Source organism: Lemur catta, chromosome 17 (assembly GCF_020740605.2).
Source record: "Lemur catta isolate mLemCat1 chromosome 17, mLemCat1.pri, whole genome shotgun sequence".
In the NCBI taxonomy this organism is placed as follows: domain Eukaryota; kingdom Metazoa; phylum Chordata; class Mammalia; order Primates; family Lemuridae; genus Lemur; species Lemur catta.
In genome coordinates, this window is record NC_059144.1 from 27,268,944 (window position 1) to 27,399,995 (window position 131,052).

The following is a 131,052-nucleotide window of genomic DNA, read 5'->3' on the forward strand; positions in this document are numbered from 1 at the left end:
AATTCCCAAAATGAGGGTAATGACTAAGTTATGTAATCATTATGAAGATTTGTGTAACAATATCAGAAAATGTCTATCATAGGTTTTTTTTTAAAGACAATACACAAAAGAGGAAATAGATAAAAATAAAAATGATCCCCTCATTTGAAATAAAAAGAATGCAATGATGTAACAGTGATGGGCCATTTTTCAGCCATCAAACTAGAAAAGTGTGTTTCTTCTTAATCACAAACATTAACTCTGAGGAGCATGTTGTGAAAAGTGTAATTGTGTCTAATTTGTAACAGAGCTAATTGACTCAAGCTTTTAAGAAAGTTAATTAAAATGTTTACATCCTTTGACTTGGAAATTCTATTTTTAATTATCTAAATATAGAATAATCTTTACGCAAAAATATGGTCATCACATTATTTGGTAGTGAAAAAACCAAGCTAAATGTTCAACTACAGAGGATTGGTCAGGTAAATAGTGGTATGTTCACTTAAAAAGACTCTAAAATCATTCTAATGTTTGCAAAGATTTGGGGGTATTTTTGATGTTAAAAGAAATAGAAAGTTGAGTTTATAGTAAGATGACAAAACTCAAAAAGCGGAGTATTTGGGATATTGGGACTCCGAGCATTTTCTTTCTACATTCCTTAATGAGCATGTTTATGTAACAAAATATTTTTAAAAGTAACAAGCAGAATACATAAAACATGGAATAGCATGCATGTGGGTCTAAGCAGAATTTAGATTTAAATCCAAGAGCAAACCTAATGCCTTTCCTCTACCACCTTACTTAGTCCTGGCAGCCACGGACCGATTTACTAACAGGAACTAAGATTTAGAGGCTTGCTATGGAAACCGGAACGGAGTGAGGTCCACAGGCAGATCGGCACAGTAGAATTCTTCACCTCAATCCCTTTTACCACCAGGGACTTGGGAGTTATCTTAAAGATACAATGGTCAGAATGCCCAAATGTCTGATTGCAGACTTTCCCTTTTGTTCTTTCTCTTAATCTGTGGTTCTTAAAAGCCAGTGTGCCTGATTTTTCAGTGTAGAGTTGTATATACAGAACCATATATGCTGCACTTCAAGGGAGTTTGAGTGGATTTTCAAGAATAGTTTTCAGAATACAGGATTTTCACTTTGCTAACTGTTAGGCAATGTGTGACTCTAGGTTTTTTTCCTTTGCATGATTATGTTTGTTATTTGCATGATAAAAATAAGAGTACCTGCCTTTCAGCTCAGGCTGGGAGTATAAAACCCTTTTGGGTCACACCTGGCAGGTAATGGGAGGCTAGCCCACGAGTCGCCTCAGCTCTGCTTTGCAGTTTATGCTGCTCAGGGTATAGGTTCCTGTGACACTGGGCCGACCACTGACTCTTCCACCAAAAGCTGCCACCAAATTCACCTCCCTGATGTCCTTATTCCAATAAACCCAGACCAACTTCACCCTTGCTCAGCCTTTTCTTCCACTGGGAATATCCTCCCCGTGACAAAAAGCCTTAGTAAACTCTTTCTGTGAAGAAACTTTCTTTTCTTTCTTTTTTTGAGATGAAATTCATAGAGCAACAATTAATCATTTTAACCATTACAACTCAGTAACACCTGGTGTATTCACAATGCTGTGCAACCACCAGCTCTCCCTGGTTTCACATCTTTTTCATCACCCTATAAAAGTACCCCACACCCATTAAGTAATCACTCCCCATTTCCCCCGCCCCCACTCCTAGTACCTCTACTCTACTTTCTGTCTCCACAAATTTGTCCTATTATGGATATATCATATAAGAGGAATTGTATAACACATAATCTTTTCTCACTCAACACAATGTTTTCAAGGTTTATCTAAGTGGTAGCATGTATCATTCCTTTAATGGCTAAATAATATTCCATTGTATGTATTGTGAAAGTTATCAGAATGAAAATGGAGTCATTTGTACTAAAAACAAACAAACACACAAACAAAACCCTTGACAAACAGCCAAGGAATGGCATGAAGGGAGGGTTCTCATGCATACATGACTAATAACAACTATCAGGAGAGACTGCAAAAACTGCAACCTTGCACACAGGCCATCACAACATCACACATACACACACACAAATTTCTGCAAGGATATCTGCCTAGGAACTGCCTGTCCAACCTCAGACTAGTGCCCTCCTTGTTATTGATCCCTGTAGCCAAGGATAATTATCTCAAAACAACTATGTACTACTCATTTCTCCTTTAAAAACCTTCATCTTCTTTTACCTCCCTGAATACCCACATAGTTTACTATGGCGCTTGTATTCCCATTGCAATGCCTTATTCCCAAATAAATATTAATATCATTTTCTTTTAGAGAGCCTCTCTGTTATTTAGGTTGGCAGTATACACCATAATTTGTTTATCCATTATCTTTTCTTGGACACTTGTTTCCACAATTCAGCTGCTGGGAATGAAGCTGCTATAAACACTCATGTAGAAGTTTCTACGCAGGCATATATTAATAGTTTCACTTCTCTTGGGTATTGAGTAAACACATTCTGTTTCTCTACACTTTCACACAACACTTCTGACACCAATTCTGGAGAACACACTCGCTGCTTCTCTCCTACTATACTCTCACAACACAGAAAACCTCTGTGACTAGATATGGGGTTTTCCCACACACAGCAAACAATTCTCCAGTGGACACCAACTGGGTGTCCTATAATTCAATTCTGACACTATGTACTGGATAGAGTGTCAAATCCCAGATTAAAGGCTCAGTCTCACAAAACTGCCTCCCACTTCAGATGCCAATCACAAGTCTCAGATTGTGACCTGTGCTTCTGATCGACCAGCCACAAATTGGGGTTCCCACAACTGCCCTCCTTGGGTGTAACCTGCTGGGATGGCTCACATAACTCAGGCAAACACATTTACCAGTTTATTATAAAGGATATTATACACACAGATGAACATCCAGATGAAGAGGTACATAGGGCAAGGTATGGGGTAAGGAACTCGTAAGCTTCCTCGCCCTCTCCAGGTGCACCGCCATGTATTCAGCAACCTAGAAGCTCCCCAAATCTCACTGAAGTTTTCAGAGCTTGATCTCCAGCCACCCCTCCCTGGAGGCTGGTGGATGGGGCTGAGTTAACACCCTCTAATCCCTTGGTCTTTCTGGCTACTGGCCCCATCCTGAGATTATCTAGAACGCCCTAAATCACCTCATTAGCATGAACTCAGGTGTTATCAAACAGCACATTATGAATAACAAAAGACACTCCTATCACACAGGAAATTCCAAGGGCTTTAGGTGCTTTGCGATAAGAACCAGAAACAAAGACCAAAAATTAACGTATTTCATATTATGCCACTAATATCTAGGAGAATTGCTGGATCATAGTGTAGTTTTGTTTAGCTTTCAGGAGCTGTTTTCCATAGAGTAGCTGTACCATTTTACGTTCTCACCAGCAATGCACCGGAGTTCCTTCCCAACAGTTATTTCTCTTCATTAAAGCCATCCTAGTTGAGTATGAAGTGGTATCTCATTGTGGTTTTGACTTACGTTTCTTTAATGACCAATGACGTTGAACGACTTTTCATGTGCTTCTTGGACATTTGTATATCTTCTTTGGAGAAATGTCTATTCTTTTGTTCATTTTGAAATTGGCTTACCTTTTATTGTTGAATTTTAAGATTTCTTTATATATAGTCTGGATAATAAACTCTTATTTCATTCTTCATCACATCCTTTGATGCACAAGTTTTTAATTTTGAGGAAGTCCTATTTATTTTTTGTTGCTTGTGTTGTGTCAAATCTAAGAATCCATCACCAAAATCCAAGGCCATGAAGATTTTCTTCTAATAGTTCTAGCTCCTATATTTAGATTGTTGATGAATTTTGAGTTAATGAGTGATAGATATATGGAGTGAGGTAGAGATCTAGCTTCATTTCTTTGCATGTGGTTATCCAGTTATCCCAGCACTATTTCTCGAAGACTACTTTCTCCAGTGAAGTTTTGGTGCCCTTTTAGAAAAGTAATTGGCCACTATGTGCATGGGTTTATTTCTGGACTCTCAATTCTATCCATTAGTCTGCAATGGATAGTCTTATCTTTACAGTTTTGATTAGTGTAGCCTTGTAGTAAGCTCTGAAATCAGGACTTGCTTTTTCCAAGGTTTTGGTTGTTTTTTTTTTTTTGTTTTTTTGTTTTTTGCTATTGGAGCCTTTTGTAGCTTCATATAAATTTGAGAACTCACTTCATTTCTGCAAGACTACTGGAATTTTTATACGGATTGCACTGAATCTTGTTTGGAGAGTACTGCTATCTTGACAACAGTTAAGTCTTCCTATCCATGAACATGAGAAGTCTTTCCTCATTTACTTTTCTTTCAGGATTTTTAGTGTTCAGCATATTCATTAATTCCTTGGTTTTTATTCTTTAGTTTGCTATCCCAAGTGGAATTCCATTCTTAATTTCCTTTTCAGATTGTTACTGATGTATAGAAAGTTGACTTTGATGTGATCTTGTACCCCGAAAACTTTGCTGAATTTATTAGCTCTTGTAGCTTCTCTGGGATTTTCCATATATAGGATTACATCACGCACAAAGAAATAGTCTTACTTCTTCCTTTTCAATTTGGATAACTTCTACTTTTTTCTTGCCTAAGTGCTCTGGCTAGAACTTCCAGTGCAATGTTGAAAAGCACTGGTGAAAGCAGGAACCCTTTTGTTCCTAATCTTAAGGGAAAAAAACTTTGTCTTTCACCATTATGTTAGCTGTGGGTTTTTCTTTTTTTTGAGACAGAGTCTCGCTCTGTTGCCCAGCTAGAGTGAGTGCCATGACGTCACCTAGCTCACAGCAACCTCAAACTCCTGGGCTTAAGCGATCCTACTGCCTCAGCCTCCAGAGTAGCTGGGACTACAGGCATGCGCCACCATGCCCGGCTAATTTTTTCTATATATTTTTAGTTGGCCAGATAATTTCTTTCTATTTTTAGTAGAGACGGGGTCTCGCTCTTGCTCAGGCTGGAGCTGTGGGTTTTTCATAAATACCTTTATCATGTTTAAAGTTCCCTTCTATTCCTAATTTGCTGGGTGTTTTTCAAAGGGTGTCAAAATCTTATCAAATGCTTTATCTGCATCTATCAAGATGACCTATGGCTTTTTTCTTCTATTAATGTGGTATATTCCATTGACTGATTTTATGCTGAACCACCCTTACATTCCTATAGAAACTCATTAACACTAGAGTGGTACGCCACTAGTCTTTTTCTTTTCATTAACATCTCCTTCACATTTAGAATTATCTTCCCCCTATACCATAACTTAAGAATAGTGCCTATCTCTTATTTCTGTACCTTGAAGCTTGATGCACTGAGAACTACAGTGTGTCTCTGACTCCATCTGTCAACTTCACATAGACTTTGGGTGGAAGAAATCATGAAGATCCCACAACCCAAAAGTTTTAGGTTATATGTATGCGACCCTGGGAGGTATCACATTTGTTTTTCTCCCAATATGATTTTTGTTTTTAGCATTTGCTTCATACTTTATTGGATACAAAAAAGAATCTAAAGTACTGCTTGAGGAGCTAAACAGAATGCCCAAGAGCATTTATCAGTTTATACCCCTCACCAACAATGTATGAGTGTTTATTTCAACAAACTGATCTTTGAATTTGATAGGTGAAAAGGTCTCATTGTAGTTCAATTTTGTGATTCTCTTAGTATGGGAAGTTCTGTATCAGACGCAAATATGTAGTAAAATATTATAGGGAAGCAGATAAGATTAGGGCTAATTTCCCCAAGGAAACCCTTGACTCAATTAAGCACCCAATGTATCAAAGATTTTTATAAGAATAAATAGATACATAGGTGCATTTATGATATTCTCTAAGAGTTTATTATAAACCAGTTTCATAGGCCACAAGGAAATAAAAGGACTATGTACAGCCTTACAGGAGACAGGCAGGGAGCTGAGGAGGACCAAGATGAGTCTAGGGCCTTGGTGGGCGAATTCCCGGGGGAGGGGGCCCTGTAAGGGAAACCAGACAATCCGGTGAGACTCCTCGAACAACAGCATAACAAACAAACAGGTCTGTGGTAACGTGGCCCTGAGGAATCGAGCCCACGCCTCCGTGGAGCTACTTCCATAACTCTGTGGCCAAGGGTCAAAGAAGGCCTGAAGTAAGAGTAAGAAGTTTAGTCAGTGCCTGATCTGCAACTCAAATCCCCAACCCTGCCCCAGCCTCCCACACCCTGCAGTTAGCAAGTGACTAGAGGGATGTACATGGCACATGTGCTAACTAGGGACTTCCCTGGGGCTGACTGGGTTTCTATGCTTATAAAACCCATAAACAGAAAACCCAAAACTAGAGACACAAGTCACCAAGTTTGGCCATGGGTTATCTTAGAGGCCACTGTGGCTTGGTAAAAAGAACACTAGACTGGGGAGTCAGGACACTGAGCTCACTGAGCTCTCTGGGCCCATTTTCTCATCCACATAGGAGCTGAGCTCAGCATTTCTCAAACTGAAGTTAAACAGAAATACATAATATCCTCTTTTGATTACTAGGTACTATCAAACCAAAGGACATAAGACAATCTCGTAACTTTTGTTAGGGATCATCAGAATGCATTATTTCATAGTGCTCTGAGGACTCTGCCCTAGACATTGAGAAATACCCTGGGTGGAGTTGCTCTAACTGTTCTAAGAGGGGAGGTAAGGCCTACTTTAACAATGTTTATTCCCCTTTCCCTGTTCTTCCTGCTCTAGGGAAGGAAGCTAAAGTCACTGCTGCAGGCACTTACCTCGCATCCCTGGGGGAGGGGGCCGCATCCCCGGAGGGGGCATGCCCATCGGAGTCCCTCGTCCAGGGGGGATCCCCATTGGGGGGCCCATGGGAGGCCTCATACCAGGAGGCGGGCCCATCATGCCTGCAAAAGAAAATCCCCAAGAATACAACTCAAGTGTCTGTCTTGAAGAGGTGGCAGGAAACATACAAAGCTGACCATTCCACCCTCTCAGCCTCTCCTAGAACACTGGCACTTGAGCCAAAGAGCTAGAGCTCCCAATGGCTGTTGTCCAGCTACTTTCATGATCAGTCAGCCAGGCTGGATCTCAGAGTAATCCTGCTTAATTATACAAACTCATCATCAGTTTCAGTCAAGGTTATGTCTCATCATGAATCCAGCTAAGGCATTTGTATCACTTAGCACTTGTCTCCCTATGAGCTCCTTACCTGGAGGGGGTGCTCCTCGGCCCATAGGTGGGGGAGGACCGCCACGGCCAGGTGGGTACTGGGTCGGGGCCCCTGCAATACTGGCTGTGGCAGCAGCTGCAGCGGCTGCCACAGTACCTCTTCCTTGTGGGGTCATCACCTAAGAGGACACAGGAAGAAAGTGTTAGGCAGAATAGTACAGTGCAACGCAGCTTTCCACTGTCCTCCCCAAAGTGGGGAAGGAGGGCAGGAAATAGCAGACACCAAATCCCCTAAAGCTACAACTCACATTAGACTTCCTATTCAAAATGACTTTCCAAAAAGATTGAGCTTGAATGCCCAATTCCCATCTTCTAGGCCCGAGTTTAAGGATGAGTTAAGGATGCCCAATCCAACTTAGAGAATACACTTTCAAATGACTGATGATAGGTTATAACAGAATATATTTCAAATGTTATCATGGAAACATTTTACTCAAACACAGTTGACTAAAATACCTTCTGTGTATTTCTCAACGTAATTTACAATGGCCAAGTTTTCCTTCTCACTTCTGAGGCCACATACAATGCACAGTGAAACACTAATAGTCTTGACAATCATAGGTTGGTCATTCTGGACTCTTTCCAAACTATGGACCCTCCTTTCCTTTATCCTTTATTTTAGCCACCAAAACCTGGTGCCCTTTCCCCAACCCCTCACCTGTTGAGATGGCCCACCAACACCACGGACTGGCCCGGCAAGTCCTGCAGGAGCCTGGGGCATGGGAACCCCAGCTGGGATTCCTCTGCCAGCAGCCCTGCCGATCCCTGGGCCCCCAGCAGCTCCAGCAAGTGGCACTCGGGCAATACCAGTCTGAAAAATAAATTTATAGGGCATAAAAACAACTCATAAATACTGCTTGTCCATATGTGCTGACACCATTTTTCCTCCATCTAAGATTACAAGTCTAGCTGTTACCCCTGAAGCAGGCTAGACAAACTTCAAAGAGTGTTCAGAGAACTATGCCATGTCTCACCCATCTATATGCATTCCTTTGAAAATTAAACCGAGAGCAAAGGGCCATGGTTCCATCTAAGGGACATGAGATCTATTCCCAACTGATTCTCACCTGCTAGGTTGAGTGTGGACAAATAATCCCACAATTCTAGGACTGTTTCCTCATCTGCAAATGATGGGATATTGTAAAACTGGATGTGGTCATGACGGTTTACAATGGGCTACATCAGAGTAGCCAACTCTATTGGAAGTAGGTACCAAGAGTTATGAATACGTACATATGCTTTGAACCAAGAAATATGCTAATATCCCTTGTAGACATTTGTAATTGGGAAAAGCTGCATGTAAGAATCCAAAACAAGGAAGTGACTAGGATAAACTATTCTGTACTCACTTGAGAAGATCTTTAAGTCATTAACATGACTTTACTTAGAGTCTCTAAAGACTCTAAATGTAGCCTGGTGTTTACAGAACCATGATCCTCTGGGATCAAATGTCAGTTTCACCACTTACTAGCTGTGATACCTTGGGCAAGATACTAAACCCCAGTTTGTTTTATCTATAAAGTGAAAATAATTTATCTCACAAGACCATTATAAGAACTAAATAAAATACTGAAGTGTTCGGTGCACAATAGGTGCTCAATGAATGTTAACTATTATTCTAAAACTCTACAAAACAAAATATATACATATTCTATCGTTTGGAGTTAAATGACTTTTAAAGGCCCACCTAGACTGTCTTCACATTAAAAACTGACCTAGATAATCCTAGGTTCCTTCCCTGACTCACTACGTACATCAACTGAGGACAGGCAAGGCTTTAAAGGCAGAAATAACCCAATTCTAGTCCCCTCTCTCCACCTCTTTCTTGCAGGGTAACTTCTTTCAGATTCCATTTATTATGTGTAAAAGGGGGCCAAAACCCAGAGGATGGCTGTGAGGATGGCAATGAAACACAGAGAACCTGACAGAGTGTGGCGCATGGTATGGCCTCCCTTCTACATGGCTTCCTGCTCTGACTTACATCTTTAGGAGGAGGTCCCTCTACTGTCATCGAGACCAGGTTCTCCCCTCTTAACAGCACCAGACCGAGGACTCGCTTCTCTTCCCTTTCGGCTTGTTTGGAGTTCTTTGGCCTACAGACAAGTTGAGGGTAATAAACAAAAAAGCAAGTGTTAGAGGATAGGTAACGTTCAGGCTCACCTGCCTAGAGGCCTCCAAGATTTGCTTACACTACATCTCCTGACAAATAGTACACAAACTTTCCCCTGAGACAGCCCTTCTGGATAGGCTGAACCCGTAATCACGTAGGTGGTTGCCTGCCGGTTCCCCACCACTCCAAGAGGATGCACTGACCAAGAGATAGGACACGGTCAAGAAAGCCTAGCCCTGGCCAAATGCTATTCCACAGCAACCGCAAAGGCCTTTCCCTTGGGCGAGTTTTCTTTGCTATCAGCCTGTTCCTTCCTTTCAGGAGGACGTCAGGAGGCAGCCTAAGGATTCCTCAAGTCAACTGAATCCCACCCACCCTACTAACGTGCAGTGTCATTCTAGTACCAATTCAGCCTCGCGGGCCTATAATTCTGTCCCTCACCTCACATCAGAAATAGGAGAAGTCATAAAGGAAAAGAGAAATTTCATACACAGAGAAACTGAAATTTCACACCTGTTCCTCAAAAGCACAAAAACAGAAATCCTCAAACAGCGACAATCAGAAAAAGATGAACAAAATATAAATGTAAATTAGGAAAAGTAACAGGATAGGGGAAGGGATAAAAAAAAAGGCAAAGCTAAGATCCTAAAAATAAGGAAAAAACAAAATATCCTGATTTTAAAAAATAACTCAAAGATTTCATTTTGATATTTTACATTAACTGGTATCCTGTGGATGGACATTATTTCCTTTTTTGGCTCATTTTCTTTATTAATAATAAGCATGTATTACCCTTTCCTAATTTTAAAAATCCCTTCTCATAGACTTTTATAAAGTTTTTTCTCATAGACTTTTCTGTGTCTTGAAAAATATTTTCCAATAAACATTTTTTATTATCAGAATAAAATCAGTTTCATTTAAGAAACAATAGATAACTATCTGGAATAGTTCCACACTGATCTGTTGGCCCCTCTCTAATAGGTACCTGGCACTCAGGCATCCCTACCACATTTTATCCTGTACTTCTTGATCTTAGGCCACAAAAGAAAATGGCCCCAACTCAGAGACAGTGACAACATAATATGGACACTGCATATGACAAAAGAGCTGGATGACCACAAAAGTCATGTAACTTCTTTGGGCCTCAAGTAGCCTTGAATGTAAAATAAGATGGAAAACTAGACCACATCTTTTAATGGGCCAAGAGCTTAAGATCTGTGAGACGTAAGACAGGGAGTTAGCTAATACCTTATGGAATTGTAGCAAAGTAGAAACTATCTCCAATTGTTTGTATAAATGCCAACAAAAATTACTGGCCCCAAACCCACATGGGGAGCTGAGCACTTACCCTGAAGAGGGTCAGAGGCTTCTTAAAGCAGTTTCCGACCAGGCTGCATTGGGAGAGCCCTTTAGGCTACAGCTTTACAAATAGGCAATGAGGCCAGAAAATCAAGCTCTCCCCCCTCACACACCTGTGGGGAGAACATGAGAGCCCTTTACCCCAGTACCCAGGGGCATGCAAAGCCAGAGAAACAAAAAGCCTAGCAGCCCTCCTCACAACTTGTACCTTGCTAGAACTAGAGAGCAAGGCTTGCTGGACTAAGGAAGGAGATTTCTTAGTGTTCTATGTCCCCATTTAAATCTGCCCTTTAAAACTGGAGAACAAACAGAGAGGAACCAACTAGCTACATCACCACCTGTCACTTGGCCCACCCAGCCAATCCACTTCCCTCGTCCAGTCTCCCCTCCCCACGGCCCCCTCCTCACTTGATTTTTCTGAACTCATCACAGTCACAAAGGATCAAATTCATATGCTTGTCGAAAGCCTTGAAGGTGCCAATGAAGATCCGGCCGTCTTGCAGGATGCACCTCATCCTGTAGTCAATATGCTGCAGCATCTTGCTGCTCTTGCCCACAGTCTGCAAGGAGAAACCGGCAGGGATGAGACTCGCTCTTCTAGACACGCACCTCTCTGGCCCTCCCCCACAACTTCCACCACAGCCTTCTATCCCACGCATCTGTCTTTCTCAGTAGGTTCTCAGTCTTCCACCACAGCCCTTTCATGAGAATTCTCTCGTGTCACGCTGTTTTCAGTCCTGACCTCTACCCAGTAATCTGCTATTCTCCCTTCCCTTAAAATCAGTCTTTCTCATATTACAATTGCCTTTATGTTTTGTCAGTTTCAGCGATTAGAATGTGGAGTGTCCCCAAACTAATCAAATCCATCCATACTAGAGATCAGCCATCTGCCATTGTGCAGATTATAGAGGTATGACTCAAGTGCTGTGGAACACCCAAATCCCATTAAAAAGATGAGTAAAGAGCAGGAATGGGGCTGGCACTAAAAATCTAATCAATGAGAAACCTGTTATCAGAAAGGATATCACCTTCAGGGTGGAGAAGGGAATCCCCAAATTGGGAATTTGTTAGAATGCGTCCAAGACTATCTTTGGCAGAGGGAAACTTTTCTGGTGGTCAGGGAGCTAATCGGTTTGGACACATAATGGTCTTTAAGAACACATAATTTGCTACACTTAATTCTTAATTAACCCAACATTTCTGCATTTGTAGCCTGGCTTCCAATATAGCTTTGCTAAAATAAAGGGAACAGCTACATAGATATCACTATGTGCCCTTGACAGTTATATTTCTCTCTAGAAACAAATCACCTGACATTTGATCTGTACAGCATCTTCCCATCAGTCTGATTGGTATAGACCAGTCCTAACCCACCCAAGAGCCTTCTACATACCAGGCACCAGGCTTGTTTATCACTGTGAGCTTGGACAAGAACAAGTTTCTGAATCTACAAATGTGTAAATCAGAACCTTGACTCCACCAACATACTCCCTGCCACCTAGAAGGCCAGGTCATGTGAGTCAGTCTCCTTTAGATGACCATTTAACTGGCTTCTAACCACAAGATAGGAACCTTTCGGACAACATTCACTTATCCATTTGAGCTAATGCTTACCGGGCGCTCTCTGTGTATCGGGCACTGTGGTAAACATTGTACATCTCATTTAATCCTCAAAATTGGGCCCATTATTATCTCTGTTTTACAGATGAGACCACTGGGGCTGGGAGAGGTTAAGTAACTTGCCCTGTTTCACAGCTGCAAAGTTGTGTCGAAATCTAGTCAGACTAAATTCAGTTCCTATTCTAACCAATTCTCCAACAATATCCTACCAGGTTTCCCTGCTTCCAGTCTCACCCAATAAGTAACAGCTAGAGTGATCTTTCTAAAACACAACTAAGTTCAGGTCATTTTGCTGGCTAAAATCTTTCAACGACAAGCCTCACCACCAACAGGATTAAGTGACATGCCCCTTTCTAACAAGGCTCCTGCCAATTTCTTCTCTCTCCTACTTCATTCCGTTCCCCTTCAGCAACTTTCAATCGTACTCCCCTTCATGGCTCTGCTCTTCCAGTTCTGCGGGTCTTTAACATTCCCTCCCGTTTTCGCTGGGAAAACTCGGGACAATGCTTTCTTTAGGGCTCTGCCCAGCAACCGTCTACTGGAGAAAGCACTCTGACCCCGCCTCCCGCCTAAAACTTTTACCTAAAGCTGAATTACCACACTTAATTACATTATCCGTGTCCCCAACTAACCCAGTGAAGGAACGAAACATTTCAAGGTGTAGCCCCCAAGCGCCTGAGAAGTCGGGCATATGCAAACATACAAATATGATAAACAAATGAGTCGAACTCTTTCTCCAAACATTCTCATTCACCCTCCGGCTCCCTCCTCCCGGTTTATTAGACCTGGCAAGACTCTCTAGCTTGTACCACAAACCCTTCCACCTCTTTTCGCAACTTCTCAGACTCTCAACCCCTTTCACAAGTCTGAGCCTTTTACCAGGTCCTTCCTGGTCCTCCCGCAGTTCTAGTGCCTGCTCCGAAACCCCGGACACGTATTTATTCACCAAAAGTTTACTTAGTGCCCACAGGATCCCAGGCATTGTGGGTACAGCGGTATCGAGAGCCGCGGTTCCACCCTCGCCCCACCGAGCTAGCGACCTCGGCCTCCGTCCCCCAGTTCCGGACTTCCCCCACTACCCCGCCGCCCCGCCGTACGGACAAGGTCCGGTCTTTCGTGCCCGGACCGAGCAGCCCCAGCCCGGGCCTTCACCGCCATAAGCGGCTCCAACCCACGGATTCCTCCCCGATCAGTCGCGGTCCCCACTCCTCAAAAGACTCGGAAACTCCCGCGCCGCCGGCCCGCGCCTCCTCACCATGGTGGCGGTTCTGATTGTTCCGATTCCCGCCGGATTGCCTCCGCAGAGGCCTAGTCGCCCGCCAGCAGCCAAATTCCCGCCGCCGCCACCGGAAATGCAGCCGCCGGTAAAATGCGGCCGGGTAGAAAGCTACTTCCGGTCCCGGCACAGAGCCCTTGAGTTCCGGCCCACGACCGGAGTTTTGCATTTGAAGCAGGGGCGGGGCCTCGGGGGGCGTTAACGTCCAGTTTGAAACCTCGAGAGGCCAGAGACTTAGGATCTACTTTGGACACTTTGCTAGCTAAAGTCAGGACTGCCACCCTCCGCGGCTCTCTCCTGTACAGCCACTGTCCTTGAATTTCGTGAGCTGGCTTGACGTGCTCCTGCTTCAGCACTTCTGCATTAGTTTTTGCCTCTACCTGGAATGCTAGTTCCCCGAACATAGGAAAGGCTCATGCCCTCACCTCCTTCAAGATTTCAGCTTAAATAACATTTTCCCAGTGCGAAGAACTTCCCTGACCATCCTAGAACTGTAACCTTCCCACCTGCCTAACCCGTTTTTCTCCTTAATATTGATTGCTATCTAACATGCTAACGTGGATATTTTTATTATCCACTCCCCATTAGAATGTAAGCTCCTGAAGGTATGGATTTTTCTTTGTGTATTGCTCATTGCTGTAGTGTCTGGACACTTTAGCACAAAATAAGGGCTCAATAAATATCTGTTAAATAATCTCATCCAGCCCCCTGCCTTTTAAATACTACCTATACACCTAAGATTTTCAAATTTATTCCTTTAACCCCTCCCTGCCTTTTCATTTAAGTCTCCACCTTTTATATCTAGCAGATGGCTTGACATGGATTCTAACAGGTATACTAAATTTAACATGTTGAAAACTGAATTCTTGATTCTATTCACTCTTCCCCAAACCACTTCTCTACCAGTGTTCCCATCTCTGAAGTTCCTTGAGTTAAAAAAGAAAAAATAAAATGACAAAGCTAGAAGCATACTTGATTCCTCTCTTTCTCTGCCATCTGATAATGTCAGCAAATTCTATAGACCCCAACTTGAATATAACCATTGTCACCTGCTCCACTGCTACCACCCTAGTCCTAGCCAGCATCATCTTATCTTTTTTTTTGCGGGGGGTGGGGGGGAGAAGCTATGGGGTTTTGGGGGGTGGTTCCCCCCGCCTTTGGCAGGGTCTCACTGTCATCTGGGCTAGAGTACAGTGGCATCATCACAGTTCACTGCAACCTCAAACTCCTGGGCTCAAGCAATCCTCCTGCCTCAAGCCTCCCAAGTAGCTGGGACTACAGTAGGTGCACCACCACATCCAGCTAAGTTTTCTATTTTTTGTAGAGATGGGGGTCTCGCTCTTGCTCAGGCTGTTCTTCAGGTGATCCTCCTTCCTTGGCCTCCCCAAAGTGCTGGGATTATAGGCTTGAGCTACTTCGCCTGGCCTCATCTTTGTTTTGAATCACTGCAGGAGGCCCTAACTGGTCTCTCTACTTCCTTTCTTGTTCTCACAGCAGCCAGAGGGATCTTTCTTTTTTTTTTTTTTTTTTTTTTTTGAGACAGAGTCTCGCTTTTTTGCCCGGGCTAGAGTGAGTGCCGTGGCATCAGCCTAGCTCACAGCAACCTCAAACTCCTGGGCTTAAGTGATCCTACTGCCTCAGCCTCCCGAGTAGCTGGGACTACAGGCATGCGCCACCATGCCCAGCTAATTTTTGCTATATATATTTTAGTTGGCCAGATAATTTCTTTTTATTTTTAGTAGAGATGGGGTCTCGCTCTTGCTCAGGCTGGTCTCGAACTCCTGACCTTGAGCAATCCACCCACCTCGGCCTCCCAGAGTGCTAGGATTACAGGCGTGAGCCACCGCGCCCGGCCGAGAGGGATCTTTCTAAAATGTACTGGGATATCAGATGATGTCATGCCCTGCTCTCCACCTCCCAATGATTTCCTAGCACAGGTAGAATAAAATCCAGCCTTGCACTCCTCTCCAACCTCATCTCTTTCAACATTCCCTTCATTCGTCATCCTCCAGTCACACTCTCCTCCTTGCTATTCCTCAAACCCAGCAAGGAAAGCTTACACCTCTGGGCTTCATCTTCACACCATCTCTAAGAGGTATGTTCTGCTGTTCTGTTTCTGTAACCTGTAGATGAAGAGGTAAAAGCTCAGAGAGATGAATTATCTTGCTCAAGGTGGCAGAGTCAAAATGGGAATATAGGTCCACCTGGCTCCTCAGTTGTTCCTTTACCCCCAAGTTACCCAGCTGCTTAACACATTGTTCATGCATGCATTGAAAATAATATTTAGTTGGTACCTACTAAGGCCATGCACTGTTACTGACACAAAGTCTCTTCCCTCAAGGAGCTTATGTACTAGTCAGAAAGACAGACAACAAACCAAATGAATAAATATACAATGTAACATTAGAGAGATATGAAAAAAAAATAAGAGTAAAGGACTGAGAGTGCAATTTTACCGAGGTAGTCAGGGAAAGCCTCTCTGAGGAGTAGTGTGTGAGCAAAGAAAGAATGGAAAGAATGAATAGTATGAAGGACATTCTAGACATTTTATATAAAGTGAATCATATAATAATGTGCTCTTTTATGACCGCCTTCTTTCACGTAGCATAGTATTTTCAAGGTTCATCTGTGAACCTTGCATGTATCAGTAGCATGTATCAGTACTTAATTCCTTTTTTTCTTTTATTTTTTTTAAACACCAGAGATTGATACCGAACTTCATTCTTTTTTATGGTCAAATAATATTCCCTTGCATGGATATATCCCATACCTGTGGTTTCACTTTCCATGGTTTCAGTTACCTGCGGTCAACCACAGTACAGAAATAGGTGAGTACAGTACAGTATGATATTTTGAGAAAGACCACATTCACAAAAACTTTTATTATATTGTTGTAATTATTCTGTTTTATCATTAGTCATTGTTACTCTCTTATTGTGCCTAATTTATATATTGGACTTTATCATAGATATGTTTGTGTAGGAAAAAACAGTATGTATAGGCTTTGGTATTATCTGCAGTTTCAGGCACCCACTGGAGACCTTGGAACATAACCCCCTCAAATAAGGGGGGACTACTGCACCACATTTTGCTTATCCATTCATCTGTTGAATATTTGGGTTGTTTCCACCTAGTAGCTATTGTGAATAATGCTGCTATAAACATTTGTGTACAAGTTTTCATGACATACGCTTTCATTTCCCTTGGGTATATAGCTAGGAGTGGAATTTCTAAGTCACATAACTCTGTTTAATCATTTGAGCAACTGCCAGACTATTTTCCAAAGTGGCTTCACCATTATACATTCCCACAAGCAGTGTATGAGGGTTCTGATTTCTCCACAGCTTCACCAACTCTTGTTATTATCTGACTTTTTGATTCAAGCCATCCTAAAGACTGTGAAGTGGATCTATCCCATCATGGTTTTGTTTTGCATTTGTCTCGTGACTAATGATGTTCAGCATTGTTTCATGTGCTTATTGGCCATTTGTGTATCATCCTTGGAGAAATGTCCATTCAGATCCTTTGCTCATTTTTATTTGTCTTTTATTACTGAGTTACAAGAATTCTTTATATATTCTAGATACAAGTCCCTTGTCAGATATGTGATTTATACAGATTTTCTCCCATTCTGTGGGTTGTCTTTTCATTTTCTTAACAGTGTCCTGCACAAAAATTTTTAATTTTGATGGAGTCTAATTTATAGTTTGTTGTTGTTGTTGCTGCTCATGTTTTTGATGTAATACTAAGAATCTTTTGCCAAATCTGAGATCATAAAGATTTATCTCTTTGTTTTCCTCTAATAATTTTATAGTTTTAGCTCTTATATTTAGATCTGTGATATAATTTTAGTTAATTTTCATATGTGGTATAAGGTAAGGGTCAAACTTTATTCTTTTGTAGGCAGATATCCAGTTGTCCCAGCACCATTTGTTGAAAAGACTGTTTTTTCCCCCATTGAACAATCTTGACATCCTGGTGGAAAATTAGTTGACCACTGACACGTGGTTTTATTTCTGGACTTTCAATTCTATTCCATTGATCTCTTATATATGTCTGTCCTTATGCCAGTACCACACTATCTTAGTTACCATTACTTTGTAGTAAGTTTGGTAATCAGGAAGTATGAATCCTCCTATTTTTTCTTTATTAAGATTGCTTTGGCTCTTCTAAATCCCTTGCAAGTCCATATAAATTTCAGAATTAGTTTTCCAATTTCTACAAATAAGGAAAAGGGGGCCGTGGATTCCAGAACTGGAGGTTAAATGGACAACTCATTTAGCCTTTATTTGATAAAATGTTTCCAAGTTTCAGACTAGATCAGGAGTGTGCAAACTTAGTTTTTTTAAATAAGACTGGTTAGTTTCCAATAAACTTTTTTGGTCAAGAGCCAGATAGTATTTTAGGGTTTGTGGGCCATATGGTCTCTGTTGCAATTACTCAACTTTACTATGTAGCAAGAAAGCAGCTATAGATAATATGTAGCAAATTAGTGTGGTTGGATTCCAGCAAAATTTTATTTGTGGACACAAATATGTGTCACAAAATATTATTCTTCTTTTGATTCTTTTCAACCATTTAGCATGTAAAAACCATTCTTAGCTCAAGGACACACAAAAACAGGTGGTAGGCCACAGTTGGCCTGCAGGCTGTAGTTTGCCAACCTCTGGTCTAGAAGACCATTAGAATTCTGTGTCTGGGTTCAGGGTCATAGCCCCAGCTGAGTATTAATAACTTTTACTTGAATTATTTCCTTGGATTATCTCTGGGTTTACTGAATAAATGCAGTCAAAATTCATGTCTTTGCTCTCAAGTAAAAAAACATACACATATACATTCACACCTGTATCAATCTGGGTTCAATCAGAAGATAGAAACCATACAGTAACTTAAATGGGAAATTCAACATGAAGAATTATTAGATAATAATAGGAGAGTAACTATAAATACTGAAAGAAAACCCTACAGCTAAGGGAGAGTACCCAAGGAAGGATAAACTTGGAAGGAGGGTTCCCTCCCCAAGGCTCACTGGAGAAGTTGGGGGGTTGTGCAGGCCAGAGCTGGTCCAAAGTCACTAGGCAAGCAGGAATAACCCTCTGGGGCACAGACAAGCCAAAGCTGATAGACAGGTGCACACAGGAAGCTGGAAATGCAGAGATTGGGGGTGTTGATGCTGACACAAGGCCTGGATTATGTGATGTCTGTGTGGGGAAGGCCCAAGGAAACAAAGACAGCCAAGGCCAATGGGTAGGTGAGTGGAGGGGGCCAAAGCACTGCTGTGGGCACTGCTGGAAATGGAGGCTACAAGAACCTAGTGCACTTCTGTGCAGCTAAGAGCAGCTGCTGGAGCCCTGGTGTGCATGCTCTGTTGCTGAGGAGAGGGTCACAGGAACAACAACCTAGACTGGGGTGGCTCTGAGCCTCTGCACAGGATGGAGGTCAGGTAGCCTGCTTGCTAGATAGCCAGTCCTCTGGGTCCCCCAGCATATATAGCTGTGGGGCTGAGAAAAGGGTGTAGGAGCAGCGACCTGGGCTGGGGCACAGGCCTGTGCTGTTTGGGTTCCCAACTAAGCCACCAGTGCCTGAGTGGAGAGCTGGAGAAAACATATGGTGGCCAATCAGTGGAGAAAGCTGTCCAGCAGGCATTTAACATGGGAGAAAACTTCATTGGCCAAGGAATGAAGGGGATAAAGGGTACTTTCTAGGGGCCTGGTGAAAGAACCATCTGACCCAAGAAAGAAGGCCCTTCCTCCTGCAATGCTGTCCAGTGCCCTCTACCGATAAACCTTTCCCAGCTGGCAAAGGAAACAAAGGCCCCAGATCCATTTTTACAGATCAGGTGAATCTGGAGCTGAAACAGTAAGTTAATAACTGACATAATTCCACAGGCTCACAAACATATTCTACACACAGATAGGCACAAGCCCAGACTTGGATGGGAAAAAGAGCACAGCCAATTCAACCCACCCTCAGAGAAGGAACTAGTCTTAAGATAAACATAGATAAGACAGATGTTGACTTTCTACTTGGATTCCTGGAGTGGTGAGAACTTTTTTCTCTTTTGCAAATATGTCTTCTGTTGGAAAGCTGTGTTTGTGGGAGTTCTCGTACATTCTCCCCTTTCATCTATATCCAGGCAACTACCACGTGCTTTGAAGACAAACCCTACAAAGTCTGTCTTCTCTTTCAGCCCACTCTGCTATCACCATAGTTCAGATATAAATTGTGCCTGGACAAGTGCCAAGTTTATCCTGGTCTCAGTGCTATATTCATCATGCTTTATCTTCCATTCTCTTAAGTTTCCTCTTAGATTCCCTGAAGCATCTCTTCCAAATCTCCAACTCCATATAAAATTTCTTTGCCAATATATTCAGCAGAGAATCTGATCTGAAATGTTTTTATAACTTTACTAGCTTAGTGAGGCATACCTCCAATATTACACAATTTATTTACTCTAAGATTTTTATAGGTTGAGCCCTTCTCTGAAAAGACAAGTAAGCCTCTTTCAGTGGCAGTTTGCTAGATCTAGTTGAAGGTACAGGTCCTTCTACTTTAGCCCTGGGTTACTAGAACAGACACAGAAGAGAGGAAGCTCAGACAAAAATTATTTTAAGTAGTGTTAAAATTCACAAAATTAATTTCTCTTCCTCCCAGCCAAAAAAATAGCTTTCTGGTTCCCAAAGGAATTGGAACGTAGGGCAAAGGTAAGAAATGGTGACTAGCAGCAGTGAGGGTGCTGCTGAGCCAGCTGCTCTGCCTGAAAGCTCAGTGAGCTGGGTAGGGTTGGACTTGACCTTGGGGGCTGCATCAATAGCGGATGACAGCATAGCCTGCCCCACTGTGTGACCTGACTTTGTGAGACTTCTCCAATCCTCAACTCTTGCCCCAACACGCAGAGAAAGGAATGCTTTTATCTTTTTAAGAACAATGGTGGGTGGAACTCTAGGCATTTCGTTTCATTTTTTTCTTTTTAGGATTCTAGAATGTCATGTTTCAACCTGGCCCAAATTTCTCTTTAATTAAAGAAGAGCCAAGTGTTTGGCTATTCTTCAAAACAATTTCTAGATTAAAATTAACGAATAAGGTACAGGGCTAGATCAAAATAATCTTTCTACAATGAGAACATAGGTTTTGTCCCTTACATGTTTTATGCACATTAGGAGAAAATAAAAAAGCATAACGTGATATTTACTAATGGAAAAAAGATTATGCAATGAGAGAATCTCACGTTTGCCAAGAATATCCTACCATCTGTTCTGTTTTAGAAAAAAAAGTGATTACAAAATATGTGCTTACTTTTAATATATGAAACATATACATACAGCTATTTTAAAATTAAGGTAGAGCTTCTGTGTATAAATTATTTCACCTCTAATCTGAATCACTACACCTAATTTCATAACCAGGTGCTATCAGGTTGCCAGCCATCTTCAAAGTCCCTACAACCCAAGTACCCTCTGTGACCCCAGGTGACTCATTTGGACTCATCACAAGAGGTACTACCCTTGCTACCTCCAGTAGTCCCACTTCTCCAAGGTTTTTGGTCTGATTTCATTGTTTTCACCCATTGCTATTAGTAGGTCAAATGTTCCCCTAGTAAAATTGATGTTCATTTTTCACGATCCACTACCATTTTTTCAGAAAACTCACCAAAAATCAACATGAAAAAGACAATTTTAAAACTGGAAGTGAGGAAGAATGATGGTGGGTTCAGAATCCAAGGTCATGGTAGCCAGGCGTGGTAGTGCGTGCCTGTAGTCCCAGCTACTGGGGAGGCTGAGTCAGGAGGATCACTTGAACCCAGGAATTTAAAAAAAAATTCTGCATCATTTTCTTTCTTTTCACCCTTTTTTTCAAAGGCAGGTGTTGGTTTTCTTGTTTGCTTTTTTCTTTCCCAATGGCAAGACATAGGGAGGGGTATTGGGATTATCTGGAATGAGGAGGGTCTATCTCTTCCCTCTTCAGACCCCATTATGTACCTACATGCTTTCCCTAGTGGCTTCTAGTTCTGACCAGAAGCAAAGTGTTGGTGTTATAGGGGAAGTTCTGATAAAGGGACCTGAGGGGAATCTGGCAAAGGATTGGGACCCACACTCTCATGTGATCACATTTTTTCCCACCAGAGCTGGAGAGTGGATGTGATGGTTTGAATGTCCCCTCCAAAACTCATGTTGAAATTTAATTGCCATTGTGATGGGATTAAGAGGTAGGACCTTTAAGAGGTGGTTAGCTCATGAGGGCTGAACCCTCATGAATGGATTAATGTCAATATTACAGGAGTGGGTTAGTTATCACTGGAGTAGGTTCCTGATAAAAAAGAAAAGCTCAGCCCCATTTCTTTATCTCACATACTCGCTTGCCCTTCCACCTTCTGCCGTGGGATGATGCAGCATGAAGGCCCTTGCCAGATGCCAACACCATGTTCTTGGACTTCTCAGCCTCTAGAATCATGAGCCAAATAAATTTCTGATCATTATAAATTACTCAGTATGTGCTACAGAAAACAGACTAAGACAGCTGACTCATGCCTGGGGGAGTGGGTGGAGGCCATGGAGCCAGTGACTCTCTCACAAATTTGCTGGAGCCTAAGCAGACCCTCTCCAGTTAATAGTTATTGGCCCAAGACCTAAAAGTCAGAGGTAGGGCATGTGGAGTTGTCAAAAATCTGGGCAATTTGGGCTCTGAGGGAGGATTAGAAAAGGGTGTGGCTAAAAAGCAGGTCTTTGGTCTGAAAAACAATACAGGGGGTATGGCTAGGCTGTCTTAGGCCAGTTATTAGAGGGGTGCTATGGGGGTATCATTAGCAGAATTAGACTCTAGGACTGGAGAGCTGACAGGACACGGTATTGGAGCTGTGTTTTAGGGGTCTGTACATCTATTATTGTTGATCTGACATGGGGAGGAGCTAAGAGGCCCAAAGCAATGACTCATGCCTGGAGAACAGTTTGTGCGTGGTTAAAGGACCTGGTCCTGGAACCTGGAAGGCTGCAGAGGGGGTGTGGTTAAAGGGTCCCTGTTCAGAACTAGAGGACATGAACAGATCATTAAGGAGCCACAATACTTCAATGGGGTAGAGAAAGATTCAGCAGAGAGAACTGCATGGAGACCAGAAAGTAATGACACTCTGGGAGGGAGCTTTCACAGAAGCCAAAAGAGATAATCAGTGGGGAGAAGCAGCAGCCAGCCCCGGAGACCTAGGACATGCCCTCCCTGCAGCTAGCCTGTCTCAGCCTAATCACTCCTCCCCATGAAAAGGATCAGATGCTCTAAGAAATCTATTAGATTGATTCTCAAGGGTTGAATTCATGCAGGAATCACAGGCTGTGAATCTGAATTCCTTGCACCTTTCCAGTCAGATGAGCGACTAACATATACGCAGCCTGAGCTTATTAAAGAAACTTTGACTAAAACAATAAAAGGATAGAAAACCATGGGAAAGAACTTATGCCTGAAACTAAAACAAGATGATAATTTTTTTTTTTTTAATGTAAGACAAGGTCTCAAATTCTTGGGCTCAAGTGGTCCTTCCACCTCAGCCTCCTAAGTAGCTGGGACTATAGGCATGAGCCACCATGCCCAGTAATCATTTTGTGATTACTTAAATAAAGCTTACTTTTTTATTCCATCTGATCGCAAAAAGTGTGGGAGGGGGGAGTCTATTTAATTGTAATTGCCATCTTCACTTACATAGAGTTCAGGGGGAGTCAAGACATCTCCTGAAACCCCCTCAGAGGTGGGTGAGGTAGTGATTCGTGGAGGCAAGACCTGCTCTGGTAAGTCTGTTGAGGAGAGACATCAGGATAAATCTCCACCCACAAACCCTGCCCACACAGGTCTTCTCCCTGAGCGTGTCCTCTGCTATAAGACGAGGTTTAACTTACTGCTAAGTGTCTCACATTCTCCCTCCCCACTCACATAAAGCTTGTCCCAAAAAAGGTTTTCTCTGATGAGGTGTGCATTTTTCCTACGTCCTTGCCCATTCTCCCTGCACACAGAGCTTCTATTCTGTGTACTCTGTGATTTGTTGAGGGTTGACTTATAGCCACAGCTTCAGCCACACTCTTTATACCACAGATGTCTTAGATCAGATTCCCTGCAGAAACAATTAGATGGAGAATTGAGGGTTCACTGGGAGACTCAAGGGTAGGGCTGGGCAGAGAAGGAAGCTGGTCCATAATGTGTTTGTAGCTAACAGATCATTCAGTCCAGTGGGGACCTCTGGATCTGGGATGGACCTTTGGAGTTGCCCCAGTTGAGTCAAAGGGTGAGGTTTTGTCCCCCTACATCAACCAGTCATTGGGCAGGAGCCACCCCTTGGGAAGGTGCATAGCCCTGGGTTATGCAGTTCTTTGGGGCTGAAAGCCAGTCCAGGTGAGGAAGGCAGCTCTGGCAGCAGCAGCACCGTTCTCTCCTCTTGTTCTCTCGAGCAGCTGCGCTGTCAGCCCTGACAAGCTCATCTGGGTGAAGCTCCACAGTGTCCCCTGTGGAGATAGGTCCTCCCTGCAGTGTGTGGCCCCAAAAGCCTTGTCCACACTCCCTGCAAACAAAGACCTCCTCCTGAGAGTGCCATCTTATGCCTGTTTCTTCTTTTGCAGATGCTCACCAACACTCCCTGAACATGTGACACTTCTCCCCTGAGCCTGGCACTGGATGCTCAGTATATGTTGACTAATTGCTGAAGCCTCACGCACAGTCCCTGCATATACAAAACTTCTCCCCTAAGTATATCCTCTCACGTATGCTGACGGCTGACTTATAGCTACAGTTACCCTTTCTGTACTCACAGGCTTCTCTCCTGCATGTGTCCCCCGGTGCCTGATGAGGGTTGACAGGTCTCTGAACCTTCATTCACACTCCAGCACACATGGGGACTATTCCCCGTGAGTCTCTCTGGTGTAAGATGAGGTCTGACTGATTGCTCAAGTCTGCTCATGACCTCTGCATACACAAGGCTTCTCCCTCAGTGTGTCTTCTGGTGTCTGATGAGATTTGACTGGTGGGCAAAGCCTCACCCACACTCACTGCAAACATAGTGCTTCTCCCCTGAGTGCGTCCTCTGGTGGACAAAGAGGCGTGACCTCTGGCTAAAGCCTCGGCCACACTCACTGCACACATAAGGCTTCTCTCCTGAGTGTGTCCTCTCATGCACAATGAGGGTCGACTTGTCACAAAAGCCTCGCCCACACTCCCTACAAATGTAAGGCTTGTCATCTGAGTGTGTCCTCTGGTGTCTGATGAGATTTGACTGGTGGGCAAAGCCTCGCCCACACTCCCTGCAAACATGGTGCTTCTCCCCTGAGTGTGTCCTCAGGTGGACAAGGAGGCGAGACCTCTGGCTAAAGCCTCGGCCACACTCACTGCACACGTAAGGCTTCTCTCCTGAGTGTGTCCTCTCATGCACAATGAGGGTCGACTTGTCACAAAAGCCTCGCCCACACTCCCTACAAACATAAGGCTTGTCATCTGAGTGTGTCCTCTGGTGTCTGATGAGATTTGACTTGTGGCCAAAGCCTCGCCCACACTCCCTGCAAACATAGTGCTTCTCCCCTGAGTGCGTCCTCTGGTGGACAAGGAGGAGTGATCTCCGGTTAAAGCCTCGGCCACACTCATTGCACACGTAAGGCTTCTCTCCCGAGTGTGTCCGCTCATGTATGACGAGGGTCGACTTGTCACAAAAGCCTCGCCCACACTCCCTACAAATGTAAGGCTTGTCATCTGAGTGTGTCCTCTGGTGTCTGATGAGATTTGACTTCTGGCTAAAGCCTCGCCCACACTCCCTGCAAACATAATGCTTCTCCCCTGAGTGCGTCCTCTGGTGGACAAGGAGGAGTGATCTCCGGTTAAAGCCTCGGCCACACTCACTGCACACGTAAGGCTTCTCTCCCGAGTGTGTCCGCTCATGTATGACGAGGGTCGACTTGTCACAAAAGCCTCGCCCACACTCTCTGCAAATATAAGGCTTGTCATCTGAGTGTGTTCTCTGGTGTTTGATGAGGTCTGAGTTCTGGCTAAAGCCTCGCCCACACTCCCTGCAAACATAAGGCTTCTCCCCTGAGTGCGTCCTCTGGTGTTTCCTGAGGGTTGACTTATCACTAAAGCCTCGTCCACACTCCAGGCAAATGTAGGGTTTCTCACCTGAGTGTGTCCTCTGGTGTCTGATGAAGGATGACTTCTCACTAAAGCTTCGCCCACACTCGCTGCAAACATAGGGCTTCTCCCCCGAGTGAGTCCACTGATGTCTATCGAGGATGGACTTATTCCTAAAGCTTTGCCCACACTCTCTGCACATATAAGGCTTCTCTTCTGAATGTGTTCTCTGGTGTCTGTTGAGGTTGGACTTCTGGCTAAAGCCTCGCCCACACTCACGGCACTCATATGGCTTCTCCCCAGAGTGTGTCCTCTGGTGGTTAATAAGGATGGACATCTGGCTAAAGCCTCGGCCACACTCACTGCACACATAAGGCTTCTCCATTGAATGGGTCCGATGGTGTCTGATGAGAGTTGACCTGTCTTTAAAGCCTCGCCCACAATCACTGCAAACATAGGGCTTCTCTCCTAAGAGGATCCTCGGGTTTGTAAAAAAGTCTGATTCCAGGCTATAGTCTGGTTCAAACACTCCACAGTTGATTGCTCCCAATCTCAAGGTTTCTAATTCCTTCAATCCTTTGTCTGGTTGCACACGGTTTACCCTATGGGCTGAGATGGGCTCTATTTCCACCACCATGTTGCCTTCTCTAGGACTTGCTGCCTGTCCTTGGCGTGGGCTGGAGAATGCCCTTGAGGTCTCTCTCTCCTCTGTCTTTGCAGACAAAGGTTTGGAGCTGCCTTCTCCCTCTTGATCTTCTGTGTTTTTAGTCCAGCAGCTTTGATCAGAATACTGCTGCTCCTGCTGCTGCTGATGCCCTGGCCTGGAATTCCCTGGATGGAAGTGATTTTCTGCACATAAGCCCAGGAAGATCTGAAGCTCATGTTGGCTGAGGAATTGCTGACAGGAAAAGGCCAGAAGACAGAAAGGACAAGCGTAGGTTTCTGGCTGTGGTTCTGCTGAAGAAAGAAAGTTTTCAGTTAGAGCAGCCACAGTAGGGCTGATGGGCTATTCTGCCTTATATTGGGACCCAGAGTGTCTTTCCGTCACTTCTGTAATTGATACTATATGTACAGTACAATTTGCTTCTGACCAATAACTCCTTTATATTCCATTTTACACATTTTCTATTGCAATCGAGAAAACCCACACCAAAAACATCTTCTATATGTCAGACTAGGAAACTTTTGAGTCTGCTCTGTGAACAGCTTCAATTATAGTTAGGCTTTTCCTTCTATTAAAATCGTCTAAGCCATACACACTCACATTGATATATACTGTCCACAACTCTGTGTTCTACTTGGAGATAATGGTCTCTATGATCCATGTGGAAATCTCCTTCATGGCTTTTCTTATTATAAAAAAGGGACTGATAGACACAAAAAGCCAGTCTGGAGGGCTTTCAAATATAGGAAAAAATATGAGAAATATTGGTTAAAGAGATTTTATATGAAATAAACCTAAATTTCAGGCTGCCCATTGGTAAACAAAGACTTCTTAGAAAATTTCTAAGTGTGAGATTCACTACCAAGTATTGTGGATTCAGCAGTAAACAGGAAAGACATAGCCCACAATTTTAGGATTCTGGCACCAAACTAATCCAAAACCTTCCCTTCTTTCAGTTTTTCAAAAATCAGTGTAAAAGACAACACGTTTCATTTACAGCAACACCTGCCTATGATATCAAAACTACACGTTGGATTTCATCACAACTAGATCTATTCAGATGATGCTGACAAATGACCATGTACTTGGCCCCAGACCTCTTGGACCTAACTGAAGACTCCTGCCTAACCAATGAACAGTGGAGTCATTATAACCAACGGTGTACCTAAAAATTCATTCTATCCTATCCAGAGTGCTAGTTTTCAAACCTTAATAGGCATAACCACCGCGAAACCCCTACCTAACAGTTAAAACCCTTACTTTCTCCTCCTTACCAAACCATACAGTAAAATCACTGGTGTATCGCGTTGCCTGGTAAGTAAATGAATTGTGCCTTTTGATCTTTTGACCTTTTGTGATCTTTGTTTTAGTTTTTGACAATGTGTTTTTCCCTTGGTTGCTCTGACGCACTCAGCAGTGCTGGGACGGCTGGACTGCAAGAGGAGCACAGCTGTGCTTTAACTAAGCCCCGTGTGCGCAGAGCTGCCTGTGTGGCAGCTTGCCATGGGTGGGTCTCTCAGAAGCTGCCAGGCTCTGGTTGCTATCACTGAGCATTCTGAGTTTATTTTGTTTACTTGGGTTCTCGAAGTAACCATAATTCATGACTTGTTTTTATTTCAGGCCAGTCATGTCTTACAAGACTTTGTGGTAATTCTAGAGTTTTGTGACCTGAACTTTCAGTCTTGATTTTTTGACTGTGACTTGTTGCTGCCTTCCCTTTGGCTTATCTAGAAGCACACAAGGCCATTCAAACTACAATCTGTTACACCCTGCATCCCTGAGAAGTATTTCAGTAGAAGAAATCCCATTTGTGTCTGTGTTAAACATGGGAACCACAAGCTCATTACCATTCACACCCTGTTAAACGAACCCCGTGTATACTCATTATAATTCTAATTCCTACATCTTACTAGTAAAGTGTCATCATTTCACTAAAGATAATTTAGATTTACAGAGATCACTTTGAAGAACTTTGTTTTATACCATACCCCTTTGCCACGTATTAATTCAGTATATATTTCTAAAGAACAACTACATAGTTGAGAGAACTGGCTTCCAAAATCATCAATGTATTTATTCATTTGCTTAATCCTAAAATGCAAGGAACGTAGTTTCAGAACAGTTGAGCCACTCCTTACAAAAAACAAATATAAAAAATATAGTTTAACATATGTATGCAGTTTTTTTTTGCCAATAGAGAAGAAGTTGATCAATTTTTCTGTAAAGCACCAAGTTGTAATATTTTAGGCTTTGTAGGTCATGTGGTCTCTGTTGCAACTATTTAACTCTGCCACTGTAGAACAAAAGCAGTCATAAATACATATGTGAATGAGCATAACCATGTTCTGTTATTTACAAAAGTAGGCAGTGAGATGGATTTGGCCTATAGGCCATAGTTTGCCAACCCCTGCTGCACTATGGATATATGGTCAGCTCTCTGTTCAAAAGTAAACTGGGTTGTTTTCCCCTGTTCCCTGTGGTCATGTTGTTATTTTGAAACATAATTAGGTAGATTTATTCCTCTTTGTATTCCATTTTAGGGTTTTTCCCCTCTCTTTGTTGAGTATATAAAACACTAATATGTTCCAAAAGTGAAAAACTATTCAGGAAGGTCTCCTCAGACCTTTGGAAATGCCTCTCCTACATAGCTAGAGTTCTAACTTCTTCACCACATTCTTTCTTTGGTCAAATGTTACTTCCTTATTGATTTCAAATACCCAATTTTAAAATTCAGCCAGCCATCTCATCACACTCAATACCCTTTTATCCTGCTTTATTATTTTTTTTTTACTATGTAGCAGTTATCACCTTTTAACATACCATATTATAATATCCCTGTATATGAAGCTTTTTGTTTGTTGTCTGTCTCCTTACACTAGAAAGTAAGCCCAGGGGAGGAAGGGATTACTATTTCATTTATTAGTGTATTCTAAGTGTCTAGTCTGGTATGTAGTAGGTGATGAATAAATCTCTACTGAATTAATGAAGGAAAGGACACAGCCTCACCCAGTGAGAGCAGATTCCTGTAATTCTCCAGCATCACCTCTTTGTATAGGTTCCTTTGCTTCGGGCTCAGTGTCTTCCATTCTGCCTCTGTGAAGATCACAGCCACATCCCTGAATGTAACTGGTGCCTACAGACAAGCAGTAAATTAACATACAGCAAGTCATCACTGATTTTCCCTGTGTGAGGAGCACAGCTGGTGGCCCTGGAAAGTCTAGATATACAAGAAGTTGAACTGATTCTTTTCAGAGGACACAGTTCTCCATGTGATATTCTTCTGGGCATTACTATGTGTCTGGCTTTATGTTAAAACCTGTGAGGAACATGACGGATGCACAAAACACATTCTAGGTGCTTGAACACTTACAATTAGAGAAATGATTTGTCAATCAATTTGAAAACCTCAAGTGTTCAGGACGGTGACCTTGAGGATTCGTAATGAAGGAATTCAGAGATGGAACAGCAGAGGATAGGCTGGAGAAGAAAAAAAGACATCATGGACTTGGGGCTTGTTCTGGGCAGTAGGCACTGGTAAAGATTTAAAGGAGAAAAATGGAGGAAAACTTTGACTACAGAGAAAAATGGGAGTGAATGATGGGGTCTGGAATGAGTATTTTTGAAAAGTCCAGATTACTAAATGGGATCTATAAAATCCCTGTCTTGGCCTATGTATTATTTTAACAATCTTTTTTCAATAAAGCCCCTAATCCTTCACTTATTTACCTAAATGTTGACCGCCTTCTCCCTTCCCAAGAAAGACAATATATGTCTATTTTCTGGGAAATGAGCCAGCAATTCAAGAAGGAAAAAAAAAAAGTAACCCCAACTCACCAGTATTTGGGGCCTTTCCTCCTTTTCTTGGGGCCAGGAAGTATAGTTAGAAGGCAAACCTAGGGGAAGAAAAAGCAGCTATGAGAAACCAGATCATCCATGATGCTTCCAGAGTAGCTTTTCTGAGCCTTAGGATGGAGAAAGCAGCCACTACATTCAGCTGTGACCTTTGAAGCATTCTCAAGTGAACCTGGAGCCTTGGCACCCTCTTCACCTCTCCAGACCCTCAACAATTCTCACCTCTTGCCTTTTTATTGTGAGACAATTTCTTCATGGCCTCCATGTCTTCCTCATTCTTTGAAGGCAAAATCTTCTCCCAGGCTTGCTCTTGTAGTACAGAAGGATCAGGCAACATCATGGCCCCAGAGTCAGCCCAGTGTATGCCTTGATATGCTGCCAGAGGGCCAGGTAGATGTTATTTCATCTTAAGGTGGATTTCTGCTGCATGGGGGGACTTCTTCCAACCTTAATTGTAAAAGCCCATCTTGTTTCCATGCAGCCAGAACCTGTGAGATGGAGAAGCAATTTGATGTTCCTGGGGCCTTTATCATGGGCCCTAAGCTTCATGCCTCTGCAGCAGGGCTCCTGTCCTCTCACACCCTCCTCATTCAACATAGAGTTTCTGTCTACACGGGTTCCCTGGATTTTCCACCTTCATTATTCTACTTTCATTTCTAGGCCCTCAAGTCTGTCTTCTGTCACTCTCCCCTCAGCTTTCGAAACGTACAGCTTCTTTCACTTCTGTACCTCAGATTCAAACTCCATGTCTTGGATCAACTTCTGCTACCTGGAGCCTGAGTCAAAGAGAAGACAGAAGATAACATAATCCCTAGGGAGAAAGAGGCTCTGAATGTCTTCTTCCAGACCAACCAGGGCCTGCAGAACTCAGCTTCTGACTCTCCTGGCCCAAGGTTCCATGTGTGTTCAATCTTCTATATCTCCATACTCTCAGGAGTTTCAGAGATCTAAACTGAGCCCTTCTTAAACTAAGGGAGAGCTCCAGGTCTCACAATGACTTTGTAAATATAACCGCCTGCCTTCCATTTCTATGCATGTGCACCACATGACTGTATCAGAGTTGCACATTTATGTCTCCTGATGGGTCCATGTCAAAATTATCCTCTCATGCGGTCCTAAGGAGCTATGCCACCTTCAAAAGCTCCTCAGATACCTCATCCAGGATCTCAGCCCAAATGACAACAGGCCTCCCGATGCCTAGCACCATTCTGGGGCTAGCTGGGGTCGCCCTGAGAAGCTTTTGTGATTCACCCCCCAAAACCAGAGGCAGAGATGATCACTCCCTCTTTTGTCCAACCAGGGCATCTCACCTTAATCATACTGTATTGCAATTTCTCTATTTATATGACTGTCTTTATTAAAATGTGAGCTTCTTGTAAGAAGAAATGCATCTCAGTCTTTTGCTAATCTAATCCTAGCGATTAGGATAAAATAGCCCTTTATGGTAGGTAGATTTTATCATCACTTGCAATTATTTGTTTCTCTATAAAAGGATTGTACTTCCTGACCCCGACATTAGGTTTGGCCTCGTGACTTGCCTTAGACAATGAAGTGTGAGTGAAAATGACAGTGCCATTTCTAAGCATGGCATGATTCCACCATTTCTCTTGACCTAAGAATAGTATGTTCCCAAAAGGGACTGTGGTTCTACAGTAAAAGGTCATGGTCCAGAGCTAAAGCCAATCTACAAAGGAGGAGGAATAAGACTGAGTTTGAAGTTAGATTACTGTGTGAACCACTGCAATTTGGGGGTCATGTGTTACTGCAGTACAACTTAGCCTAAGCTGGTAAAGACAGCCCTCCTCCTCCTAGTCACACTCGAATCTGTGGCTAACATTTATAAAGCAGGGTCTGTACCAAGCACAGAGTTCTACTCATCTTCACAACACAGCCAAGAGGCAGATACTGCTGTTCTTTCCATCTCACAGAGCAGGACACTGTGGCACTAAGAGGTTGGTTTATTTGTCCTTAAGATTACACAGTGTCAGACGAAGCCTAGGATCCGAGATTCTCATTCCAAAGCCTTTTTTCTTTACCATTGCCTAAAATGATGTCCACTGAACAAATGACTAAATGGTTGGGCAAAAAGTAAGCAGATAGGGTTTGAAACTGACCTTGAGGAAAATAGGACCCTCAGAGTGAAGTGGAGAAAGGGGTTTATATTCATCAGGATGGGCTGAGTTATTCTGTAGTAACAAACATCCCCTCCCCCCAAATCTCAGTGGCTTAATGTAATGAAGGCTTATTTCTCATTCAGGCTCCATGTACATCATCTGTTGGTATACAGTAAACATAGCAACAAAACATCAAATAACCCCATTAAAAGTGGGCAAAAGACATGAACAGAAGCTTTTCAAAAGAAGAAATACCAATGGCCAAAAACATAAGAAAAAATGCTCAATGTCTCTAATCATCAGAGAAATGCAAATCAAAACCACAATGAGATATCACCTGCCCCCAGTCAGAATGGCTTTTATCAAAAAATCCCAAAAACAACAGATGCTGGCATGGATGTGGAGAGAAAGGAATACTTATACACTATTGGTGGGACTGCAAACTAGTTCAACCTCTATGGAAAGTAGTATGGAGATACATCAAAGAACTAAAAGTAGACCTACCATTTGATCTAGCAATCCCACTACTGGTATTTACCCAAAGGAAAAAAGACTTTAAAAAAAAAAAACAAGATACTTGCACTTGAATGTTCATAGCAGCACAATTCACAATCACAAAGATGTGGAAACAACCCAAGTACCCATCAATACATGAATGGATTAACAAAATGTGGTATATGCATACCATGGAGTACTACTCAGCCATAAAAAGTGGTGAACTAATACCTTTTCTAACAACCTGGATGGAACTGAAGATCATCCTCCTACATGAAGTATTGCAAGAATGGAAAAACAAACACCACATGTACTCACTATTAAATTGGAAGTAAATGATCAACACTCACGTGCACATATGGTAGTAAAATTCAATGGAAGTCAAGCAAGTGGGAGGGGGGCGGAGGAGACCAGTAAATTCACACCTAACGGATATAATGCACACTATCTGCATGATGGACAAACTTAAAACTTTGACTCAAGTTGTACAAAAGTAATTCATGTAACCAAAACATTTGTACCCTCTAATGTTCAGAAATTTTTAAAAAATGGCCCTGTTGAGTAGGTGAGTGGCATGATCATTATTTTTTCCTCAGAGAAGCAACTCAAAAGGCAGGGTGAAGGGTGAACTAGAATGTGGAAGAGAAGAAAATCTGGGTAACACAGCAGTGGAGATGGGGGGTGGAGGAGAATAAAGGGGCATGCCAAAGTAGAATTGAGAGGACTCAATAGCCAAACAGATAGATGGGAATTTCAGAAAGAACAAGGTGGCAGGAACTCAGAGCTCCCGTTTGCAACCAGGGGTGGAAGATGTGGTCATTAACTGACATCAGCAACAGGTCAAGAGAAAAGGAAGGGAGAGGGAGAATTTGCCTTGGTGAATTCCAGATACTTCTCCCTCTCACGGTTCTTACCTGAATTGTTAAGAGTGTAGGGTTTCAACTGCAAAATGATATTTTTAAGGACAAATGAGCAAATTTTAAAACACACAAGGAATTAAGACATTAAGGAATTACTGCTAATTTTGTTGAGTGTGCTCATAGTATTATGGTTATATTTTTAAAAACAGTCCTTCTCTGTTAGAAATGCATATGATAGTATTTACAGGTGAAATGATATGATGTCTGGGGTTTCCTTCCAAATACTTTAGCAGTGAAAACAAAAAATGTGAGGTTGGGGGGTGTTGGATGAAATAGGGATTATAGAAAGTTGATAATTGAAGAAGCTCTAAATCCTGATTCTACCTGACATAGCCATGTTACACAGGTAAAAGTTTCTTAACCTCTGTAACATGTCACTTCTCCTGTAAAATGGGAATTTTGATTACTAACTTTCAAATTTTTGAGGATTAAAATATTGCGGTGACTGTAAACCTAGTGCCTGGCACAGAACAACTTCCCAATAAATGGTGGTTATCATCACTTTTTATTTTACAGCACCTGACACAGCCCTAGGACTACAACAGCCAGGATGAAATGTTGTTGGGGCTAGGATGGTGGGACCCTGAATGACAGCGCTGGTCTGGGGCAATGTTCCCTGTGGAGGCCTTGCCCTTAAAACAGCCTTGATAGCCTGGGGAAACAAGCAGGACCTCGACCCTCAAATGGGACATTGAAGGCACAAAACATCAGGATGAGCAAAGAAAATTCTTCCATGGTTTGAAGCAGGTAAGATCGGTGGTAGGAACATGAAAGATAAGTGGTACCCACCTGAAATTTGGTTGCCAGGAGCACAGAAGTTCTCCCTTTCTCAACAGACCGTCCTTTCCTGGCAGGCAGGGATTCAAGAACGCAGACTTGAAGATGAAACAGGCAATATGAACTTCGGAATTGTTTCCTGGTCCCCAGATTAAAGGCTAGAAATCACCACATTTAAAATGAGGGGGTGTCCTCTTCCTTTCAAAAAAGCCTCAGATCACCCAGAGAGAGAATAACGTAGACAGATAGTGGGGGATAGAGCCAGGTGTGGGCATCAGAGTACAATGAGTTAGGTCTTGTGATAAACAAAAACAGTTACTTATCTTGCTCAAATTGACAAAGCTAGAAAGTACCGAGATTTGAAATCTAGCTGTGGAGGGCCACACAATTAGTCAGTTGCCTCAGTGGTAATGTAAGTACTGACCCTGTGGGGTCTGACAATTCTCAAAGTGTACCCACACATGGTGTTGAGGGAATATAAATGAAACAAGATTGGCCATAGTTAACAAAAGTTGAATCTGGTCCATGGGGGTTCACTGTATGATTCTACTTCGTAGATTTGAAATTTGTCTTTACCAAAAAATTTACAATAAAATTAAAGTCCTGATACCTGGGCCCACAATATGCCAGAAATGATGTGGATAGTCGACCAACAGCCCTCAGAAGTCACCACCCTACCTAACCCCCTTAAAGCCCCAAACCAGAGGTTTGGCCCCAACATGCAAGGGAAAAGCACACAAGAAAAGAGGTTATCAGCCAAACCAGCCACCCACATTATAACCAAACCCGGGGTCTTTGCTACAAAGCACAGTGGGCACCTGCCACACGATAAACCCTGGAACAACATGTCCCAGAAAACAAATCTGCCTCCATTCAAAAAATTGCAGATGCATCACTCTGGCCTAGACGCAGTTCACAGTGATACAACCCACTATTACTAGAGGACAAAACCTCTCTCACCCCTCTAAAAAGCTCAAGGACTACAGACCCAAGACACTCCCCCAGACCACTTAAGGATATTCTGACAACGTCACGCTCACCTCCACCTATTCCCCACCCCCACTGGAACAAACCAAGGCATGTCAAGGCCTGAGATGGCCTCCCTCCCACCCACGCCCAAACACCAGCTGAGACATATCCAGCCGCACCCCAAAAAGTAAAACATAAATAAAAACAAAAACCTTGGCATTCGGGATCAGCCCTAGGTTTCCACAACCACTCGAAGATGCAAGACCCAAGTAAACGTTCCCTCGCTTAAAAACACCCAGGGATATAAGGCCCTAGCCACGTCCCTGCTCCTAGCACGGAGGACGTGGCTCTATTTAGCCCTGGCTGAACTCATCCCCACAGCCCAAATAAACCCCAGGGATGCACGACTGGGGCCGCTCTCCCTATTCGGAAATTGGCCCATAACAATCCCACCACCGTCAAAAAAGAAATTGGAGTTCCAGATCATTCTTGCCCCAGCTAGGGAAGGCAGGTCCCCGTAGCGCCCAGAAGTTCAGAGATTCCTGGCGGTCAGGGTCTCGCCCCATCGCCCCGCCCCACACGCGCTCCTTGAGCCGCGCCCCCTCCCCTACAACCCAAACGCGCGCCACCCGCCGGCCTGCGCTGTCCCGGGGCCGCAGCGCCGCCCCCACTGCCCCACCAGCCACACTCTGCCCTGGATCCTAACCTAGGCTCCGCCTTTGCCGACTACACATGCCCCGCGGGAAGGGACATCCTGGGGCCAAGGGCCCACGTAGGCCTCACTCACCACAGCCAGCAGGACCGCTCCCTCCAGCCATCGGCCGCCGATGTACGCCCGAACTCCGGAACTACAGTTCCCAGAATCCTCGCAGGCTCCGGCTCCCATTGGCCGCCGTGAAGCCGCTTCTGGGCCGTGCAACAGTCCTGCTAATTTAACAGGACAGTGGCTGCTGCGGCGACAGCCTCCCGTCTCTTTTCTTAAAATACCGATGCTGAAAACAGGTCTTGCCTTCCAACTGAACTATCTGTCCCCTCAAGCCCATTATTTCGAGAGACTACCCTCCCCAGAAGCCTCTGCGGCAGCTTCCACAAATGCTTCCGGATCCTGGCGAAGATATTTCCGGTTGGCCCATCTAGCTGGTGAAGCGCTCTGCTTAGCCGGACTGTTTTCAGTTCACATTTTCTTTTCTTGGTCTAGCTAAATTCCCTGGGCTAAGGTTCCATAACATACATATCACCTTACGTGCACACTATCTAGGTTTGACTTCCTGCTTTCCTCGCACCCTTGTGGTCATCTCCATTTTACTTGCGGGTGGGGGAGACAGATGGACAAAGCCGTCTCCCAAAGTCTCGGTTGTGCCCTTACCCTCAACTCCAGTGCACTCCTTTGGTTGCCTTGTGGTCGGTTTCCAGTTGTCAAAGTTCACAAAGTTAGTGACAAACTCTTGTTACTGAAAGTTCGCACTTGTCCTTGAGGCCTCATCAAAAGAATGAGAACAAGTGGTTTGAGGAGAAGGAAAGAGGAGTTTTATTAACTTGCAGGCAAATGAGGATGATGGAGACTCTTGTCTGAAATCCCATCGGCCTAATAATAAGCAGAAATACAGAGCTTTTAAAGGGTGGGTTCTCAGCTTCAGTCAATTGCTGTTCAACTGCAATTGATAACCTTGATGACCCTATCTCCTCTGAAGACAATCCAGTGACCTCCACCCAGGACCTCCCTCCGCCAGGTCTATGCTGAACTATCTCCTGTAGCACAAAGAACAAAAGACATTCCTCTGCCCCTCCTCACTGCTGGTCTGAGATAGGGAGGCAGGTTTTAGTTCTCAAAAAGGAGTGGAGGATGTTTTAAAGAGACAGAAAATATTTCGTTCAGGCCATTCCTTCTGTTACACCCTCCAGTTCTTGGAGGCTGGAAGCCTCCCTCAGGCTGGAGTCTGGTTCTGGGGCCTATTACATAAGGTCCTAGTTAAGAACTGGGCTGTGCTTATACCTTCTGCAACATGCCAGTAGGGGTTGCAGGCCTAATTCAGCTCATGGGGAGAACATTTAAATCATAATGGTAAATAAAAATTAAATTGAATTTTCTCTGTTGCCAAAAGGGAAATAGACCTGTTCTCCCTCCCTTAAGAGTATTTCCATGAATAATCTATTTGTAAATCACTATGTCATTATACAGGAAGATCTATCCAGAACAATTTGACCAAAAAAGAAAAAAAAGAAAGGCCATCCAAATTGGAAAGGACGAAGTAAAACTATCTTCTTTTCATCTTCACATATTCACGGATGATATGATCTTGCCTGTAGAAAACCTTGTATTTCTATAACTTACAATGAATAATTTGAAAATGAAATTAAGAAAATAATTCCATTTACAATAGCTTCAAAAAGAATAACATACTTAAGAATAAATTTAACCAAGGAGGCACAAGACTTATATTAACACACTGAAAATTACAAATGTTGCTGAAAAAATTTTTTTAAATATCTAAATAAATGAAACTGTGACATGTGTTCATGTATTAGAAAACTTAATATTGTTAAGATGGCAAGACTCCCCAAAGCAATCTACAAATTCAATGCTATCCCTGTCAAAATTCCAATGGCCTTTTTACATAAGTGGAAAATCTGATCCTAAAATTCATATGAAATTTCAAGGGACCCCGAATAGCCAAGAAAATTTTGAAAAAGAACAAAGTTGGAGGACTCACTTTTCCTAACTTCAAAACTTAATACAAAGCTGTGGTAATCAAAAAGTATGGTACTGGCATAAGGACATAAAGACCAATGGACAGAATTGAGAGTTCAGAAATAAACCCATACAGAAGTGGTCAATTGATTTTCAACAAGGGTGCCAAGACCACGTAATGGGGAAAGAATAGTCTCTTCAATAAATAGTGCTGGGATAACTGGATAACCACATGCAAAAGAGTGAAGTTAAACCTCTGTCTCCCACTATATACAAAAATTAACTTAAAGTGGATCAAAACCTAAATATAAAAGCTAAAACTCGGCCGGGTGCGGTGGCTCATGCCTGTAATCCTAGCACTCTGGGAGACCAAGGCAGGTGGATCGTTTGAGCTCAGGAGTTCGAGACCAGCCTGAGCAAGAGCAAGACCCCATCTCTACTGAAAATAGAAAGAAATTATCTGGACAACTAAAAATATATAGAAAAAATTAGCCAGGCATGGTGGCAGATGCCTGTAGTCCCAGCTACTCGGGAGGCTGAGGCAGAAGGATTGCTTGAGTCCAGGAGTTAGAGGTTGCTGTGAGCTAGGCTGATGCCACGGGACTCTGGCCTGGGCAACAGAGTGAGACTCTGTCTCAAAAAAAAAAATAAAAAAATAAAAAAGAAGGAAAAAAATTGGTTGGGCCCCAGATCCTCTCTCCCACCTCTGCAGATTCAGAGTTGGCTCTCTGAAGAGCTGACACAGTGGGAAACTCTGGGCTGAGGGATAGTAGACACAGCCAGAGTAAGATGAGGAACCAAATGAAGACCAGAGAACTGAGTGTATATCCATGACCTGGACAGTGGGACTCCCAGCCTTCTTCTCTTCCTCACCTCCCAGGGTATATTCACCAGGCAGGACATGGGACAATTTCTGTCTGGGAATTCTGCACCATCCAGAAGAAAAAGCCCAGAAACACTAGGAGTGGGTGTCTGTTATCCCTGTCTCATCACCCTACAATCTTGGGTGATGCATCCTTCCCCACCCCCCAGTACATTTAACAACAGAAAGAGACATTGTTGGTTGTGTCATGGAATGTATATGGCAGGTATCTAGTAGGCATAGGCCAAGGATGCAGCAGAACATCTTGCAATTCAAAGGACAGCTCCCACACAAGAAGTATCTGGCCCAAAACATCAACAATGCTGAGATTGAGAAACACTGTCCTAAAGCAAGGCCCACCCATCAACAAGGTAGGCTCACATGCAGAAAGCTTTCACATATCAGTGCCTTGCAGTGAAACACAAAGAGGTAGCCAAGGGCCCCTGGACGATAAAACAAAGGTCAGGAGAGTGAGGACTTTTGAGAGTTTGCCCAAATGACTAAGGGAAATCAACATTGTCCCTGACAGACACAGGCACCTCAATGGTGACGTCCCCCTGCATCTTCTCCAGCTCCTTTGCTGTGGTCGATGCCCACTGAGCCGTGTTCTAACCACAGCACTAGTGATTTCCCACCAATCTTAAAACAAGGGGACTCTCTGGCTCAGTGAAGGTCCTTTTCTGCACCCCAAACTGTGTGTGTGAATACCCTGACGTTCTAGCATACCAGATGGGTGGTGTCTTGCTAGGAAGAGTGAACTCTTGAAACAAAGTGTGGGTGGAACTCAAAACATCCAAAGAGGGTGGGGTAGGGGTGTTTCCTGGGGCAGAAGTTGCCAAGAAACTTAAGCTGTTAGGCTGTTCCTATTGGGGACTTCCTGCTCTGGGCTCTACACCACTACACCAGGTTGGCCCTAAAGGGTTGACGATGAGTGATCATGCATCACAGTGGGGCTTAGTGCTGCTCTGCAGAATGGTGGAGAAGCTCTAGAACCCAATGGGATAGAGAGAGCACAGCAGAGGTTGGAGGTAGGGCAGCTGACAAGGCAAGGCCACCCCCTTCCACCACGTGGCCATGCCTCAATGAGGAGCTCTGTGGCAGGGGCTCAGCGGAACAGACGAAAGGAGCTTGTCCATGCCCTGGCAACAGTGGGGCCCAGATGCACCACAGACCCAGGCACCAAGTCGAGGAGCAAAGTGACAGTGACCAGAAATTCCACAGAGCCCTCTCCTAACTCTTCAGAGCTTTGGGGTTCCAGTTATGGCCACATTACCTCACTCAATCCCCAAAGGGCCCTTGTAGGAGTTGGAGCAGAATTACCTCCCCTCAACACCTGAAGAAACAGAGGCATAAAAATCTTCAATAACTTGCCAATGGTGGCAGGGGGTGGGGGGGCAGTGCGGGGACTGGAAAGGGATTGTCACCTGTCTGATTCAGCTGACACCTATAAATAGGGGTTGATTTTATTTGTTTAACACATTTGCGTTGAGGAGCATTCCAGTTGTTAATTGTCCTTATCCTGTAGGGGCAGAAGTAACAGAGCCTCTGAATCTTGGCTCCCTGGTCTCTTTCCCTGACTCTGCCTCCTAGAGTCATGGGGAGAAACAGAGAAATAACAAACCATGACCCATGGTCACCAGCTGGCTGTAGTTTTCCTCGTGGGCTGTTAGGTCATCTCTCTCGGTCTGTCTGGCTTATATCTGGCGGTAATCATCCCCTGCCGTGGGAGAAATGGATGTATCCCTTAGGCCTCAGATACCTGGATGTGGGTCTAACTTTCTTCCTAGAAGTCTGGAATGGCAGAGACAGCCTGAGCAGTTTCTCACAAACAAGACCCCCTCTGCCCACCTTCAGTGCTAATCCAGAAAGGTGAAGGAACTAAGCTCTGCCCAAAGGAGCCTTAGAAAAACTCTATTCATAATGAATGCCCCAAAGCATGTGGGGACACGTTGCTGCCGTCCAGATCTCATGGCCTCTCTCCCGTCCTGTACCACAAGCCACCCCAGCACTGAGCCCTCGGGTGTGGGTTAGTAGGTGGAGGGCAGTGTGCTCGAGATAGCATAGCTCACGTTATCCAGCTAGGGTGTTACCTGCCCGTAACCAGATCCTGCCCATTGTGCTGGTTTACAACATTCTGTGAGTGACACTGGATGTTTTGTAAGCAGATACCCACAGCTAATTATACAGATATATGAATATACTTTTAATTGGAGAGAGAACTTAACAAGATGGCGCAAGAAGCTTCACCACTAAAAAGGGGTTTTGTGACCAAAGTGCCACTGGATTTGGACACCCTGCAACTTTTGGTTGAGGTTGCACGTTATTTTTATTGCCATTGTATTGGATTTTAGGGTTTTATTTTTCTCTGATCAAACCACATCCATGAAAGAATTAGTACAGAATTTACCATCCTTAGCTCTAGCAGTAGGAACATTCACCATCCTAATAAAATAGAAGAGCACATCACTCCGATGTTACTCCTCTTCAGAACAATGTTCATGTTGAGCTGAATGTCCAATAAATGTAATTCAAATATTAATTAGCTAAAGCTTTGTGTTAACAAGAATGAAGAAAAAGAAAATTTCATGAAAAGCTGAAGGGCACGTTTTTGTGCCACCTTTTTCTTAAAAGTTGCAAATGTATGAAATCAAGAGGTTTCACATTAAAGACATTGAAACCACCACAAAGAAAAGGCAAATCTTAATGATGCAAAACTCGAGGGCAGAGCAGGATGGAATCTTCCCAGAGGCTTGAATGCTCTACTGGAACACCAGGGCCCACCTGGCAGTTATTTAGGGCTCTAGCTCATTCTCTGAGAAGAACGGTTGCTGTACCATCCTGTATCTCCCCCAAACAAGGACATGTTTATCTTCTAACAGGACTTCTCAGGGTAGTCTCATGCACACTGCCTCCCCTTTCTCTGAAAGAAATCTACCACATACCCCGGGGCAAGTATCCTCCCTTGCTGGACAGCTAGAGAGCTCTGCTGGGAAACATCATTCCACGTCATATTGGAAAGTGTTGGGTGGCCAGTGTGCCCAGGGTCACAGGCAGAGAGGGTAGGGGTAGCAAAGGCTATGGAAAATAATAGTACCCAGAGTGATAATGCAAATGGCACCAGCGAGTTGGAATGGCTGGGCTGAAACAGACAGGCAGACGGGGTGGGAGCTCTCAGGGCCCTGGGTAGCACGGCAGGAAATCAGACTTTTACTGGAGAACATGGGGTTTCAGGGGAGAGTTTCAAGCAGGGGAGAGATGAGGTCAGACGTCTCCTCTGGGGGCTGCCCTGGCTGTTGGGTAGGAGAGGCACTGAAGGCAGGACCAGCAGCCAAGTGCCCAGGTGAGAGGCAAACAGAGGGACCTTTAGGAAGGGGGACATGGTGTAGTTCAGATTTTCCCAAGAGGTCAGAAGAGTGTAGGGAATAAAAGCCTGAGGTCTGGAGCGAGATGGGCTAAAGCCCATCTCCAGGGACTGCTGGGATGCATTACTCATCTTAGCCTCAGTTTCCTCGTCTGTAAAGAAAGATAACAAGACTGTCTGCCTCAAATGGTTGTTAGAGTGATTAAATAAGACATTTAAAGGGGCTGGCAAGTGCCTGGAAGAAAGGAAGTGGCGAGTAAGTCTCAGTTGTTGCTGCCTTAGTGGGGGGCCTGTGCTTAGAAGGGCCCAGCACTTGGTCCAGTGCTGTGCTGACACCATTTTGAAATTCTTAAGAATTTTATCTTTGAACTTGCGTTTCATAAGGGAAGACCAATGGGACAAGGGGGATGTACCTGAGCAGAGGAGACACAAACATATTCCAGCCCATTCACGGATCCCATGTGCTGCCTTGTGAGCACATAAATCCAGTGGGCCATGATGCCTGGGAATTCAGCAAGACTCAGGGCAAGTACACGGCTGACCACGTAGGACTTACAGCCCAGGGAGGCTGCACTTCCCGCTCGAACCAGAACTTGCTTCAAACACTGAAAGACAGCAATGGCATTCCAAGAAACTTGACAGCTAAGGATCATGTCCTTTCTTATTCGTGCTACTTCCCTGCATTAGCCAACCACTTAGGCTGAAAATAATGACACGGAAGAAAAGGAAAAGATAGAGCAACTCCTAATTCCTTTTCTTCTCAGTTTTTTCCACTCATCAGTAAGCCAAAGGCAGGGAATATTGGTAGAACGTGCGCACATCAAGAAGTGAAATAAAACCACCGAATTAGTTTTGTGTGGCATTTCTACCATCCTGGTAAGATTGAAATCCACATGCATGTACAAATGTGTCATTTCAGTGATTTTACGTGAGTCAAGTGCCCTTCTGTCTGCATTGAAAACTATCATTGCTCAATATAAAGATGAACGTGCTAATAATTTAAAATTTTAAGTTTTCTTTGAATTGGCATTAAATGGCAGAAAGGGAAAAGCTTTATGTTTTAGTACTCTTAATGGTAATTTTTTTCCTGCTTTTTGAACAAGGGGCCCCACATTTTCCTTTTCCACTGGGCCCTGCTGCTTTTATTATTATATTAACCCTTAGGGGTGAACAAAGACTGGGGAGAGACATTAGAATCCTAATAGTCACCAGAGGCTAGAGGGACAAGCACGTTATAGAACCCTTGCATTTGGGTCCAGAGATGTACCTTGGACTCCATGGCTGAGCAGATGAGCCAGCCCAGGGGCAGCTCAGGCCTGTCCTGCCCTCTTTGCAGGCTGAGTGCAAATCCACATTCATGCCCCTCCCCCTACTAGGCCAGCTCCCCTCCCCCATTTGCTGCCCCAGCCTACAGCAAACGGACTGATTCCAACACCCAGTGTAAGCCCTGGGAATCTGCATTTTCAACAGAAGCTGGAGTGATAGCTCACACAAACATCCTAGAATTTCTCTGCTGCTTCATCCCGATCAGGGAATTGAGAAAGTGGGAAAGAGCCCTGTGGGGCGGGGGGGCGCTCCTCACACCTCCCCTGGCTGGAGTGCAACTGGCGTCCTTGCATCATTGCCGGGAGATAAGCCTGCAGCGCTGGCCCTTCCAGGGCCCCTCATGTGTAAGTGATGCCTGAAACGTGAGGCCACCCTGCCTCTCTGCAGGGAAACCCGAGCAGAGGAGTGTGTGGCCGGATTGATGGGTTGGGAACGCGCTGCCTCCTTCCTTGTCTCTCTCCCAAACTTCACCCACCTCCACATCCAATCTCCAGCAAACCGAGGAGCCCTGGCTGCTGTCCCGGCCCCGGCAGGGAGGCCAGCCACCATGAGCTCAGGAAAGCACGCCGGGCTGAAGGCGTGCCTGGACAAATAAGCTGCATGAGCCTGCGCGGGGACCGAGAGCCCTGCTGACCATGAGCCACCAGTCAAAGAGGCTGGAAGAGGAAGGTGAGTCCACATCCTCATCTTTGTGGGGCCCACCCGCAGGGGTCCTGGGATGTGGTGTTGAGAGGCACAGGGAGGACCTGGGTTTGAGGACCTCTGTCTGGATTCTCAGCCTCTCCGCGCCTCATGCATGGGAGGAAGGTGGTGATCACCTCCTTGCAGGGCTGTTGGAGGGATTCAAATCCACCTGGGCACAGCTCCAGGCACAGTGCCGGTGTGAACATGAGCCTGGAGGTCGTCATGGCCGCTGTTTGCTCCTCAGAGCCCGTCAGGGTCTTTCAGCCTCCCGTTGCCTTGATTAGAGTCACCTTTCCTTAGCAATCCCCCTAGCCAATTTCTGTCTGTCTGTCCGTCTATGAATGGGGATGTTCTGACCTCATTTCTCAGGGTGTCAGAGAAATGTCACAGGCTGTGGACTCTGGAGCTTGTTGAGTAAAATAATTGAAGCTGAATTCAACAGTCAGCTGAGGGTCCCCACAGTGACCTGGAGTGGTGCAGGGAGCAGGGACTGTCCAGAGATCAGCCATTTGTCCCCATTCCTCTCTTGCAGCCCATGGTGGAGCGAGAGGGCGAGCGAGGAGTGGCTCTCCGCGCACAGGTGAGATGGGTGAGATGGGTGGCGGGTCCCAGGATGCCTGTAGTGCCCAGCTCACCTCTGCCCAGCCCCGCAGTCCAGCCCCCTCCCTCCCCGCTCCCTCTCATTCGACACCCTGCATGGAGCCCTCCTGGGAGGCAGGCGGTGTCACCGGGGAGGGGCAGAGTGCCATGAAGAGAGGGCCCAGGGGTCGGGGGAGACCTCAGAGTTAGTGACACTTTGAGGTGAGCCTTGGGAAGCAGTGAACATCCCCAGACTCGGGAATGTGACCTCAGCTCTTCTGTCAGCCGGTGAGGGAGCCAACCCGCTCCAGGAGGAGCTGGGGAGGCTGAGGAGCCACAGGCAGCGGGCAGAGAAAACCCTTGGAGGGTTCAGAGGAGAGGGGCAGAAGTCACACCAACAGGTTGGGCGTCCTACACTTCGTGTCACAGAACATCATGACATGGTGCCATTTTCTCCCAGGCAGGGCTGGGAAGCAGAATCTTGGGGGGCTCTGGGGCTTGAAAGAGATCTCCCCACATTCTGAGAGGGAGGGCCTCGCCGTGGGTGGAGGAACCCCACGATCCACCTCTTCTCCCCCACCTCCCAAGCCCTTCTCCTCTCGTCCCTAACCCTAACCCACTAGCCCCCGATTGTCAAGCCCTGAGTCCTCAGCGAGGCAGCTCCACGACAAGGGGAGAGACCCAGGGCAAGAGGCCCCCAGCATCAGGCAAGGGGGTGCCAAGGATGCACCACTGGCCTCTCAACAGCCCTCCTGCCCCCACCTGCCTTCCTCACCCCCTATCATGTCCCCCAAAGACACAGCAGCGAACATGGGAACGTGCTGTGCCTCACGGTGGCCAGATGAGAAGCCCCTTCCTCATAGGAGGGGTCAGCCCACGGGGCTCTTTTGAAGACAGGTACGTGTAGGGTGCTCAGGGATGGCTGTCCACATCTCTTTCCCCTTGTGTCATCCAGGTGTCATCTCCTCCGCACCCAATCTGGCTTCCTTCCACCTTGGCTGAAGGAGCTGGGCTTTGTGGGGATCACCTGTGAGCAAACATCCCTTGGGTAGGACGGAAATGGAAGATCATTTTGCCCCCAAAACACAAACCTTTTCCTGCTAAAGTATGCCCCTCCCTACTGCCATTGTCCCTTTCCCACAGAAAATGGGAAATGGGTCCAAATTTTCACTTCAGGAATCCAAATGGTCAAGGGATGCAGTGAAGTTAAACATCAGGAATCCATTAAATCAACTGAAACCTAATTACCTAAAGGTTCCACCTCAAATCTCTAGAGTCACCTCTGAGGAGGCCCGATATCCTATTCCTGTAGCTTATACCCTACAAGGAGAAAAAATAAGTCTGAGAATACAAAGTTCTGTTCTCCAAATAACTTCGGTGTGCCACTGCATTTGTGGAAGAGAAGGATGTGGACTCTCCCTCCTCCTGTGCCATTTGGTCAATGCCCTGAGCTGTTGCGTTCACTGGGTTGCGGGGTGAGCCGGCCCCACTTCTCCTCGGCCTGTGTGTTGCTCTGTGAATCCCCCGGCTGAGTCAGGTGCACACACACAGGGCGTCTGTTGCATTTACAGAGGTGCATACTGGCTTGGAGGTCTTCCTAGCGAGACAGCTGCCTCTGCAGCCCCTAAATTATGTATCGTGTGGCATCCATTGAAAACTCTAAAAGGCAAAAAAAAAGCTTATTTTCTGTGTAGAAGAGGCTTGGGGAAGATTGAAGCACAAATTCTAGCTTGTTTTTCATATTCTGCATGAATTTTGTTCAGTTTGAGAATGAGGCGACATTAGGAATTACAGTTTGGAAAAAAAATTGTAACCCCCAAGTTACATCTACAGTGCTTGAAAGAATGCTTGGTACAGTTTGTTACCACGCTGAAAACCATTTTGTTAGCTGGTTGAGGACACACAGAGAGTTCAGAGGAGGACACAAACATGCTGTGACTTTCTTATCCAGTCCTTCAAGCAACATGGAGCTGGTCTTTGTGGGGGCCCAGGAGACCTTTCTCCTTGTTCCCTTGCCTTGATCTCTGCTTCTCTGAGAGCTTGGCTCATCCTAGAGCTCTCCTAGGGGTCACAGCTGTGGTGATATTTGTTTTGCTTCATCCATCTTCCGAGAGGGGCCTAAAGCCTTCCAGAGCTGTGGGTTGGAGCATTTACAGGACAAACTCTTCTTTCACTGGCTGATACCAACCAGCTTCCTACCTTGGATGAGTTATGTTACGCTAAAATACTCTTTCATTACATTGTCTTACCAAATACCCTTTTTCCATAGGGAGTGAGGAGGAGGAAGGGAAAGAGATTGGGGGAAGAGTGCAAATAGCACTTGTCAACTGAAGAATGATGAGGTTCATAAATTTGGAAAGGAGAGCTGTATTTCTCACAAAGGGTTGCAACCTGCCAGCTGGCCATCTTGAGGGCTGGGAAGTGTAGCTTCGGGCAGAAGCCAAGAGCAAGCACTTTGAATGACACGTAAAGGAAATAGGAATTTATGCTGAGCAGGTTGGCTGAATATACATATTTAATAAACTATAGGAAGAGAAAGTTTATGAAGGGAGAAACGTGGGCATGCATGAGTGAGCTTCACACCCCTTTGTAGGTTGCATTTACCAAAGATGGCAGCATTGGCATGATCCAAGGGTAGAGTTTTCATCCCTCTGATATCAAAAGGTGAACCACTCTGTGGTCGGTGGTCTCTTAACAGGAAGGAATGCTGGTCAGCTCTTGTGTCAAAACCTCAAAAAGGGAGGAGCAGTATTAGGCAGTTGGTTGAAATCAGCAGTGGAGCAAGTCTTTCCAAAGGGCTGGTTTCTGTTTAACCCTCAGGGAAGAAAGCCTAATGGTGGTTAGTGAGGAGGGGGTATAACGAGGTGTGTCCGAACTCCCATCCTGGCATGCCCAGGATTTCCGTTTTTAATGTTCCTCTTGGGTCCCTTTAGCCAAGAGAGTTCAGTCGGTTGAGGGGTTTAGGATATTATTTTTATTTCTCACATTCAATACTTTTCAATGCTCCTACTCCAGTTATCTCATCAGTCCCTGCAGGAACCTCAGCACTTAGAAACTGAGTCCTAAAGACGTGGATTACTAATAGTGGAGTCAGACCCATGTTTGATGCCTCTTCTTGCCTTCACAGCAAGGGAACTAACTGCAGCCCCAAACTCACAAGACCCTCCCTACAGCAACTGGGGAGCAGTATCCCCTCCACATCACCCTCTTCCATGCTGCTAGCATGATCCTTTGCTGCAGACCTCACCCTGCAAAGCATGCTCCATTATTACACTCTCATCCTCTGAATTCCAACCCAGCTGCCTATGAGCACAGACCCTTCTCCCCACCCCCCCAGCACCAGAGCATACCTAGACTCAGCTCTGCCTTGGTCAGCCATGCCCAGACACCCTGGCATTTCCATGGGGCCCCTTGATCCTGTTTCCTCTGCCCAGAATCCACCTGGCTTGCTACCACAACCACCCCCAACATTTCTCTGTCTGCTTCTTTTCTTGGCAAACTCCTGGTCATCCTTTAAAATTTAGGGTAAGTGTAGGGGAGGAAATTTTTTTCCCTCTACCATCCTAGGTTCAGTAGCTGCAGGCCCTATAAATCAAACTGACAAAAGACAGATTAACAAGAGGAAAAAAGGATTTAATTATGCATGTACATGAGAGAATTCACAAAGAAACGTGATTCAAGGAGGTGGTTAGAATTTGGGGCTTAAATACCATCTTAAAGGTATATATCATCTTACAGGGTGATAAAGGGTGGAGAAGAGGCTTGACAAAGAAAAAGAGGTTTGGGGCTTCTGGGTGGGGATAAGTTATGAAAGGTGACTGGGAAATGTACAGTAAATAAGGGTTGTTTGTGATGCAGGTTAAAAGTCTTCTCAGGTGCTAAGAGTTGTCTGTGGAGTAGTTCTCTTCCTGGCGTAGGAGAGGGAGACCTTTTACAAATTGAAATTTATGCCCTGATTTTAGTCTGAAAGGAGAAAGGGAAGGCAGAGAAATAATTGCCTTTAGCTCAAAACAATCCTTATGCCAAAGTGGCATATTTTGGGATGACATACTCTATTTTCCTTCATAAACATCAGTTCTTTGTGAAACATTCCCAATCACTCCGACCATAATTTATTACTCCTTCTGTGTATTTCCACAGTCTTTTTTATTTAGTCCACCATTTATTCCTTCTTTTTAAAAACAAAATATGTTTTTCTAAGTTATTATAAAAAGCTGGCTCCCTGAGTTATCACCATGCAACCTGTTGACAAGGCTGATTTATTGCTTACAGAGGGCAAAACTTTGGCAGTGTCTCAGGGAGGAGAAAGTAAGACCAGAACTTATTGGGAATTGGAAAATTGACTTAAGGCAGGTCTTTCAAAGTGGGAGCTGACATAGGATTGGGTAAGAATCATAATATATAACAGTCCACAATGAGTGGCAGTGCCAGGATTTTGTGATGAGGCATTAGAAGCATCTTAGGGCCCAAATGTCTGTTGATGCTTTTCCACTGAAGAACTGACAGGTCTTTGGGAAAATCTTGTAATGAATAATCATACCATTTGCCTGGGCAGGAGACTCCTGGAAAAATTAAGCTATGCTCATGAAGAAAGAGGCACAGCACAAAGTAATGTTAACACAGACACTAAGGTGTAACTCAGGTTCTCCATGTCCAGGCTGAGTGTGGACAAAGATGGATCAAGTTCTCAGTCCCTCTTGGTGGTCATCCTTTAGCCCAAGCAGAAGGAAAGACCATCAATATCTGAGAGTATATCAATCCAGATCTTCACCACTGTTTGAGGGTCACAGTTACATGTAAATTGTCTGTTAACAGTTATTTCAACCTCCAAGTTTCTGGTAGTAGTTGCTTGAATCTGTGTGTCCATTTTTCAGTTTTGCTGGATTATTCGAATGACAGCATCTGTGCACCAGCTTCTTAAACTCTGGAGATCACACGTCTGAACAGTGGCACAGAAAAATACTAAGAGAAGGGCTGTGACCAGAGTTTGTAGAGTCCACTTCTCAGCCAGGGGCCAAGAGCACACAGACGAAACAAGAGAACAGATCTCACCCCCAATCTGAAGAGTCCATTGAACCAAATATGGGGTCATTAGTCAAGTTACCCAATTTTCTGATTTCTTTGTTTACTTCCTGGATCTTTTTAGTAATATTAAAGATCTCAGAGAGGTCTACAAGAGTGTAAATATACCATTCTTCCCCTAAAACAGCACATGTTCTCCCCTTGAGAGGCCAATATTATATCTAAGGTGGCTCTATTCTGAACCACCACCCACCCAATTTCATAAACCTCTCGGGAGATGAGTTCTATGGCCTTAGTGGAGTTGTCTAAATCACCTGCAGTTCTCTTGACCACAGCATGTAAAATCTTCTCTGCTATCCAGACCTCTTGTAAAGTATGAAGTGAAGAGTCCTGAAAAGAGAAGAAAGAAATCCAGAATTCCCCAAGGGCAGTTAGGTTTTCTGTTCTTGAGTTGGGCCCCAGTTTTTCCTCCTTCTTCAAGAAAACTATCTACTGATCTCTTTTTCCTAGGGGACAAACCAATGGGTGATGTCACACACAATCCTGAGAGTAGGTGTTAGTTTACCAAGGTAACAAGTTCCTGCCTAGTTTGTAAGCAGTAGCCAGGAGGATTCTGTGACAGACCCAATACCAGTCACTGGGGGCCACTCAGTGATCTGGTTTGGGCCAGAATACTCCCGTGGGATTGTCAAATAATGCTGCAATCTCTTGGCAGCTTTCATCAAGAATAGTTTGGTGTCAGGCAATGGATTTTGTAGTTTTGAGATCACTGAGTAGGTTTAAAGCAAAAAAAAAAAAAAGTGGGAGGAGTAATGTGTTTTATTTATAAAATCTGTGGAAGTGAGACAATCTTCAAATACACATCCTCTGTTCCCTAATCCCCTTCCAAGTTCTATTTCAGTGAAAGGTGGGTTACAAATACTAGTTCTTACAAATGGTCCCCAAGTATTTTTGGGTGGAGGCAGGGCCTTCTGGGATATGATGAAGATTTTGGATTTCTAGCTACCTGAAGTTGCCATCTAAAAAAGAAAAATCACCCAATGATTGAGTCCAGTTGCCCAGGAAATCAAATGATTTCTTACAAGGAACTGGAAGCAAAGGAAACTGGGTGGTTCCCAAAGGAAAATATGCACTTTAGCCAGTTCATGGGTTAATTGTAGCTGGGTATTGGATGCATATGAAGGAGTGATTAAGGATATAATCACAACCGAGTCAGGGAGCAGACAACTAGGGACAGTTCCTAGGCCCCAGAGCCCACTGAAATTATTCAGACTAGCCGATGGTAAGCCTGCCTTCCTGCCTCTGTCATTCCTCCCCATGGAAAGCACATTAAAGGCTCTTGCCCACATTTTCTCCCCTACTCCCTGTGCCTCCCGACGGACCTCGCTGCTTCCCCATGTGGCCCTCATGGTGTGCCATGCCTCCTGTTTCTAGGATCAGTGTGCATAAAAACCACTTCCTTCATAACAGTGATTTCCATTTTCTTGCATCTCACTATACCTGATTGAAACAAGTCCCAGGTACCCCTTAAAACATTACCAGTCCTGGTTCCCAGGGAGGGCTTTTGCTCCTGGGCTTCTGCCCCAGGTAAGCTGATTCTCTGCCTCTCTCTCCAGTTTTGGGGGCAGTAATTTGCCTGTAGGACCCAATTCTCTGGTGGATCTAAGAAGAATTATTATTTTTCAGTTTGTTCGGCTTTTTGTTGTTGCTGGGATGGGAAGAATGACTTCCAAGCTCCTTTATGTTAGAATGGAAACCAAAAGTCCAGTTATTTTGTTAACGAACCCACAAGGGGGGTTTCTCTGTTGCCTGTAGCATGGAAAGTCAAGTACTGAGACCACAGGACCGCCAAGGAAGAAAGGATTTATTGTAGAGGATGTGTCCACTGGGAGGTGGGAGGAATGGACTGCCTCAAATCTGCCTCCCCGACCAACAGGGTCAGGGGTTTTTCTGGAGATTAAGTGAATAATGTATGAGGGGAGTGAGTATCATTATATGTTTGGGCACACAGTGTAGTGAGAAATCATGTTACTGTATATATCCCATGATTTAAAAACGATAGGTCAGTCCCTCCCAGGGTAGGGATTTTAGTAGTATAATGAGCTAGGGTTGATATTGGTCATTTTTTCAGTCTTGTGTGTAGGTGGGATGTGGGGAGTAGGTTGCTCAGTGGGTCCTTGGGCACAATTTGTGGTAGGGTGTCATTTTCCTTGTCTTTTCTGGACAAACAGGTGGTGTAAGGCTTTGTAGTTATCCTGTGACTGCAAGGAGGCTCTGTCGTTTCTGGGCTGGGAACTTGAAATATAAGAAAACTACAAAAAAAAAAAAACTATAAAAAAAGTTTTGTTGTTTATGGAGTTGGTTACAATTTTATTTTGTATGTATTTTCTCTGTCTTCTTAGCCAAGGTAGGGCGATTTTTTTGCTCAATGTCTTTTATGTTTACAGTTTATTCAAGTATGTTTCTCAGGAGACTTCCTGCATTAGGGTTTGGATGACTGAATGCTTTCTACAGAAAGCACAAAAGTGATCATGTCACATCTCTGCTTAAAACTTTTCTAGAGCATTTCCCACCTACAACTAGGGTGACCACCTTGTCTTCGTTTACCAGGGACACTACCAGTTTTAACTCTGAAAGTCCCATGTTCTGGGAAACCCCTCAGTCCCCGGCTGAGGACTGCTTCAGTTTTACAATAGGAAGTCCTGTGTCCAGGAAACCCTCTTCCCCACACCCACTTGGCATCCACCCCTGCTCACACCACTCACTACCTACCCCTGCCCCATATCCACTCACCGTGTACCCCTACACCCCATGTCCAGGCCTCAGCCTAGAAGTTTCTTCCTTCAGGATGCCTTCCTCGGCTGCTCAGGTCTGAGTAAAGCTCGCCCCTGTGCTTCTTGGCTCACGCTCTGTCTTCTCTGCTAACTCAAACTCAGGGAGACAAAGCATTGTGTCAATCTTGGTTACTGCCATAGCCCCGCACCATGAACAGCACCTGGCAGATGCTCAACACGTGTTTTTGTGCGGGTGAATGAGTTAGTGAATAAAACGACAAATGCATCTCCTGTGAGATCTCGGCCGACTCAGTGGGTCAGGCAGGAAAGCCCCTGGTCCACTTGAATATGCTCCCAATAGCCCAGCTTGAAATCCAAAAAGAAAACTTTGAGCAGTTCCTCTTAGGACTTCAGAGCAAATGCCCTTCACTGAACCCGGCCTGCTGCAGCTGACATCACACTCGTGCAGACATCAGAGCTGGGGCCTGCGGAGGGGCTGGCCCCCTGGAAGCAGAGACTGAGTTGAGGGTTCTCAGCATGAGGCTGATTGATCTCAGGAGACGTGGAGAGAGGGGAGCAGGATTGAGCAGGCCAGCAGCTGAGCCAGGATGTAGTCTCAGCAGGATTCCAGCCTCGGCCTCACCCCAGGGGGAAGTCTAGAGCATGAACAAAGCACAGACTTGCTCTTGAGACAGCAGGACTTCCTACCCTAAATCAGTTAGTAATTGGCTGTGGGCTGCTGGAGGAGAGGAAAGGGATGTAAACTACCAAGCATTTCCCAACAAGATGACTCCCATCGACCCAGGGTTCCTGGGGATGGGGGAAGCTGTGAGCTGGTAGAGCCAACACACACAACATTTAGGGGATGATGCCGGGGCCAGACAGCGGGGACCTGGGGAGACCACCAACAGCACCTACTTGAGTGCCCAAGAGGAAGCCAGCTAGGAGAACAAGCTGCCTGCCCAGGTTACCTAGGTAACGACCAGCACAGCCAGGCTCCCAGCCCAGATATCCAGACTCCAAATCCCCAGCTCAGGCTGCCCAAAGCCAGCCCCACCTACCATCAACCAGGTGTGGTGCTATTTCACAGAGTGGCTTGTTGCTCAGAATGTAAGAGCTCAAGGGTTGAGAAAGCAGAGAGGAAGCTTTCAGGGCCGCTGTGGGGGACTGGGGAGGATTCCCCTTTGCCCAGAGTGTGAGCTCTCACAGTGCAGGGGGGCCCACCTGGCCATGGCAGAAAAGCCGGGACAGGGGTCACTGCAGCAGACAGTGAGAGCAAGTGCTCTGCAGCCAGCCTGGGGGCCAGGCCACGCCCACTCTGACACTGGGGCTCAGAGGGCAGAAGCTGCAGGCAGGCTGGGGACACAGGAGGGGAAAGAGCCTTTGCTGAGTAGCTCCCAACTGCAGATCCCTGACTCCTGCTTTTAAGAAACCCTCCAACCATGCAGGGAAATAGGGGCTACTAGAGCCATTTGACAGGTGAGAAAACTGAGGTACAGAAAAGTCATTTACCTGTGGTCACAGAGATAAGTAAGTGATAGAACTGGGATTTCCATGCAGACCAGCCTAGCCCCAAACCTGTGTTCTTTTTACAAATAAAAAGATCTTATTTTTTGTTCAAAGAGGCAGAGTCATGACGTCCACTCTCAGATGCCATAGCTGTGCTATGTTTATTATCAATTTGACAGAGTACTAACATCTCCATGTTGGGGATGAGCTGAGACTCAGAGAGGTTAGGACACTTGTTCAAAGATGCCCAGCTAGGAAGTGATGGAAAGGTTCATGATTAACACCAGAACCTCATTATCCTTTCCCCCATGTTTGATTTGTAAATGCCTATATGGATAGTTGTGCTTAAACTAGCTGTTGGGCAAACTGGGGAAAGTTCACACCGTAGAGTGGATTTTGCACCACTAGACCATTTGTCAACACTGTAAAATCACTGTTAAAAACAAATAAACTGCTGGGCGTGCTGGCTCATGCCTGTAATCCTAGCACTGTGGGAGGCCCAGGGCGGGAGGATCGCTTTGAGTCCAGGAGTTCAAGATCAGCTTGTGCAACACAGAAAGACCCCATCGCTACAAAATATAGAAAATTAGCCAGGCATGGAGGTGCACACATGTAGTCCCAGCTACTGGGGAGGCTGAGGCAGGAGGATCACTTGAGCCCAGGAGCTGAAGGTTGCAATGAGCTATGATGATGTCACTCCACTCTAGCCAGGGAGATAGAGCAAGACCTTGTCTCAAAAACCAAACATTTAGGCAGTGCTGAGGAACAGCACCTAACCTAGCTCAGCAGCTCTCACCCCTTGTCCCCTTCCCCATGCAGAGGGCACACCAGGGGACAGCCCCTAGACAATGGAGCCAGCCAGGCCCTTCCTGTCTCCCCGTCAAGCCTTACCCAACAGAGGCCTACACTTGGCCTTGGCACTGGGAATCAGGACGTAACTCAGTTACTATAAATCCAGGAGGAGGAAAGGCACCTGCCTAGGTCTCTACCTGAGGCTTAGGCTAGAGTGTGGGAGAGCCAGCAGGTCAGAGAAGGGAGGCAATCATGCTCACCTGAGACCAGAGGCTTCCAAAATCAGTGCACTTTGGAGCTGCAGGACGGAAAAGATTTCTGCCCTCAGCCGTCTCATGGCTCATGGCTGGGGCCCCAGTAACAAAAGACAGATTAACAAGAGAAGAGCATGCAAATTTATTTAACATAAGCTTTACGTGACCCAACAGCATTCAGAAATGAAGGCCCGAAGGCCCAGGGAAAACTGTTTTCATGGACAGTCATGCAGAAGTATGATTAGAGGACAAAAAGGTATGATCTAATGGTAATAACTAGAGGGAGCTTAGCAAGGCCTGTTTGTTCAGATTCTCCTTGGCCTCTCTGTGACATTAGGACACCTGTCATATGAAGGTCTTCAGGGGAGAAGGTCAGGGAGTGACTGCCCTGTTTCTGCCATTTTCTCAATTTCCTTCAGTCTAAATCACTCAGTACGCCAAGGGGCCTTATTTGGGGGCATCACGTTCTGAGCCCTGACAGAGCTGACGAGCTCCAGGAAGCATCTGGGACTACTGATTTTTCGTGGCTTGGGGCACTTTCCGGGACAGATGCTGGTGGGGCCAGAACTGTCCATTTCTTGCCTCTGTAGGTGACAGGTTGGGGAGGAGACCCTCCAGCAAGCGGCACCCCCCAGGCAGGCGCGGATCCCCGTCTGGCCAGCAGGAGAGGGCCAGGAGCAGCCCACGGCCGGGGTCTCCCCGGAGGAAGCAGACAGAGCGCAGGAGCCGCCGAGGAGAGCTGCGGGGACAGGAGCAGCGTGCAACAGAGAGGACCTGCGAGGGGAAGCGGAAGAGGGATGGGCGGGCTTCCCTCAGGGAGCAGAGAGCACCCCCCAAAAAGGAAAAGGAGGTTCTGAAGAAGGAGGAACCATGGACAAGGCCGAAGAAACCCAGGTGTGTTGTGGGTCTGATTGGGGCACTCGCTGTGCCCTGTCCCTCCCTGATGAGGGACGGATGCCCCCTCCTCTGCTCTGCTCTTCTAGAATTGTGGCATGGGTCTAGAAGACCTTCAAGGGTTCTACCAGCTTGGAAATTCTGGGATTTGGGGGTTTGATTTGCTTGTTTTGTCTTCTTTGTTCCATTAGCACTAACGCACGGGGGTTAGTGGACAGAGCTAGCTTATGGAGTCCGCGAGTGGGGGTTTAGGTTTCGTGTTTTGCTACCAATTTTGATGGGCATCTCCCTCTCTCCTCCACCCACCCTGCCACCGCTGTCTGGCTCTTTTCATCCCTGAAGGAGTCAGAATAGCCCAGGGGCTGTGAGGAGCACACACAGTAACTTGGATTTTGTGCAGCTGAGCACACAGTGTGGTCTGGGGCGATGGGAGGGTCATTGCACGGGGCGTTTCTAGCTGGACTCTCTACAGCTGTGCTGTCCCGTAGGACAGTCACTAGCCACACGTGGCTGTTGAACACGAAATGTGGCCCATATGATGGAGGAACTGAGTTCCTAATTTAATTTTAATTTGACGTTAATACCACTGAGTTGACACAAGAGATAGTGAATTTACTTAACTTGGACAGATGTATTTTAAAACTAATTTGATTTGACTTTGAAGGCAACATATTTCTGCTACAAAAAGATGACCTAGTGTTGTCAATGCAGATGCAAGTATCAAGGGAAAATGACATTTTGCTACTTGATAAAGCTGTTGAGAAACTTTTAAGCATGTCTAAAACAATGTGGGTGTGTGAATCTACTTTTTCACCTATACATTTATGAAATCCAAATACACATTAAATATGTCTGATGAAAGTTTAATGTGTGAATTGCTGTGTGCTGTGGGTTCAAAATGAACATCAGACTTTGAAGATAGTAGAAAAAAAGACTGTAAAATATCTCTAATAATTCTATATTGATTACATGCTAAATTATAATTTTTGATGTATTGGATTAAATGAACTGTATTATCAGAATTAATATACCCATTTCTTTTTACCACTTTAACATGGCTTCTAGTACAATAAGCGGCTCCCGTTCTATTTCGGCTGGGCAGCGCTGCGCTAGGGAGTGGCGCGAGGGCAGGACTCAGAGAGACGGAGTTTGGGGAGGGAGCCCCAGTGCCGAGGGCTACAGGATAGAGTTTTGGCCTCTGCTGACAGGCGGCCGAAGTCACTCTGATGGCTTCCGAGCTGGGGGCAGGAGTGTCGTCTTGCCTGTGGGCTCCTCTGCATTCAGGAACAGCTGAGGACACCCACCTCCTTTCCAACTCTCCTCTGCGTGTCCCCTGGCCCTGCCTCCAGATCGTCCTCTTTGGCCTCCAGCGTCTCTGGCAGGGAGTCCCTGTCTGAGGAGGAACTGGCCCGGATCCTGGAGCAGGTGGAGGAAAAAAAGAAGCTCATCGCCACCATGCGCAGCAAGCCCTGGCCCATGGCGAAGAAGCTGGCGGAGCTCAGGTGAGCAGGCCTGTGGTGGCCAGGGCCTCTGGGTGCCCACAAGGCTCAGTCCTTCCTCCCTCTGCCCCAGCACATGGAACACAGCACTCGGGAGCCCCATCAGAGCCAACGCAGGCCTGCAGGGGGAGAGACGGAAACTCGGTGCGCTCCCCACCTGTTCCCAATCCTTTCATCGCCTGCCGCCCCTTCCGTCCCATGCCCACCTCATCTGGTGGCTTCCATGCCTCCCTCACAGGCCAACACAGATATGCCTTCCCCAGGGATGCTTTCTGTGACCCCCCCTTCTCAAAAGCAACTGTCTCCTGTGTCCTTTGAGCACCCAGCATCTCTCCGTGTGGGGCACTCTTGCTTGTAGTGGCTTGTACGCCGAGTGGGGAGAGGGTCTCTTAGGTGTCCTCACATCCGTATCGCCTAAGGCCACGGTGGTACAGATGCTCCATCAATACCATTCTGTGGACGACAACGGGCCTCGTACCCACACCGCTCAACTCCTATTTTCAACTCAGCCACTTCTCTGGTTTCCACACGAAAGCTGGCACCCCGAGCACGTTATGATTCTTGAGTCTCTGCTGCACTTTTGAGGTAGGAGCAGAAGTCACACTGCATGACCTCTGGTTGTCCACTAAAAAACTCCCATCCAACATTCCCATTCTCCCCTAGGTCCCACCTGTTTTGCTGTCACAGCATCGGAGGTGACACCCACATTCCCCCTCCCTCGATAGACAGCCCATGTTCCCTGGCTCCTCTCACACCTGAGTTTTCTCATTCCTCAAGTCAAACTTGTCACCCTTCATTCAGCAGAGCAATTGCCAGCCATGTCTTGTCGCCATTTGCCCCGTGCGGCATAGCAAAGGCGATGGCTGCACCGGCACAGTGAGACCCTGGCTGGGTTTCTCAGAAATAGAGCTTACTCCGCTGCCTGCAAATTGCTAGACCACCTCCCATGCTGCTGCAAGAAGAGACACCTCCCCGCAGTGCCTGTAGACCTGTGCTGCAGACCAGCGCTGACATCTCAGAACTTCCTGGGATGATGGAAATAGTCCTAGATCTGCACTGTCTAATATGCAGCTGCTAGCCCTGTGTAGCTATGTGAGGTAATACGCATGTTAATTGGCTTGATTTAGCCATTCCACAAGGTGTACCGATATCAAACCATCATGGACACCATAAACGTATACAAGTTTTGTTTATCAATTAAAACAATAAAATAAAAATAATTTTAAAACATTTAAATAGTCACACGTGGCTACTGACGACAGCGTGGACTGTAGGCCCAGCTCTAGGCAGTGGGCTGTCTTCCTTCCTGGCCTCCTTTTTTTGAGTCCCTTCTCCCTGCTCCCTCCAGGTGAGGTTCTTCCTCCTGTCAGCCGGGTGCAACAGCCACCTGTCACTCTAACAGAACCTCACCCCCACTCAGGTGTCACCAAAACACATCTTTTATTAACAGTGGAAAAAGAGCACCCTGGATGCATATGGAAATGAGATCTCCAGCAGGCTGGAAGTCCTGGGGCCATGAAAATCTCTAAGGGCTATTCAGCTGCCCAGAGGAGAAATCTGACATCCTCTCCCTGCCGTGGAGGGGCAGTCCCTGCTCCCAATGGGATGGGCAGAGGCTAAGGTCTGAGAAGCTGTAGAGACCTGTCTCTCTCACCAGAGCGGATGGATCTTTCTGGCAAACAATTGGTCTCTGCCCACCAGGCCCCCTCCCTCCCCTCCCTACCTGCCTCCCTCCCCCAATATTCCTCATCCTAGGCTCAGGTCTAAGGCTCTCCCCACACTCAGGCTGAGTTATCTACTGCCCTTCTGGTCCCCAAGGCACTGTCTCCTCACTCGATTGGATGCTCTTGTCTGCAGACTGTGTCTTCTTCATCATTTAACATTCTTTCCTTTTTATACATAGCCAACACTGCTGAGCACACCCTAAATGCCGGGCACTGCTCTGAGTGTGGTATGTAAAACAATTCACTTAATCCTCACAACCACCCAGTGATTTTCCCCATTTTACTGATGAGGAAACTGAGGCACAGAACAATTGAATAATTTGCCCAAGGTCTCAGAGCACGTGAAGTGGCCCAGCCAGGATTTGAACTAAGGAATTCTGGCTCCGGAGCCTGCACTGTTAATCTGTAATCACCTCTCCAGCATTACCAGACATTCTAGAATGCACCCATTTGCCACCTGTATGGTTTCCTCTTCTGGTAGTAAAATCTCCAACCACAGAGAGTGTCCCCAGACTACATCCTCTTTTTTAGAAACAGAGGTGTGGGGGCCCAGCCTCTGGCCCAGTCAGGCTGTTGGCTGAGCTGAGCGTAGTTGTTGTCGACTATCTAAGAAGGACAGCAAGGCATAAAAAGCAACATTAGTGAAACGGGCAAACTTGTGTTCACATCCCTGCCACCTTCAGGGACTTGGGTTGGCCACTGGCTCTCTCTCAGGCTGGTTTCCTTCCTTGAACCTCTCTGAGCTTCGCATTCCTCGTTTATAAAATGGGAATAATATTATCTACCTCACAGGGTTGTTCTGACAAATTCAAAATATTTATATTAAGGGTCCAGCACATAATCTGCAATTAATAAATAGTGGTTATTGTTATTATTAAACCTTGGAAGTCTTTTGTGCCAGACACTGTGCTAAGCCCTAAGAGATAAGGGAGCAAAGATGAATCAGAGAAGCACAAGGATGTCATCAACAATGACACACGGTAGGATGTGAAGTTGGCATAAGAGCTTCTGGTGCCATGAGGGGTATTTGCTTTACCCACACCATTTGCTTTCTTCAGAGAGATCCGAGGACTTCTGCTTCTGGAAGATGGAATAGACTTACTTTTCCCTATACTCCCCACTAAGCACAACTAAAATCCTGAACATTAGCTATAAAGCAAACGTTAGAAGATTTGGAGAGGTAGAAAGGTATAAAGAAGAGGGTAGACTGGCTAAGGACCTCAGGACCAAAAGAATGACAGGGCATTGAGTTCCCTGGGTTTTCTTTCTTTCCTTATGTATCCCAGACTGGGTACTGGACAAGCTGGCAACCCAGAAACATCAATGGGTGCAGACAAAAAACACCCCAGGAAAAGCCTGCTGTCTCTCTAGCCAAAGGACCAGGGAAGGGACAGCCTGGTGAGACAGAAAGCTTTTGGACAATAACTGCTTACTCCAGCCAAACACCATAAACAGCAGCCCTGGCAGCAAAGCCAAGTGGGGAAGCCTAGATATCCACCCTTGCCAGGCTAGAGCAAGGTGCCCCCCACCCCCAGCAGGGTGGTGTCAGAGAAGGCTGAGTGGGGAGCAGGTGATTTTATCTACACCAGGCAGTAATGAATCCTCCCTTTCCCCATGGTGTCATTGGGGACCACATGGGGAATCTAGACTTTCACGACCCTCTGGCAGTAACCAGGCATGAGTGGAGGCCTAGGAGGGAGCCTAAATTCCCACCCCTACTCAGCAGTGACAGGAGCCCCTTCCCAGTCCCAAGTGTCAAAGGAGGCCGAGTGAAGAACCTGGACTTCCAACTCCACCTAGAAGTAACTGGGCAGCATCCCCGCCTCACCTACCGGAGCAATGTCAGAGGAGGCCTGCTAAAACGCAAGATTCAAATAAGATCTGGAGTCTTATAACATAATGTCCAAAATGTCCAGGTTTCAATCAAAAATCACTTGTCCTACCAAGAACCAGGAAGATCTCAAATTAAATGATAAAAGACAATCGACAGATGTTAACACAAAGACAACATAGATGTTAGAATTATCTGAAAATGTTTTAAAGCAACCATCATAAAAATGCTTCAGTGAGCAATTGTGAACACATGAAACAAATGAAAAAAAATAGAAAGTCTCAGAAAAGCAATAAAAGATATAAAGAAGAAAAACTGGAAAAATATACTAAATGGGTTTATCAGAACATAAAAAGAGCATTTATTTCTTCCTATTGCTGTTACAACAAATTACCAAGAAGGTTAACAGTGTAAGACACCACTCCTTTATTGACTCACAGTTCCTCAGGTCAGGAGTCCAGCATGGTGTGACCGGATTCCCAGGGTCTCACTGGGCTGAAATCAAGATATCAGCAGGGCTGCAGTTCTCATCGGGGCCTTGAGGTTCTCTTCCCAGCTCCCTGGTTGTTGGCAGAATTCATTTCCTTCTCACACTTTCCATGCGGCCCCCTCCAGAGATGCCCCAGCCACAGAAAGTCAAGAATTTTCCTACTTCTAATTTCTCTTACTCGCCCTCGTGCCACATGTCTCTCTGACTCTTCCACCTTCCTCTTCTGTTTGTAAGGGCTCATGTGATTACATTGGGGACATCCAGATAATCCACAACAATCTCCCTACTTTAAAATCAGTAATTTTCATTACATCTGCAAAGTCCCCTTTGGCACGTAACACAATATATTCACAGTGTAACACCAGCAGGTAAAGGTCACAGGGGCCAAAATTCTGCCTACCACAAGTGCCTGGTATGTGTCAAGCACTATTCTTGGCATTTGGGAAACTTCAGTGGACAAAACAAACAAAATTCCCTGCATTCATGGAATTTATATTCTAACTAGAGGTATAAAAACACATAGGCTTTCAGCCACATGACTTTGAGCCTCCATCTTTCAGATTTCCTTTGGTTAGGTGCCAATTGAATTCCTGCTCTTTTTTTTTTTTCCCCTCCTAACCAGGGAGGCCCAAGCATTTGTGGAGGAGTATGAAGGAGCCTTGGGAAAGGGGAAAGGCAAGAAACTCTATGCCTACAGGATGCTGATGGCTAAGGTGTGTGATGGGGGACAGCAAACCTGTGGGGGGGGGGCCTGCTCAGCTTCGGAACCTAGGGGACGGACCACAGTAGCCATCTGCCCAGCCTCACCATTTGTGCCCAGCTGACCCCAAAATCCTGAGCGTGAGGGCCACCTGACCATTCTGATTCATGCAAGAGTGGAAACCAACTGTATCCTGCCGATTTCTCCATAATCATCTGTGAGGGCTTCAATATATTTGAACCTTGTTTCCTCTCCAGTAAATAAACTCACAGAATCAACTATGTTAAAACCACTGGGATCTTATTTTCCAAACCCCAAATCAGGACACTGGTTTGGTTGGAGACCCAGAAGGGCTGTGGTGTAGTCAGGGTCACATGGATGGTAAACAGTGATGTGCCCAGAGGGGTGGCGAGAGCTCTGTTTTGTGAGTTGTAACCTGGGCTTCTGATTCAGGCGAGGGTAATGTCTTATGATTGGATATTTAATGTGAGACTGATGGAAGTATCGTTCCTCCCCCACTGATTTGAGAAACTACCATTCTCACTCACCTAATTCTTATATAGAGCCTGTTTCAGGGCTTTTATGCTGAACATTCATTTGATGTCATTATCTCACTATTAATTCTGATGCCTGATAGTTCTAACATCCCCATCTTCCCCTTTGTTTTTCAAAAATGTCTTGACTTGTCTTGCCTGTGTTTCCATATGCATTTTTTAAATCACTTAGCCAAGTTCCAATATAGCTCATTGAGATTTTGATTAGAATTTTTTAATCTGTGATTTAATTTGGGAAAACTTCTTATCATATATGATATTTAGTCTTCACATCTAAAAATACTAGACAGTCCTTATTTTACATCCTTCAGCAAAGTTTGTCATTTTCTTCATGTAGATCTCTTCCATGTTTTAAGTTTGTTTCTATGTAGTTTATACTCTAGTTGCTTTTGCAAATGGGATCATTTTCCATGTATTTAATAACTAGTTATTGGTGGTATGTAGGAAAGCTACAGATTTATGTGTTAATATTATATCCAGCTTCCTTATTGTACTCTCTTATTAATTCTAATCATTTTCATCTGACTATGTACACAAAGATATTTTTGTCAGATTTTCCTAAATGTGACATATCATTCCTATCCTAGAGTGTGGGTTAGCAATCCTAGAACAGTATGAGTTGACGATGACGATCATAGGTCTCCCTGCCTTTGCAGCACTTCAGTGAGAATGGCTATAGTGTTTCACATTAAATTCATGGGAGTTGTTGGCTTGAAATGGATTTTATTTCTTGCAATAAAAAATTATCCTCTGGTTATAGTTTAGTAAGACTTCCATTTTATTAGAAATAGGTAATAGGTTTTGTTAAACATCTTTTCCTTTCTGTTATTAAACCTCAGTCACGGTACATAATTTTTAACACCACAGACACATTTGATTTTCCAGTATCTTACTTATGATTTTTATATAAATTTTTATAAGATTTCTCTGAATCTGTGTGTGTGTGTGTGTGTGTGTGTGTGTGTGCATGTGTATGCATGCATGCTATCTTGGCAGATTTTAATATTTAGGGCTGCACTTGCTTTATAATATTAAATAAGTGGCATTATCTCCTCTTTATGCTGTAAATACGTTTTTGAAGCATGATTATGCCTTCCTTGAAAATTAGAAAGATGATACTCTTAAAACTGTAGAGATGGAGAGCCATTTTTATAAAATACCTCAGTAATTTTTTTCATTTTTTTCCTGTTTATTGATGTATTTAAGTTTTAACTTTTTCTTGGAGCCATTTTGATAATTCATATTCTTCCTGAAACTGGATCATCATTCCATTAAAATTTTCATGTGTTTTAACAGAGAGTTGCATATGGTAGCCCCATAATTTTTGTAATTACTTTTTTTTTTCTTTTTTTCCATGGAGTAGTTTGAGAAGCAAGTAATTACTTTTTATATCTGTTGGATTTGAAACTTTTTTATACCTAATATTATTTTTCCTCCCTTTTTAGTTATAATTGCCTGGCAACTATTTATGGGTCATTATATTAATTTTGTCTAAAAATTATTTACCACTTAACAACTGCATGCTCAGATTTTTTTCCCAACTGAGGAATGTGCTCTTCAAATATATTTTTTTCTAGTTTTTTACTGTTACAAACAATGCTACAAAAACACCTTTATGCATTTATCTTAGATACATATGTTTTTGATTACAACAGGACAGTGTCTGTCCCCAAAATAGTACTGCTGATTCAAAAGTATGCATATTTTAAATTTTACTACACATTTCCAGATTATTTTTCCCAATGTGTAGCAAATCATGCTCAAATGAACAAAGTCTAAGAATGACTTCTCCTTGTTAGTTATGAATGTTATTATCTTTTAAACTAATCTAATTGGTTTTTTAATAGGTTATTATTCTTCTTTTAATTTGCATTCACTATCTTTTTTATTGTGGTAAGAACACTTGAGACTTAACTTCTTCACAAATTTTTAAGTGTGCAATGCAGTATTGTTAACTATAGGAATGATGCTGGCCTGGCATGGTGGCTCATGCCTGTAATCCTAGCACTCTGGGAGGCCAAGGCAGGGGGATCTCTTGAGGTCAGGAGTTCGAGGAATGATGTTGTATAGCAGATCTCTAGACAAATATATCTTTGATAAATGATTCTGTTCAATTACGTTTCTGTTCAAATGTCTCCAGCTTCCTCCTTAGGAAAAGGATCAATGCTCATCCTCTGTCCTCTTGTTTTAAATTCTTTTCTTTTCCTCTCTTTGCAATCTCAGAAATTTCTCAGGTTTATTCTCAATATCATTGAATCCATTTACCTCTGTGTCAATTATAGTCTTTATTTTTTCTAACGTTTCTTTTCATTCATGTATTGAACTCTTGGTTTCCCTGTAATCCTTCTATATCTCACTATATTCTTTTTAAAATCTCCAGTTAGCATCCTTTTAGAAGCCATATTTCTTGCATCCTATTAACAATGCTAAACTGCTTCCTAGAATTTATTTATGCATCCCAGAGGAAATATTTTCCACAAATATCAAAGAATGGTGTTGTTTTTTCCTGGTTCTGCAGTTATATTTCTCAGGCCTCACTGGTTGTTTTCATTTTAGTCACCCAGACCCAGATTTCATCCATAGACGGGACACACATCTTGCCTGCGTACTGCGGGACCACGATTTGAAAACTTTTTTCCTATATATAGCTTGAGAGCAAGATCATATGACAACTAATAACCCAGTCCCAGGGCCAGCAGTTACCATCTCACGCAACCCCAAGGAAGGGACTTGGGGTCTCCTGCCCACACCACCAGCCCAGTTTTCTGACACTGTCAGCCGATGAAGGATAAGAGCTTTCATGCCAGAGCATCTCCCAGGCCTCGCTCTGCCTCTGCCCACGTTCCAGAGCATCACCTTTCAGTCCGAGATACCCATAGCCTTGAGGGGCTGTCAGGTGGTTGCCAAGGAACCAACTGGCAGGCTGTGCCTCCAGGGGCCTCACTTGGCAACGTTCATTACCCTAGTGAGCCTCAGCCTTGCAAGCCTATATTGTGTACTGATTTTATCAGCACTCTGACAGCGGATCCATCTCTCGGGGAGGACTCACATTAATAAAGCTTATGAGACTGATATATAAAACCAGATGCTGAATTATTAATTTACAAGGAGAAATAACTGATGCAAGAATTGGAATATTTGAAGTCCACATCAGCAGTGCCTTTCATTTTTGATAGTGGAGTTAGTTATATGTGAGACTAAACCATCATCCTGATTCCTATCTATTAATTTACCATGAAAGTCACTACCATAGAAACCAAAATACTCATGGCCCAGGTGATCGGCAAAGGCTCTCTTCCTACACAGGAAGCCAGATGAGCCAAAGATTATTTCTGAGCACAGAATCAGAACTAGGGAGGGTAGATGAAGCAGGGAGACTGGAAGGCCCATTGTCTGTCATCTGCCATCCCCACGTCCTCCCTATTTCTGCCCTCACTACCAAGAAAACAGTCTTTTGCTCATGGGTCCCTCTTCTCGTTAGCGTTTGTGATCATCTCTCTCTTCTGACAGCTGGTTCCTTCTTTATCTGGTAATCATTCAATCATCCAATCATGATAGGGTCAAAACCATATCTGGAAAACCAGGTCTGGAAGCCCGTCTGATTCCTTCACATACATTTCCCCTTTCATCCTTTAGTGACTTTACAAGGGAAAAAATCTCATTTCTTTTATGAACAAGTTCTTTAGGAGAACTTTTAATAATACAAACTGAGCCTGCTATTTTCTAGGAGTTTTTTTTTTTTATCCCCCAAAGGGATTTATTTCCAGGGAGTAGGACTGGCAGAGAGAAGTCCCTTGAAGAGTTGACAAAACAACACCCCGCCGTTAGACAGACAATTACTCAGGTCTCTAGTTGGTACAAACTCTGGGGGTCAGAGCCGGGAACAGACCACGGGAGGGGGCAAAATGCCTTCCTAACTCCTCTCAGCAAAGCAAGGCTGAAAGGAGAAGAGGAGAAGAATGCAGCCATGGGTTGAGATCTCTTTACATTCCACCAGCCTTGGAGTTTAGTGACAATTCCTATGGGATTTAGCACTTGACTGTTTGCCAAACGTGGGTGTGAGAGTTGTGAGACTTCTTTCTTCCCTTGAATTTTTGTTTTAAGATGAAGAAAGTTGTACAGAGCTTGCTAACCCAGTTTGATCCCCCAAACTAGAAATTGTACACAGAATTTCTAAGTTTGTATATAAACTGTTCAAACTTGGAATTTTATCAGCACTGTAGACAAACTCAAGGTATTGCCATGGCCGTGGCTTCTCTGTCACTCCACACCTGACTGTGGAAAAGTGAAGGCTTGAACACCCACCTCTGGCAGCCTGGGCTCAAGGACTGCTGGAGACGGGGACCTAAGACAGCAGCCTCATCCAGGTGTCAGCCTCATGTTGACATGTTGGCAATGACATGCCCCTCCTATGTGCCCCTTCATGCTTCAGCACAACAACGAATTGAGGGTTTTACCTGTTTTATTTCAGAAATGGGTCAAGTTTAAGAGAGACTTTGATAATTTCAAGACTCAATGTATTCCCTGGGAAATGAAGATCAAGGGCATTGAAAGTGAGTATTTTGACGTCACTGTTTTTTAGGTGGTTTTCTGAAAGGTTTTCCAAGAGTTTGGATGGTTTCCTTGGACTTCTTGGACTTCTGATTAGATTATTGCATTGTTTCTGTTGTATTAGAAAAATAAGAATGGGTTTTGAACTAGTCAGACCGAGATTTAATTCTACTTCTTTGCTTTCTGATTATAGGAGCTTAGGCAAGTAGGTTCATGCCATAGAGCCTCAGGTCATTGGTCTAGGAAAGAAAATGGAGATGAGGATGTTGTTCCACAGACTGATGTGAAAATTGAACCCATCACACACCATAAAGTGCTCAATAGTGTCAATTTCCTCTTTCTGCAACACCAAAACCCACCGTCTTCTCTCTCTCTAGGTCACTTTGGGTCTTCAGTGGCATCATATTTCATCTTTCTCCGATGGATGTATGGAGTTAACCTTGTCCTTTTTGGCTTAATATTTGGACTAGTCATAATCCCAGAGGTAAGAAAAGAACTTCTATTAATATATCTTTAGATAGCGTGTCATGACGACCTTCTTCAATTACATCAACCAAATACTTTCTGTTTTACAAAGAACCAGTCATTTATTTTAAATTCTATACTCACATCAATTGCCCAGACTGTTCAGGATAAAGAATAGGACCAAAATATTTCTGTTTCTGAATTAAGAGGTGAAAAAGTATATGTCCTGCTCTGAGAAGGAAGGTATTTCACCCAGTATATGAATAGAGACCTGTGCGTTTGTGTTTTCTCCACTCACACCAATGTCATTGTTTCACTACCCCAGGTACTGATGGGCATGCCCTATGGAAGTATTCCCAGGAAGACAGTGCCTCGGGCTGAGCAGGAAAAAGCCATGGACTTTTCTGTCCTTTGGGATTTTGAGGTACTATTGCCAACATGCCAACGCTCTTTCACTTTGTGCTTGTGAAGCCTAAAGATTGTGTGGATTTGTGAAATAGTGCATTTAATTATTGAAAAACCAGTGCTTTAACAAATAGGATCTCAGCACTAGGCTAGATGAGCTCCATGTCTCTCAACAGTCCTCCCAGGTCTCCTTCATGGGCTCCTCCCACCAGCCACACCCCATGAGGCCACCACTCCCCTCTTTCTGCCCGTTCTCTGCAAGGTGATCTTGCAGTGTGGTTTTCTCTCCCTGTTCCACATTAAGACCCCGGGTCTATCCTTACTGCAGGTTTTCCCCTAGTTTCACATGACATCTTCAGCTGAATGTCCAAACTGTTCCTCAAATTCAATACCTATCCAGCCAAAACCCATGTCTCTCTTTCCCATCTCCTTAATGGAACCACCATTCATCCATCATCCAAGTTTGAAGTCTGAACGTCATCCTACACTTCTTCCTCTTCCTCACCAGCCCCCCATCCAATCCATTGCTAAAGCTGTGCCTACCTACTAAATATTTCTTGAATCTTTTGTAAACTCAATTAAGAACACTGGATTTTATTCCACTGGGGAATGGGAATCAATGAATATCCAAGGAGGAAGAAAGTCTGAATATCTGGGCTGAATAAGAAAAAGCCATGGACTTTTTCCTCCTTTGGAATTTCAAGGTACTATTGCCAACATGCCAAGACACTTCCGTTTTGTAATTGTAAGGCCTAAAGATCACATGGATATGTGTGAAATAGTGGATTTAATTATTGGAAAACCAGTGTTTTAATCAAATAGGATTCCAGCACTAGAAAAAATTCTTTTCTCTACCCCTCTTATCATCTCTCTTACTCTTTGAGTAATGTCCTCCCTTTACCAGGACTACTATCAAGAATCTTCTACCTCGCCTCCCTGCCATGGCCTGGCTGCTAAAATCTCCATTCCCTCTGCTACCAGAAGGATCTTTCTGAAATGTAAATCTCAGTCTGAACAAGAGCAAGACCCCATCTCTACAAAAAATAGAAAAATTAGCAGGGCGTGGTGGTGCACACCTGTAGTCCCAGCTACTTGGGAGGCTGAGGCAGTAGGATTGTTTAAGCCCAGGAGTCTGAGGTTGCTGTGAGCTAGGCTGACGCCACGGCACTCTACCCTGGGCAACAGAGTGAGACTCTGTCTCAAAAAAAAACAAAAACAAACAAACAAAAAAAAAAAACCAATAACCCCTTGCTGTCATTTACAAAGATGTGTAAAAAGTGCTAAAAAATCTACATTAATATTACACCTAAATAATCACACCTAAAAAGTGTACTAATTACACTTACACCTAAAGCCAATTACACCTAAAAACCAAAAATAAAACAAAACAATATTTGAAGCTGGGGTTAGACTGTGAGCCTTATTGCGGATAATTTTCTTTAGAAGTTTTGAAGTATTGAGAAAGCTCACAGACTCCCATCTGCTTCTGGAGTGTTAAATATGACCCTGGGGATGGGAACAATCATTTGGGGACAATCACACACAGGCACACTCATGAACAACCATGCACACCCATTATCCCTAATTTTGTCCCAAGTGTTAACAACACTCTCCTCTCCCTCCTGTAGCTCCATGCTCTGTGTGTAATGGGGAAATGAAGAGATTGAACAAGGGAAAGAGGGAGAGACATGGGGGGACCCTGGAGCCCTGGGGACAAGGGATTAAGGGAAGAACAAGAGCATCCAGAACTCTTCCTTCTTCCCCTTCAACTACAGTTAAAACTTGGAAAAAGAAACCCCTGGTAGAATGGAAGGGTCTGAAGGCCACCTGCTTTGCACTCACAAACCCAGGGCATTTGGCTTTGCCGTCCCGCAGGGCTACGTCAAGTATTCTGCTCTCTTCTACGGCTACTACAACAACCAGAGGACCATTGGGTGGCTGCGGTACAGGCTGCCCATGGCCTACTTTATGGTGGGGGTCAGCGTGTTTGGCTACAGCCTGGTGATTGTCATTAGATCGTAAGTATGACTGTCTCATCTACAGGCTTTGACTTCTTTTTCACAAAAACAACTCACTCCTCTGGCTTCTCTATGCCTACTTACCTTCTTGCGGGGCATTTAGAGAGAAAGCAAGGAAACAAATACACAAAGCAAATGCGGATTGTAATGTGTGGTATAAAAGAACGTAGGATGTTCTAGGACATGAGGCAGAAACTCCTTTAGATGAGGCCGAGAGCTGTCAGCAATGCTGAAAGTCTGGGGAGCAGCATTTGAGACAAAGGAAGAGAATGATGTGCAAAGGCCCTGAGGCAGCAAATATCCTAGTGTGTTCCCCAAACTGTCATAAAGCCAATGTGGTTTGGGGGGCAGCATGGCACCTGGGAAGGTAAGGCCAGAGGTTTGTAAGGCCTTTGTCTGCTTTTCTTCTGAGCTCAGCTTCCCCAGAAAAACTCTTTTGCTCCTCCATAACTCTAGCTTGTGCGTTAGAACTGAGCCTGGCATTTATAAAGATATAAACAATAAACTTATACTAAGTAACTGTATGTGGCTGTGAATAACCATGGCAGCCTCTCTGCCCCCAGCTTGTCTCTGTGATCAGAAGTGGCCTTTTAATTTGTCTGCACCTTTTAATTCATATTCTTGGGGAAAAAAATTGCCCAACCCATAAATTGCCTTCTTCAGAGTCAGTGGACCCATCAGCTGTGGCTGGGGCTGTTGGGGAAGGAAGGCACAGTCCCCTGCACAAACCTGACCACCAGGGCCTGCCTGCCCTTCAACAGGGACATTCGGGGTCACTTCTCCCAGAAGACTGTAGGAGCTGTGTCTCCGGGAGAGGGGTGCAGCCCTCCTAAAGCCTAGTTAGAACCCCTGAAAGGGCAACAGGGAAGCCTGGCTTGGCTTTCTATGTCATCATCTCAGGAGAAAAGCTACCGTTCACAAGACCCCGCTCGGCACTCAACAGTGACCACTAGGTGATATTCAGCTGCCCAGCTCTATCAAGCAAAAGGGAGAAACAAAGAGATGGGCTGGGTTTTATTCTTAGCCCTTATGTTGTTACTTTTTCCCTGCTATCATCCCAGATAAGCACAGGGATATGGAATGTTTCCATGATGAACCAAAAAAGCTAACTAAGCCCTGTGGCACAGCAAATCCAAAAGCCCAAACCATAAGACAGAGTTAGAGAGGCACACAAACCACACACGCACCCCCGTAATACCTGGTAGACCCCTGCTTGGGATTCCCACAGGGCCAGGCTCCGGGAGCACAGGTTGAGGACACAGAGGATGGGGTAGGAAGGTCCAAGGCACTTTTATCTGAGCTTGCTTAAGAAAAGGATGTGAGCATTACTTGACTGTCGTAACCAGTGCCTCAGGGTTTCTTGGGTTTTATATCAGAAAAAAAAATATTCTATCCAAGAAAGTAGATGACTTAGAAGGGGATATTCCTCTTTGAGAAGAGTCCCCATAGTCTATGGCCATACTACCCTGAACACACCCAATCTCATCTGATCTCGGAAGCTAAGCAGGGTCGGGCCTGGTTAGTACTTGGATGGGAGAAGAATCCCCGCAAAGAATTCCCAAACTGCATTTGCAGATGAGTCTAGCCATAGGAAATCAGGTGTGAGGGTAGAAAACATGGTCAAGTGTCCTGCATCTTACAGGCTCTTTGGTGCCCAGATGACACCATATGTGCTTCAGGGGACTCTGAATTTGGGGGAAAAGGTGCCCTGATTATCCTCAAAGCTATCTTGGCTCAAGTCCCTGCCTGGCTCATTCGCTCCTTAGATGTCAGCTATTTGTTCATCTGCCACTCATGCCCAAGACTGGCTCAGGCCAAGGTTTCCTGGGGGTGACGCAGCAGAAACAGGGCAGGCTTCACAACAGTGGCGTGTGCCCTACAGGATGGCCAACAATACCGAGGGGAGCACAAGCGACGGGGAGAGCGATAACTTCACGTTCAGCTTCAAGATGTTCACCAGCTGGGACTACCTGATTGGGAATTCAGAGACGGCTGACAGCAAATACGCCGCCATCACCACCAGCTTCAAGGTAGTCACCCCAGAGCAGTTCCCACTTCTGGGGAGCTCCGGGTCCCTCCGGTCATTGGGAGATTTCTCCCAGCTGCAGCATAGGAAATAAAATCCCCAAATAATTTGTGGCAAGAGCTTTCCCGGAAGCACAAGCCCAGCTCTCAAGCCCTCAAGAAAGCAAGCTGCTGGCTGGCGCTCACCATTCTTAATGTGGCAGAGAATCTGGATGCCGAGATCTGCTCCTGCCTGTTTCCCGTGGAACAGCTTTCTGCTGGAGGAAGTGGAAGGATTTCTTGGGGTAGCATTTCTCAACCTTTTCTGCATGCTAGAATCACCTAAGGAGCTTTAAATATCTCCTAAGTCCCGCCTACAGAGATTCTGATGTAGTTGGTCGGGGCTGGGGTCCTGACATTGGTTTTTGCTTTGTTTTGTATTGTTCTGTTTGAGACAGGATCTTGCTCCATCACCTGGAGTGCAGTGGTAACTATCATAGCTCGCTGCAACCTTGAACTCCTGGGCTCAAGCGATCCTCCTGGCTCACCCTCCCAAGTAGCTGGGACTACAGGTGTGTGCCACTATCCCCAGCTAATTATCTTATTTTTTATAGAGATGAAGTCTCACTATGTTGCCCAGGCTGGTCTTGAACTGCTGAGCTCAAGCAATCTTCCCGCCTCAGCCTCCCAAAATGCTGGGATTATAGGCACGAGCCACTGTACCCGGCCCTGACATTTGTTTTTTAAAAGCTCCCCAAGTGATTAGAGCACCCAGAAAGAGTTGAGAATCCTGGTTTGGGGATATAAGAATAAAGAAACCAACCCTGTGTTTCTCACAATCCACAACAATTACAGCTAAGTATGTCATTCGTTTGTTCACAAGAGAGACTTGCGGTGGCCTACAGAACTATAGTCCATATAAAATCACCATCCAGATGGATAAAGGATCCACATGGATAAAGGCCCAAGTTGTGACGTGAAAGCACTGCACATTACATTTTCTCTCCCAGGACTGTAAAAACCATCGCACGTTCTTTTTTTTTGAGACAGAGTCTTACTCTGTTACCCGGACTAGAGTGCCCTGGCGTCACCCTAGCTCACAGCAACCTCAAACTCCTGGGCTCAAGCAATCCTTCTGCCTCAGCCTCCCGTGTAGCTGGGACCACAAGCATGTGCCACCATGCCTGGCTAATTTTTTCTATATATATATTTTTTAGCTGTCCATATAATTTCTTTCTATTTTTAGTAGAGACAGGGTCTCACTCTTGCTCAGGGTGGTCTTGAACTCCTGAGCTCAAACAATCCGCCCGCCTCGGCCTCCCAGAGTGCTAGGATTACAGGCATGAACCACCGCGCCCGGCCCGTTCCACATTCTTGATGGTCCATTATTCCTCCTATGTGATCAGTCAGACTTTTTTCCCCCCAGGACCTAGCGGAGGTCAGATCTACATGGCAACTGTGCTTGGCTGTCTTCTCTTTGTCCCTCTCCCCTCCCCAGCCCTTCCTCTTGCAGATGGCAGGGACCCCATCAGGCAAAGGGCTTGGGCTCAGGAACTCACTGCATGGGTTTCATGAGCCCTCGAGTCCTGTGGGGTTGGCAGTGGGTGGGACGGGGGGCTGTCTCCTCTCCTTCTCACAGCGATGGAGGGCTTATGGCCACCTGCATCCAAGGGCAGGGTAGGGGCAGGTGGGGGCTTTGACTCTTCCTCTAGACCTATCAGAAAGAGACGAAGATCACTGCCTGTGAAGCACTTTGAATATCTGAGAAGCAGAAAGACTTCTTTGAGTCTATTGAAAACAGACATCATAAATGCACTTACATAACAGGGCAGACATGAGAATTATGAGTTAAGACTTTGGTGTCTAGGAGACCTCATTTTTCATTCTGGCTCTATCACTTATTACCTGTGTCTTTATAGTTATTGATGCAGGGCACAAGGTTAATCATCAAAAATCAATTGTGTTTTTGTCTACTAGCAGAAAAAATTAGAAAATACTTTTTAAATTCTATTTACAATAGTATGAAAAAAACGTGAAATTCCTAGGAATAAATTTAATCTAAGACCAAATCTATTACACCAAGAAGTAGAAAATATTGCTAAAAGAAATTAAGAAACCCTAAATAAATGGAGAGGTAGGCCATGCTTATGGATTAGAACAGGGATTGGCAAACCATGGCCCAAGGGCCAAAGCCAGCCTGCTGCCTACTTTAGTAAATACAATTTTATTGAAACAAAGCCATGCCCATTTATTTACATATTGTCTGTGGTTGCTTTCCGGCTACAATGGCATAGTTGAGCAGTTATAAGACAGACCATATGGCCTGCAAAGCCAAAAATATTTACTATCCTGCTTTTTATAGAACAAGTTTGCCAACCTCTAGATTAGAAGACTCACGATTGTTAAGATTCAATTGGAATCTATTTGATCTGTAGATTTAAAACAATCCCAATCAGACAGTTACTGAAATCTCTCAGGGCCTTGGTATCTGTAATGTGGGTAATAATACTAACTACTCTATAGGTTAGTTGTTGGGATTAAGGAGAATAATGCATGGAAAGTGTTTACTACCACGTCTGGCACATGGTGAGTATTCAATAAATCTAAGTTTTTCTTATTATGTGTACCAAAATAGCAGTAACAACAAAATGTATTTTCTCAAAGAAAACAACATTCTCCATAGGGCACAGTGCATTCTATCACCCCCTGTATTACTTCATTTATGGAAATATAGAGTAGCGGTCCCAGAGGCCACCAGCAGTGGTTCCTGTTGGTTTCTGGTCTAACGTTACTCACATCTCGTTTTCACACGTTAAGGAATCAATAGTGGATGAACAGGAGAGTAACAAAGAGGAAAATGTGCATCTGACAAGATTCCTTCGTGTCCTGGCCAACTTCCTCATCATCTGCTGCTTGTGTGGCAGTGGGTACCTCATTTATTTTGTGGTGAAGCGATCCCAGGAGTTCTCCAAAAAGCAGAATGTCAGCTGGTATGAAAGGAATGAGGTAAGCAGGACGTCTCTGAAGAGGTCAAGTCCAAGGGCAAATGCTGCAATCACTGGTTCCTCTTCCACTCGGCCGAGTCATCAAAGTCTGGGTTAGAAGACTTGCTTTCAAATGTGAAATTATATTCCTTTCCAGTCACGTAGCATAAACACCTGGAACTAAGAGTCGCCTGTTATTAGGCGGTGGGGGCTGGCTCCCAGAACTAGATAAAACTGCATTTTAATTAGCATGTCCATCAATGGGAGGGCCAATTGTCCAATACCGATGACTAGAAAGGTGACTCTCTTGCAAGGACACTAATTCCATCAGATCTTGTGGCTGTTAGTAGTTTGTTCCCACCCATTTGTATTTTAGGATTCATGAGGACACCACATCACCCAGTTTTGTTGTCTGTGGGTTTTTGGTTTTGTTATTTAATTGTTTTGTCCCATTTTCACATTGGAATTCAGGGAGATTCAAAAATCATTTTGTGGCTACCATTCTCTTCCCAGATCTCCAAGTTATCATTTTTAATATGAAGTTACATTCACCATTAAGACCATCATCTTCTCTTAGGATAAAGTCCTCAGTGGCTTCCCCTGACTTACACCCCAGTCACTCTTCTCTAAGCTGGGGCTGCACTGGCCTCTGTCCTACTGAAATGCCTTTTCCCTCATACCCCCAGCTCACTTCAGTAATTTCAGGTCTGAGCTTAAATATCACATCCTTATTGCTATTAAATGCTTTATGTACTTACCATTTGTAACATTTTCCACCTTCATGATGATTAACTAGTTATGTAATTATCTACCTCTACCCAAGCCCTTTTTGGCAAGTGTATGTATCTTTTTTTATTCTTTGTTACATCTTCAGAATTTGGCACAGTGATTCACATATAGTAGATGCTCAATAAATAAGAGATGGAGGAATGACGAAGGAGAAAACTATTCACTGAATACCCACAGTGGGCTTGGCACTGCCTATGCATTATTTTCTTCATGCTTCGTAGCATACTGGAAGACAGACATCATTGTTCCCAGTTGTTGCAGGAAGTATCTGAGGCCCAGAAAGGTGAAGACACACAGCTTGGTAGTAATGGAGTCAGGATGAGGACCCAGTCTCTGTGTGGCTCTCAGTATCTCTGATGCCTTATTTTTAATTGCGTGAACTTGCTTCCAACCAACTCTAGATCAGTGCAGCCAGATGTCAACTCACGTATTCCCAATTTGGAGGTCCCAACGTCACTCCTCACCTGGCCAGAATGGGTTTGGGATATGGGAACAACAAGGACCCTGGGGCACCTCTGCAGGATGGGAGAATCAGGGAATAGAGTCAGAGGGGGAATCCCTTCCATGAAGCGCTCTCTGGGTCACTAGGCTGTGCGAGGCATATGGAAGATGCCCAGGATAGAATCTGCCCTTAAGGGGAGGATCTGCAGTGTCCTTAGGATGCAGGCTCGACAAGAATCAGCCAAAGCACAAACAACCAGGCAGGAATGATGTGATCGAATAAGATCTTTTGGGTCACAGATGGAAATGTCCATGAGCGCTGGAGAGGCAGTGGAATTCTGTGGCAAAGGCAGCGATTAGGCTGAGCATTGGACAAACATAAAGAAGGGTAGCGATGGGTGTGGGGCAGGGATGGCTGCTCAGGTGAGAACTGCATGAGCAGGTATGGAAGTGAGAAGATGACAAGAAGCCAAGTCAAGGGTCAATGTGTGAAAGAGTGGGAGACTCAGAACCAGCCCAGAAGAGTTGGCCAACTTGCAATTTGGTCAATAGTTCAGGGATTTACTTTCCACTGGGTGGGCAGTTTTAGTTGCAGAAAGACATCCTATGGTGGTCAGATTCAGTTATATAGGAAAGGATTCTCCCAAAATAGGAGCCAAAGTGGATTGCTTGGTGCTTTAACCAGGCTGTGGGCTAGTAGACTTACATACATTATCTCCTCTGACTCTCACAACAAGGACTGTCATCACTCTTTACACATGAGGAAACAAGAAGCTCAGAGAAGCTGTGTAACTTTTCCTAAGTTGCAAAGACAGCAAGTCATAGAGCCGGAGCTTAGACCCAGGGAGTTGACTCCAAATGCAACCCTCTCAACCAGGCTCCTCCTGGTCTGAGTTCCCTCCTGTGGTCTGCGCTTCCTGTCTTCCATGCTCTTGAGATGAGGGCTACCACGCTGACTCCCACCTAGGACGTAACTTCTACAGAACACAAAGCACTGCCCCATGTGTTAAATGATTTGCTCCACAAAGAAAGTTTGCTGTTTTTATCAATCCTAATAGCAACAATCATGACGGCAAGCAGTCACATGGGCAGTTATGACGTGCAGAGGGCACATGCTGACTGCTCAGGGCATGTTGATGCCTTAGCCAGGGTCACACAGCAAGTTGTGCAGACCCCAGGGCATCTTCAGGGGCAGAGGGTGGGGCGACAGGGAGGTGCAGATGGATGGCCATGGGGTGCAGAGATGGCGACCAAGCCCGTAATATTAATGATATAAGTAACCCAGGATTTCCTGATTCCTCAGGTAGAGATTGTGATGTCCCTGCTTGGGATGTTTTGTCCCCCTCTGTTTGAAACCATCGCAGCTCTGGAGAATTACCACCCACGCATTGGACTGAAGTGGCAGCTGGGACGAATCTTTGCACTCTTCCTGGGGAACCTCTACACGTTCCTCTTGGCCCTGATGGATGACGTCCACCTCAAGGTAAAAAATGCAGACTCCCTCTAATCCCTGGGACCCACTGTATTTCTCCCCCCGTTTTTTTTGAGACAGAGTCTCATTCTGTCACCCCGACCAGAGTGCAGTGGCATCATCACAGTTCACTGTAACCTCAAACTCCTGGACTTAAGCAATCCTCCTGCCTCAGCCTCCTGAGTAGCTGGGACTACAGGAACGTGCCACCAAGCCGAGCTAATTTTTCTATTTTTTTGTAGAGATGGGGTCTCGCTGTTGTTCAGGCTGGTCTCCAACTCCTGAGCTCAGACAATCCTCCCGCCTCGGCCTCCCAGAGTGCTAGGATTACAGGCGTGAGCCACTGCACCCGACCTCCTTTTTTGATACAATAATTTCATTACACATAATTCATATGAATGAAATAAATGTTTGAAGTTCAGAAAAGCAAAATGAAGAAAAGATATTCCCAGAATCTATGACCCAAAGGCAAACATTTTTAACATTTTGCTGCAGTTCTTGACTGTCTGTTTCCTAGGTTGCATTTTTTCACATCATGTACATGTCATTTGGTACCCTTAATATTTTATCTGCAGACTTTTCCACATTGTTGCGTAGCTGCTATGAATGATTAACAGCCAAGTAATTGTCCACTAGGCGAGAGGTCCTGGTTGACATAACTGTTCCTCAGTGCTCACACCAGACAGTTGTGGAGCACACACTATGTCGGGCTCTGGGGTACAGCAGAGAGCAAGACACAGTTCTGTTCCAAGAGTGTTCACACTAGTCGGGGAGACAGACTTATTCGCTCCAGTACACTGTGCGCTGTGCTTCAGCGGGGGCAAGCCCAGGGCAGCACGGCACTGCATCGGAAGAGCTCCAGATCCCACCCTGGGGAAATCTTAGCAGACATTGGAAAAAGCAGAGGGAACAGCTGGTGCCCCCAGGGAACTGCAGGATGGCTGCATGGAGGGGAAGAAGTGAAAAATTAGGCTGGGGGAGGGATGACGCTCCTCTTCCCTACCCCTCCCTCCTTATTCCTGAGCTGCAGGAACTTTTTCCTCAGACTAACAGGAAACTGAGTGTGGAAGTGCTGGGATCTGGCCCTTCCCTCCCTCATCTCTGGCTTCCCTTCTACCCCAGGAGACTGCTCTACCCTTCTGAGCCTCACTTTTCCCCCACATTTCTCCCTCCTTCTCCCCACATTTGACCAGTTGGCTAATCCTCCCCGAGGTTACTGCTTCCAGGAAGTCTTCTGGGGCCCCCATTGTCCAAGGTGGGTGTTCCTCCTTCCCCAGAGAAAATTTCCCACAACTCCTATCACTCTGCTCTATAATCATGCGTTCTTCGCTGTCATTTACTAGACTGTGATCTTGCCGTGGGAAGCCCCATCTCTCTGGGTCACCCCGGAATCACCCCTGCCTTAGATGCCCAGGATAGACCCAGAATAAATTATTCTCAAAACAAGGATGAATGAGTGGGTGGATGGATGGATGGATGGATGGATGCTAACTTAGAAAAGAAGATAACTTCATGGGAAAGACTCAAGGACTTCAGTCAATTCCCTGCCCACAGCCCTGACCTCCTGTATAGATGGAAAGTTTGTGGAGGGAATTTCTGGAAAGATTCTGTCCAGGGGTAGGGCGGAGGCTAGATGGTAGAGTGGTGGCATGTGCCAGCCTGTGGAAAGAGTCGGACCATCCCTGGCTCCTTCCAATCCCGCATCTCCACCTTCTGTTCTAGCTTTCTAAAGAAGAGAAAATAAAGAACATTACTCACTGGACTCTGCTTAACTATTACAACTCCTCGGGTTGGAATGAGAGTGTCCCCCGGCCACCCCTGCACCCTGCAGATGTGCCCCGAGGCTCTTGCTGGGAGACAGCCGTGGGCATTGTGAGTAGTTACGTTCTTTGAAAAGGTGACCCCTGTTCTCAGTTCTTTGTTTTGCCTTTCTTGACGTTCCCATTGGAGGAGTAACCCTGGAAAGTCATCAGCTGTCCATCCGGCAAACATTTCTTAATCATCTTAGAGGGTACAAAATGAATAAAGCAGACTCTGCGCCCCATAGGACCTCCAGATCTCTTCAGTGTCGTAAAGGTTGTGATGGTGTCTGGTAGGCAGTTTCAGTTTTTCAAAAAAAAAAAAATAGCAAATTATAAAATTATATATAGTCTACAACAGCAAAGAAAGCTTTATTCTTTTGTTTTTGGCCCTTCTGCTATGTTTCTCTGTGCAAAACCTATTTTATTTTCTTTATATACCAAGAAAAAAAATCCAATTTGCAGGAGGTGAAGAAAGCCAGCCATTGTCCCCAGTGACTGATGGTCACATTCAGTCTCAGTGGGGACAGCTGGCACTTCAGAGCAGGAGCAGGGAGCGAGGGGTGAGCCTTCAGATCCTAGTGATGATAACTGCGTGGCACTGGGCAAGGCCAATGCCAACATACCAGGCAATTTACACACGATCACTAAGTTTCCCAGTAACCCTGCAAGACTGATATCATTATCAGCTTCAGGGGGTTCAGAGATTATTCCAAAGCCACACAATTAGTAATTTGTAGGGCTGGAACCTAAATTGAGCATGTTCCAGAGCCTGGGGTCTTTTCTCCACAACACCCTTCTGCCACAAGGACTCAGAGGGTCACAGAGACGAAGTCAGGTGGGTGGGGGAGAGTTTGCGAGACGGCAGGAAGGTGGGGAGAAGTGGGCAAGACCTCTGACCACCCCCTTTCTCTGTGTTCCTCCTTGTAGGAATTCATGAGGCTGACAGTGTCCGACATGCTGGTGACGTACATCACCATCCTGCTGGGGGACTTCCTACGGGCTTGTTTTGTGCGGTTCATGAACTACTGCTGGTGCTGGGACCTGGAGGCGGGATTTGTAGGTCACCATGTCATGGACAGTCTGCACAAAGGCATTTCAACCACCTCTTTGATACTTAGTCTCAGTGGGATGAATTCTTGTGCATTTCATTTCTTTAGATACTGAATGCCAGTCTCTGCTCTGTGGAGTAGTAAAGTGTTGAATTTGTATGTCCTTTAAGTGTCCTATTTTCCTTAATAACATTGCTTTTGCCCAGTGTAATTAACAATGTGGACTTCTGATCGGGGGAGCGGAGGCATTTGGCCTTGGGAAAATGTGGACCACACATTTCTGTGCTGAGCAGGTGGTTGGTGGAGAAATGCACCTCCCCAGTATCAACTCTCGCTAGGGAGGGTGAAGTCCTGGATGGCATGTGAATGTTCCAGAAAGTCCTGGAACATGCCAGAAACACAATAACCAAGTATTGATCCTGTCTTCTGGATTATGCTTTGAGAAACTTCTTTTGACTCATAGTCCTTGTACTCCTCTTCCCCACCTACCTGGTAAACTACTCATTCTAAATGTGTGTCATTTCCTCCCCATAGTGGCTGTCTATGTCTGGTGGAACCTCTGGCCCATGCATCTCTCCTTTATGTGTCTCTTCCCTGACACCTCAGTGGCCCACCTTGTAGTCATTGGTGTGTGTGTGTCAGGGACCTTCCCCTTAACTGAGCTCCTGGTGAGAGGCTCCATGTCCCCTGCAGCAAGGTGTCAGCCCCAGGAAAGGGCCCCCGTATGGGTTTCTGTCACATTTTTTTCTTTTAGTCACGAGCTGCAGTTTTAAACAAGTCTACTCAACTCCTCCTCAGCAGCAAGGAAAACTTCATAATTTTTCTCCTGAGAACCAGGATGAAAGAACTTTGTTCTCAAAAAGGACAACATCTTTGATAAAAAAAAAAAAGTCACAATATTGCTAAGATGTCATGGTCCTCAAATTAATATGTAAGTCCAATAAGATCCCAAAATAACACTAAAGTTTATTTGAAAATTAAGAATGTGGGAATATCCAGGAAAATTCTTTTTTAAAAAATAATTATATTTATACTAAAACATATTATGAAGCCATAGTAACTAAAACTGGTACTGGAGACCAGACAAACAAGTAAATGGAACAGAATAGGAAGTCTGGAAATATATATAATCTATATGAGAATTTAGTTTATAGTAAAGGGGGCCTTTCAAACCAGTGGGAAAAAGAAGGATTATATAAAATTATAAGTTATATAAAAGTGTGGGGGAATAGATTTTCTGTAACTTTTATTTCTGGACTTTCTTGTTTGTTTTTAAACTTTCTTTTCATTTGACTCCTCTTTTAATTCTTTGTATTTCATTATTTGTTAGAGTTAATCCTTAATTATAAGTTCAAGGTGTATTTCTGATTAAAATATTGATAAAATGTTCTCTTAGGAACCAGGGTCTTCCCAAGAACACAGTCAGCCTGCAGGCCCTAAAAGGTAGAAATTCTCACTTTTTTTAATTGAAAAAGACATTGAGGCTGAGCATGGAGGCTCATGCCTGTAGTCTCAGCTACTTGGGAGGCTGAGGTGGGAGGATCACTTGAGCTCAGGAGTTCAAAACCAACCTGAGCAAGAGTGAGACCCCAACTCTACCAAAAATATAAAAAATTAGCCAGGCATGGTGGGGTGCACCTGTAGTCCCAGCTATTTGGGAGGCTGAGGCAGGAGGATCACTTGAGCCCAGGAGTTTGAGGCTGCAGTGAGCTATGATGACACCATTGCACTCTCTCTACCCAGGGTGACAGAGCAAGACCCTGTCTCAAAAAAAAAAAATGGAAAAAGAAGACATTGAAAAAGTTCCATCTTTGAGAACTTCAAAACTTTTCTTAAAAAGTTGAAAACATGTTAAAGAAACAGAACCCTGAATCTAAGGCTCCTCTCCAATCACCAGAGCAGGTTCTTTGGGATGAGTGGCCTTGACTTGGCCAGTTGGCTAGTAAGTGAGGTTGGTCCAACACCACCTAACATGTTTCTCTCTCTCTCTTTCTCTCTTGCCACCCCCAACCAGCCTTCATACGCTGAGTTTGATATTAGTGGAAATGTGCTGGGTTTGATCTTCAACCAAGGAATGATCTGGTGAGTCATCCATTTTGTCTGGGGACGACCTCATTTGGAGAGTCAAAAAACTGGATTTCCAGGCTTTGGCACTCAACTAGCTGGGAAGAGGCTGGACAGATCATCTCACCTCTCTGGTCACCAAATATAGAGGGCAAGACCAGATGGGAACCAGGACAGTTTCTGGCCCACTCGTGTGCTACCATAGAAGTAGAGGTTGGGGAGAAGGAGAGAAAAGAAAGAAAAAGAAGGAAGGGGGGAGAGGAGGGAAGAAAGAGGAAAGAAGGAAAAAAGAAAAAAAGGAAAGAGAAAAGGAAGGAGGAAGATGGAGAAAAGAGGGCAGGAGAGAAGGAGGAAGGTAAATGAACTAAGGAACTCCCTCCTCTGAAAAGGAAAAGGGGCTTAGAGGAGGCTGCATAACTTCAGCCAAAGACTTTCGAGATGCCAAGGGCTCACTGCAAGCCACTGTTCAATTCTCTTAATTGAAGGACTTTGACAAAACAAAGCTGTTTTATGGAGACCAAGGAGAAACACAGGGCACCGTGTAAATTTCTAGATGGCCTGGGGCGAGGCGGTGGTAAAATCTCAGCCAGAGCCCAGGGCAATAGGATGACTATGGCTTGGTGATGGATATTCTGGTTAAATGGGAGGCCCCTTCCCTTCGGACCTGGCGGAAAAGCAGCTTGGCCTCGTGCCTCTAGGCCATCAATCCCATTTCCCTCTATCCTCCTTTCCTCGCCTTCCCTGCTGTCAGGCCAACCAGGTGTCCGGTTTCTGCCCTTCCAGGATGGGCTCCTTCTATGCCCCGGGGCTGGTGGGCATAAACGTGCTGCGCCTGCTGACCTCCATGTACTTCCAGTGCTGGGCGGTGATGAGCAGCAACGTCCCCCACGAGCGCGTGTTCAAAGCCTCCCGATCCAACAGCTTCTACATGGGCCTCCTGCTGCTGGTGCTCTTCCTCAGCCTGCTGCCAGTGGCCTACACCATCATGACCCTCCCGCCCTCCTTTGACTGCGGGCCGTTCAGGTGCAGGATCTCGGGTCCTCCAAGGGCCTGGTTTCATGGCAGCCTGTGAAAGGCCTCAGAGCTTTAGCAAATCATCTGTGCTATTCAGCAGAGTTTCCTGAGAGGATGGAAATGTTCTGTCTGTGCTGTCCAATATGGCAGCCACCAGCCACAGTTGGCTGTTGAGCACGTGAAATGAGGAACTGAGAAACTGAATTTCTAATTTTAATTAATTGATATGTAATAGTTTTACATATTTGGGGGCACATGTGATAGTCTGATACATGTATACAATGTGTAATGATCAAATCAGGGTAATTTGGATATCCATCACCTCAAACATTTTATCTTTTCTTTGTGTTGGGAACATTCTGATTCTTCTCTTCTTGCTATTTTGAAATATACAATAAACTGTTGTTAACTATAGTCTCCCTACTATGCTATCAAATACTGGAACTTATTCCTTGTATCTAACTGTATTTTGTATCTCTTATCCAGCCTCCCTTCATCCCCTCCCACCAACCATTCTCGGCCTCTGGTAACCACTACTCTACACTCTACCTCCATGAGATCCACTCTTTTAGCTTCCACATATGAATGAGAACATGTGATATTTGTCTTTCTGTGCCTGGTTATTTCACTTAACATAATGACCTCCAGTTGTATCCATGTTGCTGCAAATGACAGTATTTCATTCTTAATTTTAATTAATTTTAATTTAAATAACCACATATGGCTAATGGCTACCATATTGGACAGCTGCCCGGGATTACCTTACCATAGGGTGAGTAGTGGAGGATATTCCACAGATGAAACGACCGTAATCTTACAAGTGCCATTCAGGCGTGAAGCCACTGCAGTCGACCCTTGACTCAGACCTGCCTGGGCCTCATGCTCTGCAGAGCACTGGCCAACACTGTGGGTTCAGAGTGTAAGTCGAACTAGTTTAGGAGACTGGATATTGTATGAAAAGATAAATAGTAATATAAGGCAATAGATTGAGAAATGACATGCACCTACTGCTCTCTTTACAAATATGTGACCTGAAAACAAAGCCTTCTATTTCCTCCTTACAAAGGGATTCTGTGGTTAAAGCGGCTTGGAACGGCCATCTTCTCACTTAGAAATGTTTGATGCATGCTCCTTTATGAAGGGCTCTAAAGAATCATGCAATAAGATAACATATATAAGCTGGTGCTTTCCTCCTTACTGACCACGGAACCCTTTCTGCACATACTCATCCAGAGCTCAGGTGGGGTGAGGCCAGCGAGCAAGGCCCTGCACTTCACAGGTGCAACCCTGAAAGTGATCACCTTAAATTGTGTACCCCTGGGCCTCCCACGCCTCACTCTAGTCCTGGCCCTGCCTACCAGGGTGGAGAAACACACGCTGGGAAATGCTGATCCGGGACTTCTCAGTTTTATAAGGGACTCACCTAGATAAAGGCCTGTGGTTGGTGGAGCCCAGAGGAAATGTTAGCAGGAGCCTTCCAGCAGAGCATGATCTGGCAACAGTGGTTCACTCAGACGGAGCAGGGAAAGAATGTGCGGAAGTGTAGAAGGCCTGAGACACCAGGTTGAAGGGAGAACCACAGGAAGGAGCCTCTGTTGGCTTCTTCCTGAGCAAGGTTTGGAGGGCTGGGTCCTGGGTGCAAATGCCAGTGCCCCTTTCTCAGGCTGCCCACCTGTCCCCAGGTAGGAGGTCAGCAAGTAGGCCTATGCGATGCCTGGCCCTCCTCACTTGCCTCACCTTTGATTCATCTGAGAGGCCCTAACAACCTACACCCAGATGGAAGGGGAAGGGACCTGAAAATGGAACTCAGAAGGAAACATGGCTGTCCACTCTCTCCTGTCACTGCTCTGACCAAACCCACCAACAGCAGGAATGTTCATCCCTCAAATATTTCATAGCTGGTCTCTCATTTGCTTTAGGTATTTACTCGAAGGTCACCACCTCAGTGAGGCCTTTCCTGGATACCCAGACTAAAATGTCACACACACATGCACACACACATACACACTTTCATCATTTCTGCTTATTATATCTCCTTATCATCCTTGAACATGCCATACCTTTCGCTTATTTATCTTGTTTATTGTCTGTTTCCCCCAACCAGGACACAAGGTCCATAAGGGAATGGTTTTTGCTGCCTTTCTCACTACTCTCCACCCAGTGTCTAGAACAGAACACCTGGTTTATGGTCAATGCTCAGACTAGACCTATTACCTCACAAAAATGCAGTTGTACAGGAAGGTACTCACGGTTTGGACCAGATCAAATGTCAACAGGGGGCAGCCAGGCCACATAAGTGAACGAGGGGGCAGCATTGCCTAGCATATGATTAAAAGGTGGGAGGTGGTTGATAAACTATAGTTCATGGACCACATCCAGACCACTGCCCATTTTGTAAATAAAGTGTTTTTGGAACTCAGCCATGCTCATTTGCTTACATAGAGTCTATGGCTGCTTTCTTGATATAACAACAGAATTGAGTAGTTGTAACAGAGACCATCTGGCCCCCAAAGCCTAAAATCTATATCTAGCCCTTTCCAGGAAAAAAGAAATTGTCAACCCCCTGATTTAGAGAATAGACTCTAGGGCCAGCTCTGCCATTTGCCAGCTGGGTGATCTTGAGCAAATTACTTAGCTCTCTGCACCACAGGTTGATTGCCTATAAGATGGAAATAATGGTAGTGTGCACCTTATAGGGCTGTTATGACGACTTGGTGTATTGTTATTTGTAAAGTACTTAGAGGAGTGTGCTGGTCCATGGTAAGGTATATATACCAACCCACAGAACAAACCTATGGACGTGGACCATACACCATCTAATTCAATGACAAAATAATCTACACTCAACTGTTACATAAAAGCATAACATTTGAAGTCCACTTTTCTTTTCTTGTTTTTACATGGTGGGTATGCACTGGTAATAAAAAATAATAAAAGTTAAACATCATCATGCAGTGCTATGCATGGCACTTGAAATGCTGTCATGTTATAACTGCATCATTGCAATTCGCAGTGTGCTGGGCAACAGTTCTCAGCAATGAGACGGCCACAAATGGTCTCTTACGCAACTGCTCTTCTCTGCCATTATAGCACAAAAAATGAATGAGCATGGCTGTGTTCCATTAAAACTTTATTTACAGACACTAAAATTTTTTTTTGAGACATAGAGTCTTGCTCTGTTGCCCAGGCTAGAGTGCCGTAGCATCAGCCTAGCTCACAGCAACCTCAAACTCCTGGGCTCAAGCGATCCCTCCAAGACACTAAAATTAGAATTTCATACTTTAATTTTTACGTGCCACAAAATAGTATTTTTCTTTTAAATTTTTTCAACCACTTAAAAATGTAAAAATGATTCTTAGCTTTCAGGCCATATAAAAACAGGTGGCCAGCTGAATTTGTCCATGGGCCATTGTCTGCCAACCCCTCATCTATACTTTACACAAGAGAAAAATGAGGCTGCTAGCTGCAACATTTTGGTGAGCACTTATAACTTGACAGCACCATATGCAATGTTTTATGAAAATTCACATCTATATCCTCTAAACAATCTCCTGAGGCAAGTACTATTGTTATACTTATAATATCATATTCTAATTTTTTTTTTTTGGAGACAGAGTCTCGTTCTCTCACCCTGGGTGGAGTGCAGTGGCATCATCATAGCTCACTGCAACATCAAACTCCTGGGCTCAAATGATCCTCTTGCCTCAGCCTCCCGAGTAGCTAGAAATACAGGCCATGATGATGACCAGCTAATTTTTCTGTTTTTAGTAGAGACGGTGTCTTACTCTTGCTCAGGCTTGTCTCGAACTCCTGAGCTCAAGCAATGCTCCCGCCTCAGCTTTCCAGAGTGCTAGGATTACAGGCATGAGCCACTGTGCCCAGCCTCTACTATATCATTATTATTACTATATTATACAGAGGAGAAAACTAGGGCAGAGAAATTTTCAGTATCTTGCCCAAAGATATTGAACCTCTGCAGATATGGACTGTCTAATACAACTTACTGTAATGATGAAAACATTCCACATCTGTCTTTCTAACATAGTAGCTACTAGTCACATGACTACCGAGCACTTGAAATGTGTAACTAAGAAAACTGAATTTTTAATTTTATTTCATTTTAATTAATTTTTGTTTTATTTTTAATAGCCATATTGGACAGTACAGCTCCGGTGGGAAGAACTAGGATGTGAATAGAGTCAGAAAGAGAATAATTGTCCCTAGTGTCTCACAAGTAGTAAATGGGGGAGTAAAGATTTAAAACATGTATTCGAACCCCATTGTCCACATCTTGGCACCAAAATTACTAACCAAGAGCCAGCAGTGTCCAGGATTGTCTGGGCAGGTATTTGTAGAAGTCAGTCTGCATAATGGTTCCTAGGTATTTGAAGAAAATCAAAATTACTGTTGTGAACTGGCCAGGAGCCTGGATTAGGTGATCCAATTGTCTAGAATTATAATTTAAAGACTAATTGTACGTATTTTTGAGAGACAACATGGAGTTGCCCATCATGTCAGCCTCTAGAGAACTATTTCCATGCCAGGGGGCCCATGTTGGTCTTGTAGCTACATCACAGAAATTTTCTCCCATTAGAATATATGAGAAAACTTTTTTTTTCTGAGAAACATGTCAGACACAGAAGACCACTGTAGTTCAAGAGGTTGTAGGTTACCCAGGACATGAGGCTGGTTGGTGAGCCAGTGTGCTGACCCAGCCATAAGCCCTAGCCAAAATGGCAGCCACTCATGGGGCATTTTTTACTTGCAGTCCATTTGGAGAAGACCTCTGGTTCTTCTAGGCAAGCAATGGCAAGTGGCCGCTCTAGACCTGTGTGGGCATGGACACAGTTATGTATGCCATGAGCTTTGCAGCATGCTATAATGCACCCTCTCCTTTTTCCAGTGGGAAATACAGAATGTATGACGTCCTCCAAGAGACCATTGAAAACGATTTCCCGACCTTCCTGGGCAAGATCTTTGCTTTCCTCGCCAATCCAGGCCTGATCATTCCAGCCATCCTGCTGATGTTGTAAGTTAGCCACAGCCCATGGCTCTACCTTGCCGTTGAGACAACCCTAGCAGGTCCTTCTTTCTTGCCTTCTTAGTCTGGACTCCCCAGAAGTAGACTCCATGACGAGGATTCAGATAGTGTATCAGGGAGGGGGTAAGGACTTGAGAGGGAAGGGAAAGGAAATTGCATGATTATCACTGTGGGGACTCTGGGGATAGTGTGCCTCAGAGTTACCCCTCTGTAAGGGTGAAAGACCTAGGGCATTTGTGGACCAGCCCCTGTCAGTCACTGGGGGCCACTGGAATTGGTTAATCCCCTGGCAATTTTGTCCAGCTACATGCACAGGTAAAATGGCTCTGGGGGTTGTGGGTTGTGGCGGGGAGAAGGGGAAGCTTCTGGTAGAGACGTGAAGGTACTGCAACTGTTACAGCCCAACCAGGTTCATTGCCTGCTGCTCAAGAGGAAACCAATACACTGAGACAGTAGGTTTTACGGGAGACAAAGAGTTTAATATCACAGGCACCATGTGAGTAGATGGGAAGAATTTTTCAAATCCATCTCTGCGAATTTGGGAGAAAGGGCTTTCAAAGATAATTTGGTGGGCAAAGGGCCAGGGAATTGGATCTCCTGATTGGTGGAGATAAACACATAGGATTGGGTGACAGAGATTATCTTCTAGGTCGGGAGATTTCCTGGGGGGGGGGGGCGGGTCTCAGGGCTGTTGGATCTGTTCCCACGCCTATCCCTGGGTATGGTTGGTGTCAGCGGGTCCCCTCAGAATGCACAGTCTGAAAAATACTTCAAATATTGGTCTTAGGCTTTATAATTGTAATGTTATCTAGAGACACACAAGTGCCGGGCTTTACAATGGCAATGTTACTGTTTAGCATATGTTTCCCACCCTTTTATTTTCAATCTATTTGTACCTTAAATCTAAAAGTGTGCCTCTTCGGAACAGCATATAGCTAGAGCCTTCTGTCAATCTCCACCTTTTATTTGGAGTGTTTAATCCATTTACATTTAAAGTAATTACTGATAAGGTAGCATTTACATCTGCTGTTTTCTATTTGTTTTCTACCTGTCTCGTGTATTTTTTTTTTTTTTTTTTGAGACAGCGTCTCACTCTGTTACCTGGGCTAGAGTGCCGTGGCATCAGCCTAGCTCACAGCAACCTCAAAGTCCCAGGCTCAGGTGATCCTTCTGCCTCAGCCTCCCGAGTAGCTGGGACTACAGGCATGTGCCACCATGCCCAGCTAATTTTTTTTTCTATATATATAATGTTAGCTGTCCAGATCATTTCTTTCTATTTTTAGTAGAGATGGGGTCTCACTCTTGCTCAGGTTGGTCTGGAACTTCTGACCTCGAGTGATCCTCCCACCTCAGCCTCCCAGAGTGCTAGGATTACAGGCGTGAGCCCAGCCTGTCTCATGTATTTTTTGTTACTTTATTCCTCCACTACTGCCTTCTTTTGTTTTAAATAGATATTTAACTCCTGATCTCAAAGGATCCTGCCACCTCAGCCTCCCAGAGTGCTAGGATTATAGGTGTGAGCCACTGCGCCTGGCCTTCCAGGAATATTTTGAAGCTTTTTAAAGCCCCCATGGATCACCTCACTCTCCACTTCTCTTTAAAAGCTTTTTGGTTAGCTTATTGTTTGCCCCAACTATTATCCAACACCTCACACAACTATAATGTTCAACAATTGCCTTTGATTGGTTTTGACAAACAATCTCAGAGAAAAGGCTATTCACACTGGTTGAGCTCTGAGCCAGCTCAAATAAAGACAGCCTAGTGAGTGATGTCTCCAGGAAACCACTGGATAAATCAAATAATGACAATTCTCTGTAAATGAGGGTATGAAGGCACTCCAACACCATTCTGCCTCCAGTGCCTGCCAGGCTACTGATTTTCATTATGATTTGGGACTGTTGGTTTTCAAACCTACTGTGGGAATAAGGCAGCTAGAATGCTGCAAATCTTATTGTTCTTACTGAGATTCAGCTGTTTTCCTTGAAAAGATACTCCCTAGATTTGCAGCAAACCTATGGTTAATTTTAAGAGTTCTGAAAAAGTTGATTCTGCCCATTTTTCTAAAAGAGATAGGGTCTTGCTCTGTTACCCAGGCTAGAGTGCAGTGGTGCAATCATATAACACAAAAGCTCACTACAGCCTCAAACCCCTGGGCTCAGGCGATCCTCCTGTCTCATCCTCCCAAGTAGCTAGGACTACAGGTGCACACTCCCACACTGGCCTAATTTTATTTATTTATTTTTACTTTTTGTAGAAATGTGATCTTGCTATGTTGCCTAGGCTGGTCTCAAACTCCTGGCCTCAAGTGATCCTCTTGCCTCAGTCTCTCAAAGTGCTAGCATTACAGGTGTGAGCCACCATGCTTGGCCCTGATTCTGCCAGTTTTTGCTGATATTCTCACGTTTATGGAAGTGAGAATTTTCAGAGGTTCTTACTCTGCCATTTTTGCTGACATCTTGGATTGAACTTTAGCCTTGGATGGGCTGTAAAGATTTAGCTAAAACTCTCCCTTTTTGAGCACCACCTTTTTTATTCCTTAGCTATGTCTCTTTGTCTCTGCCTAGTAATGGGTTGAAATTCCCAAAGAGTATTTCAAGAAATGGCCTCTGCTGCTCCTCATCAGGGCTCCCTCCATGTCCAGGACAGTCTGATGGAGCCAGCCTCCCCCAAACCTGTGGCCAGTTTCCTGGCTGCCGCTCCAGGGCCACCAGCCTGAGGGGAAACTGGGCTCCATCCTGCAAGGGTTCCTCTCCTTCAGCAACCCTCCAGTAGCTTCCTGGAAGTAAATACAGCCTCCCGGGGATTCCAGGGCCCTATAGGGAGCCAGAGTGGATGCACAATCCTTTCATTTGTTCATGCATTCATGTAATACCCATTTTTGAAGGTCTGCTCTGTGCCCTCAACATGCCACTGCCAGCAGCAAACACCTGCATGTCGTTTTACATCCTTGATTTCAAATACCCTCTGCTGCTAGTCCTGGCATGAAAAGGATGACATAACAGTGACAACTTGGACTGCCCTGTGACCTCCTGAGGAAATTCTGGAGCCCAGACACCAAACTTAACCCTGCAGGCAGCAAGGAGAAATGCTAAATTTGGAAACAACCTCAGAAGGAACACAGCCACCCATGAGCATTTTATCTACCATTTGCTGGGTGTGTGGGTATGGTCTTGAGCAAGACAAGCCACCTGTCTGACCTCTGGTTCTTCCCTAAAAATGGGTCACCTGGCCTGGCCCAGAGTAAGGGCCACACAAGACAGAGACTGATCCTCCCTTATCTCCTCCCCTCGAGCCCAGTCCTATGAGTCCTTGCTCCAGGAGGCTCACACGACAGCCTTAGACCCACCCTCTGCCCCAAGTACCACGTGGTTCCTCTTCTCTGGCTGGAGAGAGCTCATAGGCTCCACAGCCATGGGCGGCTCACCCCGGAGGGGGAAGCCATAAAAGACCCAAGCTGGACCAGCCAAGGCTTGAAATTCATGGAGAAAGGTTACCAAGAAGGATGGACCTAAAAAGCTCACAGACAACAGGCTGGCCAAGCACCCAATCCAGGTTGGCACTCTGGCTTTTGTGTCTCCTCCCCTCCCAGGTAGTACAGCCCAGGTCATAGCTCCAATCTCAGGACCTGTGAGAGGGAAGCCCCGTCTGCAGCCTCAGAGGACAGGCAGTCACCCAGTGACCCAGTGGGGGCTGGACTCTGGAAACCATAAGGCCAGGGCTAGACATGCCAGAGCACCCTGGGCAGGGGACCTCCAGGGCAAGCTTGGAGTACGTCACTTAGTACCTCTACCTCTCCTCTCTCAAGACTTGAAGATTGTGGAAAGAGCTTTGGCTTCAGATGTGGGCTCCAAGGAGTGCTAAGGGTGGGATGACCTTGGGCAAACTATTTAACCTCTCTAAATCCCAGGATACTGGTCTGTAAACATGGAAGTCTATTCTCCGCTCCATGGGGTTTTCATCAAAGCCAATGAGATGTTGGGGAGGGCACAGAGCCTGGCACAGGGCAGGTGCCCAGGAAATATGAACAGCTTCTTCTGCAGACAAGAAGCTCTGCCACTCCCCCACCTCCTCAGATTTCCCATAAGAGGGATAATTCCTTTAGCCAACCTTTACTGAGCAGTCTGAGAGCTAGAGATGTGTAGGTCATGTCCACGTTCAATAAAGTAGACAGGAGGGAAGGCCATCCAGGACCTTCTCAAAGTTGAGACTAGAAATTAGGGCGGTAGGACACCCCCCTACCCCAAGGCAAAGCCTCAGCGCCTATTCCAGAAACCCCACCTTGATCCCCAGGAAAGGCGGCCAGCTCCTGTCATTGCCAGGACCACAGGACCATAGGAGACACGCTTTTCTCTTGCAGCCTGGCCATTTACTACCTGAACTCAGTTTCCAAAAGCCTCTCCCGAGCTAACGCCCAGCTGAAGAAGAAAATCCAAGCGGTGAGTCTGTCGGGAGTTTTGTCCCGGAGGGTAAACAGATGTCATGTTGTTGTTTTTTGCTAATTGGCTCTGGGAGCCCAGTTGTATAATTTAAATGGCTTTCCGCTAAACCAGATCCCCAAATATCTGTAATACAAGAAATGGCCTTGTGAGATTCAACAGCATGCATGTATATTATGAGGATGTTTGCGGGTATCTAACAGTAATGACTTAAATGTTGAGGGGCTGCTAAAGAACAGGAGGAATTCAGTGGGTTCAACCAATGTTCATACATAGTAAATCCAGCACTCACAATAATTCCTACAGATTAAAACTAATCATATAAATACTAAAATAAATATTGTTGTCAAGATGACATATTGATTGTGCGCCTTAGCCTAAGAGGTCCCCTGAGTCCCCCTCACACATGGGAAGACTCTCTGCACATCCCAGCTGGGCCTGACTTCTGACTGATTTCTCCGGACACACTCTCATACACCATGAAGGCCAGACCTTGACCCTCCCTAAGCCCTGTCCTTGCTTCTCTGGCCCCCTTTTGGAGTTAGCCTCATCTGTCTTGCTGCTGGTTCACCATCCACACCTGCTTCCATTAACCTCACTGGGCAGCCGCCCAGATATAGAAAGCCATGGAAAGAGATGGCCAGATGTTCCTTCAAGCACTGTGCAAATCGCAGTCTCAATCAGATGTGAGGCCCAATGACAGGCGGTTGAAGGTCGTTACCGCGAACTGAAAACATAGTCCTCCTCTCTCAGCATCCTGGCTCTGAGCCCCAAACACTCCTTTCCCCGGCCAGGACCGACAGTGCATTCTTTCCTGCAGCTCCGTGAAGTTGAGAAGAGCCATAAATCTGTCAAAGGCAGAGCCACAGCCAGCGATTCGGGGGACACACCTAAAAGCAGCTCCAAAAATGCCACCCAGTTCCAGCTCCCCAAGGAAGGTAAATTCTTTTTTCATGATGATTGTTTTTCACCAGGCCACGTGGAAAGGTGTAAAGAGCTTATACTGTGAGATCCGCCTGATCTGGGATTGAAATCAGAGTTCTGGCACTTGTTAGCTGTACGAAGTCAGGCAAGTTAGCATAGGGATAAGTCACAGCGCCCACCCCGTGGGATGGTGAAGATGAGATGTCATCACACATGTAAAGTGCCTAACAGAATTCCTGGCACAGAGACTGAGCCAACGCTTACTAGCTGGTAGTAGTACAGTCATGAGCTGCTTAATGACATGTCTGTCAACCATGGACTATATATACAACAATGGTCCCATAGGCTTAAAATGGAGCTGAAAAATTGCCACTGCCAAATAATGCTGTAGCTTCATAACATCACAGCACAACACATTACACACGTGTTTGGGGTGATGCTGTGTAAACAAACCCACTCTGTTGCCAGTCGTATAAAAGTCTAGCACATACAATTATGCACGGTACATAATACTTGATAATGGTAATAATTGACTATGTTACTGGTTTATGTATTTACTATACTATACTTTTTATTGTTATTTTAGAGTATACTCCTTCTACTCATTAAAAAAATAGTTAACTAAAACAAAGCCTGAGGCAGGTCCTTCAGGAGGTATTCCAGAAGAAAGTATTATCATAGGAGATGACAGCTCCATGCATGTCATTGCCCCTGAAGACCTTCCAGTGGGACAAGACGTTGAGGTGGAAGACAGTGATACTGATGACCCTGACCTTGTGTAGACCTAGGCTAATGTGTATGTTTGTGTCTTAGTTTTTAATTAAAAGTATAAAAAGTAAAAAACAAATTAAAAAACAGAAAAAAGCTTATAGAATGAATACTTTTGTACAGCTGTGCAAATGTGTTTGTGTTTCAAGCCAGCTGTTACTACAAAAGAGTCAAAAAGTGATTACAAAAACTTTAAAGTTTATAAAGTAAAAAAGCTACAGAAGGCTAAGGTCAATTCATTACTGAAGAAACAAAAATATTTTTTACGAATTTAGTGTGGCGTAAGCATAGCGTGTTTATAAAGTCTATGGTAGTGCACAGTAATGTCCTAGGCCTTCACACTCACTCACCGCTCACTCACTGACTCGCCCAGAGCACCTTCCAGTCCTGCAAGCTCTACGGATACCCTATACAGGTGTGCTATTTTTTTAATCTTTTATACTGCATTTTTAGTTTTCCTTTTTTATGTTTAGATAAACAAATACTTACCATTGCATTACAAATGCCCAAGTATTCAGTACAGTAACGTGCTGTACAGGTTTGCAGCCTGGGAGCTATAGGCTAGACCATATAGCCTAGGTATGCAGTAGGCTGTACCATGTACATTTGGGTAAGTACATTCTATGATGTTTGCACAATGACAAAATCACTTAACGACACATTTCTCAGAATGTATGCTCAACTCTAAGCAATGCATGACTGTAGTCTGTATTTTCTAAAAAAGGGAAGCCCTGGAATATCTAGAATAAAAGGGTGAGAAAAGGCCACATAAGATATGCCTAAGAAAGTGTTCCAGAGCCTTAAAGGGGAGGGTCACAGACTAGCCTCCAACTTGGGAGTGAGGAAAGATCAAGTTGAAAGGGACCATCTCTGAGGTGACCCCACTTTCCAAGGATTGTCTCTGTTCTAAAATTAAACAGTGTCGGTATACAGTAATTTTGTATTCTTGTGGAATGAGATTCACAAGAAACAACTGATAGTTTAGAAGTCTGAAATTTTTTATGTGCTCCAATTTCTTAATAATTGCATTTTTATTTATTCTTATTTTTAAGTATTAGCTAGAATGATACTAGCTGCTGTAACAAACAGGCCCAAAATGGCTAGTGGCTCAAACACAATAAAAGTCTATTTCTCCCTCACACAGAGTCCAGATTGGGTGTTTTCACTTGATGGTCACAAGTGATGACGTGGGGACCCTGGCTCCTCCCATCCAGGCTCTGCCTGCAGCAAGCTAGTGCCTTGCGAAGGGCCCAGGTGTGCACCTGGAAGTGGTACTTGTCAAAGCCTATAACTGCATCACAGACCACATCCACCCACAAGGGAAACGTAGTCCATTGCTATGTCCCAAAAGAAGAGGAACTGGGTTTGTTAAAGAACAGTCAGTCAGTCATTGTCCCCACCTTGGAGTTAGGGGACGGCGAGGAAACAAGTTAAGTGAAGGAGCTGGAAAGTGGATCTGATTGCAAAGTTCACACAGCCCCTTCCCTTCCACCATGTATTTGATCCTGGCAGTCCCCCTGCAAAGCTGCTGTTATTATTGTCCCAATTTTATGCTCTAAAACAACCAGTATGAGAGAGTCTAGCCTATGGCCAGAGTTCAAAATCCAGTTCTCCAGCTGGCAGACCACGCTGCTCCAACAGATCTGTCCATGCAAAAGCCAGGCCAAGGCTCCCCCAGACCCCTTAGGGCTACCTGACAGCTCTCACATCACCAAATAGACTAAAACCTGCACGTGCTGCAGGCTGGCTCCAGAGAGCTCCAATTCAACCTGTACAAAATCTCCCACATCTCATTCTTGTCTTGGTTTGTTTTCCCAGATACCATGCCTGACTCTACCAGCCAAAGCCAGATCCCGGACAAGAAGGCACGGGGCTCTGGGACCGTACCGCCTGCCTCCCGGCACCTCCCTGTATCTCAGCCCCCTGGAGTCAGGCCAGGTTCTGGCCACCCCCGGTCTCAGACTCGTGCCTGCAGGTCGGCCTCTGGGAGGAAGGCTCAGAGACCTCCCTGCTGACAGCTGGGGTTCACAGGAGCCCGGTCCTGATCCTCCCGCCACACGCCCCCTTTTCACACATACCCACACTGGTGTTCTCTTTTCCTCTCTCCCCTCACATGCATACACTTTCTCTCCCCTTTCCTTTAATGTAGGGACTTCGATTGCTTAGCTTTGTACCCTTGTCACCTACCAAAAGAGGAAGACAATGGCTTCACCTGCCCTTTAGGGGAGCTGTACTGACTGCCCTTCCCAATATCTTGGTCCAGGCAGCTCTGAACCCCACACTCACAGTGGCTCCCCTTGGCTCCAGATGTTGGGAGGAGAAGACAGGGCTGTGACCACCCTCGCAGACCATTTCCATGGAGCATGTGTTGGGACACAGGTTTCTGCCAGCTCCACTAGCCACCTACATTTCCAACATCACCTCTATGCAAAGGAGGTGAGGTGGTTTAAGTAAAAGAGCCAAGAAGTGAATGAAAATAAAGGTAGATGAACCAACATCCAGTCATGGAAGGTGGGAAGACTGCTGATACCCCAGCAGCCAGCCTGAGGGAGCTGGTGCCATTAAGCATAAACAAATGCACTGGGGCCTCCTGGCAGCCAGGCAAATGAGCAAGTGAGCAGCACAGTTCTTTTATTTTCCAACCTTCCATTGTCAATACTCAGCAGCATAGTTCTTATCTAAATCAAGGAAACTTAAAGATTGCTCAGGGCAGAAACTTTTTTTTTTTTTTTGAGACAGAGGATGCTCACTCTGTCACCTAGGGTTGGAGTGCCGTGGCATCATCATAGCTCACTGCAACCTCAGACTCCAGGGCTCAAGCAATCCTCCTGCCTCAGCCTACCGAGTAGCTGGGACTACAGTCGTGCGCCACCATGCCTGGCTAATTTTTCTATTTTTCGTAGAGATGGGGGCTCACTCTTGCTCAGGCCGGTCTCGAACTCCTGGCTTCAAACAAACCTCCTGCCTCAGCCTCCTAGAGTGCTAGGATTACAGGTGTGAGCCACTGCATCCAGTGAAAAAACTCTCATGCACCAAATTCTAGAAGGAATTTGGTATCCTGCATATTGTATAAGGGACCTTGAAGATGGTTTTTTGCAAAAGGTACAACACAGAGGCTTGTCCCTGGTAATTCTATGTCCACATAGTGTCATATCGTAGTTCTATGCAGAATGTCTCCAGGAGGGCATAAGCCAGGGAGACCAGACCATTAAGAAGGCTTTGCTGCCAAGGGCAAAGGCTTAGCAAGGTGGAATCAGAGTCCAGGACTCTTCAAAAGCCCCAGGTGTCATGCAGTCAGCTCCTTCCTTTACTCTAATCTGTGTACCCAGACCCAGGTGAGCACTGTGGCATCAGGATCAAGGGACCATTTCACCCCATGTCTCTGAGTGTTCTAACAGGAGTCCTCTACCTTAGCCAGCTGCCCCTACTGTTAAAGTCACCTCCCAACCAGCTCCCCAGGGGTTCCCAGGAGAATCCCCCACACCCTGGAAGTCAGGCAAAGTCCTGGTGGAAAGATGGAGATTTTACAGAGATTTCATAAGCTGCACAATTAAAATGATTTTTAAATTCCCTCCCAATTCCTTCCGCTTCCCAATCCAGCACCAAAACTTCACATACAGCCTGTGATGGAGTGGGAATGGGGACATATGACCAAGAGAAACCAGATAAATTATTCCACCTCACTCTATCTCTGGCCAAGGCTAAAGAAGTTGTTGCAATGCCTCATCTCCATGGAACCCAGGTCCAACCCCAAAATCCAAAACTGCCCATGTGTCACATGCCTTCCCCAGGGAGGAAACACCCTGGCCCTAAGCTAACCCAGCTGAGACCTCAACACAGGAATCCTGGCAATTGAACCCAACCAGTCGGGACTGGAAGGCCCAAGATGGCCACCATGCCAATGCCTGGCCTTCACATCAACCTGCCTGGGGATAATGCCAGGCCCTGGGGAAGGGATCAGGAGTGGGGTGCCTGCCTGAGCCATCAGCCTCCTGGTGATTATTGTCAGGCCTCCAATGGTTACTAACGCACCTAAATGCCCACCACAAACACAAACAAATCATCCTGTTCTAAGGAAGCATGGTTTTATGTGAGAGAATGTATTTGTTGTCTATTGTTGCACAACAAATTATCCCCAAAACTTAACAGCTTAAAACAATAAACATTTATTTATTATTATTATACATAGTTTCTGTGGGTCAAGAATTTGGGAGTGGCTTAGCTAGGCAGCTCTGGTTCTGGATTTTGCCGTCCAATTGTCAGCCAGGGCTACAACCGTCCGTTATGAGGCTTAACTGGGGCTGAAAGACCTTCTCCCAAGATGTCTCCCACACATACCTATTGGCAGGAGGTTTCAGTTCCTTGCCAGCTGTTGACAAGAGACCTTGGTTATTCTCCAGGTGGCTGTCTCCAGAGGGCTGCTTGGGTGTCCTCACAACATGGCAGCTAGTTTCCCCCAGAGCCAGTGCTCCAAGAGGGAGAACAAGGAGAAAGCCACAATGCCTTTTATGACCTAATCTCACAAGTCACATCATCGATTCTGCCACTTTCTGCTCAACAGAACTGGGTCACTAAGTCTAGCCACACTCAAGGGAAAAAGAATTGGGCTTCACCTCTTGAAGGGAGGGTTATCAATGAATTTGTGGACATAATTTAACGGAAAATTTTCTAATTCAAATAGTTACAAGACCTCTACCAAGAAAACACTAAAGCTCTTTTGAGAGGAATCCACCAGAGGATTAGCTAATGGTGGCCCCTGGGGCCCTCAAGCAATAGGAAACTTCTGGGGACCTAGGGAGACGGGTAGAGGAAGCAGGCAGAGGTAAGAGAGGACGGGTGTTGATGCGGTGTGGCTTTATAGCTGGGACATACTGTTGTTAGGAAACAGACTACAGATTGCTATCATCTCTGTGTTCTTGATTTAACCTTCCAGCTCATTCCATCTTAAAACTTCACTATTCAGCCTTGGGGCCATCAGGCACAAAGAACATTTTCTTCCTTTGTTTCTTCCTTCCTTCCTTCCCTCCCTCTTTCTTTCCTTCCATCCTTTCCTCAGCTCACCTAAGAATGATTTTAACTAGAAAGTCTATTTAACACTTTATCCCTAGAAATGGAACCGATGTCTTGCTGACATTGCCCTAGTTTGCCTGTGCATTCCTTACTGAAGGGAAATGAAGCACATACTGAATTTTATCCATTGGAGGCTATTTTTGCAGGCAGATCCTGTCACTTCCAATAACCTAAGTGCTCAACTTTTATTTCCTTTTCCTAAGAGCTCCATTGTACACAGAATCACGTAAGTAGGAACACACTTCAGGCTAAGAACATCAAAGGGGACACCTGGTCTCCCCCTGACTGTACACTTACAGAAACTGGGGTGGGAGCGACACAGCAGCCAGTAGGGGACTGGGCAGGGTGCCAACAGCATCCACTAGGCTGGTAACCCTCTGCTCAGTAAAGTCGCTTCAGATATGCTCTGTAGAGCCACACCGAAAGCTGGGGCACCAAATTCCTCACGCTCTGTAAGGGACAATAAGAAATAAACCTACTATGCCGAAAGAGGCATTTATGTCTCTTGACCTTGGCAGAAAGTGGAGGAGAAAAAGTCTCCCCCGAGAAGTCATATCCACAAGGCAGCCCTCACACACCGGATGCCAGGTCCTCACGGCCAAAAAAGACAAGGACGCTGGGCTAATCGGCCTTCCCAAGATGTTTTCACTCTTCTGTGTCTATGTAAAGAAATGCTGCTCATATGTGTAACTTGTTATTGAAGAATGTTGCACGGTTTCTTTCCACATTTGAGAAGATAGCCCAAGAATTGCGAGAAGCCCTTTCAAATGTGATGATTTTCTCACTCTCGAATGAAGTGCCGCCATCTTGTGGCGGTTTCATGCGGTTTCCTTTCCTGAAGTTCTCCTCAGTCCCTGGAATTTATTTATTTATTTTTGAGACAGAGTCTTACTCTTGCCTGGACTAGAGTGCCGTGGCATCAGCCTAGCTCACAGCAACCTCACACTCCTGGGCTCAAGCGATCCTCCTGCCTCAGCCTCCTGAGTAGCTGGGACTACAGGCATGTGCCACCATGCCTAGCTAGGTCTCCGTCAGCGTTGCCAGAGTAAAAACTCTGGGTTAATTTACACCAAAGTGACACAGTTAACCATAGGCTGGACTAAATGAAAAATGTCAGATGGTATAGTGTTATGATCCTTCCCAATGGGTAAAAACAGTTGAATCTAGACAAGAAAAAGAGGCCCCAGGTGCCACATGGCTTTAAGCTTGAACTTGGAACACACCTGGGAAACCCACAGCTCCCACTCAGACCTGCTGCCCTGCAGGGCATTTTCGCAGCTGGAACCCTTTGGCCAATCTGTCTCGCACATCATCTCCAAATTAACCTCCAAACACTGCTTGCTGGAGAAGCAAGAGTCTTACCAGACCCAAACCACTCATTCCAACTTATGTTCAAGGCTCCTTGTATCTAGATCTTACGTTCTAAACACTTCAGTCTTTTGTTCAACTACTGACCAGGTTGGATTTTACACTTCTAACAGGTTCTTCTCTTGTTTCTGGCTTTTGCTTCCACTCCCTTTTTATCCTGCATCTCTAAATGACCTACACATTCTTCTGTGAATACATAAAATCCCGTGAAGTCCATCTAGCCACGAAGTCTACCTCGGGAACAGTGAGCCAAATTGTCTTCCGGCTCAGCCACCATACCACCATACTTCAGCACTTATTATATTCAGTCTCCTAGGATTGCAAAGTTTCTGAAGTCAGAGGTCTTGGATTATTACACATTGAGCATCCCTTATCCAAAATGCCTGGAACAAGAAGTGTTTTGGATTTAAGATTTTTTTGGGGGGGGGGCGGATTTTGGAATGTTTGTATCATACTTACCAGTTGAGCATCCCTAATTTGAAAATCCAAAATGCTGAGTAATTCTATGACCATTATAAATTTAAATCAACAATTTTAAAAATATCTTCAAGATCCTCTGTTTGTTTTTACTGAGGACAATGTGGTGCCAAAAAAAAAAAAAATCACCTGTTTGGTTTTGGTGTTTTGCTGTCTCATTATAATGGGTACAAGTGAGTGTGGGTTTCTTTTAATTTATCCTGCTTGGGACACATTGCTGAACCTTTGGATCCATGCTTTTCATCAGTTCTGGGGAAAACGCACCCATTATCTCTTCAAATATTGTTCCTCCTCTTTTTCCTTCCTGCCTTCCATGGCTCCCATCAAAACAGATGTTAGACTCTCTCATTCCACATTCTATGTCTTCTAATCTTTCTTCACCTCCTTATCTCTCTCTATTGCATTCTAGATAAATTATTTGGCAATATCGTCCAGCTCACTGATACTTTCTTCATCTGTGCCTAATTTGCTAAGGAGTCATTTGCACGTCTTTTCAATTTTAGCAAGTATCCACTTCTACAAGTACCATGTCTATTCCCTTGTACCTGCTCCTCCGACCATGGCACAGGTGAAGCTGCATGCCTCAAGAACAGGGACCAGCAATCTTTTTCTGCAAAGGGTCAGATAGTAAATATTGTGGATTTTGTGGGCCACATAGTCTCTGTTGCATATTCTTTTTTTTAACAACTTTTTAAATTTTTTTTTATTTCAGCACATTATAGGGGTACAAATGTTTAGGTTACATATAACCTAGTCAGAGTTTCAAGCGTGTCCATCCCCCAGACTGTGCGCATCCATTAGGTGTGTATATACCCATCCCCTCCTCCCCCTCCCATCTGCCCAACACCCGATGAATGTTATTACTATATGTGCACTTAAGTGTTGATCAGTTAGTACCAATTTGATGGTGATTAACAACTCTTTAAAAATGTAAAAATTATTCTTTGCTCTTGGGCCCAGCCACAGGCCAGATGTGGCTCATGGATCATAGTTTGCAGACCCCTGCTACAGAGGTCCTAAGCTCGACCCAGCGTAATCATCAGTACAACACAGGAAAGCCAATACAGCATTCATGGGGAAGTGCTAGAATAAAATCCCTCTGGTAAGGAAACTGGTCCTCATTATAAAGCAGGTAGGTGATCCTAAAGACCATGCATGCCTCAGTGAGGGAATACACAGATGCCAAATGGCATGGAACCAGTAGAGGTCTGCAGTAAGGAGTAAGGAGACCCAGAGCTCACAGATTTGAGCATCTGGCTGGGATCAGCACATGTGAGAGGACAGAGTGCACAGGCCTAGCAGCCAGCCCAAAACAGCCACATTATAGCAGGATTAATGCCTCCCGCAGCACTAGAACCTGAGCACCAAGATCTGAGACATTGCCCTGTATCCCTTGCAACTAGGCTGAGAGAATGCCATTTTGAAAAGAGCCCAGGAAGAGAAGACTCTTAACAAGACTGTTTAAACCAGAACAACTGAGATACCAATAATTTGCAAGTTTATGTACTGCATGAATTTTCCAGGTTCCAACGATGTTAAATCAGGGTGACAGTACACTGTCTACTGCCACTGGAAGCTGCAAAATGAGACACATGAGGTGTGGCCGGGCGTGGTGGCTCACGCCTGTAATCCTAGCACTCTGGGAGGCTGAGGTGGGTGGATCTTTTGAGCTCAGGAGTTCGATACCAGCCTGAGCAAGAGTGAGACGCCCGTCTCTACTAAAAATAGAAAGAAATCATCTGGACAACTGAAAATATACAGAAAAAATTAGCTTGGCATGGTGGTGCATGCCTGTAGTCCCAACTACTCAGGAGGCTGAGGCAGGAGGATTGCTTGAGCCCAGGAGTGCGAGGTTGCTGTGAGCTAGGCTGATGCCACGGCACTCTAGCCCGGGTAACAGAGTTAGACTCTGTCTCAAAAAAAAAAAGAGATACATGAGGTGTGAAACTAAATTGTGTTTAGAGATGACGTGTCTACACATGTAAGTTAATGGCCAAAGTGATAGAAATGAATCCTAAGTGGGTGATATAAAAAATGAGGAGTTAGTAGATTCTATGGGAGGTGATGGGAGAACTGGGACTCAGCTGAGAATAGGTAATATGACACGTTTTTGTGCTATTTACTGATAAAGAAACTAACATTTGTTGAGCTCCCACGACATGCCAGGTACCACACCAATGTCACACCTGTCCTATAATAGATCTTCAATAAATATCTGTTAAAGGGACAAATGAATCTTTAATCTTCATTCTGCAGAAGAAATGAAAGCTCAGGAAGGTGAGGCGATTAAAATCACACTGTAAGTATTGGCAGAGCTGGGGTTTGAACCCAGGCTTGCAGACTCTAATTCATATCTACTGCTGCTTAACAAGTCACCCCTCAGTTTAGTGGCTTAAAACCACAATACATTATTTCTCACAATAAGCGTAGACATGGCACAGGTGGTGATTCTGCTGGTCTCGTCTGGGGTCTCATGTGACCACAGTCAGACAGTAGCAGGGGCTGGAAAGCACAAAATGGCTTCACCGGCAAGCCCACTATCTTGGCAGGGACGACTGGAAGGCTGGACCTTTGTCCCTCTCCGTGTAGTCTCAGGGTGTCTCCCTCTCTATGTGGTCTCTCCAGCAGAGTAGGTGGACTTCTTACATGGCAACCTGAAGCTCCCAAAATGTAAAAGGCTGAGGCCGGGGACTGGCACCGAATCACTTCTGCCATATTCTGTTGGCTAAAACAAGTCACAGACCCGGCTCAGTTCAATGTGGAACACGGGACCTGAAACCCAGAGGCATGGATCATCCATAGCCATTGTCGGTGACTAGCTACCACAGGTGATCCTGGGATACCAATGCCCATAATCTGCCCATTATTTCATGCCACTCTGAGCACCCACAAATAGAACATTATTGGATATTCTGCCTTAAAAAGATCATTCTGGCTCCTGTCAGAGAGAAAGATGGCTTGAAAGGGAAACCAAAGGTTTTTGTAAAAGTCTACTTTGGGGGCAAAGACCTGAACCTAGCCAGGAGCAATGCACCCAAGCAAACAGCCCAAGGGAAAGAGATGATCTGTAACACCACATGTTGCAGAGATGCCCACTGGGGTCAGGATTGCAAGTAGCAGGAGATATTTTAGGGAAGGGATGGCGGTAAGGAATCCAAAGGAATACTATTAGTATCTACACCAGATCCCTATCTGATCACAAGCATTTGTATCTCACTAGTTGAAGTACGCTTTTCTTCAGCCATCTCTTCAATCACCCAACTGCTACATTACAACTCCTTTGTAACCAGAGGAGTCGAGTCTATCCAAAGAATGACTGTGGTTATCTTTTGGCTTATTGAGTGACTCAGGCTTTTTGTATCCTGAGCTAACACACAGAAACATGTTTGGCTTACATATATGTGTACATATGTGAAAATATATTTCCATATGTACACATGTATTTCTATGTGTGTGTATATATATATATATATATATATATATATATATATATAGCGCTGAGACAAGTTTTACAAATCTTTTACTCGATGTAGTATACTTTTTTTTTTTAGACGTCTAACTCTGTCACCCAGGCTACAGTGCAGTGGTGCCATTTCAGCTCACTGAAGTCAAACTTCTAGGCTCAAGCAATCCTCCTGCCTCGGCCTCGGGAGTAGCTGGGACTACAGGCTCGCGCCATGATGCCTGGCTAATTTTTTCTATTTTTTTTTAATAGAGACGGGGTCTCGCTCTTGCTCAGCTCAAGCGATCCTACCTCTAAGAGTGCTTAGATTACAGGAGTGAGCCACCACGCCAGGCCCGTTCCTTTTTTTTTTTTTTTACAAGGTCTTGCTCAGGCTGGTCTCAAATTCCTGGCCTCAAGCGATCCTCCCGCCTCTGCCTCCCAAAGTGCTAGGATTACAGCACGAGCCACCTAGGCCAGCCCTCTATGAGGTATACTCTTATTTCCTATTCTCTTTAATCTATTTTTTTTTAATACTGTCTGTGAATGACTGAATTTTGCAACCCATTAAAGGATTCTGACTTCTCACTTAAAAACCCCTACCTTAGTGCTGGGTCCTCAACTCCCCGGGGCTGTCCCCGGGGTAGACAGCCTGAGCTCTGCACCACCACCCCCCACAGCAGCCACCCCCACCCTGTTCCTCCCATGTCCTCCACCCCCCACCCCCAGTCTGTGGAAAAATTGTCTTCCATGAAACCAGCCCCTTGTGCCAAAAAGGTTGGGGACCTCTGCAGTGGATAAGCACCTGCAACCCAAAGAAGAGTTACGATAAAGTATAAAAATAATGAAGTAAACAGAAGTCATCGCATTCGTGTTTTCCATTACATTTTGGAATCATCTGTTTAATTTGGTATGTGAAGTATTTATCATGTTTAAGAGAATTTGATATATTAATATATAATAAATTAATCGTGCGATTCTATTTTAAAATGTGAAATGAGTGAATCATGTGATTCACTCATGATTGTAAGTCCATACGTGTAGCAGAATTTAACCACATCTGTAAGCAATACTAAGATTATGAGATTCATCAACCATATTTTTAGGTTTAATATACTGGATTTATAAGAGCGAACTATGTAGCTGGATTTTATTTGTCAAGTAACTGCGTTGCTTAAGAAGAAAATAACATTAAATTTATAAATGTGGTGTATAGTAAGAATTTAAGTTGTAAGAATCCACTTAGAATTATTTTCTTCATTTACCAGGGCATATACTACTTAAGAATAAACAGGTTTTGGATTTGTAACTCTATTATTAGTCATTAAAGCAAAAATAATCCCGAAATAGTCGCCTGAGTGCCCAAAAGCCACCCTCGAGGACACGGAAGCAGCTCCCATTCACTCGGAGCTAAGAACTTAGGGCCGGTCAAACCGGTAAGCAACACGTGGCCCAGCAAAAGGAGCTGGGTCCCCTGAAACAGGAACAACAAACCGGCTTAGGCAGACGTGGGGATCGTCTTTCTTTCCCACGTTATTGCCTGCCACCGTCCCTTTTTAAAAACAGTTAATAAATTCAACAGCACCAAGACGACCGCGAGGAGCCATGTTTCCAGGAGTCTGCGCCAGAGCGCCCCGGGGACCCCTCCTGTCCCGGGAAGAAGGAAAGGGCGCGCGGCCCACGGGGCTCTGGGGAGGGCCGTCCCGGAGTGGGAGGCGAGAATGGAAGGGTCCTGGGGGCGTGAGGCGCAGGGAAGGGTCTGGGGCCCGAGGCCACCGGCGCTGCGGAACGCCGGCTCGGCAAGAGTCTCGGAGGGTCGCCGCGCCCCACACAAGAGCCTCCCGTGCCGATTCACCGAGCTCTGCTGCCCGCAACCTATATGACGAAAACATGAGCGATCGGACTATTAATCCGGAAAAGGGCCTTTCCAAATGTCTTGCGGCCTGCAAGGCCCGACTGGGTCCAGCGCGTCCCAGGCAACCGCGCCCGCCCGCGCAGCTGCAGAGGCCGGAAAAGACCCGCTTGCCTGCGCTCCGCGCCACCCTTGCTCGCCCTCCGGGCGCTACCACCCCGGCGGGCCCCTCCGCAGGCCCGGGAATGGTGCCGTCCCCGAACTCTGATTGGTCGGCGAGGCGGGGGCGTGGCCTCCGGAGCCGGGGTCCGCGCGCCGGAGCGCGCCAGCCGCATTGCGAGCCGAGCAAGGAGTGGGCGCCATGGTGAGGAGTGGTGGCGGGCCGCGGGAGAAGCGGAGGCGGTGGTGTGGGCCCGGGTTCGGGCCCAAGGCCGGTCCCGAGCCTGCGTCGGGAGCGGGGCTGGGCGCACACTGAGGCCGCGTTGACGCTTGCGCCCCGGCTCCCATTCCAGGTCCTGTTGCACGTGCTTTTCGAGCACGCGGTCGGCTACGCGCTGCTGGCGCTGAAGGAGGTGGAGGAGATAAGTCTGCTGCTGCCGCAGGTGGGTGCCATCAGTGGGCTCGCCCGGCGCCGCAGACCCTCGGGCCGCGCAGGTCCCAGCATGCCCCGCGCGCTCCCACGTGGCCAGCCGCTCTTAGGAGGGGGAGCTGGGCCTGGAAAGGTCTAGAGCGTGGGGGGTGGGGTCTTCACCTTGAATCATGGTTAGAATCACTTTAGGAGCAATTAGAAATGGGGCTCCGGGACTCGGCCCCGTACCGATTGAAGCAGAACCCGGATGTGGGGCCCAGGCATTGGTACATTTTAAAAGCGTCCAGGGATGAGAACCGCTGTTTTACTGCACCGCAGAGGCAAGAGCAAAGAAACCGCTCATCCTCTTTCTCCCCACACCCGCAGGTGGAGGAGTGTGTGCTCAATCTGGGCAAATTCCACAACATCGTTCGTCTAGTGGCCTTTTGTCCCTTTGCCTCATCCCAGGTTGCCTTGGAAAATGCCAATGCGGTGTCTGAAGGTGAGTCAGCCACCGCCAGGTATTTCAAAGAGAGAAGCTACGTGCGGTTTCTTACATTACCTTCTTAAGGGGTTTATAATAGCATTTACCTTTCTTCGCTAGCTCTAAATCTGGTAGGTGCTTGGGCAGTATTGGAGGTGAACAGGATGTAATTTAAGATAATTGTCTTCCCTGAGCTTAAGATCTGGGAACTGTGGTAGCCTGCATCTTCCACATTTAAAGCACACGATCCAGGATGTAGATATTTCTCTTGGGGAACTATAGTGACAAATGATTCTTAAATGAAATGGAGGGGGCTGGTTTAACACCCACCCAGTTTGCTGAAACACAGTCAAATGTCTACTTTTCTGCTGTACCTTTGATTGGAAAAGGCAATTTTGACAAACAAAAGCCAAGAAAAAGGTTTGTTCCCAGAAGGCAGTTTGGGTACTAAATAGTTACTTAAGGGTGTGTTATAAGTTTTCAGTTATGTATTTCATACCTGTGCTGTTGGACCTCAGTGCAGTTCTTCCCTTGGTTGGGCCAGGCTTTGCAGTGATGACTTTCGTATCTGTCAATCCCCTGAGTGCAGTCACTGATGTCTCTGTGTCTCTGAGCAATGCCTGGAGGGGAGGGGTCTAGGCATGCCACTCCAGCATGCTCCACAGGACTAGCTGAGAGGATGAGATCCTTTTGCATCTTTCAGTGTGTTAGTGGGAGCTATGTTTTCTGTGCCCTGAGGTGTTGTTCATGAGGACCTCCGTCTGTTCTTGGAGACCTACCTGCCAACCAAAAAGAAGAAAGTACTCTTGGGGGTTGGGGATCCCAAGATCGGTGCTGCAATACAAGAAGAATTAGGGTACAACTGCCAGACTGGAGGTGTGATAGCCGAGGTCCTGCGAGGTGAGACCATCATATGTCATGCTCCTGCCATACTTTACCTCTTCAAGGGGGTTTCTGGGAGGCCTCATGTTTGGCTGGTGCCCATGAGTGCAGGAGCTAGCTCAGAGCCCTTCCTTGCTTACAGTCCTGCCCTCCTCTTAGGAGTTCGTCTGCATTTCCATAATCTGGTGAAGGGTCTGACCGATCTGTCCGCTTGCAAAGCCCAGCTGGGGCTGGGACACAGCTATTCTCGTGCCAAAGTTAAGTTTAATGTGAATCGGGTGGACAATATGATCATCCAGTCCATTAGTCTCCTGGACCAGCTGGATAAAGACATCAATACCTTCTCTATGCGTGTCAGGTAAAGTGCAGGGGCCATCCCTAACAATGGAGTCTTTGCCCTGTAGTTTTAGCTAATTCAGAGTCTTGAGCAGGACTAATTCCTGTGGGTAGAACCATGTGGGCTGGGGCTGGAGCTCGGCCTCCTAGTGCTTACCACAGGCTGTGTTCTTACACTGCCTGTATAGAAAAAGGAGGCAGAGTAAAGCTACCCCATGTACACCCCAGCCCAGGCCCTGTGCCTGGTCTGTATTGTGAATGGGGGAACATGGAGTTGAGGGGGATTTGAATCTAAGGTGTTCCCATTTCCTCCAGGCAGGGAGTAGGTGTGGAGAGGGCTGAGGCTGTGGCTTTGTTGTTTGAGATGAAGCAGCTGGACCAAGAGTGACTGTGGCTCTTTGCAGGGAGTGGTACGGGTATCACTTTCCAGAGCTGGTGAAGATCATCAACGACAATGCCACGTACTGCCGCCTCGCCCAGTTTATCGGAAACCGAAGGGAGCTGAATGAGGAAAAGTTGGAGAAGCTGGAGGAGCTGACAATGGATGGGGCCAAGGCTAAAGCTATTCTAGATGCCTCACGGTCCTCCATGGGTCAGTACAGAGCCTGGAAGCCAGCATAAGGTACAGGGCCCTAAGTAGCTGGCTGTTGGATTCACATTTGGTGTTTCCTAGGTATGGACATATCTGCCATTGACTTGATAAACATCGAGAGCTTCTCCAGTCGTGTGGTGTCTTTGTCGGAGTACCGCCAGAGCCTACACATGTACCTGCGCTCCAAGATGAGCCAAGTAGCCCCCAGCCTATCAGCCCTAATTGGGGAAGCGGTACGTCATGGGAGACACTAAAATAGGAGCATGAGAGTGTTACCATGTGTGTCTGCAGTCCTGGCCCACGGTATTGTCCCCAGTTGTGCTTGATCGGGAGGAGGAGAGCAGGGGTCATGCAACTGACAGGTCAGCAGTGACAGCTTCTCTGACTCCTTCCTTGACTCTTTTCTCCAGGTAGGCGCACGACTCATCGCTCATGCTGGCAGCCTCACCAACCTGGCCAAGTATCCAGCATCCACTGTGCAGATCCTTGGGGCTGAAAAGGCCCTGTTCAGGTACCAGTGCGGGCACCTGCCCACACTCAGGTGCCACTTCTGGTGCCCACTGCTTGTTTGGGGATCACAGTGATGGCCAACCAGGGCTCCCTGACCTATACGGGCCTCTGCTATGGGGGTGATGGCCAGTCCTGGTGTCTGAGTGATTCCCAGGGCCCAGCAAAGGGACCAAGTTTCCAGGTCAGCGACATTGGATGCCTTCCCTCTGCCTCTGGGAGCTGTGGGTTGGCATGCACTGGGGAAGCGATCCAGCCTGTCCTGAGGCTCTGGGAACTGGGCGGGGCGAGTTACCTTGGCTAATGGGGTTGAAATTTCTCATCTTAAACTCTCCACTGAATGTTCTCTCAGAGCCCTGAAGACAAGGGGTAACACACCAAAATATGGACTCATTTTCCACTCCACCTTCATTGGCCGAGCAGCTGCTAAGAACAAAGGCCGCATCTCCCGATACCTGGCAAACAAATGCAGTATTGCCTCACGAATCGATTGCTTCTCTGGTATGAGTGGGGGGGGTTGGTACTTGTGAGGAGACGGGGCTGGGGTGGGGGGCTGACTACCTTAGCAGCTTCTACGATGATGGTAGTATTTTTCGTCAACAGCAGTTCACCTAGTGAGTGTTGATACTTTGGGTCTGAGTGAAGCTGAGGGTAGAAGGAACACTGGGTGGGGTGGGGGGCTGTTTGTCCATTCAGGGGCTGACCAGCTTCGTTTACCCACATACACACATCCAGAGGTGCCCACGAGTGTATTTGGGGAGAAGCTTCGAGAACAAGTTGAGGAACGGTTGTCCTTCTATGAGACTGGAGAGATTCCTCGGAAGAATCTGGATGTCATGAAAGAAGCCGTGGTTCAGGTCAGTGGTCAGAGGGTCTCTGGGTAGGGGGAGAGCCACACGGCTGACTGTTGGAGGTGATGAACTGTCTCTGCCTGACCTTGTAGAGTGGAGGCAAAAAAACTGATTTAATGAGCCTGATCCAATAAAGCCAGAAAGGAGGCCTTGGAACACCAGAGGTTTTCAAGGCTTTTCAGCACTTTTCTTTGACCAGGCAGAGGAGGCGGCTGCTGAGATGGCTAGGAAACTGGAGAAACAGGAGAAGAAACGCTTGAAGAAGGAAAAGAAACGACTGGCTGCGCTTGCCCTCGCTTCTTCAGAAAACAGCAGTAGTACTCAGGAGGAGTGTGAGGTCAGTAGGCAGATGAGATCCTAGGTGGTAGGATTTTCACCAGCAGAACAAAGGATGTGCTTCGTCAAGCCGTGGTCTTGAGTCCAGGCTTTTGGACTGAAACAAGGACCTGAAACATCTCAAACTACCTCTTGATTCTATAGGAAGGAGATAGGTGCTGAGAGAACTTGCTCAAGAGCCCAGAGAGCTGGTTGTAGCACACACCCGTTCCCTGGGCAAGTGTGTTCTGTCCTCGGCTGCCTCCCAGGAGTCCTCAACCTGGGGTAGTGTAAATTCCTGCTCTGCTTCTTCTCAGACGTGTGTCCGGAAGTGCTAGTGTCTCTCAGTGGGGATGGGGGCAGGGAGGTTGCCAGCCTGCAAGGCTAGACTCATTCTCCCTGGGGTTTTCCTTTAGTCCCCACTTTGTTAAACGGTGTTTCAGGGTCCCCTCTGCAACTTGGCATGATGGTTCTATTGTGACCAGCATGGTGGGTTTTTCTCTAGGTTATTTATCGGGCTGAGGTACTTTCTCATGACATGTTCTCCCTTGATTTCTAATTGGGAGTAGCCTTTGGGGTGGATTTCCAAAATTATATCCACACAATTTAAAAAAACCATCCCAGAAACACTGAGCAATTTTAACAGAAGTTTGCCAGTTTTCCTGTCCTGGTTACTGCTAAAAATGTGATGGGGGGGGGATGTGTGTGTGTGTGCAGACGATAGTTGACACTGTTCTTATGCCTATCTCCCCCTCTTCCTTTTAGGAGACAGTTGAAAAACCCAAAAAGAAGAAAAAGCAGAAGCTCCAGGAGGTTCCTCAGGAGAATGGAATGGAAGACCACCCATCTATCCCTGTCTCCAAACCCAAGAAAAAGAAATCTTTTTCCAAGGAGGAGTTGGTTAGTAGTGACCTGGAGGAGGAGGCCATTGGCAGCGTAAGTCTTCCCAAGAAGAAGAAACTGTCACCGAAGGAGGAAGCAGTAGTCAGTGATCCCGAAGAAACAGGCAACAAGAGTGTCTCTAAGAAGAAGAGGAAGTTCTCTTCCAAGGAAGAGACAGTCAGCAGCGGGCCTGAAGAGGCTGCTGGCAGCAAGAGCAGCTCCAAGAAGAAGAAAAAGTTCCACAAAGCACCCCAGGAAGATTAGAATGGACATTCCCTGTGAGGAGGGGTGTGTCATCCCCCACAGTGACATTTCCCACTCCATGTCTCATACTCCAATAAAAACAAAATTCACCAAAAAGTTGATTCACATGTTTTATTGAACATCTTACACAGATATGGGAAGGACCTATGGGTGGGGCAGGGCAGCAATGACAGCCTCAGTGAAGTCGTGGCAAGTGGCATAGCCACCCATGTCAGAGGTTCGAACCTGTGGGGGAGAACTGTCATCATCCCTGCAGCCTAGGCCCCCACCCCTGACACTCCCACCACCACCACCACCCAACAGATGCAGTTCCCTAAGGAAGCCAGCCCTAGGACAACCTAGGCTCTGCTCAGAAAAATGGCTATGGTCCACTGTCTAGAGGTTCGAGATCTCTTCCCTGGTCCACTGTACTGAAGGAATGTATAGGTAGTATGTGGTCCTTGTGAGGTTGGAAGGAATAAAGGGCTCTAGCTCCCATGGGGGTGCAGGTGGCCGATGACAGACTGGATGAAGTCGGTTGTGGTGCTGTAGCCGCCCATGTCTCGAGTCCGCACCTACAGCCACCACCGGCAAGAGCCGTGGGGAAGAAGAGAAGAGAGCCCATGAAGGCAGGCAGGGCAGTGTGATCAAGAAATGGAATCCAAGAAGGGGTGAAAGATGGCAATGCAGCAGGGATGGGAGAGGCCAGGTTCAGCAGCACATGGACCTGCCCATGCCTGAGCCACCATTAGCTAGCTGGGCAGCCACAGTAGGGCAGGAGGCTGAGCAGGAAGTGAGATGATGGGAAAATGCAGACTAGAGACAAGGAGGCGGCCACCTTACAGGATATACAGAGAGAGAACAGATGGGAGGAAAGAGAACAGTAAGAGGAAGATGAGGACTGGCTCCCAGGTGTGGAGAAGGTAAAGCTGGCGCCTCATCCTGCCTAGCTCCCTCATTGCTCCATCCCTTGAGAGAGCTGCAAATTCTGCATTCAGATGGCCCACAAAAGGGGCAGAGGATGGAGCAGGAAAGGGAATAGCAGATGAGAACTCAGGCAAAGGAGATCAAGAGATGAAACAGCCAAGAGAAGGGAGGTAAAGAACAGCCCTGAGAGGAACTGGGGAAGATCAGAGAGCAAAGATGTTCTGGGGACCTGGGGGGAAGTAGGGCCCCAGCCAGGTTCCCCAGAGAGTAGTGCGGAGGCCCTGAGGCTGGCAGCCTTTCTAAACTCACCTTGCCGACTTTGATCACCTTCTTCACCGCCTCTGCAATCATGTTGGAGTGATACTCAAGGCTGTCAACGTGGACAGAAAGAAATTGAGACCCCCCCTCAAAACACCATCCCGTGGCTTCCTGACAACACTCAGCCTCCCATGACCTACTTGAGATGTCGCAGCATGTTGGAAGCTGACAGCAGCATGGCCGTGGGGTTGGCTATATTCCTGCCCACTGCCTGGGCAAATGGATGCCGGGCACCCTGTGGAGAGAGGGGCAGGCCAGAGTCATTGGGAGGAGGCAGGATGTGTAGCAGAGGCTGAGGTTGGGAAAGGACTCCGCGGGAGGCGGGGAGCAGGCCAGGGTCACTTAGCAAGAGGAGGCATTGGGATTGGGGCTGGGACTCATGGGAGACCTGAGGTCCAAGGACTGGCACAGGCAAGGAGAAAGGGCTGAGGGAGGAAGCAGCCTCACTCACCATCTCAAAGACTGCGTACTCTGCACTGTAGCTCTCGCCAGGGACCACACCAGCTCCCCCAACCAGGCCAGCAGCCAGATTGTCAATAATGTTCCCATAGAGATTGGGCATCACAAGCACGTCAAACTGGTAAGGATTCTGCACCAGCTAGGGGGTGAGATGTAGGTGTGAAGAAGTGAATTCCACTCCCCACCCTCCTCAGTGCCGTGAGAGGGGAGGCATGGGGAGGCCTCACCTGCATGCAGCAGTTGTCTATGATCATTGTCTCAAATTTGATTTTGGGATACAGTTCAGCAACCTCCTCGCAGCACTGCAGGAACAACCCATCCCCAAGTTTCCTGTCCATGGGCCAGAAGGAACAGAATCAGCCAGGAGAGTACAGGAAGCCCTTCCCAGGAGCCCATTCTATGTAAAGCCATGGTCCTCACATGATATTGGCTTTGTGGACAGCAGTGACCTTGCCCCGCCCCTTCTTGGTGGCATAGTCAAAGGCAAACTTTGCAATCCGCTGAGACTTGGCTCGTGTGACAATCTTCAAGCACTCAATCACACCCCTTGCACTCTGGGTAAGAAAAGAGAAGCAGCTGGGTGACCTTGGGAAGGAGCTCCACCTCTCTCCCACCTCCATCCCTGCGCCCCCCAGTTTCTCCGGCCTCACCTCATGTTCCAGAGAGCTGTACTCCCCTTCCGTCTGCTCTCGAATGATCACCAGGTCTAGATTGTTGTGCCGAGTCATGTACCCAGGAAGTGATTTCACATGGACTACGTTGGCAAATAAATCCAACTTACGCCTAAAGGTGGGCAGAATCATCAGCTCTGTGCCTGGTGCCCCAGTGCCCCTCTGACCCATTCTCCTCACCCCCACCACCTACCTCAGCCTCATGTCATAGGAGGCTAGTTCCCCCTTATACTCCATCGGCGTGTGGATCTTTCCTGTGTAAACACAGTAGAAGGAGTGTCAGGCACAGGCCACACTTAAGGGAGCCCAGACCAGTGTCCAATCCCCTCGAATCCCCTCGGGGACATAATGCAACCCAGGCTCCCATTTCCCACTCCTAAATCAGTAACATTTAATTGCCTCTGGTGGAAAGGGGCAAAGGAGAATAATGTATAAGGTCAGAGACATTTTTGTCTACTGCATTTATTTTTAGTCATCATGTTTAATTTATGTTGAAACTTCAAAATGATCTAAAAGGACAGATTTTTTCATGTTTATCTAAGAAGAGCCTGGGTTTTAGTATTCCATGGTGTGTATATTTAAAAAAAAAAAAGAAGAAGAGGAGGAGTCTGGGTTTAATAACAAGTTGAGAAACAATGCTAGCAGATCTCTGACCTTTTTTTGATGTTTCTGTGTTTATTTGACATTTTTTCAACCACCATTTATTAAAAATCAACTATGTCAAGCAATAGGGATATCAACCAAAAACCATCACAACTCCTGCCCTCAAGGAACAAATGGTTCACTGGGAAAGACAGATACTATGAAAGACATGATAAATACCATGGAAAAGTATTAACGACATGCATAAAATTCAGTCTGCAAGTGGCAAAGAAAGGAAAAAAGAAGAAAAAAAAGAGAAAAAAAAAACAAAAAACAAAAAACATGCATAAGAGCACAGAGAATGGCCAGGCATGGTGGCTCATGTCTGTAATCCTAGCACTTTGGGAGGCCGAGGCAAGAGGATCGAGGCCAAGAGTTTGAGACCAGCCAGGTAACATAGTGAGACTCCATCTCTACAAAAAAATTTTTAAAAATTAGCTGAGCATGGTGGTGCAACCCTATAGTCATAGCTACTCAGAGGCTGAGGCAGGAGGATCACTTGAGCCCAGAAGTTTTGAGGCTGCAGTGAGCTATGATTGCACCACTGTACTACAGCCTGGGCAACAGAGTGAAACCCCATCTCTAATATGAGGAAGCATCACAGAAGAGGGGGCACTTCAGTCAGACCTTAGGTTGAGTGCAGTGGGCTAAACAGTGATCCCCAAAATGATTGTTCACGCTCTAAGCCCCAGAACCTGTGACTTTATTTGGGGAAAGGGGCTTTGCAGATTTAATTAAGTTAAGGATCTTGAGAAGAAATCATCCTGCATTAGGATGGGCACTAAATCCAATGAAAAATCCTTACAGAGCAAAGAAGGGATACAGATATGGAGACACAGAGGGGAGAAAGCCACAGGCAGAGATTGGAGTGATGTGTCTACAAGTCAGGGAACACCAAAAGCCACCAGAAGCTGGAAGAGGCAAGAAAGGATTCTCCTCTAAACCTTAAGAGGGAACATGACCTATCAAAACCTTAATTACAAACTTCTGGCCTCCAGAACTGAGAGAGAATAAATTTCTGTTATTTTAAGACACCAGGTTTGTGGTAGTTTGTTATGGCAGCCATAGGAAACTAACACAGTGAATGAGTGAGAAGGATTTCGATAGGTAGCATCAAAGGAAGAACATTCTGGGCAGAAGGAACAGCATAAGTATATATATTTGGAAACTAACACATACTCTAGTGTGATCAAAACACAGAAAAAGTATTCTGGAAACCAAGACAGAAGACTAAGAGCCAGCTTATAAAGAATTTACTTTCCTATGCTGAGGTTGGGCCTGGCAAAATCAGGCTGGTATTTCCAAAAAGAGAGGTGGAAGATGGACTACAGAAGCAGAATGAGAAGCTAAAAAATCAAACGAGGAGATTAAAGTAGGGAAGCAGAAGGAAGACAGAAGAAAAGTGGCAGCTTGAAGTGGCATGCTAGAAAGACAATCAGTAAGATTTGATGATGGCTGATGTAGCCTCAGGACAGAGTCCAAACCCTTGGAACCTTCCTGCATAGACAGCTGATATGATTTCTCAATTTCTGGGTTTCCCACAGGAAGGAACAAATGCCAAAGTATGACTGGTGGGAGGTCTGGGGAGTTAATATATTTGTATGTGGGGAGAGGGGCTTAATAAACATTTATTTGTTCATTTGATTTTAAATGACATGTGGGTAGATGTCAAGGGGACACATATACCAATGATGGCCACTTTGTTCTCCTTCATGGAACTCAGCACCTGCTCCAGCTTCTCCTCAGATGCCATATTCTGCACCTCACTCAGGTGGTGCTCCTGGAATTCCACTGGGACAGCAGCAGCCTTCAGGGACAGGTCCCCAAAAATTGCAGGGTCAAGGTCAAATACTTTCCAACCCACCCCGTCGTCCCTGCTGTGGATCCCTAAGGCCACTCACCTTGAACACCTCCTTGACAGCGTGCATCAGCTCAGGCCCCACACCATCCCCTGGCAACATGGTCACGGGAAAGGCACCCTCTACCCTCACGTCCTCAGCCTGCGGGTAGGGCCAGGAGAGCTAGAGCTGGGGCAGGAGCAGGGGTCTTTCCCGGAAGGGAGAGAGAGGTGCAAAGGAGTGGGGGGAAAAGGGGAGGGAGCCGCGAGGAGGTGACAGGTGAGCGAGCGAAACTCGAGCCGCATCAGGCATACCTGGCTCCGCGAGGCAGCTTGCGCCGCGGCCGACGTACCCAGACCTCTCCATGCCCCCGGGTTGCTGGCGGAGACCAGCGCCTGCGATAGGGACAAGCCTGTGAGGCCAGATCTGGGACCCCCAGACCCCAAACACTGCAGTGACCTTGCCCTCTTTAGGAAACCCAGGGACAAGCCTCGCTCCCCCTTCCGTCCCTGCCCAGAGTGTCCCCGTGCCTCACCCGGGTCAGCCAGCGGACACCGCTCAGCGACGCCATGTTTTCCGCAGGAAGTCGCGCAGGAAGTGACGCCGAAGCTGGCGCGGCACTTTCCCTCGACTTCCGGCCCGTCCGGGGGTGCTTGGCCGTGCTTTATCTGCGCCAACCGTACCTCCTGCCCGCTCCTGTGCCTCCTTCTCCTTAGTGACGGGAGGTCACGGGATGCGCAACCACTTTGTCTCTTGCTTTATTTTCAGTCGCCATATTTAATTTATGTTGAAACTTCAAAATAACATTAAAGGAGAATGCGTGACTTCATTTTATTGAATGAGGACCTGAGTTTAACAAGAGGTTGGGAGGAAATTACGAGTATTCTGTCTTAAAGTTTTTGTGTCTATGCGTTTGTTCTTTTAACCAGTGCTCACTGAACACTTGTATGTCAGGCATTAGAGGAACACAACACAGTCCGAAGGTCCGGAAATTTTCATTTCATTTCAGAAAATATTAATTTTCTTGAGGATAACTACACAGACCTGAGCTCAGCCTAACACTCAAAAAATATCTGCAGACTGATGTTATGTGGCTGTCACCAGAGTGAAAATGACTGATGGAGGTTACCAATTGAACCAGGCCAAGGAGATGAGACCATTATTGTATGAAGGTCACTGTATTCTCCCTGTGAGCTCAGCAAGCTCTCTGGGCCTTCAAGTCCCCACAAAGGTATCTTTCACCAATACCACCTGATAATAGAGAAATCCAGTTAGGACCTTTGAGAAGTTCTTTAACCAATGTCTTGGAGCAGGAAAGGGAGGTTATATGTTCCCTTCTAACTGTTGTGGAGCCTCCTCTGCTTAGCACCAGGGCATATAATTATGGATAACGTGCCCATACTTGAGTGTTCAGTGTGAGGCTGGATGAATTGAATGTCAGTGTCTTAGGCCTGCAAATCCTCGAGTACAGGGGTCCTAACTTGGGGTCCACAGAACTCCCAGCTGTCCATGAGTAGAAATTAGTGCTACTATGGCTGCCCACAGTGGCTCATGCCTGCAATCTAGCACTCTGGGAGGCCAAGACAGGCTGATGGTTTGAGCTCAGGAGTTCGAGACCAGCCGAGCAAGAGGGAGACTGTCTCTACTAAAAATAGAAAAATTATCCAGGTGGAGTGGCACATTCCTGTAGTCCCTACTTGGGAGGCTGAGGCAGGAGCATTGCTTGAGCCCAGCAGTTTGAGGTTGCAGTGAGCTATAATGACCCCACTGCACTCTAGCCAGGGTGGCAGAGCAACACTCTGTATAAAAAGAAAGAAAGAAATTAGTGCTATGAACTTGATGAGAAATAGCGAAAAATCATTATCTTTATTTTCACTAACCTCTAGCTGAAATTTAGCATTTCCTTTCATTATGAATGTAGGTCACAGATCACAGTGCTACCTGTAGTGCCCTTGACTTTGTCACTTATAAAAAGTATAGATATTTTCATTCCACATTTCAGTTGTGGTGGATATCTTTTTTTAATTAATTAATTTATTTATTTTAAAGGCTAGTCAAGTGAAGCAGTGGAAGTGGAGAAGGAATAAAGGAATCTATAACTGGTTATGATCAATTAGTTGTAAACACCACTGCAGTAGCAGATATCTTAAAATATCATTTACTCTCATTCCTACTTTGACATCATTTGACCCAGTGCTAGATCATGTTATTTAATGCATCAATGAAGCACCACACATAGTAGTATATTACAAGGTAGCTTTTTAATTACCGTATATCAACATAATTGATTTTCTTTGTAAACGTACTTATTTTATGCATTTACAAGGCTTTCTAAGGAAGCGTCCACAGACTTCAACAGCCTTTCAAAGAGGTCCACTGCACACAAAAGTTTCAGAATTTCTGCTCCATTAGGCCTACTGGATCTTTTTCTAAAACCATGAGCAATCAGAAGAGTAACATAATAAATGACAGTGCCTTGAAGATTGAAGTCTGAGAAAGCTGCTTGGAAGTGGGAGAATTTGATCTATGATTGAAGGACAAACAGGATTACAGAGAAGTGACTACACTATAGGAGATAGTGGAAATGTAAGCAAAGATGCTACCTTGGGTCAGCTTCCCTAGAAGCAGAGACAGGGATTCTTATGCAAGTGACTATGGAAGGCGTGTTCTTGGGGGAAAGATGTTGGGAAGGGAATAAGGAGGAGGGGAAGGAGTTCAGCAAGATGTGGCCTCAGCTAAAGTCCACCTCAGCCTCCAATTTTGGGGAGCTCTGGAGCATGAATTATGTCTCAAGGTTGTCACAATTTGAAGCAAGGCTTAATAAACCTGCTGTGGCCCAACATGGCTACAGGACCACCCCTACTGCAAGACAGCCTAGGAAAGAGGGGAATAGGTTTGCCATGATTGGCTTAAACTAATTCTTAAACTAAACTAATTCTCCCGACTGCATATTAGAATCACCTGGGGAGCTTTTTAAAAATACCTGTCTGGGCCTCACCTCCAGAGGTTTTGATGTAATTGGTCTAGGGTAGGGCCCAGACACTGGCATTTTTAAAAAGCTCCTCAGATGATTCTGAAAGTCCACCAGAGTTGACAATCGGTGGCTTACACCAATCACCTAGGTGATCCTTCACCTGGGGCTGGGTAGCTGTATCAGTTGTGATCATATTCACACAACACACCCAAGCCAATAAGAGAGTCCAGCAATAGATGATCCAGGGCTGGAGAGACCCTCCACAGTGTCAGAGGCACAGACTCATTATCTTGCTGGCCCACCTTGCATAGCCTCCATTCCCAATGTCATTCAAGATCCAAAAAGACTATTCCAGTTCCAGCATTCCAACAGCAGGAAGAAGAACGGGGAAGGAAAAGAGTAGAGGCCTCAGCCCTTTAATGGTATTTCCTGGAAGTTGCACGTACGATTTCTTTCTCCTCCACCGTGTCTTATTTATTTGTTTGTTTTTATTGAGGTAAAAAATATATATATAATTTATCATCTTTACTATTTTTAAGACATGCACCATTTCTGCTTTCATCCCATGTGATACTATAAATGTGTTGGTTTTCTTCTTTGAGGTTCTAGCTTTTGTTTCAGAAGTCCTCCTCTACCTTAAGATGATAAGCATATTCTCCTGATAGTGTTCCTAATGCTGTTAGGGTTTTGTGTGTTTATGTGGTTTAATGTATCTGAAGTTTAGTTTTGTAAAAGGTGAAAGATAAAGGCCTAACTTTATTTTTTCACAGAGGTTAGCCAATTGCCCAGTATCATTTATCATTTTCTCCAGGTAAGAAATTCTACCTTTATCAAATACTAAATTCCCGCATATGTGTTAGGTCAAATCATGTGAAACTATTGTTATCTGTCACCTCAACCCAGCTTTATTTTCCCAATTATACCAGTCACTACTAGACATCACATATTTATTCTTTACATAAACCATTCCTTGTGTTTGCAGTGAACAACCTCGAGGAAGGAGGCAATATCTCCCTCCAGGACAAAGAGCAGGTTTGCTTATTTCCTGCCATAAAAGAAGTGGGCTCCCTAAGCTCAGTGTTCCTCAGATGCCACACAAACCCACTGTATGCACAGCATCTACCAGACCACTCCACATTGCCCCTGTGGGACCTGGGGACTGAGGGAGCCACTGTGAACATCATGCTCATACTGCTGCCGTGCTGTGGGTAATAAAGTCCTTTGTGTCTGACCCAGGAGTCATCTCTGCCAGCATACAGGAAATAGTAAGTGGCTAATTATTCATATATCAACAGGGTAAATTCAAATGCCAGACTCTGACAGTTTTGGCAATGAGGACAGGATGCTGACAGACACATGGCTTTCTGGAAGAGGAAGGACAAGGACCCTGTGGACCAGATTAGGGGATATGAAAAGACTCCTTGGTGTATGTTAGTAAATCCTCTTAACCAAATTGTGGGCGGCAGGGGGAGGGTGGATAGGATAAGGGTCTCGCACTGTCCTACCTGTCCATGAGGCTGAGCATAAGGGGCAGGAGTGGAACAAGCCACCTGAATGGTGCTTTGGTTTTTTCTCACTCTCCTCCATGCAGGAGGAGGATGGGACGCAATGACAATGGGGCAGCAAGCCCCACAGCCCCGCTCAAAAGGTAACATGGATGTGGCTGCTGAGTCAAGGATCTCCAAAGCTGAAATAAATAGTATCAGCCATAGTGTTTGATACAGAGCTTTAGGTGAACCAAAAACAGTTAAGCAGCTTGCTCTCTCCCTCTGTGCTCCCCAATCCCTGTCTTCCCTCTCTACTCCACCTTTGGCTGCTTTGGTGAAAAAGCTGAGGATGCTGGGGGAACTTCATGGAGGCAAGGGCCTCAAAACTTGTATAGCTCTGTTGGGCCCAAGCTCCCAAGTCACCATCTTACCCAGTCCCGTGGACCAATGCAGAGCTGGCACGAAGGACTGCACTGTGGAGTGGGGGCAAAATGAAAGGGGCCCCTGAGCTCGAGCAGTCTCTGGAGGAACGCTGGAGGTACACAGGAGAGGAAGCAGCAGCAATGCCAATCCTAAAGCCAGAGGCCAAGGAAAAATAAAAGCCTCCCAGCTGCACCCCATGAACTAACCTCCCCCACCACCCTGCATATCCCTGATGTCCCAGCTGAGCTAGCCAGAGCTCTTGACAGCTGGTGCTGTAGATCCTGTATGTGTGCACACCACACTCCTTGGTAAAAAATCACCCAAGTTCAACTGATGGGCTTTGAAGACAAATTAAAGTAACTTGTAGGTAGGGTCTTTGGGCCAATTCAGTGGCTTCCACTGTGAATGTATTGCTGGCATTGATGCTTGTGCAGGTTTGGACTGTGAATGCCCACAAGCGTCTGATGGGATTCACCCATTCAGAAACTGCTGCATGTAGAAAGGTGATTCCTGAACTCTCCTAGATGGTCCAGAAGAATCGTTATGCAATTGCAAAAGGAGAAAGCGAAATCCAAGAATTAGACGCAAAGGCTGCTAGACTGAGGCCATTTTCCAGCACAACAGCGCCACCTGCCTGACATAGTCACCAAGCGCATCCCCTTTTTTAAAAAGACCTAACTTGTTACTGACCCAGAGTTCCTGTGACTACCTGTCACCCCCGTTTGGGGATGGGTCAACTTGGATTTGGTGGCTATTAAGGGAAGGGCATCAAAGGCCTTATTGGTCAAATGCAAATGCTATATTCAAGAGCACAACTGGCCTGGCCCTAACATTATCTGGGTTTTACATGAAAAAGTGGCAGCAAAAATCTTTTGGGGGGAAACTTTATTCCCCACTTCACCACCTGAAGCAAAGCTGCTGACTCAGTGGGGCCCTCAAGTCACAAAGGGTCCCCTAAGTGCCGGTCCTGGTACGCTGGTGGCTTGGCTAAGCTGACATCTTATGATGTCCACGTTCAACCTCAGCATCAGCTGGGCAGAATCAGACAGGCATGGACGCCATGCTCAGTGGACAGAACTCAGGGCGGTGCTGAGCCTCTCGGCCAATATTCCCTGTGATAATCCCTGGTACATTTTTACTGCCTTTTGTTGCCAGTGGCCTAGATGTCTTGCCCACAAGACTGGCAGATTAAAGACATTCCTTGTTGCAGCTGCAAACTGTGGAAACAAATTCAGCTGCTGGTGAGACAGCGGGGGCCATTCATAGAGACGCCCATGGCAAGGGCCCTCCTCTAGTGAGACCAGCTGGAATTGAGCTGCCGATCCAGCCTTCAGTGCCCCTGTCACCACCATCACTGCCTGGATCCGTCATTGAACCAGATGTGGCATCACATTTACCATCATGGACTGGGCATAAAGTAAAAAACTATGCTTCTGATGCAGAAGCCACCACTACATACTGGAGTAGTGATGCCACTCAAAATTTGGATCATGTGTCTTACAGTGAAGGAGGCCACACTGCAAGAGCATTGCCCCTCTTGCTCCCGGATGACTATCTCAGACTACTGACCAACGCCCTCTCTGGGCTATCATTGGTGTCTCGCTGCTGTCAGCACATTTTAAGGTTGCAGTGTTGCTGTTCTAGTCTGTTCTAGTCTGATCAGAGTCTGTGGCTCTGGCCACACCATTTTGGCCCTTGAAACTAAGCCGTGTCAAGTTTTGGGCTTTTCATACCAGCTGCTGTCTAATGATACATGCTTTGTAGCAAAAGCCACCCAATGATGGGCCAACAGTCAAGGCCATGCCATGCTCCCTCCCAGCTGCAGGCATCCCATATTACTGAGCACTGAATGGCCCATCCAAAGCTTCTGACTACCTCCCTCCTTACCTTCTAGTCCACGTACTTCAGTGAGGCAATGTGACCACTGACTGCCACCATCCCCAGACAAGGATCATCTCTTCTTGGCCACTTCCTGGGCAATGATCAGGACACAAGGGGTGGAGGCATATATAGCTCTATTCTAAAAAGTTGGGATCGGACAATTCCTGAGCATGGTGCTTCTTTTCTCCATCTTACAGCAACCACAGGCCAGCCTGGTTGGTACATCATCCAGGTGTTAGCCTGGCAAAAGTGGGGTAAGGGGAGTCAAACTTAATTCTAGTTCAGGTTTAGCAACCTGGATTCTCTTGATGGATTAACATGGTCCTAGATCATAAAGCTAATGGCCATTTGATTGGGTACACTACTTGCCAAGTCCCCCTACACTGGTCCACACAGGCCAAGGTAGGAGATACAATGAGTTTCTGCAAATTTTGTTAAAATGCCCTTGTGCCACTCAAGCCTGGCCCCTGCAGACAAAAGGTCTGGGTATGAGTAGGGAGAGATTAGAGAAAAGATAAAGTTATAGCTACTGGAATGGGACATGCTCCTTTCATGGCCATGGAGGCCTCTGAGATGACATCTTAGAAGCCAGTGAGTGCAGAGAGAGGGAAGTGATTTGAGTGCTCTTTGTCCCCGAGATCCAGCACTGAAACCGTGCAAAGCCATCATCTGGTCTGCAGCAGCTGTGGCTGACAACCTGACCCTTCTGGGTTTATCATGCTGCCCACATGCTATGAAAACAGAGACATTCATATGGGTGTGGCCAGACCTGAACTATTCAGTTGTGCCATCTGCCAGCTTCAGTGGCAGCTCCTGAATATGGAACCTCCCCCTCCCCCATACATGCACAAACACACCATCCAGCACAAACTTATTTCAATCTGACTAGTAAAATGTGTGAACATTTCCTGTCACCCCAGTGGCCTTGGTTCATGTATGATAACTGAGGATGCAACTATTTGGTGACACTGCCCAGGTGGCTTAATGATGATCCAAATCTGATTCAAAACAAATTCTAATTCACATGACATGTGACCCTTTGGGTTACATGGTATGTGGGCCATGGAATATCTCTCTATTAGGGATGAACATTGCTTTTTGGCCCATCTATTGCCTCCTATAATTATTGCCAATGACATTAAAAATCAGCAGATCAATCTAAAACTCACTTGTGGAGGTTGTAATGGATAATAGCCTGACCTTAACCTATATCCTGTCCTACTAAAGTCTACTGGTTGCCTTGAGACTTACTCACAGGTAACTGAGTCTGATACCCTGGGCGGCATGGTTGAAACCAATACTGAAGGTTGGCTTCATCTTGCTTAAAGTTCTATTGATAGTAATTCAATTCTATATGAGACAAATTGAAGAAATTTGGTCCCAGCCTCTGTTGATGAGATTAATTGGATTGGTATACTCATGTGAATATTCCAGTTCAGCCAAGAATGTGTAGGGCCAATTGTTGGGAGAGGAGAGCTGTCATAGGCCCTGAGCAACCCTGCACGTTTTTACTGGGCATGCCAAGACTACGCAACCCTGACCACTCTGCCTGGGCTATTTCTCAGGGTTGTGAACGCAGCCTTGAGGACTGAGGCACTATCTCTCTCCAGGACAAACAGGAGGCTTGCTTAATGCTGCCAAAAGAGAGGAGGGTTCCCCATGCTCAATGTTCCTCCCATGGGACACAAACCCACTGCTTGCACAGTATCCGAGGGCTCCTTCACATTGCCCTTGTGGGGGACAAGGGAGCTATTGCAAACATGGTGCTTTTTCTACTTGCTGTGCTGTAATAAAGTTCTTTGTCTCTAATCCGGGGATCTCATGTCTTCTGCCAGCATTCATGAAACAATAACAAGCTAACTTATTAGTTTGAAAGTAGGGGAAAATCAAATCCCAGATAATTTATATGTAGTGAGGTGACAGAGAACAAATAACTGCTAGAGAGGAACTTAGAGGAAAAGATCTCCCTGGGTGTTGCCTTAGTCAGCTCAGGTTACCATGGCAAAATACCATAGACTGGGTGGCTTAAACGACAGAGATTTCTTTTCTCTGAATTCTGGAAGCTGGGAAGTCCAAAATCAAGGTACCATCTGACTCAGTTCCTAGTAAGGGCTTTCTTCCTGGCTTGCAGCTGGCCACCTTCTTGCTGTTTCCTTACATGGTGGAAACAGACAGTTCTAGTGCCCCTTCCTCTTCTTACAAGGGCACCAGTGCTGTGATTAAGGCCCCGCCCTTATACCTCCTCACAGGCACTATCTCCAAATTTAGTCACTTGGAGGTTAGGGCTTCAACAAATGAATGTGAGTGGGACACAAACCTTCAGTCCACAGCAAGTGTCATCCAGATTTCACTTAAGCCTGGAGGTTAGAGAAAACTTTAAAAGAAATGTCAAGAACACAAGGAAGTTGGTTAATGTTGCAGAAGGGATTCTGAAGGGCTTGGCTGACATTGGAGGTGAAGAAGTGTGACAGATGGGTCACAGCCAAGAGAAACAGAACATGAAGGGACTGAGGAGTCAGTGGAGGTCACAGTGGAGGGCCAAGCAGCGGGATCCACAGTTTCAGGGGTGAGTGACAAAAACAGGCATAAGAAGTGTAAAAAACTTTTATTAAGTTAAAATCATTAAAAGTCAGTGCTAGGGATACTGCTCGGAAATGAAAATAAATGACCAACTGTACTCTTACACACAACAGCATGGATAAATCTCACAGATATTAACATAATGGTAAATGAAAGCCAGGTATTAGAAAACTGCATAGTGCATGATACCATTTACATGAACTTCAAGAATGAGAAAAACTAGCTTATGATGTGAGGAGTCAGAATAGGGCTTACCTCTTGAGGGGCATGTGTTCACTGGGAGCAGGAATGAGAGAGGCTGCAAGGATGTTGGAAATGTCCTGTATCTTAATCTGGATGGTGGTTATATGAGTGTAGATGTGTGTCAAAATTTACAAAGGTGTGCAGGTAATATTTGTGTACTTTGCTATAAATTGTGCCATAATATAAAAAGCAAATAATTTTTAACTAAAACAATAGAGGAACCTTGGTCCAAATTGATCATCTACATATATTTCAGCCACATGAAGTGATCTTGCCAGCAAAAGAACTGCCCACATACAGCTTGGAACAGACTGTGAGGCCTCATCACCCAACACTTTGTTCAAATAAGAGGGGACCTCAGTCTCTGGGACCCACACAGGAATGTGCTGGAGTCAGATTGTACAGCCTCTGGAGAAACTATTGTGCGCATCTCTCCCAACTGGTAGTTTGAAATCAGCCACAGTGGGAACATACACATCATGAAAATCAGCCAATGCTACAAAGCAGGTTTATTTTTTGAGGCAGTTGTTAAACACTTCGCATCACACCACTGGACTCTCAGTACTGCAGGTTTACCCATGAAGGAACCGCAGCTGAGAATAATTAGGTGACTTGCCTACTCAGGTCGTATCTCCAGACCCTAAGTCCAGTGTCCTTTCCACCATGTGGCACGTTCCATTGGCCTTGGCTCCCAGTAGCCAAGTGGCCATTGAGGCTAAGGGGAGAGAGATCTTGATGTGCTCTCTCCCAGAAATGGGCCTGGGTGACAGGGCAGAGCAGGGCTAAGTGACAGGTGGTAAGTGTGCTGAGCTCATCTTGGGGCACCCTATGGGACCCCACATAACCAATCATTTGAGAATCCCTGACCTCTACCTCCCAGATGTGCAAGTATTCATTCCACAAATATGTATGCACCAGCTACTGTTCTTGGCACTGTGAATACAGAGCAGAAGAAAAGAGACAAAAATCCCCATCTACAAGAGCTATAGGCCAATAAATGACAGCCCTTTTCCATTAAGACACATCTCCCTCCCCACTGACCCTGCCTTAATTTAGGTCTTTATTATCTCTTGTTCCTACCCAACTCCAGGGTAGGAACCCAACCCTGGAGTTGGGTCTTGTCACTGGGACCAGGGGCCTGCCACTAGGACCAGGGACCTGTCACTAGGACCAGGGGCCTCTCACTAGGAGCAGGTTGTTCCTACCTGAATTATTCCTACCCAACTCCAGGTCCTACCAACTGATCTAGGCTTTGGGGGGCCTGAAGCTTATACAATGGGGAGGTGGATAACTTCTTAAGAAGAAAACAAAATCATGAATATACAATTATATATAACCCTGTGAATGTATCACAGTGAAATTTTGAGGGGCCTTGGAAGGGGCCCATGTGGCTGAGACCCTGAAGACTAAGCCTTATGGAGAATTAGCCTCTGCCAAGTCCTCCCCCTTCTTCACCCAGGAGAAGAGGAAGAGCAGCTCCCTCCTGCCTCCACTCTACATTGGCCTCAGCCCCTACCCCACCCTGCTCCACTTCAGGGGTGATAGCTTCCTTCCTGTGTTCTCCCCATCCCCAGCAATCAGAAAAGGAATTTGATATTCCCCCACCAGTAAAAAATATATATACTTTTATTTCCAATTTTTTTTGTCACTGCCTATGGGTGGCTAAGGGGCAGCCATCCAGTGCTGCTATAACTCTAGATTAGAGTCGGCAGGGGACAGCCATCTCTGCAAAATAGTGTGCAGTGGGTGTAGCTTGCCGTGCTAGGGAAAATGGCTCTCTTCCTCTTCCTCAGTGGGAATTGAGACTGGTTGTTTGTGATTGGCAGGAGTGTGAACAACCAAGAATAGCCAGGGACATCACCTGCCTTTGCTCGAGCCCAGAGATTGGATGCAGCGGCTCGACTATCCTGCCAAAGGGTCCACTATTATGCTCCTGTTGTGTTATTATTCAAGACTGAATAACTCAGCCTAGATGCGGGGAATGGGATGGATCCCAAGGCAAGACTAACACTGTGATGTGGGGTTTTCCTGTAGCAATAGAAGAGAGCTCAGAAATCAACAGGCAGGAAGGCTCAGAGCTGGCGCAGACCCACCAGCAACCTTCTGAGATGGACCTTGGCTTGTCTGCTTTCTTTATGGAACTATGCGAATAGCCAAGATTAGTGCATGTTTTAATTTTCGTATTCCTATCTCTCAATTCCCATCGGGGACTTGACAGGAAGTGGATCCAAGTGCCTGCACAACACTCTAGGGCCTCCAGGGGGCGCTGTGGCCAAACACACAGCTTGGCTCAGCGAGCCTCTGCCTAATACAAACAGCACTTTGGATTTGTTTTCTATGGTTTACACCCGCTTTGGGTGGGGGAAAAAAAAAGAGTGACGACAAGAGCCCTTTCCATGGACATGAGCATGCATGGCCGTGAAGGGGAGGATGGGATCAGAGGCTCTGGCCTGCGGGTTTGGGGTGAGCCCCTGCCTGGGCCAGAAGGGAGTGCCATTCTCCACAAGCTTGCATCTGCCTCCTCTCTCTGTCATCACCGCCACTCCAGCTCTCTGTGGCCACAGCCACAGCAGGCCCCCAAATTCCTTTCTCATGGAGAAATTGCAGCAGTTAGAAAGGGGAAATATGCTAAGGAACTAAGATAAATAATGCACAACGAAAACACACACAGAGTTCCAAGAAAAATGTCTTGCCACTGGATCTAAAGCAGAGATGCTAACCCTGACCCCAAATGCTGACCCCGAATTGCTCTTTGGCCTGCCCCCACTGTGCCCACAAGGTGCCCTTGTGCCTTGGTTCAGTGGCTCTGACCCAGAAGCCCTCCTCTGGGGCTGCAGGCTCTGGGAAGCCTCAAACACCACCCAGGGTGGTTTCCTCCCATGCTATGTGGTTAGTAGGACAGAATGGAAACCCCGGCAATCAGAAATCTGTCCCAGCTTACTGAGCCTCCTTAGCTCAGTGCCACCTTCCTGGGCTGACTGATTCCCCCTTCTGCCCCAGGTTAATTCTAAGTCCCTATTCCCCAAATCTACCTTGGGGAGAACCTTTCAGAACCTTGATGATCCACAACATCAAAGCACTGGAGGATCAGGAAAAGCAATGTAAATCCCGTTGCCTCCAGGCAACAAGGTGCTGCAAAAGTGAGGGCAATCCAGCTGGAGGGGACAGCTGGGGTGAAGGAAGGGGAGCAGGGCAGCTGTGTTTGGGAAACTGTGAGATCTTCACATCAGGCAAGCAAGGAACTCACAGCAGGGCATGGGGGGAAGGCTGGCTGGCAAGAGAAATCAGATCAGGCATCAAAGGGCCTAGAATGTCCCTAAACGGAGTCCCCAAATGTCTATTTGGGGAGCCACAAGAGACATTTAACAGTTTCTAAGCAGGCAATGGCCCAATCCAAACAACATTTTAAAAAAACTGTGGCAGGAGGCTGGAGGTGTTTGGGAGTGAGCAGCTGGGACAGAGAGCTAGAGGAGGAGACTGTGGGCAGAATGGGGAGTTCTACAC

General features: G+C 45.7%; 5 protein-coding genes and 5 non-coding genes across 14 annotated transcripts; 7 read left to right on the forward strand and 3 right to left on the reverse strand.

Moving 5' to 3' along the window:
• Positions 1-5,847: 5,847 nt before the first annotated feature.
• Positions 5,848-13,739, reverse strand: SNRPB (small nuclear ribonucleoprotein polypeptides B and B1). 2 transcript variants are annotated; one of them, XM_045528928.1, is made up of 7 exons: positions 13,568-13,739; positions 11,101-11,252; positions 9,205-9,316; positions 7,882-8,034; positions 7,204-7,342; positions 6,773-6,898; positions 5,848-5,996 (listed from the first exon to the last, which is right to left on the reverse strand). In XM_045528928.1, the coding sequence occupies exons 1-7, from the start codon at positions 13,568-13,570 to the stop codon at positions 5,959-5,961; spliced, it is 723 nt and encodes a 240-aa protein (XP_045384884.1). In that variant the 5' UTR covers positions 13,571-13,739; the 3' UTR covers positions 5,848-5,958. The 2 variants fall into 2 exon arrangements, with proteins under 2 accessions (XP_045384884.1, XP_045384885.1); XM_045528929.1 differs by having other exon boundaries at positions 5,848-6,143.
• Positions 13,740-22,073: 8,334 nt separating this feature from the next.
• On the reverse strand, positions 22,074-36,300 carry ZNF343 (zinc finger protein 343). Its single transcript, XM_045528930.1, has 6 exons — positions 36,254-36,300; positions 34,510-34,655; positions 30,414-30,679; positions 30,174-30,232; positions 29,346-29,472; positions 22,074-26,632 (listed from the first exon to the last, which is right to left on the reverse strand). Exons 3-6 carry the CDS (start codon positions 30,529-30,531, stop codon positions 24,597-24,599), a joined length of 2,340 nt encoding a protein of 779 aa, XP_045384886.1. The 5' UTR covers positions 30,532-30,679; positions 34,510-34,655; positions 36,254-36,300; the 3' UTR covers positions 22,074-24,596.
• Positions 36,301-44,339: 8,039 nt separating this feature from the next.
• On the forward strand, positions 44,340-97,251 carry TMC2 (transmembrane channel like 2). The gene is made up of 20 exons (XM_045528433.1): positions 44,340-44,373; positions 44,921-44,968; positions 55,909-56,212; positions 57,562-57,714; positions 62,379-62,469; positions 67,482-67,563; positions 67,939-68,045; positions 68,352-68,450; positions 70,307-70,449; positions 72,332-72,479; positions 75,271-75,459; positions 77,971-78,150; positions 79,861-80,010; positions 80,868-80,996; positions 83,004-83,071; positions 83,837-84,076; positions 88,971-89,096; positions 93,466-93,544; positions 94,365-94,482; positions 97,055-97,251. Exons 1-20 carry the CDS (start codon positions 44,340-44,342, stop codon positions 97,249-97,251), a joined length of 2,685 nt encoding a protein of 894 aa, XP_045384389.1.
• Positions 97,252-107,581: 10,330 nt separating this feature from the next.
• Positions 107,582-113,222, forward strand: NOP56 (NOP56 ribonucleoprotein). The gene is made up of 12 exons (XM_045528931.1): positions 107,582-107,809; positions 107,958-108,047; positions 108,401-108,515; positions 109,236-109,397; positions 109,539-109,737; positions 110,120-110,307; positions 110,389-110,540; positions 110,718-110,818; positions 111,167-111,315; positions 111,550-111,671; positions 111,865-112,002; positions 112,746-113,222. The coding sequence occupies exons 1-12, from the start codon at positions 107,807-107,809 to the stop codon at positions 113,124-113,126; spliced, it is 1,800 nt and encodes a 599-aa protein (XP_045384887.1). The 5' UTR covers positions 107,582-107,806; the 3' UTR covers positions 113,127-113,222.
• Positions 109,045-109,114, forward strand: LOC123622965. The gene has a single exon (XR_006729702.1). It is a non-coding gene; the product is annotated as a small nucleolar RNA SNORD110 (small nucleolar RNA).
• On the forward strand, positions 109,856-109,987 carry LOC123622953. Its single transcript, XR_006729690.1, has one exon. It is a non-coding gene; the product is annotated as a small nucleolar RNA SNORA51 (small nucleolar RNA).
• On the forward strand, positions 110,881-110,966 carry LOC123622964. Its single transcript, XR_006729701.1, has one exon. It is a non-coding gene; the product is annotated as a small nucleolar RNA SNORD86 (small nucleolar RNA).
• Positions 111,387-111,457, forward strand: LOC123622947. Its single transcript, XR_006729685.1, has one exon. It is a non-coding gene; the product is annotated as a small nucleolar RNA SNORD56 (small nucleolar RNA).
• Positions 111,723-111,794, forward strand: LOC123622946. The gene has a single exon (XR_006729684.1). It is a non-coding gene; the product is annotated as a small nucleolar RNA SNORD57 (small nucleolar RNA).
• A 1-nt stretch (position 113,223) lies between the features above and the next one.
• IDH3B (isocitrate dehydrogenase (NAD(+)) 3 non-catalytic subunit beta) lies at positions 113,224-118,559 on the reverse strand. 4 transcript variants are annotated; one of them, XM_045528936.1, is made up of 12 exons: positions 118,496-118,559; positions 118,275-118,355; positions 118,024-118,122; positions 117,809-117,929; positions 115,674-115,734; positions 115,460-115,592; positions 115,230-115,363; positions 115,037-115,139; positions 114,802-114,948; positions 114,491-114,585; positions 114,342-114,402; positions 113,224-113,351 (listed from the first exon to the last, which is right to left on the reverse strand). In XM_045528936.1, exons 1-12 carry the CDS (start codon positions 118,529-118,531, stop codon positions 113,271-113,273), a joined length of 1,152 nt encoding a protein of 383 aa, XP_045384892.1. In that variant the 5' UTR covers positions 118,532-118,559; the 3' UTR covers positions 113,224-113,270. The 4 variants fall into 4 exon arrangements, with proteins under 4 accessions (XP_045384892.1, XP_045384891.1, XP_045384888.1 ...); XM_045528935.1 differs by having other exon boundaries at positions 113,224-113,680; XM_045528932.1 differs by having other exon boundaries at positions 113,224-113,680; positions 115,230-115,592.
• Positions 118,560-131,052: the final 12,493 nt, after the last annotated feature.

Bases quoted from the DNA above. Each gene is read 5' to 3' on its own strand.
- SNRPB (XM_045528928.1), bottom strand. The intron at 7,343-7,881 runs GTGAGGGGTTGG...GTGTCCTCTTAG, and splicing joins TTGGTGGGCCATCTCAACAG to GTGATGACCCCACAAGGAAG. The intron at 6,899-7,203 runs GTAAGGAGCTCA...TTTCTTTTGCAG, and splicing joins CCGAGGAGCACCCCCTCCAG to GCATGATGGGCCCGCCTCCT.
- ZNF343 (XM_045528930.1), bottom strand. From the start codon at position 30,531: ATGATGTTGCCTGATCCTTCTGTACTACAAGAGCAAGCCTGGGAGAAG. The intron at 30,233-30,413 runs GTGAGAATTGTT...TTCTTCCCCTAG, and splicing joins TCACAATAAAAAGGCAAGAG to GTTTGCCTTCTAACTATACT. The intron at 29,473-30,173 runs GTGAGTTGGGGT...GCTTGTCTGTAG, and splicing joins AGGAAAGGCCCCAAATACTG to GCACCAGTTACATTCAGGGA.
- TMC2 (XM_045528433.1), top strand. From the start codon at position 44,340: ATGAGCCACCAGTCAAAGAGGCTGGAAGAGGAAG. The intron at 83,072-83,836 runs GTGAGTCATCCA...CTGCCCTTCCAG, and splicing joins TTCAACCAAGGAATGATCTG to GATGGGCTCCTTCTATGCCC. The intron at 93,545-94,364 runs GTGAGTCTGTCG...TCTTTCCTGCAG, and splicing joins TGAAGAAGAAAATCCAAGCG to CTCCGTGAAGTTGAGAAGAG.
- NOP56 (XM_045528931.1), top strand. The intron at 108,048-108,400 runs GTGGGTGCCATC...CCACACCCGCAG, and splicing joins TAAGTCTGCTGCTGCCGCAG to GTGGAGGAGTGTGTGCTCAA. The intron at 110,308-110,388 runs GTCAGTACAGAG...GGTGTTTCCTAG, and splicing joins TGCCTCACGGTCCTCCATGG to GTATGGACATATCTGCCATT.
- IDH3B (XM_045528932.1), bottom strand. From the start codon at position 118,531: ATGGCGTCGCTGAGCGGTGTCCGCTGGCTGACCCGG. The intron at 115,593-115,673 runs GTAGGTGGTGGG...GCCCACCTTTAG, and splicing joins TCCTATGACATGAGGCTGAG to GCGTAAGTTGGATTTATTTG. The intron at 114,403-114,490 runs GTAGGTCATGGG...CCACGTTGACAG, and splicing joins AACATGCTGCGACATCTCAA to CCTTGAGTATCACTCCAACA.